At 39.0% G+C, this 137,696-nt stretch overlaps 11 protein-coding genes and 2 long non-coding RNA genes across 18 annotated transcripts in view; 6 read left to right on the forward strand and 7 right to left on the reverse strand.

The window, feature by feature from the left end:
• LOC104089670 (uncharacterized) overlaps positions 1-416 on the forward strand; it is a 7,096-nt gene extending 6,680 nt beyond the window's left edge. For all 3 annotated transcript variants that reach the window (XM_009594615.4, XM_009594614.4, XM_009594616.4), the window contains exon 12: positions 1-416. This exon is cut by the window's left edge. The gene's annotated coding sequence lies outside the window, so the exon portion shown is untranslated.
• Positions 417-6,641: 6,225 nt separating this feature from the next.
• LOC138898709 (secreted RxLR effector protein 161-like) lies at positions 6,642-7,115 on the forward strand. The gene has a single exon (XM_070184823.1). It carries the CDS (start codon positions 6,642-6,644, stop codon positions 7,113-7,115), a length of 474 nt encoding a protein of 157 aa, XP_070040924.1.
• A 2,389-nt stretch (positions 7,116-9,504) lies between these two features.
• Positions 9,505-11,236, forward strand: LOC104089669 (trihelix transcription factor ENAP1). Its single transcript, XM_009594613.4, has one exon. The coding sequence runs from the start codon at positions 10,020-10,022 to the stop codon at positions 11,037-11,039; it is 1,020 nt and encodes a 339-aa protein (XP_009592908.1). The 5' UTR covers positions 9,505-10,019; the 3' UTR covers positions 11,040-11,236.
• Positions 11,237-18,022: 6,786 nt separating this feature from the next.
• On the reverse strand, positions 18,023-18,973 carry LOC138898762 (uncharacterized). The gene is made up of 2 exons (XM_070184879.1): positions 18,935-18,973; positions 18,023-18,808 (listed from the first exon to the last, which is right to left on the reverse strand). Exons 1-2 carry the CDS (start codon positions 18,971-18,973, stop codon positions 18,023-18,025), a joined length of 825 nt encoding a protein of 274 aa, XP_070040980.1.
• Positions 18,974-20,028: 1,055 nt separating this feature from the next.
• Positions 20,029-21,872, forward strand: LOC104089668 (ankyrin repeat-containing protein BDA1-like). The gene is made up of 2 exons (XM_009594611.4): positions 20,029-20,841; positions 20,935-21,872. The coding sequence occupies exons 1-2, from the start codon at positions 20,269-20,271 to the stop codon at positions 21,751-21,753; spliced, it is 1,392 nt and encodes a 463-aa protein (XP_009592906.1). The 5' UTR covers positions 20,029-20,268; the 3' UTR covers positions 21,754-21,872.
• A 3,776-nt stretch (positions 21,873-25,648) lies between these two features.
• LOC104089667 (cyclin-U4-1) lies at positions 25,649-27,135 on the reverse strand. Its single transcript, XM_009594609.4, has 2 exons — positions 26,713-27,135; positions 25,649-26,161 (listed from the first exon to the last, which is right to left on the reverse strand). The coding sequence occupies exons 1-2, from the start codon at positions 27,054-27,056 to the stop codon at positions 25,882-25,884; spliced, it is 624 nt and encodes a 207-aa protein (XP_009592904.1). The 5' UTR covers positions 27,057-27,135; the 3' UTR covers positions 25,649-25,881.
• Positions 27,136-46,660: 19,525 nt separating this feature from the next.
• Positions 46,661-47,158, reverse strand: LOC138898816 (uncharacterized). Its single transcript, XM_070184938.1, has one exon. The coding sequence runs from the start codon at positions 47,156-47,158 to the stop codon at positions 46,661-46,663; it is 498 nt and encodes a 165-aa protein (XP_070041039.1).
• Positions 47,159-52,094: 4,936 nt separating this feature from the next.
• On the reverse strand, positions 52,095-55,385 carry LOC104089666 (pentatricopeptide repeat-containing protein At1g02150). Its single transcript, XM_009594608.4, has 2 exons — positions 54,875-55,385; positions 52,095-53,666 (listed from the first exon to the last, which is right to left on the reverse strand). The coding sequence occupies exons 1-2, from the start codon at positions 55,256-55,258 to the stop codon at positions 52,431-52,433; spliced, it is 1,620 nt and encodes a 539-aa protein (XP_009592903.1). The 5' UTR covers positions 55,259-55,385; the 3' UTR covers positions 52,095-52,430.
• Positions 55,386-65,228: 9,843 nt separating this feature from the next.
• Positions 65,229-66,956, forward strand: LOC138902064 (uncharacterized). Its single transcript, XR_011412490.1, has 2 exons — positions 65,229-65,660; positions 66,729-66,956. It is a non-coding gene; the product is annotated as an uncharacterized lncRNA (long non-coding RNA).
• Positions 66,957-76,897: 9,941 nt separating this feature from the next.
• Positions 76,898-78,695, forward strand: LOC138902273 (uncharacterized). The gene is made up of 2 exons (XR_011412503.1): positions 76,898-77,312; positions 78,380-78,695. It is a non-coding gene; the product is annotated as an uncharacterized lncRNA (long non-coding RNA).
• A 3,155-nt stretch (positions 78,696-81,850) lies between these two features.
• Positions 81,851-82,420, reverse strand: LOC138898865 (PRA1 family protein E-like). The gene has a single exon (XM_070184986.1). It carries the CDS (start codon positions 82,418-82,420, stop codon positions 81,851-81,853), a length of 570 nt encoding a protein of 189 aa, XP_070041087.1.
• A 1,064-nt stretch (positions 82,421-83,484) lies between these two features.
• Positions 83,485-101,415, reverse strand: LOC104098178 (dol-P-Man:Man(7)GlcNAc(2)-PP-Dol alpha-1,6-mannosyltransferase). Of its 2 annotated transcripts, XM_009604847.4 has the most exons (20): positions 101,269-101,415; positions 101,075-101,160; positions 100,732-100,773; positions 100,553-100,598; positions 99,774-99,860; positions 98,592-98,647; positions 97,741-97,858; positions 91,150-91,208; positions 89,965-90,036; positions 89,136-89,199; positions 88,862-88,965; positions 88,408-88,479; positions 87,819-87,905; positions 87,665-87,732; positions 87,026-87,094; positions 86,868-86,950; positions 85,490-85,589; positions 84,612-84,677; positions 83,730-83,823; positions 83,485-83,644 (listed from the first exon to the last, which is right to left on the reverse strand). In XM_009604847.4, exons 1-20 carry the CDS (start codon positions 101,303-101,305, stop codon positions 83,555-83,557), a joined length of 1,500 nt encoding a protein of 499 aa, XP_009603142.1. In that variant the 5' UTR covers positions 101,306-101,415; the 3' UTR covers positions 83,485-83,554. The 2 variants fall into 2 exon arrangements, with proteins under 2 accessions (XP_009603142.1, XP_009603143.1); XM_009604848.4 differs by lacking the exon at positions 89,965-90,036.
• Positions 101,416-111,234: 9,819 nt separating this feature from the next.
• LOC104098175 (flotillin-like protein 6) lies at positions 111,235-114,810 on the reverse strand. Of its 3 annotated transcripts, none has more exons than XM_009604842.4 (3): positions 114,376-114,699; positions 112,535-113,493; positions 111,235-112,122 (listed from the first exon to the last, which is right to left on the reverse strand). In XM_009604842.4, the coding sequence occupies exons 1-3, from the start codon at positions 114,416-114,418 to the stop codon at positions 111,577-111,579; spliced, it is 1,548 nt and encodes a 515-aa protein (XP_009603137.1). In that variant the 5' UTR covers positions 114,419-114,699; the 3' UTR covers positions 111,235-111,576. The 3 variants fall into 3 exon arrangements, with proteins under 3 accessions (XP_009603137.1, XP_009603140.1, XP_009603139.1); XM_009604845.4 differs by lacking the exon at positions 114,376-114,699 and adding an exon at positions 114,709-114,808 and having other exon boundaries at positions 111,236-112,122; positions 112,535-113,489; XM_009604844.4 differs by lacking the exon at positions 114,376-114,699 and adding an exon at positions 114,709-114,810 and having other exon boundaries at positions 111,237-112,122.
• Between the last annotated feature and the right edge of the window lie 22,886 nt (positions 114,811-137,696).

The raw sequence follows: 137,696 nt of genomic DNA on the forward strand, positions 1-137,696 counted from the left end.
GGATCAGGGTATATTTTTTACTAAGATGAAGTGGTAGTTTTATAGGTTCTGCTGTCGAGGGAATGCGACAATTCATGAAACTGCTAGTCTCGTTACTTGTAGAACGGTAAAGGGTCCGAGAGTTTTATAACTTAGTACTAGCTAATGGCACCGGATATTAGGGCAGCTTTCTTTGCTTGTGCAATTGCATTTGTTAACTGATTTTGATGTTACAGTTGCAGGCTTGCTTCAGCTGGGTGCACTTTTCTTCTTCCTTTTGTTTATTTTATCTTTTTGGTAGCTTCGAACATTATTCTTGTACAGTGTTTCCTAGTGTGAGCGTACTTTCAGATACATACATACGCATTGAGATCAGGTTTTTGTAATCAGTAGCATTACGATAATGATGAAAGCTAAAAGCTGTTCTTGCATTTCAACTTTTGTTTAAACTTTCTTGGATGTGCTTGTTTACCCACTGTTGGGCACCCTATTTGTATTTAAGAACATAGTTGGAAAAAAAGATGCAGTTAATTCCCGATCAAAGAAGATTCTGGTCTCTGGTAAACAACTTAAGACATTTTGTCTCTGTTGTGGATTGTGTTTAGGCTAATTTCGCACAGGAAGAAGAGCTTGGGTCGGACTTTGATAATTTGGTTTTGAGTTGTGAAACATAGATTACCAACTGCAGAAACTGTTAGGAGCTTGGGTCAGATTTGGGCGGGTTAAAATGGGTTGGGCGCTCAATCCGCCCATATTTCATGCGGGTCAAAAAGGGGTTGGGTGTCAAATGGGCGGGTTGAATATGGGTTAACCCATATTATATAAGTGTAATATTTTTTTAAGTGTAATTTATAATTTTCTTTTTGCTCAGATTATTTAGTGACATAATCTTAGTTGGAATAATATATACTCTTCTTTATTAAATTTATTCAAATTTGACTATTGTAAACTTAAGTTACTCTTTTGCAAAAATATGACAATTCTCATTTTAGGAAGAAAATCTGCTTAATGCACTTCAAGCAATAATTACTAATAATAAATGATTCTGTGCATTTTTCACCTTGTTCATATATTGTCTGCAATCCAATATAAGACTAAACAAATACTTTTTTTTTAAATCAAACTATTTTTTCTATATCATCATAAAAAAAGTATTTTTTTTGGTTGAAACGAAAGAAAATAATTTTTTAAATTCATGAAAAGAAAATACTTATTTTGTTGAAATGAAAAAGAAAGTACTCTATTTATAATATGAAAAGAAAGTACTCATAATAATATATCTATGAGTGAGTGGAGGTTGGGATGGTAGAGGTGGGTGGTTTGGGGGTGGGGGTGGGTGAAAAACTATACAAATTTGTTTCTACTTCTTAAACTATTTTTGGTATTTAAGTATACATCTGGAAAGAACAAGAATGCTAAACAATAGCAAACCGTACTTACAATATTTAGAAGGAAAAAGAAAAAAGAAAAGAAATACTCACACGGTCAACTATAGTGAGAAGAAACTTACAAAGGAAGATGAGTTGGAACACCTTTATAGCATTTTCAGTTTAAAAAATGATATCATGTATTTTGAGTGAGCAAAAGTTGGAAGATAACCCAATAGGCAAACCCATATTTTACCCATGAATACATATTTCTACGAGTTGAAGCCCAAATTTTACCCATGAATACATATTTCTACGAGTTGAATCCCAAATTTTACCCAATTTAAGTGTCACTCATAACCCACTAAAAAATAAGCGGATTGGACGGTTTGACAAAATATGAGCTCATTTTGCAATCACTACTTACAATATAATTTACGTCGCACTGAGTCGTGTAAGTTCTAGAAAAACTGCAAAAGTGTTTAAAATACTGTCGTTCGAGATTATATTTTGTGTTTCAATGTATATACTAGAAAAATAAAAAGTGTTTAACATCATGTTCCTGCCTCGGTCGAGATTATTGTATGACCTAAAATTTAGATGTAGGTTCTTATAATTAGGCTTATAGAGAAAAAGGATTAATCTAAGTCAATATTAATATCCAAACGACAGATCTAGCGTGTTTATGAAGAGTACCAAACATATGATGTTAGATAGTTGTATCTTAGCATAATAATGAAGCAATAAATGATTCAAGAACGTGAGAGATAGCAATAAATGATAATAAATGGCATTTAAGTAAATAATAGAACAAGGTTCACCCGACATGAGTAAGATTTTTTCACTGATTCCTCTGACAACGATGGATAATGATAGGCACTTGAATATTCCGATTCTTTTTGGATCGGGAGAGAAAAATAGAAAAAGAGATGTAAAAGCAAACTTTGTATGTATATGATAAAGAGAGAGAATCTTTAGAGAATGTCAATATTGTTGTTTACAAAAGTGTTCAATCCACTTTCTAGAACTATATCTCATCCTATTTATAAGGGTACACGGGCCTCAAAACCCTAGATAGTACAATAGAGGGGAATATTTATTAGGATATTCTCTAAGGAATCTAAATCTTCAAGTTATCCGTTACTGCACCTTGAGGACGGATACTCGTCTGCGTCTTCATTTTCTATTAAGCTACCTTGATCTCGACGACAACCTGCCTTCGTTATATGACCTCGACCTTTTGATACGTTGTAATGCCAACATATATCAGCCTCCGAAGGTTATTATATCCATTGACCATGCCAAAATATGTGATGTGAAGCAGAGACAGATCTAAGATTGGATGGATACGGGTGCCACTGTATTTAAGGCAAACTTACCACTAGTGGAGGAGGTTACATTTGGCCGGTTCACTCTGCTTAATTCGATTCGGTTCAATCCATTTTAAATTAATTCAGTTCACTTTATAAGATTTTTGTGCATAGATAAATATATGATAGTCAAACAAAGAATATTTAGTCATATATTTGAAATCAAGAAAAAAAATAACATTAGATGAATAAAAATAATAATTAAAATCATATTTCAAATAAATTTTTTTGAGATGTAGAAAAAGAAAACAGAAGCAAAATCTAATTTTATAATTTAAATAAATACTAAAAATGGGGTTGTATAAAGAGAGGAAAGATTAAAAAAAAATACTAAAAAGAAAATAAAAGAAATGAGAATGGAAAAGGGAACAAGTAGAGGAAAAGTAATATTGAATTGCATGAGAAAAAATATTTGGTTATTTATTTGAAATAAAAGAAAAAAATAACATTAGATGGATTAAAATAATAATTAAATCATATTAAAACAAAATTTTAAGATGTAGAAAAAGAAGCACAAATTTAATTTTATAATTTAAATAAATAAAAAGTTGGGGTTGTATAAAGAGAAAAAATACAAAGATGAAGAAAATAAGAGAAATTAAGAAAAAGAGAATTGAAAAAAGGAACACGTAGAGAAAAATAATACTCCCTCCGGTCCACAATAAGTTATTTTTGGATGTTTTCACATAGATTAAAAAATTTACCTTTTAATATTAATTAGAAATAAAATTGACCATATTAACCTTTACTATCTCTTCACATAAACACTCCTAACACATACTCCAACACTATTTACTCCAAGTGCAATGTAGGAAAAAGATAATTCATTCATTCTTGAAATCTGAAAAAATCAGATATTTTGGACCGCAAGAAAAAGCCAAAAAATCACTTATTGTGGACCGGGGGGAGTATGTATTAAATTGAGTTGAGTGCAGCTAGAGTCGAAGTTGGGTCTTGAAGCTGGCATTTTAGAAGTTGGGTCTTGAAGCTGGCATTTCAGGACTTTGACCATGGCACCTATAGTCACATTATTACTTGGGATGCCAATGCTTATTTATGTATCTTTTGTACGAGAAATACTAGTACATACATGTAATTCCATCCGAGCAACCAGGTGACGTACCACCCTATATCCCCTACATAGATCTGCCCCTGGCGTGGAGTTTTTTTGTCCATACAATTATATTTTGTATTTGAATGTATATTATTTTTTCGAGTATAGTGTTGTCTTTTATTAAAATAACTACATTAGCTCCATATTCAAGTGTATCTACGTCCAACTCAATCAAATGTTAATGTTGTTGGGTTAAGCTTGGTTTAGCTTAAAAGAGGGTGAATGAAAAATGGAGGAAAAATGAAATATTTGAGTTTTCCTCCTTGCCAAAGGAACATTGTCCCATATTGGAGGAGGAAAAGACTTTTGATGGGTATATATATAATTGTTCTTCTTCTAATTCTTAAAAAGTTACGAAGAAGGTAAGCCTCGCGCCGTCGTCGCTCGCTCGCTTGTATCGGCTTCGGATTTGGTGATTGATTGATTAATTTTTTGGACCAAATTTATATTTGTTAATATTAAGATTAACATAATATTATTTTAATCCAAATTAGCTGATTTGCTACCGTTCATTGTGTTCGCTGAAACACTCAGGTTTGAAGTACCGCTACCCTACTGTGTAATCTGTTCTATCGTGTAAGGAAATAATCCACAATCTCGCGTACTAAGAGGGGATTAAGTTCCTTAAGGAAACACTGTGAATTCAGTGGGCTCAGATTAAATTCTGTTTCTTCTACATTTCTGTTTATACATTGTTTTCTTCTCCAGAATTATTTTACAACTACAGTCTATTAACAAGCTTAAGGAACTTAATTTTATATACTGTATTTGTGTTATACATATTGTTCCGGAGACTAAAACCTGTGTGGTTTTTTAGTCCCATTTTGGAGATTAAAGGCTTCGCGATTTTCTACTCCATTTGTTTACTTTAACGTATAGTCTGTTTTTGATTTACTTTATGTTATTTGGAGATTAAAATCCTAGAGATTTTCTACTCCATTGGAGATTAAAATCTACGTGATTTTCTACTCCAGTTTTATTCGGTTTGAAGATATAAAAACTTCTCCGTATATTAAACGTTTGTTTGTGCCATTCTTTTAAAGAAAATGACGACTGAGAACGAAAACTAGACTGTTCCTATGGTGATTGCCAATGTATCGACAAGCCGAACAACACCGGCAAAAAATCCTAAAAAAAAATTTTGGAATTGATTTCAAGCGGTGGCATCAGAAAATATTCTTCTACTTTATGACTTTAAGTCTAGAGAAGTTCATTAAGGAAGATGTTCCTGTTCTGCCTGATGAAACTCCAGACAATGAACGCTTTCTTATGATTGAGGCGTGGAAGCATTCTGATTTTTTATGCAAGAATTACATTGTTAACGGACTGGAGGACGATATGTATAACGTCTATAGTAATGTGGAGATGTCAAAGGAACTGTGGATTGCGCTTGAAAAGAAATACAAAACTGAAGATGTCGGGTTGAAGAAATTTGTTGCCGCTAAATTTTTGGACTATAAAATGGTAGATAGCAAGTCTGTTATTACCCAAATCCAGGAATTGCAAGTGATTATTCACGATCTCCTTGCTGAAGGTATTAGTCGAATTAATACTTATGTTGAAAGTATTAATTATATTATTATTACTAACAGAATTTCCATTGAAGGTATCGTCATCAATGAAGCATTCCAAGTTTCAACGATGATTGAGAAGTTGCCTCCTTTGTGGAAGGACTTCAAAAATTACTTGAAACACAAATGCAAGGATATGTCGCTTGAAGATCTCATTGTTCGGTTGAGAATCGAAGAAGACAACAAAGTTGCTGAAAAGAAAGGTCGTGGAAACTCAATTATAATGGGAGGAAACATTGTTGAGGATGCTCCTCAAAATAATAGAAAGAGGAAGAAGGCTTTTGGACCAAAAAGCAACCCAAGCAAGAAGCGGTTTAAAGAAAATTGCTACAACTGTGGGAAAGCTGGACACAAATCTGCAGATTGTCGTGCTCCAAGGAAAGACAAGAAGAAGGGTCAACCAAACATAGTTGAAAAGCACAAGTATATTGATGACTTGTGTGCTATGCTGTCTGAATGTAATCTGGTGGGAAATCCTAAGGAATTGTGGATTGATTCTGGAGCCACTCGCCATGTATGTGCTGTTAGAGAAGCATTTGCTACATATGCTCCCGTTGGACCCGAAGAGACGCTTTCTATGGGAAATTCTGCAACGGCCAAGATTGAAGGATGTGGCATGATATTTCTGAAAATTACCTCTGGCAAGGTGGTGACTCTGAACAACGTCCTTCATGTTTCTGAAATTAGGAAGAACTTAGTGGGTGTTTGGACATAAGAATTGTAAAATTCCAAAACAAAAGTGAAAAAAGTTTTCAAGTGAAAATGATATTTGAAAATTAGAGTTGTGTTTGGACATGGATATAATTTTTGGTTGTTTTTGAAGTTTTGTGAGTAATCTGAGTGAAAATTTTGAAAAATAACTTTTTGAAGTTTTTCAAAATTTTAAAAAATTACAAAATGCATCTTCAAGTGAAAATTAAAAATTTTATGAACAAACTCTGATTTAAAAAAAAGTATTTTTTTTTTTGAAAAAAGGGAAAAATTTCTTATGTCCAAACGGACTCTTAGTCTCTACTGCATTCTCGTTAAGAATGGGTTTAAGTGCGATTTTGTATCTGATAAGGTTGTAATAAGTAAGAATGAGATGTTTGTAGGAAAAGGTTACCTCACTGAGGACCTTTTCAAAATGAATGTAATGGTCGTTGAGAATAATAAAATTTCAACTTTTTCTTACTTACTCGAGTCAAATGATTAATGGCATAAACGTTTGGGACATGTCAATTATAAAACCTTGCGAAAAATGATTAATTTAGAAGTATTGCCTAAGTTTGAATGCGACAAATCGAAATGTCAAATATGTGTGGAGTCACAATCTTATTATATTAAGACAGTACTTGGAAAATTCAAGTACTTAGATTTTAAAGTTGCAAAGACTCCAATTGACTTGAATCTTGCACTAGCAAAGAACAAAGGCCAAAGCATATCACAATTGGATTATGCTCGTGTGTTGGACTGTTTAATGTATATCATGAATTGTATAAGACCAGATATAGCTTGTGCTATAAGTAAATTGAGTCGATACACGAGTAATCTAGTTCAATCTCATTGGATGGAAATGAAACGAGTTTTGGGGTATTTAGAACATACCCAGGACTTTGCTTTGCACTACAATGATTATCCTGCGGTGATTGAGGGATACTATGATGCAAATTGGATCACCGGTTTAACTGATTCTAAGTCCATCAGTGGATATGTATTCATTATTGGTGGATGAGCGGTATCTTGAAAGTCATCCAAACAAACTTGTATTGCCCGCTCTACAATGGAGGCTGAGTTCATAGCCTTAGATAAAGCCGGTGAAGAAGCTGAATGGCTCCGAAATTTCTTGGAAGACATTCCATTTTGGCCCAAACCGTTGGCACCAATATGCATATATTGTGATAGTCAAGCGGCAATTGGAAGGGTTGGGAGCGTTATGTATAACGGTAAATCTCGTCATATACGACGAAGACATAAAACCGTTAGGCAATTACTCTCTAGAGGAATTATCACAAGTGACTACGTAAAGTCAAGCGATAATGTGTCGGATCCATTTACGAAAGGCCTAACTAGAGAGGTAGTTGAGAAATCATCGAGAGGAATGGGACTATGGTCGAAGACAAGTTATTGTGGCGGTAACTCTACCTAGAAGACTGGAGATCCCAAGATTTAGGTTCAAGGAGATCAAACAAAGTCGTTAATGACGGTTTAACATTGTCAACTAAAATTTTGGTCCATTCTGGTGATCAGACAATGTTCAGTACCAAGGATAAATCATTAAGATTTTTAATGATTTCTAAATTTGATACGGGGTATATCAAATAGTGTATCTATGGGATGACACGTTTAGGAATCATCTATGTAAGTGTGAAGTGCTAGCCGCTTCAAGGAGAATTTTGTAAGGCCAGTTCTTTATGCACTTATGAAATCACGCGATGTTCATGGCTGAAACGAACACAACAGTGAGAACCAAAGACGGTTAAAGGTTTATTGTGTGACTTATGGTTGTCTAGGTATACACCAAAGTTCGACGGTTCAAAGATATTACATTTACCGATTGACCGAGTATATCCGACATAAGTTCACTACGGAAAGTTCAAAAGGAAACCTACTTATCTAGATGCGATTAATCCTTGCTTGCGAATCGCACAGTTTTCATGCATATTTTCGTGATATAGCCATTCCCCATTCATGTGGGGGATTACTGAGTTAAGCTTGGTTTAGCTTAAAAGAGAGTGAATGAGAAATGAAGGGAAAATAAAATATTTGAGTTTCCCTCATTGACAAAGGGACATTGTCCCATATTGGAGGAGGAAAAGACTTTTGATGGGTATATATATAATTGCTCTTCTTCTAGCTCTTAAAGAGTTATGAAGAAGGCAAGCCTCGCGCCGTCGTTGTCGTCGCTTGCTCGGCTCGGCTTCAGATTTGTATTTGGATTTGGATTTGGACAAATGATCGATTGATTGATTAATTTTTGGATCAAATTTATTTGTTAATATTAAGATTAACATAATATTATTTTAATCCAAGTTAGTCGTTTTTGTAACGGTAAATTAATTTTACTCAGCGTTTTGATTTCCCGTTTTGCTTTACATAACTAGCCATTTACGTAATAGCCGTTCTTACGCAAACACTCACAACAGTCACTCTGAAGAGTTGCACCTCTTTATTTAAACCCAACCTGATGGCTATAAATAGTAGACCATTCCTTCAAATTTTACTTATGAAATTTCTGAATTCTCCTCTTCCTTTATGCATTGTTTTAACTATAAACAAAGCAACAATAAGTGTGATTTGCTACCGTTCATTGTGTTCGCTGAAACACTCGGGTTTAAAGTACCACTACACCACTGTGTAATCCGTTCTATCCTGAGAGGAAATAATCCACAACCTCGGGTACTAAGAGGGGATTAAGTTTCTTAAGGAAATACTGTGAATTCAATGAGCTCGAATTAAATTCTATTTTTTCTACATTTCTGTTTATACGTTGTTTTCTTCTCCAGAACTATTTTACAACTACATTCTATTAACAAATGTTTCAATCAAATATGCGGAGTAGTAGGATCCGAAGATAGACATCAGAAAACCGTGCAAGTGCTAATGTTAAGCTTTGATCAAATTCTAGATACATACAAAACAAATATTGAAAAAGAGTCTTTAGAATTTTTGAAATACCAAAAGGTTCATTTCATTTGAAGACAAGTAATGCATGAATTAACAATGCAAAAATTAATAATACAAAAATTATTTATGCAGTGATTAATAATAATGCATGAATTATTACGCAGTGATTGATAATGAATGAATTATCATTAAATAAAAACTACTTGCTTTATGGACACTTTTGTTTTTGAATAAGCTAATACTTAGATTGCTAATACATATTTTATTCTTTCACATTCAATCCCACATACAATAATACATCATTTTCACATAATATTACTTATAAGATGGTATAAAATTACAACCAAATAGTCTTACTATAAATTATGCTAAGTTTAATGAGGAGATTAATTTGCCTCATTCAAGCAATCAAACAATGTATTTAATTACGGTGAATTTAATGAGAGAGATGAATTCTCCCATTCAAACAATCGAAAGGGGCTAAGAAACTTCAGTTGGCTCAATACCGTGCAATTGAAAAGACTAAGCTCAAAGGCCAATCTTAAAGGAGAAAAAGAGATTAACGAAAAACGAAGAGATCACGCGACAATATCGAAGCAAAATTATTAAAGAGAAGAGTGTGTCGCCGCCAAGTCTAGCTCCGCCCACAAGAAACGCCAAAAGGCCCATTCAAATTATTTTTAACTCCTCTGCCTTTTGGGCGGTGGGCGCCGAACGCAACAGCACCCGGTCAACATTATTACGCCCTCCGCGCACGTTAGCCTCCCCCGCACCCTCACCCACCTTTAGCGGTGGCCTCTCCCCCCTCTTTCTAGATCTCCACATCAGCCGCAACCCTCCTTTTAACCTAACTTATCACCTTTCTTTCATTATGCCTCCGCTCTCCTCCGCCTCCCACCACCCATCGCCAACATCTAATACATCTCAACACTTAAATAATTTCCCACATCATTACAAATTTCTAATTGATCTCAATACATAAGTAATTCTGTGTGTTAGGGTTATCTCAACAATGGCGACTCTATCTTCATCAACACAACATTTCTCAAACTCCCAATCAGAACTACCCTCAGCCAACGTCACGGTGGCGGTGTCATCGCGCCGTCTTCCGCCGCCATGCTGGTCTCACGACGAGACAATAGCCCTAATTGATGCTTATAGAGACAAGTGGTATTCCCTAAGCCGGGGAAATCTCCGGGCTAATCACTGGCAGGAAGTAGCTGACGATGTTGCTGCTAGATGCCCTGGTGTTGATCCGCCGAAGACGGCTGTGCAGTGCCGTCACAAGATGGAGAAGCTTCGGAAACGTTACCGTACTGAAATTCAACGCGCTGCTCCTTACGGCGGCGTTCGATCCCACCGTTATTGCTCTGCTTGGGTCCTTTTCAAGCGTATGGATGCAATGGAAAGGGGTCCTAATGCTGTTTCTAGTGATGAAGAAGCTGATGAGGATGTTGAAGATTACCGTCAAAACAGTGTTAAACTCATAGGAGATTTGTATGGTAACAACAATGTGAACACTAGTAATAATCGGAGTAGTAGTAGTTTTCAAGGGGTTGTGAGTAATGGAGGAGGTGGGTTTCGTATCAGGATACCGGGGATGCCCGGAGCAGCTCCGCCAATGGCGAAACCATATAGTAGAATGGAGGATTCTGGAGTTGAAAACCCTAGTAATTTTGGGCCAAATAATTTTGGGCCTGGTAAGACGTTTAGGGGGGATGGGTTTGTGAAGAAGGCTGATATGGGGAAAAGGGTTGCTGGTGAAGGAGTGGGCCCAGTGAGGGAGAAGAAAAAGGAGGACCTGATGGGGGAGATGGTGGCGGCAATAAAGGTGTTAGGGGATGGATTTGTGAGAATGGAGAGGATGAAGATGGACATGGCAAGAGAGTTGGAAGAGATGAGAATGGAAATGGAAATGAAAAGAACTCAGATGATACTCGAATCGCAGCAGAGGATTGTGGAGGCTTTTGCGCAGGCGTTATCAGAGAAGAATCATAAGAAGCCTAAGAGAATGCCAGCTCATGAATGCTAAAATTGCCTTTTTTGGGTGAATCTTTTGCAGCATTGAATTGCAGAATGCATACTCGGGCGATGTATGGGTGAAGCTAATTTTGCATATTTTGTGAGCTGGAATATCCCTTTCCCCTCCTCTTGGTATTTAATGTAGAATTGGTTAGAGCAGGACCTTATTACTTATTAGTTCGTTGGTATAGCAACTTTTGTTATGAATTTGTTCTAGCATTGCCTGATACTTGTTGCATTAATTATCTAACTCGGTGCGTTTAGAGCAGAGTGTGTTGCTCTAGTGGTGAACACCCTCCACTTCCAACCAAGAAGTTGTGAGTTCGAGTCAACCCAAGAGCAAGGTGGGTAATTCTTAGAGGGAGGGAGCCGAGGGTCTATCGGAAATAGCCTCTCTACCCTAGGGTAGGGGTAAGGTCTGCGTACAAACTACCTTTCCCAGACCGCACTAGTGGTATTATACTGGGTGGTTGTTGTTGTTGGTGCGTTTAGAGCAGAGTTTCTGACATTGGATCCGTTAGTAGTTTGTAGTGCATGTTTAACATGGTTAATGGCTATTATGCTGCTGTTATTCAAATGCAATACCCCAGTGCTTGAAACGCTATTGCACATTCAGGATTTTTTGTTTTGTTTTGCGCTAAAGTTATGGTAGCTTGTTCTGCTCCTAATGGGATAAGCTATGGTTTTTCTTAGTAAGGCTAATGTGAAATGCTATGTTCTGGTGTTAGAAAAACAATTATAACACGGGCATATCGTGGTTGCATGCTGACAGTTCAAAGAGAACAGGTAAAAGAAAAGATGAGGTAAGATTTATTCCAAAAGTGACAAACTGTTAGCCATTTACTTGTGCTGAAGCACTAATGCGATTAAAACTTACTCTTTGATGAACTCTGGCTTGTCACGAGAGTGATCGGAGACCTGCCTGTTCTATGTTCTGTTTCTAAATGCATTCTCTGCATATCATTACACAGCCATTACATCTGTATTCTGTATCAAGCAGTGCCAGAGCACTATCTAAATGCCTTGGCTGAACAATGTTACACAAACCTCGCAACTGTAAGAAACGACACTAATGAGCCACATTCTCTTATTTTCTATACATTATTAGGTTACAAGATACAAGAGTTTGGGTCCCAAATTCTTTTTGATATGTTAGTATTTGAATGGTAATAGTAACATTGTTAAATATAGGGATTCGTGGGTCTGTTTCAAAGAAGAGTCACTTTTCTCAGACTCTTGTTGTTTCAGGAAGTAGAAATTTGGATCTCTTCATGAAATGTGAATTGCCTTGTGATGTGTTGCAGTTCATTTAGGATAACTGAGATCAAACATGCCCTCCCCCCCCCCCCCCCCTCCCTCTTAGTTTCCCCCTTAACTTTTCAGGGGGTATTAACATGATAGGAGTTGAAACCAATTATTGAAGGTTATTGACATGGAAGTCACATAAGCTTTGCTTTCAAGTGTCTAGAAAAGGGTGTCTTTTGGATAACTTTTTATTTTTTTAATCGGTAGGTTTTTGGAGAACATTTTTTGGGAAGGACAATAGACACTGCCAGTGCCAGTGCCAGTAGGTTTGTTGGTTCTGTTTTGCTGGAATGTGTAAATTGTTCAATGGTAATGCTGTAAGTTAGTCTTGTTTTCCTCCTATCGAAAGACAGAGAATGCCGTTAGTTTGCCGAAGACTATATTATACATGATAATTACCTTTATTAACGACCATTGTAAATACTTTTGTTCTGTCTTGCTGTCCTTTCTTTATTACTTGCCTTTGAGAAGAGAATCTTGGAGTTGGTATGGTCATGATTGGCCGGTTGGTTCCCTGCTTGAGTGGATACCAACTGGTTGTAAGTGTTCAACGTGTCATACGACTCCTGAACGAAGAATATATTTCCCAGGCAAGCAAGATTTGGAGCGTAACTATGCTTTGGAGACAGACTACTCTGTAGAATTATACAGGAACTGAAATATGGTGAAGTACTTTGGAACTATGAGGTGAACTGGCTCTCTTTGAAGTAATGTTGATGGGTTTGGTGACTCCATGTATGATTTATAGAAGCAGAAGCGGGAAGAAAGATTGAAGTTTACATATATTTTGCTAGTTTCCATTTTCTTTACCAAATCATGCTGGAGCCATGCATCATCATCTGCTTCTGGATAAGAGAAGCGTATAGCTTCAAATCCAGCATATCCATGTTATGATCACTGTCGATATTATGGAAGCTCATAAGGGAGCTTCCGAAAGATGAACTAACTTTCTTTTTGTGTACGTGTGGTCCCGTCTGTCCGTCCATGGAAGTGACAAATTCCAGAAAGTTTGTTTGGCCAGTGGCTTCTTTGTTCGACATTTCACCTGTCTGAACTAGAAAGTTTGTGGTAACGAAAATACTTATTAGTACAACCAAACATTGCCAAAAATAAGCTAGAATACAGTTTTTTCCCCCTTAAACACTAACTCTGCCACGGCTCACCATTAAGGTAACTTCGCTGAAAAATATGCAGCTGTTGAAATGCCTATCAGCAAGCTAATAGCCCGAATATTTACATATTAAGACTATCAAACTAGTCTTTTTGACATGTTACAATCTTAACACTTGCTCTTTGCAGTAATGTATTTTGCCGCCTTTTAGCACCTTGAGGGTTCAACAACTTTCTTTTTGATGGTAAGGTTTCGACATCCTCTCCCTTTTACCTCATGACAGGTACAATATGTAGTATTGACGAAGATACTTCAGATTCAATTCTGCAGATGAAAGGACCGTATCTTCCTCTCTCTGTATTCTCTTAAAATATGCAGATCCATATTAAACTTTTGGCTACTGAACATTGCCCCTTGCATTGTGTGCTCTTTTGTTCATTGTCATCTTTACTGTTTTACAGCTAATGTGTATAAAAATTATATAGTTTTTGTATATAACATACATAATGTATATATATACACACAAAAAAATATTTTATTTTGACTATTATATTGTGTAATACCTCAGACTTTAAACCGAGTCCCACATCGGCAAAACACAAGAGGGATGTTGGGTATATAAGTTAACAAGCCTTAGACTTTAGTGACGTGTTTTAAATCTGTGAGAGCCTAGGCGCAGAGAGTTTAGGCAAATCCCGGTTAGGCGGGGCAAACTTTAGTGCTGAGTTTAGGCGAATCCCATTCGGTGGGGCAAACCTGGTGGGGCAAGCCTTGCCGATGGTGGGTCAGAGTTAACTGAGTTTAGGCAAATTCCGGTTAGGCGGGGCAAACCTTAGTACTGAGTATAGACGAATCTCATGCGGTGGGGAATACCTGGTGGGGCAAACCTCATAGTCCCACATCGGTAAAACACAAGAGGGATGTTGGGTATATACGTTAACAAGCCTTAGACCCTAGTGACGCGTTTTAAACCCGTGAGGGCCTAGGTCCAGAAAGGACATTATCACTAGCGGGCTGAGCTGTTAAAGATGGTATCAGAGCCACTCTTGTGTCAGCCTTGTTGATCGTGGGTCAGAATTCAACTGAGTTTAGGTAAATCCCGGTTAGGCGGGGGCAAACTTCAGTGCTGAGTCTAGATGAATCCCATGTGGTGGGGCAAACCTCAGCGAGGACGTTGAGTCCATAAGAGGAGGTGTATGTAACACCCCACACTTTAGATAGAGTCTCACATCGGCAAAACACAAGAGGGATGTTGGGTATATACGTTAACAAGCCCTAGACTCTAGTGACGCATTTTAAACCCGTAAGGGCCTAGGCCCAGAGCGGATAATATCACTAGCGGCTGAGCTGTTACATATTGAGAGCGGTTATACAATGTCATTTTTCCTGTATCCATTACTTTGCCCGACTTTCTGAATATCGACTTCTTTCTTTGAACCCCCTTGTTGCTGCACCATAAATAATTTATCAATGCCAATGACAGTATCAGTTATCTGCTTCCATTCCATGCTTGAACGTGGTTTAAACTTTATGAGTGCAATTTTTAAAATTCTTTTTTTGAAAGTTTTGCACTTTAAAATTACGAGTACAAAATGTACAATTTTGACATTTTAGTAACTTTCACATTAATATCTGTACCCCACATTGAGAATGATTCAGTTGAAACTAATTTATTTAAGGTGCATCTGCCATTGCTTTCTCACGCTAGCAGAAGTCCCGATAAAAGAGAAAAAGCAGAAAGAAACAAGATTTATTTCCCCCCCCTATAATTAGGGGGTACTAATATTCTCATATTAAGGCATATAGCTGTCACAACTGGTTTGGTAGCTTTTCATTATTTGAATTTGAAAATGTACCCATTTGTTGTTTTATACTTCAATGTTACACAATAAGGGTAATTTGTGTGGTGTTCAATTTTCGCGTGCACTGATTATAGAAGGACCTGGTTCTTCTAAGTGTTCCTTGTATTATTGTTGCGGAAATAGTAAATGCGGGAAGTAAAGAGCACAAGTGTTTTTACGTGAAAAACACCCGGCTCAAAAGGTGGAAAAACTACGACTTACTACTCAGTATAATTTTTTCCAACACTTCACTAAATCACTGAGCCAAAACAACATTTACAAAACTCTTTGCAAACCTAAGGATTACCTCTAATCTCATTGTGGCAACCAACCTCTAACTATTGTGACAACTTCAAGTTAACTCTAACTTGAATACTAGAGTACCTAATATAATTGCCTTTAGATAAAGATGAAAGGTACAATTTGAAAAGCCCTACTACAATTGACCTAGAATAAAAGACAGACACTTGGAACTGGTTCTTCTATCTGGTTCATGTAGTTTCAGGTTCGAATTATTTGCAAAATGCCTTGCTATTTTACTCTCAACTCACGTTTAACTTCAGCGTTTGTGCGTCGCTGTAGAATGAGAACATCATGCAATATATAGAGTTAGTAAAATAAGAAATAACTAGAGTTCTAATGCTACTCTTCCTTGGTGGAAGAGTTCTAGTTATCTTCAACTTCTAACTCCACCCTTATCTTGGATAAAGTTCTCTTCGAGTAATGAGTCATTCTCCTTATCATTTATGCAACCTTTTCGATTAGGGGATATCAAATATAACAACTTAAGCTTATCTCCTTCACGTGCATTCCTTATGCTCTATTCTGCCCGTGCCTGTGTATATTGTGTATGGACCTGGTTCATGCTCGAGTTCTTTTGTCAATCATCAAAACAAATTTCACTTGGGCCAACAAATTCCCCCTTTTTGATGATGACAAACTCTGTGCTTTTCATAAGCATAGGCCCTGTGTCAACTTAGCTAAACATCAACACAATGTTAGAACACTTTCCATTTTAAAGTCACAAATCATCAAGGACCATGTACATTAGGTTATAAACATCATAGTCCAAAGTAAAAAGCATAACCTATCTTCCCTCTTTTGCCATCATCGAAAAATTACATAATTATGTTAGATAACCAGATTTTAATAGAAATTACTCATGGCCACTGAGGCTACTTCAGATGCAATCATGGAGTTAAGCATCATTTATCAATCTAATGATATTAGTCAACTAAGAAGCATCAACAAATAGTTAGAGCACAAAAATAATTGATTATCATTGATACTACCTGCTCCCCCTTGCACAAGCCTCACAAACTTTATCTTCCTTGAACTTAATGTTAGACAGTCCTATCACCAAGTCCTTGGAGACTAGTTTGTTGAATTGACTTAGATTGGCATGTCCAAGTCTCTTGTGCCAAAAGAGGGGATCATTATCCAACACACTTAAGCAAGTGAGTTCATTATTTGAAAGTGTGGACAAATCTACAACATATGTGTTGTTCACTCTTTTTCCCTGTAAAACTATCTTGTCAGTGGTAAGATTAATTATAAAGTATTTTGTAGAGGTGAATGCTACTATGTTACATCTATCACACAATTGTGATACACTTATTAGATTGTACTTCAGTCCATCTATCAAGTAGACATTCTCAATAGAGTGAGAATCAGTCTTACCTACCTTTCTAACCCCAATGATCTCACCTTTATTCCCATTTCCAAATGAGACATTAACTCATTTAAGGTTCTCAAGTGAAAGGAATTGGTTCTTGTTTCCTGTCATGTGCTTTGAGCAGCCACTGTCCATGTACCATATTTGGCAGCTCCCCTTCACTTGGACTTGCAAAAGGAAATCAGGAGTTAGTCTTAGGAACCCAAACTAGTTTGGGTCCCTTTCTATAGGGAAAAGGATGAATCAAATTCTTTTTAGCCTAACTCGGTAGCCTATTCTTCCCTTGAATAAATTCTTTGTTCTTTTGACTTGCCTTTTTCTTTTACAGTGCATTCATTTTTATAGTGACCTGTTTGATCACAGTGTATGCAAATCTTGTTCTCAGGAAGTGTGAGGTACTTGCTTTTGGGATCCCACTTAGGTGCCAGTTTCCCAGAGCAAAGTCCTCTTCTGTTGCTACTATGGAGTTCGTGTAGCCATGAAAGTGCATCGGAGGACCTGTTCCATTTACAAGTTCTGTCTAGATTATGATTGACCTTGCTTAGATCCTCCTTTAGGATTCTTACTTGCTCATCCCTTTTATACAACTCATCTTTTATTTTTCCTATATTTTCTTCTAGAGTGAGTTGTGTGTAATCAACTATCTTTTTACTTGTTCCTAATTTCAGTTTTAGATTTTCAGATCTAAGATCTAGGACAGTTGAGTCAAGCGCATGAACCTGGTTATTCAACACAGTACTTTCGCTTACAGTTTCACTAGCCCTAAGTTCCAGTTTTTTGCACTTAGCCTTCAAAATCACACATTCTTTAGACAACTATTCCTTTTCATTGTTTACGTCCTCAGATTCATCAATTAGTTTTAGAAGTAACTCATATAACCTTTCTTTAGATAACAATTTAATCTTGTCTTTGAGATGAACTACACTTACCTCAGTTTCTTCATCAGATTCTCCAATGGCCATACGTGCTTATTCATCCTCCTCATTATCATCTGAGCTTTCTCCCCAAGTAGCGACCATAGCCTTGGTTGATCCTTTGTTGTTACTTTTCTTGGGTTGAACCTATTCCTTCTTCATATTCCTTCGTTCAGCTATTTCCTTCTTCCATTCAATTTCCCATAAAGGACAGTTCTTGATGTAGTGATCAGTCTTTCCACACTTGTAGCAACCATAATTGGTTTGCTTCTCAAGAGCTTTTGACTTGCTATAGTTTCTACTTATTGAAGAGCCTTTTCCACTCCTCATGTACTTCTTGAAGTCCTTGGTGATCATAGCCATTTCATCATCTTCTAGATCAGAACCATAAATGATTCGGAGTTCCAAGCTCCTTTCCTTCTTAGGTACAACCATTTTCATGATTTGTCTCCTAAGTTCATAGGTAGTGAGATTTCCAATTAATTCATCCAGTGGGAGAGTAACAATATTCTTTGATCCCTGAATAACAGTGATTTTGCTCTCCCAAGTGATAGGCAAAACCCTAGTCAGTATCTTCTCGACTTTATCTTCTTCAGGAATAATCATTCCAAGAGACTTTAGTTCATTTGTCAGTGTAGTGAACCTTGTGTACATCTCTTGAATGGTTTCTCCTTCCTTCATAGCAAAGTTTTCATATTGAGAATACAGTAGAGTTCCTCTAGATCTCTTCACCTGAAGTATTCCTTCATGAGACACTTGTAATGTGTCCCAAATTTGCTTAGCAGTGTTACATCTTTGGATTCTACTGTACTCATGTGGACCGAGTCTACAAACAAGCCATTTCTTGGATTTAGCATTCTTCTCCCATTTCTTCAAGTTCTCAGCAGTGCAATCCGCTCTTGTCTTTGGCACCTCCAATCCTTCAGCATTTATCTTTATGGTAGCCAGTGGACCATCAGTGACAATATCTCATAGCTCATAGTCCTCTCCTATTATGTGATCTCTTATCCTGTTTTTCCACCAATAGTAGTACTGGCCATTAAAGAGTGGTGGCCTAACAGTGGATTGTCCTTCCCAGTTTTCAGGTGGTGCACTCATCTTGATCTTCTTCTAAGGTGTTAGCCTCTTCAAGGATAACCTGCTCTGATACAAATTATTGTTTTATACTTCAATGCCACACAATAGTGGGGTGATTGTGTGGTGTCCAATTTTCGCGTGCATTGATTATAGAATGACCTGGTTCTTCTAAGTATTCCTTATACTACTATTGTGGAAAGTAAAGAACAGAAGTATTTTTACGTGAAAAACACCCGGCTCAAAAAGTGAAGAAACCACGACCTACTACTCAGTAAGATTTTCTCCAACACTTCACTAAATCATTGAGCCAAAACAACATTTACAAAACTTTTTGTAAACTTAAGGATTACCTCTAATCCCGTTGTGGCGACCAACCTCTAATTGTTGCGATAACTTCAAGTTAACTCTAACTTGAATACCCAGAGTACCTAATACAATTGCATCTAGATAAAGTTGAAAGGTACAATTTGAAAAGCCCTACTACAATTGAACTAGAATAAAAGACAGACACTTGGAACTGGTTCTTCTATCTGGTTTATGTAGCTTCAGGTTCGCACACTCGAATCACACAAGAATTGTTTGTAAAATGCCTTGCTATCTTGCTCTCAACTCACATTTAACTTGAGCGTTTGTACGTCGCTGTGGAATGAGAACATCCTATAATATATAGAGTTAGTAGAATAAGAAATAACTAGAGTTCTAATACTACTCTTCCTTGGTGGAAGAGTTCTAGTTATTTTCAACTTCTAACTCCACCCTTATCTTGGATAACGTTCTTTTCGCGTAATGAGTCCTTCTCCTTATCATTTATACAACTTTTTCGATCAGGAGATATCAGATATAACAACTTAAGCTTATCTCTTTCACGTGCATCCGTTATGCTCGAATCTACCTGTGTCTGTGTACACTGTGTATGGATCTGGTTCATGCTCGAGTTCGTTTGTCAATCATTAAAACAAACTCTACTTGGGCCAACATTGTTTTTGGAGAGGCTGAAAGTTTGAACTTTGAACTAAAGGGAGACTAAACAATACACATTTTTGGTCATTGACACTTATTTTATTCTAAAAAGTTTGAAATAGGAAAGGGAAAGCAATAAATATGAAATTCCTTTCATAGTTGAAATTCAGCTTTATGATTATGAAAGTCAACTCATTTTTTCCCTATCCAATAAAAGTTGAATTTTCTGATCCTCAGAGCTGAGATATTCCTTAGTTCTAAGCACCAACTGATGAAGGAAACTAAAGTCTGCAGATTGATTTTAGAATTCAAGGGAGAAACAAACAAGGAATTAACATTATTTTTTGGTAGAATTAATGGACAGAAGGCTGAGGGAGACTGCTCAAAAAGGAGATGTTCATCACTTGCAAAGCTTGATAAAACAAGACCCTCTTCTTCTCAGGGCAGTTTCATTAGCAGGTAATTCAACTCCTCTTCATATTGCTTGCTTGGGTGGCCATCTTGAGTTTGTGAAGGAGATCATTCATTTGACGCCAGAATTTGCAAGAGAACTAAACCAGGATGGTTTCAGCCCTTTGCATATCGCCTCAGCAAATGGGGATACAGAGATTGTGAAGCAGCTGTTGAATGTTGATCACAATCTATGCCTTCTCAAGGGGAAGGACAGAAGAATTCCCCTTCATTATGCAGTAATCAAAGGCAGAAAACATGCCATAAGGGAGCTTCTTTTGGCTTCTCCAGACTCTATAGCAGAAGTAACTGCTCGAGGCGAGACTTGTCTTCATTTAGCAGTCAAGAATCATCAGTTCGACGCATTCAAATTATTACTTGATTACCTCAAGGAATTTAACAAGTATGATCTTTTAAACATGAAGGATATCCAAGGAAACACTGGTTTGCATCTTGCTGTGTCAACTAAGCAATACGAGGCAAGTATCTCTGATGTGTCATTACGTCTCTTTTATCTCTTCATTTTGATTTTAAAATTTCAACTTAACGGATGAGAGAAATGAATCACCCAGGTTGTTGATCTATTACTCGACGAAAATATTGTGGCTAAAGGCATAACTGAGGTGAATTCTTTGAACAAGGGAGGCCTTACACCTCTGGAGTTACTACTTAAGGAATGTGGAGATGGAGATATTGAGGAAATTTTAAGAGCATCTGGTGCTGTATCTGTTGAAAACTTGCAATCTTCACAGCAAGAAACTTCCCCCCAATCTTGGGTTGTTTCAGTTCAAGATTCATCAAATGAACAATCCAGCAGAGAGCATAGAAGAGACCGGCCTCGATCTCGTTCTAAGAAGCTTCAGGATTACTTCAAGTACAATAAAACCAAAGATTCTCCAGGAAAAGCAAGAGACACCCTTCTTGTGATAGCCATTCTAATTGCAACAGCAACTTATCAAGCAGTGCTTAGTCCACCAGGAGGTGTTTGGCAGGACAGTTACCGGCCTGGAGGAAATAACAACACCAGTAGTGATGACAAAATGTCCGTGCCACATGTCGCGGGACAGTCAGTGATGGGAACCATCAATCCAATTTCCTATGGCTTGGTCTTGGTTTTCAATTCCATCGGATTTTATGTGTCCCTTCACACGATAAATTTCCTCACAATAGGATTTCCGTTGCAATTGGAACTGCAAGTCTCACTTGTTGCCTTGACAGCAACCTATGGTATTGTGATGTCTGCCATAACGCCTAACTGGGGAATTGCTCTCTTCTTTATTATCTTTTCTTCAGTCTTTCCAGTTTTGTTGCCTTACATTTCAATGTTGCTGAGAAACTATTGCAAGAAACCTAGATTCTTATCAAGATTTATTAACTGTTCCGTTAGTTGAACAACATCTTCTTGTATTTTGTTCTTCTTTTGAAGTTCAATCAGGATGTATTCAAATTCTAAAATGAAACTTGATAATGAGATTCATTAACAATCTCTTTTAAGCAATTGCTTTTAGATTCTAAAATGAAACTTGATAATGAGATTCATTAATAATCTCTTTTAAGTAATTGCTTTTAGATTTTATTCTTCCAATCATCCTTGTTAATTGATGATAATGGAAAAGGAATTCATTGGGACATGCATGCTCATTCATCAAAATAATAGAAGTCTCTGTTAATTTGCCTATAAATGTTTTAAAATGGTTATATTACATTTTTAGATCAACTTTTGTCTTTCCGTTTTGTTTTTACAGCTTTTCTATGTTATGTCCTGTAAGGCTGTAGCTTGCATAGTTGCATTTATGTTTTTATGACATTCTCCCTCCGTTTCATTTTATGTCTTAGTTTGACTGGACATGAAGTTTAAGAAAAATAAGAAAAGACTTTTGAATCTTGTGGTTTTAAAGTTTAAACTAAAGAAGTGTATAATATATCAAAATGCCCTTAAATCTTATGGTATTAAATATGTCATATGAAATATTAGAGTTAGGAGAGAGTTCTACTACAATGTTGCCTTTCCCGTCTTTCCAATTTTGTTGCCTTACATTACAATGTTGGTGAGAAACTATTGGAAGAAACCTAGATTCTTATCTAGACGCAGGAATTGTTCAGTTACTTGAACAACATCTTCCTGTATTTCGTTTTTTTGATCAACCAGGATGTATTGAAATTCTAAAATAAAACTTGTTTTTGATACTCAATTACAATCTCCTTACTTGACTGCTTTCAGATATTTCTCTTCCAATTACCCTGGTTAATTGATGATAATGGAAAATGAACTCATGGTTACATTTCATACTGATTCAAATTGACTTAGTTAAACACCTCGAAAATTAAAGTCGTCTCAATTCAAGTATTGGCTGCAGTTGTCGCGCAATAATTGATCAGAAATGCATCCAATGGTGTAACATAGGGTCAATGACATGGTAGAAACTCATGAGAGACCAAAAACCCCAACAGACACAAAAAAGCCGGGTGATTTCTTTCTATCTACTTAAGTCTGTGTGGACAAAGTTACTTGGTATAGGTACCCGATAAAATAATGTATGCAGACGCAAGCTGGCGTGGATACCCGAGACTATGATAATACATATTCAATCTAGTTTTTGTTATCTTAGGACAAAAGCTTTTTTAAAAATGTGTAGAGAATGAAACCTTAGAAGTGCATTATAATATATTTATCTGCCACAGGTGTACACAAAATAAAGTTTGAATTTCCTCTACGCTTCTATTATCAATTTCACCTGGGGATGTCGCATATTATCAAATTCAATTAATACACGTTTCCTGACAATTCAGCGCAATCCTCAGGTTTATTTATGCATTTAAACATAATCTTTAAAATTCATAATCACAATATGAACAAGGAAAAGAGCAAGTCAAATTTTCCTCTCCCTGTATGCATTCAGTGGCAAAAACGTAGGATGTGGCATTATCTTTTCGACATTGGCAATTCTTAATTCAAGAAGAAAGCTCTTAAAAGTTAAAGTCAAAGTGACCTGAATTAATAGCAAATAATCAGATGACGCAATTTTATCTGACTAGTTCAACAAATTATTAATTCAAGATGAAATCTCCTAACAAAAACGAGTAAAATGGAACAGAATTAATTAATGCAGATAATTTTTGATATATATATATATATATATATAAGCTCAAGCTCAAAAGAAAGCTAAAACTTTCTGCACAAGTATTTTTCTTATTGGATGCTTCAAAATAATGGACCAAAGGTTATTTGAAGCTGCAACAGAGAATCCTCTGCATATTGCTTGTATTGTAGGACATAATGATTTTGCAAGAGAGATTATTAAACTTAAGAGAGAATTTGCTGGAGAACTGATCAACCAAGATGGTCTAAGCCCACTTCATATTGCATCAGCTAATGGAAATATTCATATTGTGAAGGAGCTGCTAAATTCAGACCATAATCTTTGCCAGATCAAGGGAAGAGAATAAAGGGTCCCTTATACAGTATGCAGCTACTAAGGGTATAAAATATGTTCATGCATGTAGTTAATCAACGGAAAAATGACAATGTATAACTGCTCTCAAAATAATAACCGAAAAATATACTGTTTGTATATGTTGTGTATATAAATACATTTTTGTATGTTATATACGTACACAAAATATACAAATTTTATACACTTTTGCGGCTACCAAAGGCAAAGAGTTTCGGCAGCAGGCTGAAAGTGATTTTTGCCCTTAATCAACTATGTATGCTTCGGATCATTCTAACTTTTTAATTCTACATCTTTTCGATTGTCTAAGAAAATTGGGCAACTACGTGTGGTTAAGTAATGGCATTAAATTTGAACTTCAGATCCTATTACTCAAAAGAGAAAAAGATAAACTTTTGTATGACAAGACGGGAAAAGGGTAAGTTGACCTCTTAAATTAGATCAAATTCGAGTCTTTTTAGCGGTTCGTAGACAACCCAAGATAATTTCACAAGTTGATTTGAATTCTAGCTTCCCTTTATGTTAACCAGAGGGATGAAAAGGACATAACAGATAATTGAAATCCCTTGTAAGAAAGAAAAAAAACAGAAGAAAAGATTTTGAGAGAAAATGTGTCTGTCTCAAGTCTCAAGTGGTCACATGCAGAAGCATTTGTTCAATTGTATGATTAATTGCACATGTAGTATGTTCCCTGCCCAGAATCAAATACAACTGTCAAGTGTCTTAACTTGTCTTTACTACCAGAATGACCATAACATTTCCACTTTATCACTTTGTAGTAACCTTCTTTTAGTGTATTTGCCAATGTCTCCTCACATACTTCTTCTTCCTCCTTTTTTATGTCCCTTTCCTCATTGGTGTCTCATCATAAACTAGTATGTCGTTTACATTCATGCTTTATTTTTCTCTGCATTTTGGGTAAGCAATAAGAATTGAACATGTTCGATTTCAGTTGTTGATATTTTTCACTAGTTATGCATTTTTAAAAATGAAATTGTTACTGACTCTTTTGGGGAGGGGCATATGACTTTGGGGGTATTCGATGCCTTTAGCACATACTAGTTATACGATTTGAATCTACTAACATCCTCCTTAGAACATTTTGACTGCTTCAATATTTCTTTTACAATGAACAAAAATTATTGTCACAATAGAATTTGTATATAGTTCTATGACTTTACTCCTGTAATAAAGTGATGCTTCATTACTTGATATTATTTTCTGATTGTTGTTATTCAAATACATATATTATTATGGATTTTTTTAGAGGAAACAAATTAAAGCTTAAGTATATATTTAATTAAGTTTTTTGGCAAAATAAGAACAAAAGATACCACTTGATTCAGGGTGTCTCTCTTTAAATCGTAGTCTCGTGACCACCAAACTATCCCTATAGAGATGACTATTACATGCATTTCTTAGAATGGCCTATGTCATGAGCACTTCACATTTAAAAACAGTGTAACTAGCTACATGAACATGTTACATGCCAACCTGTGTTTTGATCATAGTGTCCTCATCATACAGATCAATGGAATCTTGACTTGGATAATAAGAAATACTCTCTCCGTTGTTTCCGTTTCAGTTTATATGAACCTGTTTGACTGGACACGAAATTTAAGAAAAAATAAATACTTTTGGAATTTATGGTCCTAAACAAGTCAAAAAGGGATTCAGAGTATTTGTGCGGTTATAAAAATTTCTTATTAAGAGTACAATTGTAAGTTTAAACTAAATTATTATCAAATTTAGAGAGGGGTTATTGACCAAAAAAAGGAAATAAGTGAACATAAGAGTATCTAATTAGAAAAAAAAGTAAAAGAACAGAAAACAATAAAGAAATAAACTTTTTAGCCAGACTGTAAAGTTAAAGCACCCATCTGTACATACCATTTCATTTGAGTTCTAAAGCAACCCGAAAATGTAGCCAAAGAGAAAATAGAAAAAAAATAAAAATAAAAATACAACAACCACACAGCTCTTTTTTTAGTACAATTTTTGGTTTAACATCTAAAAAAAAGGACCCTAAACCTAACTTGATAACTACATTAATAAGACTAATCGAATTTAAACAACTAATTGTTGTTGTTGGGAAGAGGAATCATCTTCATTGAAACAAATGTATTGAAGTTTTGGTGATCTTCCCATATATAAGGAAGAATTTTGTAAATTGAGTGGTGGCTGAAGCAGAAGCATCTCTTTTTGAAGATATGAACAATAGGTTTGGAAAGTAGTGGGAGTCACATTTAAGCGAAAACCCAATCCAAATAGGAAATCCACTTCAAGAAAGTTCATCTCTGTGGTGCTGATTCCTCCAACTTTTGCATAATATGCATTATTGTAGTACCTATAAAATAATTAAATATACAAAAATAATTAACCCAATCAATTGTAGTTAAAGTTTTGAGAAGAGGTGAAGATCGAGTCACTAATATTGGAGTGTAGCTTTCAAATGAGAATGTGTAATCTTGACCATGCAACTAAAGAATTGGGTGGTTGTCTTTGAATGTGGGATTGCTTTTAAAATTCAAAAATAAAGGAGGAAGCAAGTTGTTTCTGTTTCAATTCATTGATTTCTTAACCAATCATTACGTCCTTGCTAAGTGCTAATTAATGAGAATATTACTAGTAATAAGTCATTAAATAAAAGCTTTATATCTGATGTTAAATAAATTACTATTGTGTATGGAAAAAGGGGAATTATTAATACTTAATGCGAGCTCCCTGTGCATGTCCAATGTCTAATGTGTTATACAACTAGGACTTCCAATTATATAGCCTCTTTTCTTTTCTTTTCTTTTTTCCTTTTTTTAAATTTTTTTTTTCACCTTTTCGAGATATCAATGGCTAAGAAAATCTAAAACCATGGAAATTCTTTGTTTATCCACAAAAACTTACATATCATCCATGAATTTAGCAGCAATCATGACACTGGTAATAAGCAGACGATGAATATTGAAGGAGTTGATGGGCAAAGAAGGTTGGCACTGAGTAAACCGATCAAGATAAACATAAGCAACAACAAAACAACAAGGGCTACAATTTGCATACTTGAAAATCCTCTCTAAATAATTCTGAATTGAGATATTTGGCCTTGTAAGTCCATGAAAAACTGAGATCTTTTGGGGTTGAAATCTGCCATTAATGTCGTTAGCTTCAGCCACCCTTTGGAGTAGAGAAGATAAGTAATCGATGAGTTTTGGCATCAGGCTTTGATTTTGAGTGATTTCTAGCTCTGCCATTGTTGTATTGGTACTAAGAAAGAAAGGAAAAAGGGGACAGAAGAGGGATGTGTTTTGGATGTGTAATGTGTTGTTTAGATGTTGAAATATATAAGGGATACTTTTTTCTGAACATTTTGCTCCTTTTTTTTTTTTTTTTTTTTCAAGAAGTGTTGCTTTTGGTTTTTGTTTGTATTTTATTTTATATACTAGTATTAAGTAACAACCTGTACAGTTGGCTGTTATTTCTCGTGGGTAATTTCAGTTTGACAAAAATAGCCTTATAAATTTGAAATATGCATTTCTCTACTATTTTACGAAATATTTAATATCTTCTACTAGCATAACTGCATAAGTATGGTATAATTTCATGCTTAAGCAGATGCATGTAGAAGTCATTTAGCAATTTTTGTCTTTACTTAGATTTGAACCTTAATTCCGTATAATTTTATCTCACTTTATCGATTGCTATGTCACGTCCCTGTATGCTAAAACTTCAAATGAAATTTGTTTTTAAGAATTGCTGTTTTAGGTTTTTGTTTGTACTTTTTGTTTTTTGGGGTGTTTTTAAGTTTTTTTTTTTGGCTTGAGAGTTCATGGAATTGAGTTGGATTTGGATTCTTTAATTTGAACTCAAGTTTGTGAGAGAGGGAAGATTGGTTGATGTGGGTACTTACCTTTTTTTTTTAGGGCATAAAGTTATTAATTAGAAGGCGATTTTTCCCCTTTTCTTGTGGAAAAGTGTTTGATAAATGATAATGGAGAAAGAGTGATGGCGTGCCTTTTAGATTTATCATGTGATTACATGTGGATTAGTGTTCTTGAGTGTTGGTGTAGGTCCCATTTTCAAGTGATAATTCATGTGTTTTGATTCTATATATGAGCAATTAGGTTACATAATTAGGATTTTGTTTTGCAACTTAATAGCACTTGGTACAACAATGTTCTTGCTTTTCCAGCCATAATAATAAATTTGTAGGCATAAAAGAAATCATAAACCAAATAATATGTCCAACAGATCATGTTAAGATAGTCGACTAGATCTCCCACCTCCAATGTTCGAACAATAATAATATTGAACTTATTTATATAATAAAGTGGATTTTCTTATTAGATAATCTCATACACCAATCTTGATTACAGCACTTGCTGTGACAAAAGAAAAGTTTTAATGGGTAAATTTTTAGATCTGAGGGTAAAAGAGAGAAATTAATTAAAGAATAAAAAGAGAAGAAGGCACAGACTATTACAGCAAGGTTTGTCAATGTGCTTTTGTCCCAAGTCATAGTTGGCAAGGTACATTTTCTTTGCTTATTCACAAAACCAAAGTGCAGATTTGTGCTCATTTTGTCTTCTGGCACCGTGTCTAGGCTACTAATAGAAATTATTAAAAAAATACATACATTCAAACTTCTCTATAACAATCTTATTTGTTTCGATATTTTGTCTTTTATAGTAGATGATTGTTCTACACATATAACGACATTTGAGGTTTGAATATTTTTTGGCTGTTATAGATAAAACTTATCCAAAAATCAATTTTTTTTAATGTTACATATAAAAGATAAGAAAACTTTTCAAATTTAAAATCTCAGAAGATATGCATATTTCACTAGGTATATATTGAAGAAAGCTAATACATTATTACTCCAATAAATTCATAACTAAGCATACAAAGATTTAAACTCTTTCAAGATTGATGGAAAAACTTTGTAATTGTAGTTGTTTCGTAAATTTCATTCTCTTACTACTGATATAATGCTTGAATTGACAGAGTTTCGTGTCTAAATTTTCAGCAAAAAAGTATCTAATAAAAAATATATCACGTGCATATCTTCAAATTTTATGTCCTATGCGAGATAGAAACTTTGTTCAATGAAAAAGATTGAGTGCATATTTTTAGAATTATTATTAGTAATCTCAAAGATTCTATATAGCTGTTATAGAGGAGTAATTTTACAAAGAGCGTTCTGCTATAAATATGGATGTTACATTTATAGGTAAAAAGTTGTTATAGAGAGATAAAATATAACTTAAAAATTCGGTTCTAAAAAAAACTTGACTTTTATAGTAAATGACTGTTATATAGGGATGTTACTATAGAAATGTCTGACTGTACTCTCATCAATGCTGGGGCATTAATGGCAAAGTCATCTTGAATAATTTTATCTTATTTACACTGACGGGTCAGTGTAAATAATTTTTATAGTAATTATTTCGTTGTCATGTTGTTTTAAGTAACTTGTTTTATTTACTATTATGTAAAGTTATTTTTTTGGTAATTTAACTGTGTAGAAATTGTTTTACAATGTCAATACGTAAAAGTTAAATTCTACTTTAATTTTTATCTTGCTGCTAATTTAAATAAATAGCTGACAATTTGGAAGGATATTATATTGTCTATTGATGCTTGTCGCTCCATTTTCTCATCTACACTACTCCAATGCTGATATTTTGTTTCTTGCTCATGTGATAATATTATATATACTGGGTTGGTGAATGGAACAATTTTTATAACAATTAGGTAAAACTTAATTTTGTCACCGAAAGAAAGTATCTTCCTCTAAATTAAATAAGAGTTTCAATTTAAATAAAAAAAAAATTACACTGATAATGTATATAAGTTAACCCAGTAAATAGTTAAATCCTACAAAGGTCGACCGAACTTACGAAATTTGTCTCCAATTATGACAAATCCAGATATGATGGGATAAAGGGTTCTCAAGGTTGTGTGAATCGTTCATTTTAATGTACTTTGTATTTAAAGACTGCTGAATTGGATATTAATAGATGATAGTATACTTTTTAAAGAATTACTCAATATATTTGTTGGTAATAGCTAGGGGGCATATTCATAAACTAACTCGATACTACTGACATTCAAAAAATCATAACACATTCTTCAAATTGATAAATAATGGTATGTGCCCCTTATTTATACACCTGTATCAAATATGCAACTGTAATATGTTCATGCAACATAAATACGATATTTGGGTTCTCCTTATGCTATAATTTCAGGTCCCTATAAATTACTAAGACCAGATATTGATACGTTAGCAGAATTTTCCATTAATTAGAAGGTTGGTTTCTGGAAATTAAGAAGAAGAAAGAGTATAATAATTAAGGACAACTCTACTACCTTTCTCTACGAAATTGTCAAAGGTTTACCATTGATTTGATGTTACCTTTTCTTGAGGTCAATATCTCTTGAGGAATACCAATTATCTATCATTAGTCATGCTCTAATATTTGCTAACTAATATATAATAATGGATACGTTGTTTGGATGAGTACTTATTTTTTTTTCTTTTTAAGAACTATATAATAACTGAACAAGCAAAGAAGAAAAATAAGACTAGCGGATCAATTGAACATACTAGTTAAAAGAAAACTCTATTATGGTATTTCAATTAGAGAAAATATTTAATAAGGGTATATATGAGACAAAAATTCAACAGAAAATGTTCAAGAAGTTAGAAGAGAGGTACTTCTTTTTGACTCCTTTTCACACATGTTTTATTACTTGTGAATTGATTAAAACTCAAGCCAATAAAGAGCATCAAAATGAAAGCGATGTTAAACCAATATAGAGTAACACTTTTCTCACCAAAGATTAGTTTTGTCAATGCGTTTTGAATGTTTTTATGTACAATATAACTTTAAGGATTTCGTGTTGTTAACAAACAATCTAATGCTTTTACGTCCATATAATAAACCATCATCCAAACATACAGCTGCATCATTATGTAATTAAATCTTATAATCATTTATCCTAAATAATAGAAGCTTTAGACATTGGGATTAAATCCATCAATCCACGTTGCGCATGGAATAAGCTTGTTTTCTGATCTCATCAACCGCTATTGAACTAAAATACTTATAACGTTTTCATATAGGAAATATATTCAAATGCTAATTTTAATTAAGCAAAATTTTTACAAATGAAAAAGGTCAATCATTTTTGCGTTAAAATGAAAATAAATTGCAAGTCACAGTATACTTCTGGAATTTCTAAATCACCAAAAATATTAGGTTACAACTAAAACCTGATTTATTTCAAATCTCACGCTAAAAATAGATAAAATAATTTCTCAAAAAATATCACCATCTAGCTAGGAGATTTGAGGAGGTTGCTCTCGTTTAGAGCTTTAAACTAAACCCAAAAAGAAAAAGAAAAATCAGGCACTCATAATCCCCACGCGCGCGTGCGCGCACACACACAAAAAGAGTGCAAGTGCGCTAGTAGTACATGCATGAACTGTTTACACTATCATATAAAACCGATATATATAGCATATAACTCTTCAAAAAAGTTAGATATATTAGCCTATATATAAAATAATAAAGAATTAACCTATATAGCAGTCAATCCAATTACTTAAACTTAAAATAGATCATAGATGTATAATATATAAATAATTCAGGTATAATATATGTATAAATGTATATAATCTATGTACACCAGTTCGTGTAAAGATCCCTAAAATAATAGCATGTTATAACCGTCTTATTTGACTAGATAAAAGGAAGGATTTTCAGGGTTTCTCAAGCAAATGTACTCAACTGGGTTGTGGTATCACGGGTAGGTGCACGAGGTGTTAAACAATAATTTTGGATAAACTCTAGAGCAATTCTTAGCACGTTCGAGAACAAACGTATGTTTAAGTGGGAGAGAATGTAATGACCCGACCAGTCGTTTTAAGCTCTAGTGCGTCATTCAACGGTTTGAGACCCTGAGCAACTTCACTTCAGGTATTATGACTTGTACGCATGGTCGGAATTTAATTTCGGGAAGTTCAGAGTTGATTTGGAAAGAAAATTCTAATTTCAGAAGTCTTAAGTTGGAGGAATTGACTAAAGTGTGACTTTTGAGTAGACGGCCTCAGAATCGGGATTTGAAGGTTCCAACAAGTTCGTATGATGATTTTGGACTTAGGCGTATGTCCGGTTTGGATTTTGGATGACCAGGAAGCATTTCGGTGCCTGTTGTGGAAGTAGACATTTTGAAAAAATTTCTTAAAAATTGGGTTGAGGCGTTTGAATATTATCGATGTCCGTTTGGGATTTCGAGTCTGGGAATAGCTCCGTATGGTGATTCTGGTATTGAGAGCGCGTCCGAAAGTGGATTTGGAGGTCCGTGGGTCATTTCAGGGTCATTTGACGAAAGTTAGAAATTTGAATGGTTTTTGAGAAATTTGACCGAGAGTGGACTTTTTGATATCGGGGTCAGATTCTGATCCCGGAAGTTGGAGTAGGTATGCAATATCAATTATGACTTGTGTGCAAAATTTGAGGTCAATCGGACGTGATTTGATAGGTTTCGGTATCGATCGTAGAAGTTTGAAGTTTCAAAGTTCATTAAGTTTGAATTGGAGGGTGATTCGTATTTTAGTATTGTTTGATGTGATTTAAAGGTTCGAACAAGTCAAACTTGATGGTATGTTTGGGCGGGGCCAGGGGGGAAGGGGGGGGGATGCCGTTCGGACGATGTGCGGATTGAGTTTGAAACTCAAGGGCTGCTGGTTGCATCAGTTCTGGTGTAACCGCACCTGCGAGCTTTGGGCCGCAGGTGCGAGGGTTCGGTCGCAGAAGCGGCTCTGAAGCATTTGGCCAGCGACCGCTGGGAAGTGCACCATGGTAGTTTGATATCAAAATTAAGCTATAAGTCTCTAGAACTGCGAGCGAAAAGAAAATGGGAGTGTTACAATAAATAATACTATGCTGCCAAAAACTGACGATGCAATAGCAAAATATAACTTTCCTTTATCACAACACACAAAGCTGTGAAAAGTAGAACGAAAGAAATTCAAAGTTGAACTAAAACTAATATATGTAAAAATATACAAAGAATTTGGACTTGCTTTTTTTATTATATAATAATTATTATATATTGTAGTTCCATAGGTCTTCCTTTGAAAGGTTCAAGCTGATTATGGTTTCAACATTCCTGCAGAGAAATATAATTTTTTTAGTCAGGGCGCGAAAAATTGTGATAAACATAATGATAGAAATTTAGAACAATATTCAATAGAATATATGTATTAAGATACAAATAATATGGACCTGATGTTTGTACGTATCATAGTCCAGAAGTCCTCTTTTCATCTTTCGATATGTCTGTGGAGATTTATGATTTTTTTAGTTAGGATGTACAAAGCCGTAGAAAGTACACTACTAGATATTTAGAACTAAATTCAAATGCCTATATGTATAAATGTATTAATAATCTGGAGCTGATTTGTGAAATTACTGTAGTTACAGGAGTTATTATTCCAGAACACAAGTAGATCGACGCTTCGACACGTCTGCAATGAAATATATAATTTATATAGTTTAAATCTAAAAATGATACTATAAAGAAAAGGTAGTTAGGAAAAGGGTAAATAAAAGGAAATTTAAAAAAATTCCAAGGTGGGGATGTATGTTTTTTCTTGGAGTGAAACAAGAGCAAAGCATTTCTTGTAAGAGAGAGGTTCCCCATATTTTGAGCTACTGTATATATAGTATAAAACTAACAAAATGTGCATTATATATTACTATACATTTTATATACATTAGCTTATTTGCAACAGATACCTTTTCAACTAATGTGTACTGTCCCTCCCATGTGATGTGATCCCTAGGCTACCCTACCCTCATGGCTTCCCGCATCCCTCGCCACCAAAATTTTTGTTTGTATTTATGTTTGTGACAACTAATTTAATATATAGTCATGTCAATTGATCGTTTTTTAGCAAGAAATGTACTTCAATACAAAAAATATTACTACTTCCATCTTATATATGCAACTGTATTTAATTGTACACAATTAAAATTCTATGATATTCAAATAAATAAATAAAAATGTGTTGTTCTTTTCTAAATGGAAAAAAAAAGTGTCATTACACAATTTAGAAGAATTTAAAAGTTCAAAGCTGCAGTTGCAGATAAATATTTCAGAAAAAAAAGATTTTGCGAGGGGGAGGGGGGAGGGAATTTTCATCTATGCATGCAATAGAAAATATTACTAGGTAATAATCTGAATCTTATAGCATCACAACTTCAATGATGATTTGATATTTTCTATTATTAGATGCAGAAATAAAATTATTGTCAAGAATTTTTGTCATACAAAATGTCTGCAACAATACTTAATTATTGTTGATGTTGATACCGGGACATGCGGCATGCAAAATAAAAAGGTATACAAGTTGTGAATTTTTCCTACTGATGTTGAATTATTTCCCTTTTAATCTTCTTTGTATTTGTTAGTGTGACGATGTTATTTTAGAACTTATTAAAGAAAGATGATAGATTACACAAGGTATAACCTTGTTTAGATGAGTATGTATACGGTCAAAATCGGTTTCGACCTTCAAATGATTAATCAAGATTGGAACACAATGGATTGAAGGTCGTCTTCATAATATCGGAATAAGATCTGAAGCCAGGTTACCGAGCTCAAGTTTCGGAGACCGATTAAATACCGAGCTCGAAGTCAATACCGAGCTCGATTCCAAATCGAACTATGATGTGAGCTGGTGTTATCGAGCTTAAGAGCCAGAGACCGACCAATACCGAGCCAAAGTCAATATCGGGCCCCGAGTCAATATCGAGCCTGAGCCAGTATCGAACTCTAAACCTGAAAATCGACCGATACCAAGTCCGATCAAGATCGAGCCAAGAGACGAGAGCCGTTACAGTCGCATTAAGAGAGATAATCTCGGCGAAAATTAGGAAAAAGCTAATCTATCATGGGTTCCCACTATGTATTTTTAATTATATCCAAAGTAGGATCCCTCCACTATAAGAGGGATGACTATTATTTCTCTAAGGGATCTAACATTAAGGCATTCATACACTCTCATATTATTGATATTCATAGAGAAAGACATACTGATATTCATATAAAAATTATCCTTTTTTGGGTTTTGTATATTTCGTCTTGCTTGTTCATAAACCATTTTTCACTCAGTTTGGTTTATATTTCATTCTTTATACAGTCAATACTCAATATATTTCTACTTACTTTTCGATTTGTGCCAAGTTATACCATGTATCCTTAGAACTACATATAAATTCAACTCTATCCATTTTTCGGGTAAACAGTTTGGCGCCCACCGTGGGGCTAAGAATAACAATGGTTATTTGGTATGAATCTTTGCATAACACACCATTTTACCCTTGCTCTTGGAAGTATCTTTGATTTCAGGTTGAAAATAATGAATTCTCAATTATTGGCCCTACCTATCGACAACGAAGTTGGCCTTCAAGATGAGAACAACAACTTAACCCCCGGGGGTGGAAGGCCACTCGTCGATCCCGTTGGAGCTGGGGTCGAAGAGACAATAGATGTTAATTCACATGCGGCCATCGAGGCGAGCCAACGTTCCAACCCTGAAAATAACATTCATGGTGGAACTCGGTCTGCAGCTCGAAATCCCAAAACGCTGAGGAAAACGGAATCAGCTTGCGTATGATTTTCGAGATGTTGCAAGCTCAACAAGTAGCAAAAGCCCAGTTGCAGAGCCAAACCCAAGTATCAACCAGACTCGAGCCCAGTCCACCCCAAGAAGTCACTCACAAAACGGGGTCAGCTATAGTAAGGTCAAATGAGCAAGAATCGGGGACTAATCCCGTAATTATTAAGATGTTCGAAGAAGTGACGAAACGAATAGAGTCAGGAGAAAGGAGGATTAAAGCAAATGACAAAAAAGTGGAAACGTATAACTCCAGGGTTGATCAGATCTCAGGGGCACCACCGGTATTGAAGGGCTTAGATTCCAAACAATTTGTACAAAAGACTTTTTCCTCGAGCGCGACTCCTAAATCAATCCCAAAGAAGTTTCGCATGCCCGAAATTCCTAAACATAATGGAACAACCGACCCCAACGAACATGCCACCTCTTACACATGTGCCATTAAAGGGAACGATCTAAAGGACGATGAGATCGAATCTGTATTATTGAAAAAATTCGGTGAAACCCTGTCAAAAGGAGCAATGATATGGTATTATAATTTACCGTCTAACTCAATCGATTCTTTTGTTATGCTTGCAGATTCTTTCGTACAAGCTTTCAATCGATTGGGTTGTAAAAGCTTTCACTCAAGGACTGAACGAGCGGAGCTTGATGGCTTCACGACAGTTGAAGCAGAATTTGATCGAGTACCCGACTATTACTTGGGCCGATGTACATAATCTATATCAATCGAAGATCAGAGTTGAAGACGACTAGTTGGGGTCTAGGTCCGTTATTAAAGTGATATCGACTGAGAACCAAGGTCAAGCAAGGATCGATATCGACCGTATAATGGAGATCGTAGGGGTAGCGAACCTTCACGTAACCCCGTACGAGGTGAAAGGAGAAATGATCGAGGCCAAGGGTCTCGGGGCTGATGAACAAGAATGGGTTCAACAGGCATACCAGACCTAAGGAAGCACCATAGTTATCAGAGTATAACTTCAGCATCGATGCATCCGCCATTGTGTCGGTTATCAGACGCATCAAAGATACGAAATGGCCTCGGCCTTTGCAGACCAATGCTACCCAGAGGAATCCCAATCAAATGTGTGAATATCATGGCACTCATGGCCACCGAACGGAAGATTGCAGGCAATTGAGAGGGGAGATAGCCCGGTTATTCAATAAAGGGCACCTTCGAGAATTTTTAAGTGACAGGGCCAAAAACCATCTCAAGAACAGGGATTTCAGTAGACAAAACGAACAAGAAGAGCCACAACACATTATCCACATGATCATGGGTGGGATCGATACCCCCAAGGGCTGGTGCTTAAATGCACTAAGATGTCGATTGTAAGAGAAAAGCGATCCCGGACTCAGGATTACACCCCTGAAGGAACCTTGTCCTTTAATAACGAAGACGCAGAAGGAATCATGCAACTACATAATGATGCACTGGTAATATCTGTACTTATGAATAAAACTCAAGTTAAACGTATGTTAATTGATCTAGGTAGTTCGGCCAACATCATTTGATCGAGGGACGTAGAGTAACTCGGTCTACAGGATTTGGTCGTGCCCGCAAACTTGGGTCACGACCCAAAATCCCCTCCGTTTGGGTATTGTGATGGCACCTAGTCTTAAAGACTAGGTAAGCCTAACATTAATTGAAACAACATCTACCAATTTGAAATAGAAATCTCTTAAAGTTTTACAATTTCCAAAACCCGGCTGTACAAGTCATAGGCTCTACAGAATGTTTGCTAGAAAGATTCTAAATACCACTGTCTAGAACTAAGAATAAACAGTGCAAAATAAAAACTTGAAGGTGACTTCGAAGCCCGCGAACGCAGCAGCAGGTTTACCTTGAATCTCCACAGCGACGACCCGCACATCTACTAACGAAACATACCTGGATCTGCACAAAACAAATGTGCAGAAAAGTAGAATGAGAACACCACAACGGTGCCCAGTAAGTATCAAGACTAACCCTAGTAGAGTAGTGACGAGGTACAATCCAGACACTCACTAGTCAAATAACCTGTGTCATACTAAAATAATCGAGAACAAATAGCAGTGATATAAACAGTAAGGCAGCAAGAACACCACAATTATTTCTCCGACAAATAAGAAAGAACACAAGTACAACTAATTAAACAAGTCTTTCATATAAGAACCCTTCAAATAAAATACCTTCCAAATATATATTTCCTTCGAATATGTATCCTTCGAATATAAAACTCTTTCAAATAAATATCTTTAAAATAAAATTCTTCAATTTAAAAGTCACCCTGTGGCACCTCATTTCATAATCATCAAATACGGGTCTCAACCCACCTTTATAGTTCCACGGCACCTCGTGCCCATGTTTCTATCATAACTGCACGGACTACTCACGTGCCAATAATATCAATGTATATAAGATCCACATGATCAATTTATTCCCAATAAGGTAAGTTTAAAATATTTAAATCAAGTAGGAAATCAATAAAACAATGAATTTATTTTAGAAATCATTTGGGTGAAGAAAATAATATTTCAATAAAAATGAAACACGTGATAGTTGCTGATTTGGATGTGAAACTTATAAGAATTAAAGCATACAACAATTCCTTTTATTCAAAACAACTTAAACTTAAAAATTAGTAAAAGCTGGAAATACAAATCCTCAGAGTCTTGTACAAGGGACAAAGCCAACACATTACAACAAGGAATACAAACACACAATAAAATCAATTAATACATCGCGGAAGAACACAAGGATTTACGTATCACGAAAAAATAAAATAACCAAAGGCAAGTGCAACCGTAGAAAATATCAACAAAAAGAGCACTCCCGAGGTACCGCCTCGTAGTCCCAAAAATAAATATGCAACATCAACAATGCCCCCAGGCCATCACAAATCAATCCCTGACATAGCCCACCTTGTCTCGCCACGTGTGCAATAGTAAAGTGAATGCCCGCCTTGTCTCGCCACACGTGCACAATAATGTTCCCACCTTGTCTCGCCACATGCGCAACCCACATACACACATATATATCCCGCACACACACACACACACACACTATATATATATATATATATATCTCCCGCCTTGTCATGCCGCATGTGCAAATATCAATAGTAACAATAGCACGGCAGAAACCTCGTGCAAACACCCGAACATAACTCCCACAATATAATGTGCCAATATCACATCTCATAAACTGCACCTCAAATGCTCAAATATTACAACATAGCATAGATTGCACATCAAATGCTCAAATATTATAATTATCACAGATTGCACATCAAGTGCTCAAATATCACAACTTGCCAAAAAAATCAACAATACCTTATTTTTCACAATAAGGAGCCCATGGCTCGACCATAATGTGCACAAAAATATTAACAAAATATCCGAAAATGAACAACTCAACAAAATAATATTTCACATAAAAATTAAGGTGGCAATCACAACAAATCATCATGTAAAAATAATTTCAACAAATAAGGATCTAGGCATGACAAATAGGAAATTTAATAAGTGCCAATAATTTCTCATTTAATACATAAGGGAGACTAAAGATTTTTAACCAATGTAATTTGCACATATAACCCAAGTACGTACTTGTCACCTCGCGTACATAGTTTTCAATTACACAAATTGCACATAAGACTCAATGCCTAAGGGGTAATTCCCCCACTTGAGGTTAGGCAAGATACTTACCTTTTTTTTGAAGTTATGCCGTTATTCCAAAATTGCCTTCTTGCTTGAATTGACATCCGGACCGCTCAAATATTTTCAAATTAATTGTATAACTTCGTTAAAATTCATCGGAAATAATTCCGGATAATAATACGTCGACTAAAAAATTTATTCCAAAAAGTCAACAAAAGTCAACACGGGACCCGCTTCTCGGAACCCGATATAATTTTCATGAAATCCGAAAACCCATTCCGATACGAGTTCACCCATACCAATTTTATCGAATTCCAATAACAACTCAACCTCCAAATCTTAAATTTTTATTTTTGGAAGATTTTGTAAAAATCTTGATTTCTTCCTTTTAAATCCGAATTAAACAATGAATATAATCATAGATTCATGAAATATAATCACTTTAGGATATAGAACACTTACCCAAGTCAAAGTCGTGAAGAACTCCTCCAAAATCGCCCAGAAACCGAGCTCCAAAATCTCAAATCGAAAATGGCGAAATGACCATTTTTGGTCCTAAATGTTCTGCCCAGATTCCGCTTCTGTGGACTAATTTCACGCACCTGCGAGCTCGCTTTTGTGAGAAATTTCTTGCTTCTGCGATGCCCACTGACCTCTCGCACCTGCAGAGAAGTTCCGCTTCTGCGGTCTCGCAGGTGCGGAATAAGTTTCGCACGTGCGACCGCTGCCCAGGCCTGCTCCTTTCGCATCTGCGATCTCAACATCGCATCTGCACTCCATTTCATCGCAGATGCGATGACACCAGTGGCAGAGTTCCAACAGTTCCTTCAAGTCCAAATTTTGGTCAGTTTAACCATCCGAAACTCGCTCGAGGCCCCCGGGACCTCAACCAATTATACCAACATGTCCCAAAATATAATACGAACTTAGTCGAGGCTTCAAACTACATCAAATAATGTCGAAATTATGAATCGCGCATCGAATCAAATTTTGAGTTTTCAAATCTCCCAACTTCTACATTTTGCGTCGAAACGTATCAAATCAATCCGGAATGACTTCAAATTTTGCACACAAGTCATAAATGATGTAATGGAGCTATTCCCATATCCGGAATTGAAATCCGACCTCGTTATCCAAAAATTCACCCTTCGGTAGGATTTTTCCAAAAGTCTTCTATTTTTCAACTTTCGCCAAAATGCGTCGAATTGTCCTACGGACTTCCAAATCCGAATCCGGACATACGCCAAAGTCCGAAATTGCCATACGAAGCTATTGACATCATCAAAATTCTATTCCGAGATCGTTTGCTCAAAAGTCAACTTCTGATCAACTCTTTCCATTTAAGCTTCAAAATGAGATTTTTTCTTTAAATTAAATTCCGAATCTTCCGAAAACCAAACTCGACCACACACACGGGTCACAATACATATTGCGAAGCTTCTCGAGACTTTAAGTCACTCAACGTGGCGTAATTTCTTAAAACTACAAGTCGGGTCGTTATACCTTGGTACTAAACGAATTCAATATGGCATGTGAAACTACTAAGGGCGAAATAATCCTGCCAGTTAACGTGGCCGGGACCATCCAAGAAACAAAGTTCCATGTAATCGAAGGCGATATGAGATATAACGCCATATTCAAAAGACCGTGGATCCACAATATGAGGGTTGTACCCTCGACCCTCCACCAGGTTTTGATGTTCCTAACATCAGAGGGAATCAAAACGGTCTACGGGGAGCAACCGGCTGCAAAAGAAATGTTTGCCGTCGATGAAGTGATTCATATATCATCATTATCATCAGCAAAAGGATCGGGTCTGAAGGAGGAACGGAATACCAAATAGCAATCACACACGTCAGCTTCAACCCAATTAGAGAATCAGAAGACTGACGAAGATGATGAACATGGGGTCCCTCGATCCTTCGTGGTTCCCGATGATTCCGACGCTACCCAATCAAGGGTCGAAGAACTGGAGCAAGTCATACTAATCGTATATCTGCCCGAACGAAAGGTATACCTGGGCACGGGGTTAGATCCCGAGCTTAGGAGAAAGCTTATTCAATTTCTTATAGCTAACATAGACTGTTTTGCTTGGTCCCATCTTGACATGACAAGGATCCCACCGGGAATCACCACTCATAAGCTAAGCTTGGACCCAAAGTTCCACCCGGTAAAACAAAAAAGAAGGCCCCAGTCCGAGGTCAAACAGGCCTTCATCAAAGACGAGGTAACCAAACTTCTTCAAATAGGGTCCATTCGGGAAGTAAAATACCCCGAATGACTAGCAAATGTGGTGGTAGTCCCTAAAAAGGGGAACAAGCTTAGAATGTGTATAGATTATAAAGACCTGAATAAAGCATGCCCTAAGGATTGTTTTCCTTTGCCTAATATCTATTATATGATCGACGCCACGGCAGGCCACGAGACTCTTAACTTTCTCGATGCCTATTCTAGGTACAACCAAATACAGATGAACCCGGAGGACTAGGAAAAGACCTCATTTATCACTAAGTACGGAACTTACTATTATAATGTAATGCCATTCGGCCTAAAAAATGCTGGTGCAACTTATCAACGCCTAGTAAATAGAATGTTCGAAAAGCAAATAGGAAAATCAATGGAGGTTTATATTGATGACATGTTAGTTAAGTCCCTGCGAGCAGAGGACCATTTAAAGCATTTGCAGGAAACTTTCGACATACTAAGGGAGTACAATATGAAGCTAAATCCTGAAAAATATGCTTTCGGGGTTGGCTCGGGCAAGTTTCTCGGTTTCATGTGTCCAATCGAGGAATCGAGATTAACCTCGATAAAATCAAAGCAATCAAGGACATCACAGTGGTAGATAATGTAAAGGCCGTGGAAAGGCTAACGGGGCAGATAGCCGCCCTGGGGACGATTCATTTCGAGATCCTCGGATAGAAGCCACCAATTTTTCTCTTTGCTTAAAAAGAAAAGCAATTTTTCATGGACTCCGGAATGTCAGCAGGCTTTGGAAGATCTAAAACGGTATTTATCGAGCCCTCCATTTCTGCATACCCCGAAGGCAGACGAACAACTTTATCTGTATCTAGCTATCTCGGATATAGCAGTAAATGGAGTCCTAATTCGAGAAGAACTAGGTACGCAATTCCCTATTTATTATGTCAGTCGAACTTTAGGTGAGGTCGAAACTAAATATCCACACTTAGAAAATTAGCGCTTACTTTAATAAGTGCCTCTAGAAAACTAAGACCATATTTCCAGTACCATCCGATACATATTGTAACAACTTATCCTCTACGAAATATTTTACACAAACCTGAGCTTTTAGGTCGATTGGCCAAATGGGCCATAGAGATCGGCGGGTACGACATCGAGTATCGACCTCGAACCGCTATCAAATCTCAAATCTTAGCGGACTTCGTGGCTGACTTTATGCCGGCCTCCATACCCGAGATTGAAAAAGAATTACTGATAAAATCAGGTACCTCATCCGGAGTCTGGACCCTCTTTACGGACGGTGCCTCGAACACAAAGGGGTCCGGACTGGGCATCATACTGAAATCGCCCACAGGTAATGTAGTTAGATAGTCTATTAAAACTACAAAATTGACTAACAATGAGGCCGAGTATGAGGCCGTAATTGCAGGTCTCGAACTAGCTAGAAGTTTGGAGTCGAGGTCGTGGAGGCTAAATGTGATTCCCTCCTCGTGGTAAATCAAGTCAACACGACTTATGAAGTCCGAGAAGATCGAATGCAGAGGTAATTGGATTAATTACAAGTGACTCTACATCAATTCAAAGAATGGACTTTGCAACATATACTTCGAGAGCAGAACAGTGAGGCCGACGCTCTTGCGAGCATAGGTTTGTCGGTCGAGGACGACGAACTCAACTTGGGGACTGTCGTACAAACCATGAAATCGATAATTAAAGAAGGTCATGCCGAGATAAACTCCACAAGTCTAACCTGGGATTGGAGAAACAAATATATAGAGTACTTCAAGAACGGGAAACTTCCATCGGATCTAAAAGAATCGAGAGCTCTACGCACAAAAGCAACATGGTTCACCTTATCCAATGATGGAACACTGTTTAGAAGGACCTTCGATGGTCCACTGGCAATATATTTGGGACCGGGAGATACCGACTACATCCTACGTGAGATTCACGAGGGCACTTGTGGGAATCATTCCGGTGCCGATTCATTAGTCCACAAAATAATCAGAGCAGGATATTATTGGATCGATATGGACAAAGATGCAAGGGAGTTCGTTCGAAAATGCGACAAATGTCAAAGACATGCGCTCATGATTCATCAACCCGGGAAACTCCTCCACTCGGTCCTATCTCCATGGCTTTTCATGAAATGGGGAATGGACATCTTCGGCCTCCTCCCATCTTCCCTATGTAAGGCTCGGTTTATTTTGTTTATGACTGATTATTTCTCTAAATGGATTGAAGCACAGACTTTCGAGAAAGTGAGAGAAAAGGAAGTAATAGACTTCATTTGGGACCACATCAAATGTCGGTTCGGGATGACATCCGAGATTGTATGTGACAATGGAATGCAATTCATCGGCAGCAAAGTAGCTAAATTTCTCGAAGACGACAAAATCAAAAGGATCCTATCAACACTTTATCATCCCAGGGGGGACGGACAGGCTGAATCGACCAACAAAACCATCATCCAAAATCTTAAGAAAAGATTAACCAACGCTAAAGGAAAGTGGAGAGAAATATTACCCGAAGTCCTATGGGCATACCGCACAACATCGAAATCCAATACCTGAGCATCACCATTCTCGTTGGTTTATGGCACGGAAGCTCTTATCCCGGTAGAGGTCAGAGAACCTAGCATCAGTTTTCGATATGCAACTAATGAGTCAAATAACGAGACAATGAACACGAAACACGAGCCTAGAATTATTGGATGAAAAATGAGAAGCAGCTCTCGTCCGATTAGCCGCCCAAAAACAGCGGATCGAAAGGTATTATAATCGAAGAACCAATCTTCGATATTTTAAAATCGGGAACTTAGTGCTAAGGAAAGTCACCCTCAACACCCGAAATCCAAATGAAGGAAAACTAGGTCCGAACTGGTAAGGACCGTATTAGGTTCTCGAAATAGTCGGAAAAGGATCCTACAAGCTCGGTGTAATAAACGGCAAACAACTACCAAGCAATTGGAACGTGTCGCATCTAAAACGATATTACTATTAAGGTACGATCCTCCTATGTTCATTTATATTTTGAAATTAACCCTTGCAGATGTTCGATCAGAAACATGGATGGATTATCCAACTCGAAGCCTTTAGGCCTGAAAGCACGCATTGCACTCTTTTTTTCTTAGACCGGTTTTGTCCCAAATGGGTTTTTTGGCAAGGTTTTTAATGAGGAAACCATTAATCGTGCTAACTTAGAACAATTCAACAGTATTCGAGGCTACTTTACAATTAACCTCGAATACTGGGGGGCATTACCCTCGAATATATCGAGTTCGATTATCAAGTTCGATGCAAAGAAGTTACTTCATGGCAATAGGGTTTCGATAGGAAAAATTGTAAGAGCCAAATGGTCAAAACGAACCATGCTCCTGTAGTTTGCTCCATCCTTGACACAAAACATGAACACATGTATAATGACATAAAGAGAAATTTCTTCTTTACCGATATCTCATATCTCAGAATCCATCCTCTACTTCGTGATCTATTATCCAAACAGGCTTAAGGGCCGACCATTACCCCATAAATTGGGGACTGCTAACCAAAACATCAACGAGATCAAGCCCCACATAAGCCTAAGGGCTATATCACTTCGAGTTCGAGTAAAATTCTCACTCAACCATAAAGCCTACGGGCTACTCACTTCGAGTTAGAGCAAAACTCTCACTCAACCATAAAGCCTACGGGCTACATCACTTCGAGTTCGAGCAAAATTCTCACTCGACCATAAAGCCTACGAGCTACAATACTTCGAGTTCGAGCAAACACTCACTCGACTGATAAGCCTAAGGGCTACTCTTACTTCGAGTTCGAGCAAACACTCACACGACTATTAAGCCTAAGGGCTACTCTTTCTTCTAGTTCGAGCAAGCACTCACTCGACCATAAAAGCCTACGGGCTATACTACTTCGAGTTCGAGCAAACACTCACTCGACTATTAAGCCTAAGGGCTACTCTTACTTCGATTTCGAGCAAGCTCTCACTCGACCATAAAGCCTACGGGCTACATCATTTCGAGTTCGAGCAAAACTCTCACTCGACCATAAAAGCCTACAGGCTACATTACTTCGAGTTCGAGCAAACACTCACTCGACTATTAAGCCTAAGGGATACTCTTACTTTGAGTTCGAGCAAGCTCTCATCCGACCATAAAGCCTACGTGCTACATCATTTCGAGTTCAAGCAAAACTCTCACTCGACCATAAAGCCTACGGGCTACGTTACTTCGAGTTCGAGCAAACACTCACTCGACTATTAAGCCTTCGAGCTACTCTTACTTCGAGTTCGAGTTCGAGCAAGCACTCACTCGATTATTAAGCCTAAGGGCTACTTTTACCTCGAGTTCGAGCAATCACTCACTCGACCATAAAGCCTAAGGGCTACTTTTACCTCGAGTTCGAGAAATCACTCACTCGACCATAAAGCCTACGGGCTACGGTACTTCGAGTTCGAGCAAGCACTCACTCGACCATAAAACCCTACATGCTACATTACTTTGAGTTCGAAAAAACACTTACTCGACTATTAAACCTAAGGGCTACTCTTACTTCGAGTTCGAGCAAGCACTCACTCGACCATAAAGCCTACGGGCTATATTACTTTGAGTTCGAGCAATCACTCACTCGACTATTAAGCCTACGAGCTATATTACTTTGAGTTCGAGCAATCACTCACTCGACTATTAAGCCTACGGGCTACATTACTTCTAGTTTGAGCAATCACTCACTCGACTATTAAGCCTACGGGCTATATTACTTCGAGTTTGAGCAATCACTCACTCGACCATAAAGCCTCTGGGCTACATTTCTTCGAGTTTGGGAAAACGCTCACTCGACTATTAAAGCCACTCTTACTTCGAGTTAGAGCTAACACTCACTCGATTACTAAGCCTAAGGGCTACTTTTACTTCGAGTTTAAGCAAACACACTATTAAACCTAACGGCTACTCCCACTTCGAGTTCGAGCAAATGCTCACTCGGTTATAGAGACCACAAGGTCCGACTCCGATCAAATTGCCTAAAGCCTCAAACTTATGAAAACTTTCATAATGCATGAATGAAACAAAATCTTCACAAGGCAGAAATAAAGACAAGTCGGGAAAGGGAAAGATCTTTACATATATATAAGAGTATTTACAAATTCTGATCGGGACCCTACACAAAAAGATCAAAAATAAAAAACCCTAAGGTTCCTGATTATCTCCGGGAGCAGTCTCTTATCCATCGAGCTCCTACCCGCTCTCAGACCCACACTTGCTCTCATCATCATCGGAAGTCAGGACTCCAGCATCGGCTTCAAGTTCTTTAGCCTTTAGTATCTCTTCGGTAAGGTCGAAACCTCGAGCATGGATCTCCTCGAGGGTTCACACCGAGATTGGCATTTGGCGAGTTCAGCAACCCAATGTGCTCGAGTTTGAGCGGTCTCGGCTGCCTCCCTCGCCTGTACTTGGGCGGCTTCAGTATCGGCCCGATAGACGGCCACGACAGCATCCGCCTCGGCTTTTGCTTTCTCGGCCTTGACAAATTCGAAAGCCAACCGAGCTTTGAGCTCCTCTATTTTTCTTTCTTGAGCCGAGTTTTTCTCCTTCATGCCTTGAAGTTGACTTTCGACTGATGATAATTGAGCTCGAGCAGTCTCTTTCTCTGCAGCAAGACAGTCCATACCTTCTTTCCATCCCAAGGAATCCGCCTTTATCATGTCGACCTCCTCACGAAACTGCTCGATCCTCTCGATCTTCTGTTGCAGCTGTGAGATTGAAATGTTAGCCACCTCCCCCAAGTCGAGCCTACGATCTTTTAAAATTTTCATTACATGCTCGATCAGGTCTGTCTGATCTCGGTGAGCCTTGGCCAACTCGGCTCAAAGATCTTTGATCTCTTCCTCTTTCTGACCATTAAGAAGATTGAGGGCATTTTTCTCCTTCGAAAGCCCCCGGAAGTCGACCTCACGTCGGCTCAGCTCTGCCCGAGACTTGGAAAACTCCTCTTGATGAAGAGCTAAAGCCTATACGAAAAAGAGAAAAAGTTAGGCAGAAAATGGTAAAATACGACATCAACGAAGGGAATCGAGACTTACCCGAATCAGGGCTCGTTGAACCTCGAAGAAAAGACCCGACGCGTCACTCGGGCCGGCAGCATCCTCGACACAGGTAAACAAATCACGAAAGGGGTCCTCTTCCTCATGGGCCCCGTCTACCTCGAGGGTCCCCAAATCTCGGGCTTCCCGAATTGCCCCTTCGGAAAAAAGAGGAAGAGTAGGCAAGTCTCCGATTACTATTGCCCCAAGCGAGTCGCTTGGGGCATTCTCCTCAGTTCGAAGAGCTTCAGGGACGGCCCCTTCAGATATACCCACCATTTTTTGACTTCGGTGGGGGGCATCCTCGATCTCTAACGACTCGAGGACTTTGCCTGAGTCCTTCTCCGATATCCCCTCAGTTCGAGACAGAGCCTCATCAACCGCCATCAACCCAGCTGCCTTTGGGGCATCGATGGTCTTCTTCACTCGAGCCACCAGTATGGACCCACTGTTTTCTTCTTCTTCTTCTTCTTATTATTCTTCTTCTTCTTCTTCTTCTTCTTCGTCTTCATCCATTAGACGCCGAACTAATTCTTTGGTCAAAATGATGGTATTCTTCCTCGGCTTACGAGCTGTCCTTGTCTTATGTTTTGGATCCTCGGAAGTAGAGGACTTTTTTCTCTTGTTGTCCTTCACCGATTTCGGAATCGAGGTCAAAGTCTCTTCCTCGCCATACGGGGGTCTCATGACCGCATCTTTGCCCAGGCCTACACACAAGAAAAATGGTTAAGTATAAAAAGGCATTTTGTTCGAATCGTCGAAGACATGGGAAAGAGGCTTACCATGAGTTTTAGCCTCCCATCGGCCCTTTGATAAGTCACGCCACGAGTGCTCGGCATAGGTGGAGGTCGAAACCAGGTCATGTACCCAGCTCTTAAGGTTAGGAATAGCACCGGGCATCCAAGCAACCGCTACATCACGGAAAAGGATATCGGTGAGAAAGAAACGAAGGAGAAAGAAACAATAGGAGCTAACAGTAGAATTATACTTATGCTTCATGTTCCATTCCTCGGGAAACGGCATCTTCTCGACCCGGATTAGATCGAAGGTCTTCACTCGAACGAGCCTGCCCATCCAGCCTCGGTCCTTGTCCTCGTCTATGTTCGAGAATAGCACTTTGTTAGTCCGACATTGGAGTTTTATTAACTCACCTCGATAGAGGCGGGGGCTGTACAATCTGATGAAATGATCGAGGGTGAAAGGCATCCCCTCGATTTTGTTCACGAAGAAGTGGATCAAAATAACGATCCGCCAAAAAGAAGGATGGATTTGGCCTAGGGTTATTCGGTATTGGCAGCAAAAATCTATGACAATAGGGTCGAGCGGGCCCAACGTAAAAGGGTAAGTATACATGCTTAAAAACCCTTTCACATGGGTAGTAATATCTTCTCCGGGAGACGGGATTACCACTTCTTTGTTCTCCCAGTTGCAATCTTTCCTTAACTGTGCAATTTGTCCCTCGGTTATCGAGCACATATACCTCGATATTGGCTCGCATTGACCGGAAAACGGCTAGGCTTTGTCGATCTTAAAATCAGAGGTAAGAACACATCCCCCGGGAACACACTCCTCAGGTTGTGGCTCTGCCGGTGTTTTGTCGCCGGCGGGCCGCGAAGAAGAAGCTTTTTCCTTTTGGGGAACGGTTTTTGACATTTTCGCCATTTAGATGTGAGGTTGAAAACAGAAAGAGATGACAAAGATTTGGTGTTTTGAAGAGAGATTTTGTAAGTAAGAATCACAGATTCGCAGATGAAGAACTCAGAAGATACAATAAGAACTTAGTATATTTGGTGATCGGAGATCTGAAAGTAAACAATTGTGAAGAGATGAGCTATTTATAGAATTGGTAATGACGGTTCAATATCAGCAGCGACCGACCATCTTCTGACACTCATTTAATGCCTTGCTAACTGAACAGACGGGACAACTATCACGTACGTCACGATCGGGTTCGATGCAAACGTCAGTGTATATCTAGTCATGCCGTTGGAAAATCGTGTCGTTTCTCGCCACATTCTTCCCAAGAAACGAAGGAACTATCTGTATACGGTCAAAATCGGTTTCGACCTTCGAATGATTAGTCAAGATTTGAACACAATGGACCGAAGGTCGTCTTCATAATATCGGAATGAGATCTGAAGCCAGGTTACCAAACTCAAGTTTCGGGGACCGATTAAATGCCGAGCTCGAAGTCAATATGATTCCAAATCGAACTATGATGTGAGGCTGTGTTATCGAGCTTAAGAGCTAGAGACCGACCAATACCGAGCCAAAGTCAATACCGGGCCCCGAGTCAATATCGAGCCCAAGCCAGTATCGAACTCTAAACCTGAAAATCGACCGATACCAAGTCCGATCAAGATCGAGCCAAGAGACGAGAGCCGTTACAGCCGCACTAAGAGAGAGAATCTTGGCGGAAATTAGGAAAAAGCTAATCTATCATGGGTTCCCCACTATGTATTTTTAATTATATCCAAAGTAGGATCCCTCCACTATAAGAGGGATAACTATTATTTCTGTAAGGGATCTAATATTAAGGCATTCATACACTCTCATATTATTGATATTCATAGAGAAAGACATACTGATATTCATATAGAAATTATCCTTTTTTGGGTTTTGTATATTTCGTCTTGCTTGTTCATAAATTATTTTCCACTCAGTTTGGTTTATATTTCATTCTTTATACATTCAATACTCAATATATTTCTACTTACTTTCCGATCTGTGTCAAGTTATACCACATATCCTTAGAACTACGTATAAATTAAAATCTATCTGTTTTTCGGGTAAACAGACTAAATGCAAAAACTGGAGAGTACATTATAAGATGGTGAAGTGAAAACTGAAAATAATATCGAAAGAAGACTTAGATGTTTTATTTTCGTATAGTATTTCACAAAAGTAGTTTGCACACTAGCTGCTTAGTGGGGCTAAGAGAGTATTCCGTCGAGGCGTCGATATTCTCAGTGTCTTTGGAACCTTACGTATAAAGGGGATGAAAATGAGCAAATACTCAAGTTTGACTTCGGTCATGGTTTTCCATCTGTATTAAATGAATTCCGATTCACCAAAAATTATCAAGAAAAAAACAATTCATTTATTCATCAAAAGAAGCGTCCTTTTGAAGTAAATATTAATTTTCCTTCATAAAAAACATTTAAGATCGTCTATATTAAAAATATTTTTTCCGAAAATAAATGGGCAATAATTCAGAATGGTGCATCAAATGTTGAGTATTACCTTATGAAAGTCCGCCAAAACCACACATGTAAAGTTTCCTGCAGCTCCATCTTCAACAAATGTTTAATCTTCTATTTCGACAATCAAATTTGAATGTCGTGGGAGTTTTACTTTAGATATATTTTTTTAAATTTTTAGTAGTTCATATTAATTGGTTTGATTGAGGTTTACGGTGATGGAAATTCCAGTTAAAACACCTGTTATCTACTTCCATCATAAATATATAGTATTTGTTTTTTCACAATAAATGTAGGTAGTACCTTTTTTTCATGTCAAGGACAAAAATGCAACATTAAGATTTCTGTTTTTTTTCATAAAGACCAAACCCACGGCCCCCACCACAAGGAACAAACCAAGTTGGGACAATCACGCCAAGCTATGTTCTGGCCTAACTAAGTATTAAAGGCACAATGTTTTTGGACTCACTCGAACTGAACATATTGTACGTAGTAGCTAATAGAAGAGATACAGAAACCGTCGGTGATGGTGGCTTGAGCCACATATCAGTGGCAGTTCTTTTATTTGCAAAAAAGGGAACATTGATAATTAAATTCATACCTATATGGTCAAAGGGAACATTTCCGAAGTGCTCTATTAATCTACTAACAAGTTCCGTCTAAAGTTGCTTTGTGAAAATGGAATGTGTCAAAGGAATTTGCTTCAAGCTAAGGGGGGAGTATGTATTAAGGCTAGTGTTAATAAACATATAAAAGGCACATGTTATTGATTTAGTGCATGCACTTGCGGATAAGTCTTTACCTTCCTTTGTATTGAACACAACAATGATAGCTGTAGTAGCCACTAGCCAGTATATTTAGCTGTAGTAGCCAGTAAATTTAGTCCTCATTACCTCAAAACTGGAGATAACTAAATGCTGCTAGTCTGGCATCTGGGGAATGCTTTCTCTGTCTCTGAAATGTTTGATCTTTCTACTGTATACTGAAAAAGATAGTACATCAACCTAGTTCTTATGATGTGTACCTGAAACTGTAAGTCAAACATTTAGCTCATTATAAGAATCATTTATTTATATGATAATTTAAGTAATTCAAACTCTGCAGCAAATGAAATAGCATGAACAAAGTGTCCTTTAGAGGAGCCCACTCACTGCATAAGAAAAAGGAAAGAGAATCTTGTCCAAGGTCCACTTGGTCTTGAATGTATGAATGAATGGTTTCCCTGATTTAGTATTTATGAGATAACTAGCAACATATATCTCGGGTGGTGGCGCAGTTGGCTAGCGCGTAGGTCTCATAGCTTCTGAGTAATCCTGAGGTCGAGAGTTCGAGCCTCTCTCACCCCATTTGTTTTCTCTCACAATAAAGAAAAAAAAGAGATAACCAGCAGAAGTCGTCAGACTGCCAGTTGAATATGCAGTGGTGCAAACTCAAACCTCAGGGGAACTTCAAGAGTACACAATGACCAATAATGCACAATTCATCATATTTACAAAAAAAACCTGCAACATATTTCTGTTCCATCCCTGATAAAACATGTGTATTGATGGGCAAAGTTAAAACAATAGACTTCTACTAGATGTTTAATAAACTACATATATAGCAAAATGGATCAGCGCAAGCCTAAGAAAAGAAACAAAAATTAGTAGATATGTGTTTATCATGAATATCTTGCTTCTCAGTTCTACACACTCGGACTCTTGCTTTTGTCGAGCATCCACATGCCGAAACTCCAATTTCACGAGGCGTTATCCCCTACTCGTGTACCTGGAAAAATGTTGCATTTCAAAGTGAGTGAAAAAGTCTCACAAGCTTCCTTGCAATTGGTTGAGCAGTATCTCAGATCCTTCATCATTATCAGATGTATCCTTATCTATTTCTGGCTCATCACTGGTAAATGTACCGTTTGATAATGGAATATATGACATGTACTTTTCGTCGTCAAGACACCCAACTTGCTTCAACACCTCCATCAGGGCTTCCTTACTTTGCGTATCCTCTTCCTGCTCACAAAGTCTGAGAATGGAAGATACATTTGCAGGCTTCGGTCTCCAGCTCTTCGATCCCTCAGTTGAAACGGCATCCTTCAAACATGATAAAGCCTCAGATAATCTCCGTTCCCTGATATGGCCTTCAGCAACAATCTCCCAAGTCATAGAGTTTGGCTTTGCTCCAGCTTCAACCATTTGGTCGAGGAATGCAATAGCCTTGTCCACAGAACCCTTCCTCACATAATAACCCAACAAAAGATTTCCTAATCTAGGATCATAGTGCGACTTAACAGGTAGCCATTCATCATATATCTTTTCTGCACCTTCAATATCATCCAACCTCACCAGAGCAGATATAACAGAATGATAACCCAAGTTTGGGATTGTTGGAAACTGTGATTGGTAGGTTTTCCAGATGCGGAGAACCTCTTCCTTCTTACCAAGACTACCATAAAGACTGATAAGATAGTGGTATGGAATTCGATCACGACCTGTGATTCTGCTCTCAACACTTTTCAAAGAGTCTTCAGCTTTTTTCAACTGCCCCAACTTAATGTACATAGTAGCCATAGTGCTATATGTAGTCCAGTTTGGATTGATATCAGTGTCCAGATTCATTTTTTCAAGTACTTTTTCCATTTTTTCTACAGATCCTTGAGATCCACATGATGATAACCAGATATTGTAGGAATATATATCTAATGGAATTTGTTTTTCCATCATTTCTGAAACGACTGACTCAACTTTATCGTAGTCTTTAAGGTTCATATAGAGTGTCATCATCACATTGAATGGAAGAGCATGATCAGTATAGCCTCTGTTTCTCATTTTATCAATTAAAGATTCAGCTTGTTCCTTCTTTCTAGCCCGCACAAAGGCATTTAAAAGAGAGCCATATATCCGCTTATCTTTTAAGGTGTCTGGCAACTTTACAAAGTATTCTTCAGCACTTGAGATTCCATGTACTTTTGCGATCAGGTCTAACTGGATAGCAGTGTCACTGGTGGTTAGTCTAAACCTCTCTGCTCTATTGTTCATCCACTCATACACCTGCAGGATACAAGATAAAGTTAAGCCCCAACAGAACTGCATTACATCAGAGATTTATAATGAACTTAATGTCTCAATGAGTTAAATGAGTACTTAACAGAGTAAACTTAACTCAGTACAAAATCGTGCTATTGTAATAATAAAGACAATTAATCAAGTTTTATCATAGCGCTCACAGAAAAATTGCACATTTCTCTAGTATACCAAGTAACATTTGTAATCAGTCTAGTTGACAAGTCTTGACCACAAAAAGTCTATTGAAACTAGTTCAAAGTTTTCAAGTTTCGCACTTTGTTCAGACCGAGTGATACACATGTTTCAGGTTGTAAACTCTTTCAGACCATTAGTTTCACTTGGTCACCGAATATTATAAGAGAACATCATAGGGTATTGTGCACAATGAACAGTGCAATTTGAGCATCTGTCATTAGAGGGTTCAGATAAGCAAGTAGCTTGCAAAGAGGGAGTTTCCTGGCTGGTACCACTAGGTAGAGCTATTAGTAAAATAGGCCATCATTAACGTAAACATGGCAAAAGCTTTGGTTAAGTTAATCCCAACAACAACAACAATCCCCGCAATGGTAAAAAGTGATAAAAATAGTCACAATATACACTCACTACCCAGGACAAGATGCAAAAAGGTTTTTGCTGAAGAAAAACTTTCAAAGAATTGGTATCCATAGATATACTCCAAGAAAACTACAGTACTCTATCTGGATCGCATCTTTCTACTTCAGAACATGTTGCACTAGGCAGCTCATACAAGCTTATAAATTATTTGCAAGAAATATATTATTCGAAGTGTGTGACTATGGAGAACTCATGCACATAACATGATTAGGAAGATGGTAATTTCTACTTATCACCTAGTGTTGTTAATCGGATGTTCTACATGCCACTGATCATAACTTAGCACTAAATTGGAAATCATATGGAATGCACTTTGACATAACAACAGCAAGACATGATGTTTAAATCTTAGATTCCACTTTTGTCTCTGCATAAACATAATATTAACTATTATAAAATCACACTAAGAACTCAAAGCAAAGCAACACAGAGAACACCATTAGTCAACAATCAACTTAGAACCCAAAAAGACCAATACTTTAACTGGTTCAACCTAGAAATTCAAGCACAGGTAGCTAGAGGACACCAAACAATAATCTGATAAAAAAAAAAGATTCAAACTTTAATTAATTCGCTACCTCAAGAGCAAGCTTATAACGCCTAAACTTCCTGAGCTCCTTAATAACCCTAGAGAGCTCCCATTTAGTAACCTTTTTCCCTTCATTCTCCCACTGTTTCAACACACTAACAGAGCCTCTCTCTGGGCCATCATTCATAGATATTCTTTTGTAAATAGCATTCCATTTCACTATTGGCCGTCTCTCGTAGTCAACAGTCCCATAACTATGTACCTGTGATATTGAGGAACAGCTAATAACAACTGTACGGTTGTTTTTGGGGGACGTTAGGGGTTTAGTAAAACAAAACCCAGATGGGAAAGAGAGTGAATAAGAGAGGGATGATGAAAAGGAGACATGGTTTTGATGTGGGGATTTAATGGCGGTGGTGGGTTGTAGAAGCATCTTTCTCTATTTGGGGTTGCAGGGTTTTGGGAAATTCAGGGAGTTTTTGTAAGCTCTGGTTTTTTCTTAAAGATAAGATGCAGGTGGGGTGAAAGTGTAGAGACAGAGTGATACTTTCAAGTTTCTTTTATCTCGAATGAGTCCTTGAAATCTTTATTTGTTTGCATTCCAGTCCAAAAACTAATTATGAAATGGATTAAAGTTGTTGCGTTTAAAATATATATATTCGATTAAAATTCATTGATAGTGAGAATTGTTTGCAACATAAATGCATATAACTTAACTGAATTTAGGTTCTGTTCACTAATTGTATAAAAATCTTGTCATAATATTTACTTATTATTTATTTTATGTTAACGATCAAATTACTTATATAAAGCTACTTGTAATTACCTTCTAAATTCGTAAAACTAATAGAATCCTAATATTCATCTTTGAGTTTTTATTAAACGATAAAAATATCAACTTTAATGCTCATAAATTCCAGCTTTGTCAAGTTCCTAGAAGGAGATAGGATCGTGGTACATTGTTTTTACTGGTTGTATACGGTCGAAATAGATTTCAGCTTTGGCATGTCCGGTATGGTTCGAAGGGTAGTGTATCGAAGTAAGATCCCGAAGAGAGGACGAACTAAAACCGGGGAGGCCGGTCCGTGTCGAGATCGATATCCTAATCAAACTCGAACAAAAATCGAACCATGACGCAGGGTAGACCTATCGTGCTGATAATCCAAAGACCGACCAACATTGATCTGGAATCAATTCGAGGGCTCGAACCATGATCGGGCTCGAACCAAGATCACAAGTTCGAGCCGAAATCAAGCTCGAACCGAAATCAAGGTTTCTAAACGAGATCGAGCTCGCAGACAAAGGCCGTTGCAATCCCATTAGAAACCGGCCTTCAAGATGAAACCAACAACTTGGCACCACCCGAGGCTCGAATCGAAGTACCCGAAATTCGAGCCGAAATACCACTGGATGTCAATTCACAAATAGCTTTGGAAGCGAACCAGCGTTCCGAACCGGAAATAAGCATTCAGGGCGGTACTCGATCCGTAGCCCGAGACACCCAAAACATAGGGGAAATCGGGGCCAGCTTACGCATGATCTTCGAGTTGTTGCAAGCCCAACAAGTAGCGATAGCTCAGCTACAGAGCCAAACTCGCGCACAAAGCAAGCCGGTTTCCAATCCACTTCGAGAAGTCACCCCCAGAACAGAGCCTGCCATAGTGAAATCTAACGAGCAAGAATTGGGGACTACTCCCGGAATTACTAAATTGCTCGAGGAACTCACAAAACGAGTCGAAGCCAACGACAAGAGGGTGGAAACGTACAATGCCAGGGTCTACCAAATTCCGGGGGCTCCACCAATGATAAAGGGACTTGATTCGAAAAAATTCATACAAAAGCCTTTTCCGTCGAGTGCGGCACCGAAGCCAATCCCCAAAAAATTTCGTATGCTCGAAAATCCCAAATATGACGGTACGACCGATCCTAACGAACATGTCACCTCTTACACATGTGCCATAAAAGGCAATGATTTGGAAGATGATGAGATCGAATCCGTGCTGTTGAAAAAGTTCGGGGAAACCCTCTCGAAAGGAGCTATGATCTGGTACCATAATTTGCCGCCGAATTCCATCGATTCTTTTTCCATGTTAGCAGATTCATTCGTAAAGGAACATGCTGGTGCCATAACGGTTGCAACGAGGAAATCAGACCTCTTCAAAGTAAAGCAAAGGCAGGGAGAAATGCTAAGGAAATTCGTATCCCGGTTTCAAATGGAACGCATGGAATTACCCCCGGTCACAGACGACTGGGCCGTACAAGCTTTCACCCAAGGGTTGAACGAGCTAAGTTCGACAACATCACATCGGCTGAAATAAAATTTGATCGAGTATCCAGCGGTAACTTGGGCAGATGTGCACAACCGATATCAATCGAAAATTAGGGTCGAGGATGATCAGTCGGGGGCCCCGTACGGACCCGTTCATCAGAACAAGACAGTTATTAATCAAAATCAGATCGACAGAGAACAAAGGTCGAACAGAGAGTGATATCGACCATACGTCGCAGATCGGGTGAACAACGGTTCAGCACGTAACGCAGTTCAGAACAATCAAAGGATTGATCGAGGACAAAATTCTCGGGGGCTTATGAGTAAGAGAGGCTTTGATAAATATGTCGAGCCTATAGAAGCACCTTGATTATCAGAATATAACTTCAGCGTTGGTGCATCCGCTCTCGTGTCGGCCATCGGACGCATCGAAGACACTAAATGGCCTCGACCAATGTAGACCGATACTGCCCGAAGAAATCCCAATCAAACGTGCGAATATCACGGTACTCATGGCCACAGAACGAAAGATTGCAAGCAACTAAGAGAGGAAATAGAATCTCGCTTATTTAACAAAGGGCACCTTCGGGAGTTTCTGAGTGATAGGGCAAAGAGCCATTTTAGAAGTAGGGATTTCAGCAAGCAAAATGAGCAAGAAGAACTGCAGCACGTCATCCACATGATCATTGGCGGCATCGATACCCCTCGGGGACCAATGCTTAAACGCACTAAAACATCGATGGTGAGGGAAAAACGATCTCGGACTCAAGATTACGCACCCATGGGGACTCTGTCCTTTGATGATGAAGATGCAGAGGGGGTCATCCAACCTCATAATGACGCGCTGGTAATATCCGTACTCGTAAATAAAACTAAAATTAAGCGTGTGTTAATCGATCCAGGTAGCTCGGCCAACATCATCCGATTGAAGGTAGTGGAGCAGCTCGGCCTACAGGATCAGATCGTACCCGCAACTCTGGTCCTAAACGGGTTCAATATGGTATGCGAAACCACCAAATGTGAGATAGTCCTACCAATAAATATGGTCGAAACCATCCAGGAAACAAAGTTTCACGTGATCGAAGGCGATATGAGATATAACGCCCTTTTCGGAAGGCCATGGATCCACAACATGAGAGCTGTGCCTTCGACCCTACACCAGGCCCTCAAATTCCCGACGTCGGGAGGTGTCAAAACGGTGTACGGAGAACAACCAGCCGCGAAAGAAATGTTCGCCATCGACGAAGCTAAACCAGTGTCCTCACTTTCGCCGATAAAAGGATTGGGCCCGGAAGGAGAACGGGACACCAAATAGCAATCACAGACATCGGCTTCAACCCAGCCAGACAACCAGAAAATCGAAGAGGATGGAGATCAAAGGGTCCCTCGATCTTTCGTGATTCCCGATGACCCCGACACCATAAAATCGACGATCGAGGAGATAGAGCAAGTCATATTAATCGAGCGCTGGCCTGAGCGAAAGGTATACTTGGGAACGGGGTTGAGCCCTGAACTCAGGAAGAAACTCGTTCAATTTCTTATCAATAACATCGATTGTTTTGCCTGGTCCCATTTAGATATAACAGGGATCCCGCCGGACATAACGACGCATCAGCTAAGTTTGGACCCCAGGTTCAGACCGGTGAAGCAAAAGAGAAGACCCCAGTCCGATAGAAAGCACGCATTCATAAAGGACGAGGTAACCAAGCTTCTTAAAGTAGGGTCCATTCGGGAAGTGAAATATCGCGAATGGTTAGCCAACGTAGTTGTAGTCCCTAAAAAAGGGGACAAACTTAGAATGTGCGTGGAACTATAAGGATTTTGAACAAAGAATGCCCCAAAGATTCCTTTGTGTTGCCCAACATCGATCGCATGATCGATGCCACGGCCGGCCACGAGATCCTCACTTTTCTCGATGCCTATTCCGGGTATAATCAAATACAGATGAACCCGGAGGACCAGGAAAAAACCTTATTTGTCACCAAATATGGAACATATTGTTATAATGTGATGCCCTTCGGGCTAAAAAATGCAGGGGCTACTTACCAACGCCTAGTGAATAAAATGTTCGAAGAACAAATAGGAAAATCAATGGAAGTTTATATTGATGACATGTTAGTCAAGTCCCTGCGCGCAGAGGACCATTTAATTCATTTGCAGGAAACGTTCGAGATTTTAAGGAAATACAAAATGAATCTCAACCCCGAGAAATGTGCTTTCGGGGTCGGTTCGGGCAAGTTCCTCGGCTTCATGGTGTCACATCGGGGAATAGAGATTAACCCCGATAAAATCAAGGCCATCGAAGACATCGTCGTTGTAGACAACGTGAAGGCCGTACAAAGGCTAATGGGTCGGATCGCCGCCTTAAGCCGGTTCATCTCAAGATCATCTAATCAAAGTCATAAATTGTTCTCTCTACTAAAAAAGAAGAACGATTTTTCTTGGACCCCGGAGTGCCAACAAGCATTAGAAGAACTAAAGCGATATCTATCAAGCGCACCACTGCTTCACACTCCAAAAACAGATGAGAAGCTTTGTTTGTACTTGGCAGTATCGGAAGTCGCCGTAAGCGGTGTCCTAGTTCGAGAAGTGCAAGGTATGCAATTCCCCGTTTATTATACGAGTCGAACCTTAGGAGAGGCGGAAACTAGATATCCGCTCCTAGAAAAGTTGGCGCTTGCACTGATAAGCGCCTCAAGGAAGTTAAGGTCATACTTTCAATGTCATCCCATATGTGTATTGTCCACTTACCCGCTTCGTAATATTTTGCACAAACCCGAGTTATCAGACCGACTGGCCAAATGGGCTGTGGAACTCAATGGGTACGATATCGAATATCAACCCCACACGGCCATCAAGTCTCAAGTTTTAGCAGACTTCGTGGCCGATTTCACACCAGCCCTCGTACCCGAAGTCGAAAAAAAACTATTGAAATCAGGTACATCATCGGGGGTATGGATCCTTTTTACGGACGGGGCTTCGAACGTAAAAGGGTCCGGGCTGGGCATAGTTTTGAAACCACCCACGGGTAGCATTATTAGGCAATCTATTAAAGCTATCAGGTTGACTAACAACGAGGTCGAGTATGAAGCCATGATTGCAGGTCTCGAGCTAGCTAGAAACTTGGGAGCAGAAGTCATTGAAGCCAACTGCGACTCCTTGCTGGTGGTGAGTCAAGTAAACAAAACCTTCGAAGTTCGAGAAGGCAGAATGCAGAGGTATTTAGATAAACTGCTTATCACTTTGCGCCATTTCAAATAATGGACTTTACGGCATGTACCACGGGAACAGAATAATGAGGCCGACGCGCTTGCGAATTTGGGGTCGTCGGTCGAGGTAGATGATACGGGCTCGGGAATGTTGTTCAACTTTCGAGATCGGTAATCGAAGAAGGTCACACCGAAATAAATTCTACAAGCTTAACCTGGGATTGGAGAAACAAGTATATTGAATATTTGAAAAGCGGAAAACTCCCATCGAACCATAAAGATTCCAGAACCCTACGGACCAAAGCTGCTCGATTCACTCTGTCTTCGGATGGAACGCTGTACCGAAGAACGTTTAATGGACCGTTGGCGGTATGCTTGGGTCCGGGGGATGTCGATTACGTCCTACGGGAAGTGCATGAGGGTACTTGCGGGAATCACTCTGGAGCCGACACATTAGTCCAAAAAATAATCAGAGCAGGGTATTATTGGATCGATATGGGCAAAGATATAAAGGAATTTGTTCGTAAATGTGACAAATGTCAAAGGTTCGCACCGATGATCCGCCAGCCCGGGGAGCAACTCCACTCGGTCCTATCCCCGTGGCCATTCATGAAATAGGGAATGGATATCGTCGGCCCTCTGCCATCGACCCAAAGTAAAGCCAAATTCATTTTGTTTATGACTAACTATTTTTCTAAATGGATTGAAGCGCAGGCGTTCGAGAAAATAAGAGAGAAAGAAGTTATAGATTTTATTTGGGATCATATCATATGCCGGTTCGGGATACCCGCCAAAATAGTATGTGACAATGGAAAACAATTCATTGGTGGCAAAGTAACAAGATTCCTCGAAGATCACAAGATAAGAAGGATACTGTCGACGCCATACCACCCCAGTGGGAATGGGCAGGACGAATCAACAAACAAAACTGTCATTTAAAACTTAAAGAAGAGGTTGAACGACTCTAAAGGGAGATGGAGAGAAATCTTGCCTGAAGTCCTTTGGGCATATCGGACAACGTCAAAATCCAATACGGGGGCGACCCCGTTCTCGTTAGTATATGGATCCGAAGCATTGATACTAGTCGAGGTTGGTGAACCCAGTGCCAGATTTTGATTCGCGATGGAAGAATCAAATAACGAGGCTATGAATACAAGCCTCGAACTATCAGACGAAAAGCGAGAAGCTGCTCTCGTCCGAATGGCCGCCCAAAAGCAGCAACTCGAAAGATATTATAATCGAAGAACCAAGCTCCGCCATTTCAAGCCTGGGGACTTGGTGTTGAGAAAAATTACCATCAATATCCGAAATCCGAATGAAGGGAAGCTAGGACCGAATTGGGAAGGACCATATCAGGTACTCGAGGACATCGGAAAGGGGTCATACAGGATCAGCATTATAAACGGCAAACAACTATCAAAGAGCTGGAATGTATCACATCTAAAACGGTACTACTGTTAAGGTACAACCTTTCCATATTCGTTTATATCTCGAAACTGACCCCTGTAGAAGTCCGAACAAGGGATGGATCTCTCGCCAGAAAGCACGCGTTGCACTCTTTTTCTCTTAGACCGGTTTTATCCCAAATGAGTTTTTCGACAAGGATTTTAATGAGGCAACCATTGGTCGTGCATCATTTATAACAATATCCAAGGTCCTGCAAGAAACTTATTTCACAGCAACAAGGTCCCAATAGGAAAAACTGTAAAGGGCCAAATGGTCAAAGCGAACCATGCTCATATAGATTGGCCCGAACCCAGGCGTGTAATAACGTGAGAAGAAAGTTATCTTTTTTATCGGCATCTTATATCCAATGAAAATTCCTCTATTTCGAGATTTATTGAATAATTAGAATTAAGATACAATTCGACCAAGCCTACGGGCTACATTACTTCGAGTTCGAATCATTCACTCGACCAAGCCTACTGGCTATTTCTATTTCGAGTTCGAGCAAACACTCACTCGACCACTAAGCCTATGGGCTACAATTTCAAGTCCGAGCAAAAACTCGCTCATTACGCCCACAGGCCATATTTCTTCAAGATCGAATCATCGACAACTAATAAGCCTAAAGGGCTACATTGCCCCAAGTTTGAGTAAACGCTTGCTCGGTTGCAGAGGCTACGAGCTCCAAATTTGATTAAGCTGTTTAAAACATTGTGGAAACATTCATAAGGCAAAAAAAAGTCCTCGCAAGATGATAAACAAAAACAAAAGCAAATCAACGAAAGGGGAGATATGTTTATATACAAATTTATCTGCATGGGTGATTACAACGTAAAAACTAGGAACTAAATTTCTCGACCGGGGGGTCTCTTCTCTATCAGGTCCCCCCCCCCCATTTTCGGATCCGCTCTTACTCTCATTATCGTCGTCATCACCGTCTAAAACCAGAGCTTCAGCATCAGCTTCGAGTTCTTTTGCCTTTTTTATCTCTTCCGAGAGATCGAAGCCGCGAGCATGAATCTCCTCGAGAGTTTCCCTTCTGGATCGGCACTTAGCAAGTTCGGCGATCCAATACGCTCGACTATCGGCTGATTCGGCCGCCTCTCTTGCCTGGACTTAGGCAGCTTCAGCGTCGGCCTGATAGACGGCCACGAGCGCATCCGCATTGGCCTTTGCCTTTTCAGCATTGGATTCGGCCTTGGCAAGTACAGAGGCCAACCGAGCCTCAAGCTCCTCAATTCTTCTTGCCTGAACCAGGCCTTTTTCCTTCATTTTCTTCTGGGTTTCGGACGACGATAACTGGGCTCGACCGGTCTCTTTTTCTGCAGCAAAATGGTCCATACTTTCTTTCCACCGCAAGGACTCCATCTTTATCACGTCGACCTCCTCACGAAGCTTCCCGATCATCTCGATTTTTTGCTGCAGCTGTGAGACCGAAATGTTAGCTATCATTCCGGTATCAAGCCCATAGGCTTTCAAAAGCATCATTACCTGCTCAGACAAATCATTCTGATCTCGATAAGCCTTGGCCATCTCAGCTCGGAGGTCTTTTATATCCTCCTCTCTCTGCCCTAAGGAAAGTCTAAGGGAGTTCCTCTCATCAGTAGCACGGTGTAGGTCGGCCGCGTATCGATGCAGCTCATTCTGGGAACGAGAACATTGTTCTCGATGGACTGCCACAGCCTACAAAGAAACAAGAAGCGAAGTTAACGAAAAACGAACATAAAGACAATACCGACAAAAAAAAAAAAATTTAAAGGCTCACCTGATTCAAAGCCTGCCGCAATCCGTGAAAAAGATCTGATTCTCCACCGGCACCGACAACATCCTCGATACCGGTAAACAAGTCACGAAATGGATCTTCTCCATCGTGGGGCCTGTCTAGATCGAGGGCTCCCAGAGCTTGAGCTTCCCGAATTACCCCTGCGGAAAAAGCGGGAAAGGTAGGCGAATCCTCGATCGCTGCTGCCCCAAATGACTCGCTCGGAGCGTTCACCTCGGCTCGGAGGGGTTCGAGGGGCTCTTCGATTGTAACCCCTGCCGGTTGACTCCGATAAGGGGCATCTCCGACATCAGATAGTTCGGGGACTCTACCTGGATCTTTTTCCGGTATATCTTCAGTTCGAGGCGGGGCCTCATAGAACATCATCGATCCAGCCGGCGATGAGGCATCGGTGGCTCTCTTCGTTCGGACTGCCAGCGTGGACTCATTGTCCTCTTCTTCTTCTTCTTCTTCTTCTTCTTCTTCTTCTTCTTCTTCTTCTTCTTCTTCTTCTTCTTCTTCTTCTTCTTCTTTATCTTCATCCCTTAAATGCAAAATGGATTCCACGGTCAAAGGAATGACATTCTTGTTCGGCTTACGAGCCGTCCTCTTCTTCGATTTTGGATATTCGAGAACCGAGGCTCTTTTCCTTTTATTTTCCTTCACCGGCTTTGGGACAGAGGTCGAAACACCCTCCTCATTGGACAGAGGCCTCAAGACCGTGTCTTTACCCAAACCTGCATATGGGAAACTTTATAAAAAATATTTTGAAAAAACCCCTCGTTCGGATCATCAGAGTCCGAGAAAAGAGCTTACCGTGATTTTTGGCCTCCCACCGACCCTTTGATAAATCACGCCATGAGCGCTCGGCATATGTGGAGGTCGAAACAAGAGCCCTTACCCAGTTCTTGAGATCGGGAACCACTCCGGGCATCCAGGGAACCGCTACATCACAAAAGGAGGAGTGTCAATAAGAGAATCAATGGAAGAACAAAATAGAAGCAACAGCAAGATCACACTTACGTTTCATGTTCCACTCCTCGGGAAAGGGCATCTTCTCAGTCGGGATCAGGTCTGAAGTCCTTACTCGATCGAACCTTCCCATCCAACCCCGGTCCCTGTCCTCGTCAATACTCGAGAACAGAGCCTTGGTAGCCCGACGCTAGAGTTTTATTAACCCTCCTCGAAAAAGTCGAGGACGGTACAGCCGGATAAGATGATCGAGGGTGAACTGTGAATACCTAATTTTTGTACTATTTTAACACCTCCTAAAGTCATTAGTGTTTTGTTGCTTTAATTATATTTCCCAATTTTTGTGTCTTTGATTGCATATTTCCTATCATAAAAATACCAAAAAATAATTCTTTCTTTATTTGTGCATTTTAGGAATTAACTAACTATTCAATTGATGAATTAATCTAGTTAATTGATCATTTGAATAAGTTACTTAATTAATTTATTTGTTTGTGTAAATTTAGTTTAATAAGTAGGATTAAGAAAGAAATTGGGCCAAATTTGAAAGAGAAAGTGGCCAAAAGTGCAAGATAAGGGGTTGCCTTTGAAAAGGTCCGGAACGACGTAGTTTTGCCTCAAAACTACGTCGTTTCATTAAGTGACCCAAGATCAAATCTCACCCATTGATCACCCATTGATCTAATGGTCCATATTTGATCTCTCAAGAGGTATTTAAAGCCTCAAAAATCTGAAAAATTCCCTCATTTCACCCATAACTCTTTCTCTCTTCTCTCTCTCTCTCTCCTCTCTCTTCTCTCCACCGCCGCCGCCGCCGCCGGAAATCACCCACCGGCGGCGGACCACCTCCAAACACCTCCAAATTAACACCATATAATCTCCACCACTTCCTCTTCCCATATCTCCAAACCAATTCCTTCAAAAAACCCTTAAACTCCTTGAATTTTAGATCTAAGAAACTTTAGCCGCCATTTTTTGGTCCAAATTCTTGAAGCTCCGGCTAACACCACCCTACAATACATACATGAATGGATAGAGCTCCACGAGACCTATCTTTTCCTACCCATTTCACCCCCAAAATCCCCGTCGCCGCCGCCACGGCTCCACCGCCTCACCACCGCCAAAATGCCCCGAACCCCCATTTTAGCTATTTTTCGGCTTCAAGCATACTTGTTAGGTATAATCGTCATCTCTTTAATTAATTTTTGATTTTTTTTTATTTAGTAGATTAGTTTCTGATTTTATTTATTTATTTATTTTTTCTGTTTTGGTTATTTCTTGTTAATTAGAGTTTCAAGTTAGATTTATTTAATTAGCTATCTCTATTTAGTTTAGTGGTTTGTTAGATTCGTTACTGATTTAAACATGATCTTTAGTGTATTAGTTAAATCGTTCACTTAGTTAGTCGATTATTTAGTTGTTGTTAGTCGTTGTTCGATTATTAACGATGCTCGTTCTGTTTTGAGCATTAGTTTGTGAATTTAGTTGTTTGTTTAGTAATTAGTTTGCACAAATCCAATTCATTCCCATCAAGTTGGTTTTAATACTTAGTTCAATTACGTTTTTAGTCTCGTCTATGCTTTGTCAGTTCATAGTTGTCCAAATTTGATTTGTGTTGAGTAAGTAGTTTGTTGTTGATAGTTAAAATCTGAAGTTTAGTTTATTTTATCACAAAATAGGATAATAGTAGCTTACTTTTACTAGTAGGGTGGCTGAAAGGACATTTTTTCTCCTTGCTTCTGACACAACAGATTTTCAGGTTGTCCTTTCACCTTTGGGACAAACCTTGAACAGTGTCTAGCACACAAAGTCAGTCTACTTTATTTGCCTATTGAAAGTACTGCTTTTCTCCTATAAAAGGGACTGTCTTACACTTAGAATGCAGAGTTCCTTACTCGCTGAAAAGGGGGACACTCTATCTTATACTGAAACACATCTTGGAGAGTTGCAAAAAGACATATATCTTTGAGAAAAATCAGCAGCTTAATACATATAACAAGCTGAAATTTCAGTGTTTTGTGAGGATTATTTGAGTGCAAAAACCTCGAGAAAAATAAAAAGATCCCTTAGGAAATTTGTGAAGTTGATAGCTACCAGTTTCAAGCATCTTTGTTGAGTTTTCTGGGTTGTCTTAACACTTGAGTTGCTGCTGTTTCTACTGTATTTGCTACTGAGTTTTTTATTGCTGCACTGCTGTATTTTATTATTCCACAAACCAGGTAACTTTCAAATTCTTATATTGCAGATTCTTGATGATAATAAGAAGAATTTGATCCCGGTATGGTTGATGGAACATATTAGATCTGATTTTGTTTCAAGATGAATGTTATATTAGTGTTATCATCATGTAAATCTGTTAAAACTTAGTTAAATTATCGTTTTCTTCTTTATATATGTGATTGAAATTGCATTCTGTTAAGATTACTTAGTTTAAGGAAAAGATAAAGACCCCACTTTTAACCGTGTTTGTTTAGTTTGGGCTCTTTTCCGTGAGTTACTTTCATGTTTCATGTATAATTATCTAAGACTTCTAGCTTCAAATATTTTGATGCTTTGAATTATAGTCAACATAATGTTATACTTAATGTAGTTCTTCTCTTTAGCATTGAAGTATTACCGTTTTTTGTAGTTTTTATATTTAGTCGTGGTTTTTATGTTGTTAATGAGTGTAATTTGATTAGTGCCATGATTGGTGTAGATGAGTAGAAATATTATGTTAGTCCTTAAGAAATAGTTGGTTAAGAAGATAAAATATAATAATTAGCATGTAAGTTTCTTTTATGAAAAAAAAAAAAAATTAGTTTGGACATCAATGTAAGAAGCAATTTGGGCTTAGAAGAATACTTGTTATTTTGTGTTGTCTTGGTCATTGAGGCTCTTAAGCAACATGTTCCAAATAAGCTAAAATTTGTAGGCCCAATGACAATAGAAAGCAAGATGGACATTTTCTTTAAAACCAATAAATTATCTTTTGTTAAATAAAATAAGTGGCCCAATACCATGGAAGCTTAACATAAGCTTACCCGGGTTTAATGTCTTGCATTAGTGAAAATTATTTTTTAATAATAATATTTTTTTTTTCAGTCGAACAAGTAATAAATAAAAAAGAAGCGCTTTTTAATTAATTTAAGCGATAGGCAATTTTAGGCACGTTTGAGATGTAGACCATGTGTTCATACACGGTCCTTGGTCGATTTTGTTTCTAATAAAGTAGTCATGTGTGCATTCCCGCTCCTTGACTTTTCAATATTAATTGTATTTAAACCATGTGTACCGACACGTTCTTTGTTTTAATACATATAATCAAATAAAGACTTTGTGTGCTTGCACGCTCCTAGGCCAAAATTATTAATTATTAAGCATCACTAGATAATAGTAACTTAAGGCAAATAATACACACTTTATCTAAAAATAATTCAAGCCAAATTTTAGTCAATAAAAGCGACCGTGCTAGAACCACGGGATTCGGGGAATGCCTTACACCTTCTCCCCGGTTAACAGAATTCCTTACCCGAACTTTATTTTCGCATACCAATAATAATAGAGTCAAATCTTCCTTTGATTAGGGATTCAAATAAAAGGTGACTTGGAACACCAACAAAATCAATTCCAAGTGGCGACTCTGTAAATAAAATAATCCCTACTCAATTTTGTCACTTTAATTGAAAAAACCCTTTAATCCACACAATATTACTTTGCGGGTAGAAAAAGAGGTGTGACAGCTCTGGCGACTCTGCTGGGGAGATTAAGAATTCGAGCTTGTATATTGACTTTATTTCGCTTTATTAATTTTTGTATATATTGTGATTTATTTGAGCCTAATCTGTTACTTGTCCACTTTATACTGTTTTGATATTGTTGAACTGTACATATAAATTGTATCCTCTCTCGCACCCCTTGAGTCTTCTTATAGTTAGTTATGTTGTGTTTGCCTACCAGCATCACAAAATTTCTGTCTTGAGATAAAGCCAGTTAGCCTACCAGCTTCTGGTGAAGGATTTAATCACACATGCTTAGGCGAGAGAGTCGTTAGCTAGCCAGTGCTGTTCTACTACTGGTGACGCTTGACGCTCCTCGGTTCGGGTTGTCCGCTCGAGTAAGACAGTCTAGACACCTTCTCCATCAGGATTTAAACCTAGAAGAACATACCTCATGCCGGATATCCCTAGTATGTTCGCTTTATTTGCATCACGTGCATTTGAATTAGCGAAACTCGGCACAGGGGTCGGGTCCGTATAAGACAGGTATCCTCTTTGAGACCATAACGTTCACTTATGTGATACATGTTACTTTATTTGGGAGGCTTGCATGTCGACCGGCTTTAGGGTGGATTAGTTGAATAAGCAGAGAAAAATAAAAAAAATAAAAACATGCTCCCGATTTCTATACAAATGTTCGTTCTTTTTAAAATAAAAAAATAAAATTAAAAAAAGCCCGAAGTGATTTGGTGTGTTTGGTGTCCATGATTAATTTTTCATAAAGAGAGAAAATATAGTTAGTTTCATTGGAAATTTTATCACCGAACTACGCGGGTCTGATTCTCATCGGATGTGAGATACGTAGGCAAACCTCATCGGTTCCGGCCCCCAATTTTCAAAAATTCAAAAAAAAAAACAAATTCTTTAATTCCTTCTTTAAAAGTCTTTCTTTGATACGTCAAATCCAAAATTCCAAAAAAAATATTTTCTTCTTTTTAAAAAAGGGTCTTTCTCCCAAAATTCAAAAAAAAAAAAAAATCAAAATCCAAAAAACTATTTTGTGTCTTTTTAAATTTAAAAATAAAAAATAAAAAAATAAAAAAAAAAGTATTTCTTTCAAAGATTCCAAAAAAAAAATCTGTCTTTAGAAGTTTTCTTTTAACCAAAAAAAAAAACAAAAATCCAAAAAAACAAAATCCGAAATATTTTTCCTTGTTAGCAGCTTTTATGGGATTAATTGTATATGAGTAAAAAAAGAGTGAGTTTATTTTACTTTATTCCCGATTTGCTCTGAACTACATAACGATCTGATTCATGCGGCGACATGATACGTAGGCAACCCCTTCGATCGAAATATTTCTCAATAATTCCAAAATAAAGGGAAGAAGATAAAAAGGAGTAACTAAAAAAAAAAGAGAGAGAGAGAAGAAGAAGAAGAAGAAGAAGAAGAAGAAGAGAGAAGAAAGAGAGAAAATAATATGCAGCAACCTTATAAGTCGGAATAAAACATGAAGCCTTCCAAAAGCATGTTATAAGTGGTGATATTGTTAGGATCATGGCATATTACGTCTGAATATCTGTAAAATGCTTAACCCTAACACGTTTGTTGTCTCTTATCTAGTAAGTTTAAGGTGGTTGGTTTGTGGTGAAACTGGAAACACATCATTACTTTACCTGAGCTAAGAAGAAGGTCGCAATGGCTAACAATGATGAAATCGAGGTGGTTAGTGACGACCCTCAGGGTCAATCAGTTGAGTAAGAGTCAGAGGAAGTAAGAAGATTGAAACGACAACTGTCTGACATGTATCAGGCTTGGGTCTCTAATCAGCCTCCGCCTCAGGGTCCCTCAGAGGGAACTTACACCGTACCCCAGGATACTCAACCACCGCTCCCCACAATGAGTGATCACATTCTGCCTCCGGGGTATGTGCCAAATTACAATTTCCCTGCCGTCCCTGGTACTTCCAATGTACGACCTCCTGCCGCACCGGTTAGGAACACCCCTCTCGTTATGTCTGGCGCGCCAGTGTATACAATCCCGCCACCAAATCCTATGACGAGACCAAACATCGAGCCATTATATCATGCTTATGATGGCCAGTGCTACTCTCCAGATATGGCTTTTAAGGTTTCGACTCCACACAATCAGACCCTACAGTATGAGTCACCTACAGAAAATGAAAAGGCTCTCAAGACAGGAGAGCCAGATGAGATGGTCAGGAAAATGAAAAGTCTTGAGCAGAACATAAAGAACATACAAGGACTAGGTGGTCACAAAAGTGTCTCATTTAGTAATTTATGCTTGTTTCCTCACATCCATTTTCCACCAGGGTTCAAGACCCCAAAATTTGAGAAATATGATGGACACGGTGACCCTATCGCCCACTTGAAAAAGTACTGCAACCAGCTGAGGGCGCGAGAGGAAAAGAAGAGTTGTTGATGGCTTATTTAGGGGAGAGCCTTGTGGGGGTAGCCTCTGAATGGTTCATTGACCAAGATGTCTCTCACTGGCACATTTGGGACGACATGGTCCAAGCCTTCATCAAACAATTTCAGTACAACATTGACATTGCGTCAGATCGCAATTCCTTGTCCAATATGAAGAAAAGGCCGACTGAAAGCTTTAGGGAGTATGTTGTTAGGTGGAGAGAGCAAGCATCTAGAGTTAAGCCACCCATGTATGACAATGAGTTAATCACTGTCTTCCTTCAGGCTCAGGATCTTGATTATTTTCAAAATATGATGTCCGCAATGGGCAGACCTTTTGTTAACGCAATCAAGATAGGAGAAATGATCGAGAATGGCCTCAATACTGGGCGAATTATAAGTCAAGTAGCTCTCAAAGCAGCCACCCAAGAAATCCAGAATAGGCCGGACAACCTTGTTAATCAAAAGAAGAAAGATGAGGAGGCCATGATGGCATCACGGGCAAAAATAGGCCAAAGGGGAACATCTCAACCCCCGGATCCACGATACTCAGTTGCTCCACAATATGCAACATTCAATGCTCAGTCTTATGCCAAGCCATCCAATCGCCAACATATGTGAGCCCCGGCATTAACATACTTTCGTCCTCATCCAAAACAAGAGTGTGAAAGGGAACATAAGCAGAGGGACAATTTCACGCCAATCGTAGAATCCTACATAAGTTTGTTTGAAAGGCTAAAACGTTGTGGCATGATTGAGCCGCTTCAACGGTATGTTCCTGATCCATATGCAAAAGGTTTTAACCCTGATGTACGGTGCATGTACCATTCTAATGTCCAGGGGCATAGCATTGAGGATTGTCGGGCTTTAAAAAAGGAAATAGAAATGATGATTCAAGAAGGAATGATCGTGGTTCAAGATAATGGCATCCTAAACGTCATGACCAAACACGCACTGTTCATATGATTTACAATGATAAAGAATATGGGTACGGTTTGGTGAAAAATGTCAAGAACCTGTCCGCTGAATGCAAGGCAATCAAAATTGTTGAAGGTCCTGTTTGATGCTGATGCGCAAATTCGTAGCTAAGATGTTTGAGCTTGATAATTGGAAAGACACTCCCCACCTTGCCAGGAAGGAGTCTTGGTAACTTATTTTGTCATAATTTCTATCATCCGTATTATTTCGAGGTTGTGATCCAGATGTTGTTTGATTGTCCTGTCATCAAACCTCTCTATCCTTTAATCAATAAAATACAACTTTTTTGCTTTGTCTCATTTTAATCCACTATGTATGGTTCTTTTGCATATATAATTCTTTTCACGCCAATTTTAGTGACATGACATGCATGCGGAGTTTTCGGCTAGATTTTAGAAAGCATGTCTAATCTTGAATTGAATCGAGAAAAAAAATACTCGAAGGATAAATAAGAAGTTGAAGAACTTTGATGATAAGCCTGTGTCACATGGAACCAATATAGTCATATCCGTAGAGATTAAAGATGTTTATCTCAAACCTATCATGAATACCGGCTTAAGGATAATTGAAAGTTTTAAAGCCTAGTCGGAGTAATCGATGAAAGGCTCTTTGGCCACGACCTGCCATAATCTAATCATATTAGGGAAGATGACCCAAATCTCTAAAGAAGGTGCATTCCAGGGAATTTAAAATAGATTAGTTGGTACTGAAATGTATCATTTCACATCAAGGCAAAGACCAATAAAATGTGGCTCCAATTTGTGAAAGATCAGTTGTTGCGAACAAGATATTGACTACGAAGCTGTACAACTGACAAAACCAAGAAGACATTCATGTCTATCAATGCCGAACCTGAGAAGAGATAGTATGTTTGGCATTCTTGAGGCGGAAGGCCATTTTTCTGCTACCTAAATACTTATACCCTTCGTCACCCCTTTTGAGCCTGTTTTATTTTTCTTTGACCCCCCTCTTTTGGAATCAACTATAGAAAATAGGAGCTAGGTCAATTTGTTGTTTAAAAAAAAAAGAGAAGAAAAGAAAAGGAAAGGAGAAAAGAAAAATGAAAAAATGAAAAAAAAAAAAGATAACAAAGAAATCTTTCATGTTAGTTTGAACTACGTTTGACTTGATTCCTTTAAAGTATAAGTAGGCAGCTCTATACTAGGGTTCAGTCCAACCAAATCAAAAATAAAAATTCTCCAGTATCTGAAACTGGGGCGGGAGTTTTTTTTTTTTTTTTTTTTTATTTTTATTTATGTTTTTATGAAGAGTCGATTCCAAGAGTTGTAAGTATACAACCCCATCATCTTGAGTCTATTTTGAGCCTTCATACAACCCTTTATTTTTAACCCTATCCAAAATTCATACAAATAAAGACCTCCCAATTAATCTCTAAGAATGCCAAGCGAAGCACGTAATAAGCAACAGTTGTCACACGACATAGAACAATGTCAAGTTGCTCACACAAGAAAGCAAAAAAAAAATTATAAAAAAATAAAAAATAAAAATAAAAAATAAAAAAAATGAGAGAGTCTTACTAGTGAAAACCCTCATGGGCACTGTAAGGTGATAGTAAGTAGAGATAAATAAATGAGAGAGATCGGTTGGTGAAAACCTTCCGGGGCACTACCAGTCGAAGGTGAGATATGATTTTATGCAAATGATTGGCACAAAGAGGCCAACTTCAAAGACGAAAGGGAACAACAAGTAGAAAGGGTAGATTGGCTGGATAGATTTGGCCGCTCAATCCAAAATGCATGTCATGATCGTTAAAGCTTGACTACCATATTCAAAAGAGCCCATTCTATGTTTCTCTCCTCGTAAAGTGTCATTTTTCAGTTAAATACTATTCTTTCTCATTTTCACATCGCGTCATTTTATTCATTTGCATTATTATTTTGAGTCAGTATTTATAAAAACAAAAGAGAAATGATTTCAAAATCTATTACCAGCTTTCTAACTATACAAAACAAGTTCTATCCTAGTACATCAAAGAGGACATATCCAGAAGGCAACATGCACAATAAGTTATTGAGATTAAACGATATCTGAGGTTTCATGCAGACGAAAGTTCCAAAGAGAAAACTTTGTTGGTCTATTTGTTTAGAAGCCAACAAAGAAAGGGACACAAAATTGGTCACCGTTCCCCGTAAGTGCAAAACAAATGATGTAAGGCATAAACGGTATTGACAAAGGCACAAATCCAACTCTGATTTCCTCTGATAAGCCGAACAAAGTGTTTCGAAGAAATCGAAAAGGTCACTAAGTAAGACTTGCTTCATGGGCAAAGCTGATAGCACCACAGACACAAACTGATATCGGGTGCAAGATAATCAAGTTTGATTTTTAAACGAAAAAACCTCCAAAGTGAAGACTTGCTTTATAGACAAGGTTCAACATCACCTTAGACATTCGGGTACGAAAATAGTCGAGGGCAACGATGGAAAACCAAGATTTCCAGAAAGCAATACAGAGTATCCGAGCAACTCGGTATCGCGCTGAAAGAATCAGTTCTTTTTCAGCAAGGTGGCCGCAAATTCAAACTACTCAGGGCATCAAGGCCACAAACCGACCACCACTGTTAAACTCACAAATCTTTCTTTGTTTGAAGCAGGAAACAAAGTAGCGTAGAAATGAAGTTCTCAAAGTACGAATGTACCAAATGTAAGTTCTTCAAAGACTCTACTTCTGCTTTCTAGGCATGCCCATAATTACTTCATCAACCACTGCATTTTCCAGCATAAGGTACATCAGTCCTTAGTTGAGGTCCCATTTTGATATATGGCACACCACACCCTAGTCGCATGTTCAGTATAGGGTACACCAATTCCTAGATGTATTTTCCAACCTAAGGTACACTAATCCTTAGTGAGGTTCCACTTTAATACAAGGTATCCTATCCCTGGTTACTTTCTCTCTAAGTGATACAATGCGCCATCCCTTGGTTATATTCTCTCAGCGATAAAGGGTGCCCAATCCCTGGCTATATTCTCTCTTAGTAATACAGGGTGCCAACCCCTGGTTACATTCTTTCTCACTGATACAGTGTGCCAACCCTTGATTATATTCCTCCTTAGTGATACAGGGCGCCAACTCCTGGTTACATTCTTTGTTAGTGATACAGGGCGCCAACCCCTGGTTACATTCGTTCTCAGTGATACAGGGCACCAACCCCTGGTTACATTCCCTCCAAGTCTTTTAACCTCACTCGTAGGAGATGCACTTCCTAGTTTGGGCGCCAAACCTTGATTATATTCCCCTTTAGTGATACAGGGCGCCAACCCCTGGTTACATTCTTTGTTAGTGATACAGGGCGCCAACCCCTGGTTACATTCGTTCTCAGTGATACAGGGCGCCAACCCCTGGTTACATTCCCTCCAAGTCTTTCAACCTCACTCGTAGGAGACGCACTTCCTAGTTATGGTGCCAACCCTTGACTATATTCCTCCTGAGTGATACAGGGCGCCAACCCATGGTTACATTCTTTGTTAGTGATACAGGGCGCCAACCCCTGGTTACATTCATTCTCAGTGACACAGGGCGCCAACCCCTGGTTACATTCCCTCCAAGTCTTTCAACCTCACTCGTAGGAGACGCACTTCCTAGTTTGGGCGCCAACCCTTGATTATATTCCCCTTTAGTGATACAGGGCGCCAACCCCTGGTTACATTCTTTGTTAGTGATACAGGGCGCCAACCCCTGGTTACATTCGTTCTCAGTGATACAGGGCGCCAATCCCTGGTTACATTCCCTCCAAGTCTTTCAACCTCACTCGTAGGAGACGCACTTCCTAGCTTGAGTCATTCCAATAGGAGACACACTTCCTAATATGAACCATTAATCCTAGGAGACGCACTTTCTAGTCCGAGTCTTTCAACCTCACTCATAGGAGACACACTTCCTAGCTTGAGTCAACCGTATTCATTTTAATAGGAGATGCACTCCCTAATATGAGTCATTATTCCAAGGAGATGCAATTCCTAGTTCGAGTCCTTCAATCTCACAGCCATTCCAACGATACCCATGGGACATGCACCTCCTAAGTCCAAGGTATATCAATTTTATACCTAAGATAAGAACATCCTTTTCGGAGCCTTTAGTTTTATTTTTGGATTTTTCAAATAAAATAAGCTGACTTGCAGTTTTACCCAATAACTCGCAAAATTTTCTCAGTGCCAAACTGGGGCAGAAAATTTTGTTCGTTTTGTTTGTCTTTGACGGCTTTGCAGGCCCTGCCGTAGAGCACATGTTGTGACGATTAAAGCTTGCAGTTTCAGCTTTCTCATCATAATAAAGAAGTTTTTCGGTCACAAGATAGTTGGAGTTAGCTTGGATAATGTGTCAGCAGCCCAGCTTCTCGAGTTTCATTTTCCCGAACTCTGATCCGGAAAGCAAGTAATCGAGAATGAGCCATGATCCTTTCCTCAAAGAGCATCAAGATCCAATCTAAGGTCAACACAAGCGAGCAGGTCAAGAATCAAGATTTGACTCCACAAGACACATAGATTAGGAATTTTGTAACTCTTAGTTTCCAGACATATGTAGTTCTTTCTCTTTTCCTTTTGATGCAAGCAACAAGTAACAGTAACAGCAGCAACAAGAGTCTTAAATCTAGTGTCTGGTAGTCCCAGCTACCCTTTCCCAGAACTACACTGACCTAATTCCTCTAAATAAGGATATGTAGGCTACCTCGAAAGCAGGGTTCGGTCACCATTTTTTTAAAAAAAATGCTTTCATTGGAGTAATATGTGAGCAAAAATTAGCCATGGCATTCACTTTTCTTTACACGAAAACTCTTCATGTTCTCGAGCAAAGAGGGGCAGCTGTGAATACCTAATTTTTGTACTATTTTAACACCTCCTAAAGTCATTAGTGTTTTGTTGCTTTAATTATATTTCCCAATTTTTGTGTCTTTGATTGCATATTTCCTATCATAAAAATACCACAAAATAGTTCTTTCTTTATTTGTGCATTTTAGGAACTAACTATTCAATTGGTGAATTAATCTAGTTAATTGATCATTTGAATAAGTTACTTAATTAATTTATTTGTTTGTGTAAATTTAGTTTAATAAGTAGGATTAAGAAAGAAATTGGGCCAAATTTGAAAGAGAAAGTGGCCAAAAGTGCAAGATAAGGGGCTGCCTTTGAAAGGGTCCGGAACGACGTAGTTTTGCCTCAAAACTACATCGTTTCATTAAGTGACCCAAGATCAAATCTCACCCATTGATCACCCATTGATCTAATGGTCCATATTTGATCTCTCAAGAGGTATTTAAAGCCTCAAAAATCTGAAAAAATCCCTCATTTCACCCATAACTCTTTCTCTCTTCTCTCTCTCTCTTCTCTCCACCGCCGCCGCCGCCGCCGGAAATCACCTACCGGCGGCGGACCACCTCCAAACACCTCCAAATTAACACCATATAATCTCCACCACCTCCTCTTCCCATATCTCCAAACCAATTCCTTCAAAAAACCCTTAAACTCCTTGAATTTTAGATCTAAGAAACTTTAGCCGCCATTTTTTGGTCCAAATTCTTGAAGCTCCGGCCAACACCACCCTACAACACATACATGAATGGATAGAGCTCCACGAGACCTATCTTTTCCTACCCATTTCACCCCCAAAATCCCCGTCGCCACCGCTACGGCTCCACCGCCTCACCACCGCCAAAATGCCCTGAACCCCCATTTTAGCTATTTTTCGGCTTCAAGCATACTTGTTAGGTATAATCGTCATCTCTTTAATTAATTTCTGATTTTTTTTATTTAGTAGATTAGTTTCTGATTTTTTTTTTTATTTATTTATTCTGTTTTGGTTATTTCTTGTTAATTAGAGTTTCAAGTTAGGTTTATTTAATTAGCTATCTCTATTTAGTTTAGTGGTTTGTTAGATTCGTTACTGATTTAAACATGATCTTTAGTGTATTAGTTAAATCGTTCACTTAGTTAGTCGATTATTTAGTTGTTGTTAGTCGTTGTTCGATTATTAACGATGCTCGTTCTGTTTTGAGCATTAGTTTGTGAATTTAGTTATTTGTTTAGTAATTAGTTTGCACAAATCCAATTCATTCCCATCAATTTGGTTTTAATACTTAGTTCAATTACGTTTTTAGTCTCGTCTATGCTTTGTCAGTTCATAGTTATCCAAGTTTGATTTGTGTTGAGTAAGTAGTTTGTTGTTGATGGTTAAAATCTGAAGTTTAGTTTATTTTATCACAAAATAGGATAATAGTAGCTTACTTTTACTAGTAGGGTGGCTGAAAGGATATTTTTTCTCCTTACTTCTGACACAACAGATTTTCAGGTTGTCCTTTCACCTTTGGGACAGACCTTGAACAGTGTCTAGCACACAAAGTCAGTCTACTTTATTTGCCTATTGAAAGTACTGCTTTTCTCCTATAAAAGGGACTGTCTTACACTTAGAATGCAGAGTTCCTTACTCACTGAAAAGGGGGGACACTCTATCTTATACTGAAACACATCTTGGAGAGTTGCAAAAAGACATATATCTTTGAGAAAAATCAGCAGCTTAATACATATAACAAGCTGAAATTTCAGTGTTTTGTGAGGATTATTTGAGTGCAAAAACCTCGAAAAAAATAAAAAGATCCCTTAGGAAATTTGTGAAGTTGATAGCTACCAGTTTCAAGCATCTTTGTTGAGTTTTCTGGGTTGTCTTAACACTTGAGTTGCTGCTGTTTCTACTGTATTTGCTGCTGAGTTTTTTGTTGCTGCACTGCTGTATTTTATTATTCCACAAACCAGGTGACTTCCAAATTCTTATATTGCAGATTCTTGATGATAATAAGAAGAATTTGATCCCGGTATGGTTGATGGAACATATTAGATCTGATTTTGTTTCAAGATGAATGTTATATTAGTGTTATCATCATGTAAATCTGTTAAAACTTAGTTAAATTATCGTTTTCTTCTTTATATATGTGATTGAAATTGCATTCTGTTAAGATTACTTAGTTTAAGGAAAAGATAAAGACCCCACTTTTAACCGTGTTTGTTTAGTTTGGGCTCTTTTCCGTGAGTTACTTTCATGTTTCATGTATAATTATCTAAGACTTCTAGCTTCAAATATTTTGATGCTTTGAATTATAGTCAACATAATGTTATACTTAATGTAGTTCTTCTCTTTAGCATTGAAGTATTACCGTTTTTTGTAGTTTTTATATTTAGTCGTGATTTTTATGTTGTTAATGAGTGTAGTTTGATTAGTGCCATGATTGGTGTAGATGAGTAGAAATATTATGTTAGTCCTTAAGAAATAGTTGGTTAAGAAGATAAAATATAATAATTAGCATGTAAGTTTCTTTTATGAAAAAAAAATTAGTTTGGACATCAATGTAAGAAGCAATTTGGGCTTAGAAGAATACTTGTTATTTTGTGTTGTCTTGGTCATTGAGGCTCTTAAGCAACATGTTCCAAATAAGCTAAAATTTGTAGGCCCAATGACAATAGAAAGCAAGATGGACATTTTCTTTAAAATCAATAAATTGTCTTTTGTTAAATAAAATAAGTGGCCCAATACCATGGAAGATTAACATAAGCTTACCCGGGTTTAATGTCTTGCATTAGTGAAAATTATTTTTTAATAATAATATTTTTTTTTCAGTCGAACAAGTAATAAATAAAAAAGAAGCGCTTTTTAATTAATTTAAGCGATAGGCAATTTTAGGCACGTTTGAGATGTAGACCATGTGTTCATACACGGTCCTTGGTCGATTTTGTTTCTAATAAAGTAGTCATGTGTGCATTCCCGCTCCTTGACTTTTCAATATTAATTGTATTTAAACCATGTGTACCGACACGTTCTTTGTTTTAATACATATAATCAAATAAGGACTTTGTGTGCTTGCACGCTCCTAGGCCAAAATTATTAATTATTAAGCATCACTAGATAATAGTAACTTAAGGCAAATAATACACACTTTATCCAAAAATAATTCAAGCCAAATTTTAGTCAATAAAAGCGACCGTGCTAGAACCACGGGATTCGGGGAATGCCTTACACCTTCTCCCCGGTTAACAGAATTCCTTACCCGAACTTTGTTTTCGCATACCAATAATAATAGAGTCAAATCTTCCTTTGATTAGGGATTCAAATAAAAGGTGACTTGGAACACCAACAAAATCAATTCCAAGTGGCGACTCTGTAAATAAAATAATCCCTACTCAATTTTGTCACTTTAATTAGAAAAACCCTTTAATCCACACAATATTACTTTGCGGGTAGAAAATGGGGTGTGACATGAATGACATCCCCTCGATTTTGCTCACAAAATATCGGATCAGGATTACGATCCGCCACAAGGAAGGATGGACCTGGCCTAGGGTTACTTGATATTTTCGACAGAAGTCAATAATGACGGAATCAAGGGGACCCAAAGTGAAAGGGTAAGTATATACGTTCAAAAACTCTTTCGCATAAGAAGTGATATCTTCGTCAGGGGTAGGTATTATTACTTCTTTTTCACCCCAATTGCAATTTTTCTTTAACAGATCGAGGTGCTTCTCGGTTATCGAACACATGTACCTCGATACCGGCTCACACCGGCCAGGGACCGATGAACCTTTATCAACCTTAAAATCTGAAGTAAGGACGCACGCCCCGGGAACACACTCCTCAGGCCATGGTTCTGCCGGTGCCTCATCGGCGACACAATGTGAAGATGAAGCTTTCTCTTTCTGAGGAATGGTTTGCGATGTTTTCGCCATTTTTGAATACGAAAGTAAGGAATAGAAGGAAGTAATATAGATTTGGTATAATTGAAGAAGGGTTTTTTCGGAAAGAAATCACAGCTTTACTGGTAAGTTGGAGAGTACGAAGAAGAACTTGGAAAATTTTGGAAGATAGAAGATATAAAAATGGTAAAGGATAAAGATAAGGTTTATTTATAGGTTCAAACGATGGCAGTTCAGTATCAGCAGTGGGCGACCACCACCTGACATGCATTAAATGCCTTGAAAGACTAAACCGACGGGACAGCTTCCAGATGCGTCATAGTCGAACCCGATGGAAACGACAAGATATAATCCGATCAAGCTGTTGAAAATCATATCGTTTCTCGCCGCATTCTTTCTGAGAAATGAGGGGACTATCTGTATACGGTCGAAATAGATTTTAGCCTTGGCATGTCCGGTATGGTTCGAAGGGTAGTGTATCGAAGTAAGATCCCGAAGAGAGGACGAACTAAACCCGGGGAGGCCGGTCCGTGTCGAGATCGATATCCTAATCAAACTCGAACAAAAATCGAACTATGACGCAGGGTAGACCTATCGTGCTGATAATCCAAAGACCGACCAACATTGATCTGGAATCAATTCGAGGGCTCGAACCATGATCGGACTCGAACCAAGATCACAAGTTCGAGCTTGGCAGAAACTATGAAAAAGCTGACTTATCATGGGTCTCCCACTGAATGTTTTATTTTATTATGCTCAGTGCCGAATCCCTCTACTATAAAAGGGCTTGGTTATCATTTCTGTAGCACAGATTTTTCTCAGACTTACATTGTAATGAAAGTATTATATTCCTCTACAGTAAAGAATGGTTCTCCCAGTTTCTTAGATTGATTTTATTCGTCAAATCCTAAGGTTCATTGTTCTTGATTGCCTTGTCTAGATTGCATTCTCTCCAATCTACATTCACATTTTATTTATCTTTGAATTTTGTATTAAGTTGCGCCACATATCCTCGGAACTGCGTATAAATTCAACTCTATCCATTTTTCGGGTAAACACTGGTTGGTGACTACCTTTATAGATTAGATAGTAAATCTTTTTGTTTTAAGATGTAGTAGTTAAGAGTTAAAAATGATTTTCACCTTTATTTAGGAAAATCATAGAAAAATTCGCATGTATCTGAATTTTTCAATTTTATTTGTAAGGATATTAGCATCAGCATTCTTCTTCTACTTCTTTTAATTTTTTCATTCAGAATAAAAGAAACTAAAAGTGGTATAATGAGACAAACAACAAGAAGGCGACTAAGTCCAAGCTAGACCTAGAAACGCAACCATTTCTCAAGCAAAGATGATTAATTACACAACAAAACCGTGTTTATGTTTCAAAATATCTTTTTTTCCAAATGCTTCTTTTTGAACATTCATCATTTGATTGAAGCCCTGGATTGTAGTTTGTAGCATAAAATTCTGGAACATATATAACAACAGAAATACAATATATAAAAGTTTGACAAACTCAACACCCTTGGTTTTATTTCAGAAAATCATCAGCAAACTAGCCTTATTTTACACAGTATAGATAAGGGGTACAGATTCTTGAGTAATCTCCTCATTTAGACCATAATCGTCAGCTATCCACAGAACTGAATGAGCCAAAACGATAGGCAGAGTTGCAGCCAAAGTGATCAAAAGATGGATTCCAGCATGAGTAAAAATGAGAGCAAAGCATGTGCCAATGGCTAGCAGTGGCAGAACAATAGGCTTAGTATCGAACACGAAAAGCCAACGAAACAGAACTGTATTAGCCACAGCTCGAAGCAATAACAAATACAAGATTGTCACTTCCTTCATGGCAACTAAATAGACTAATGAAACCTTACGTTCAGGAATAAGCGCGATGAAAAGAACTATCCACACAAATTCAGCATAGTATAGCCCGTATTTGCCTAAGTTTCTTATAATTCGCGCTGCAGCTGATTCAGGGGTAGAAGGGATACTAAATGGACATGTAATTTGGAAGGAAAATGGTTGGTGTTTTTCAGGATTTGAGCTTTCTTTTGATTCATCAGGTTGGGCTTCGGAAGGAGGATTTGCAGAAGTGGCTGATGGCCTTTGCACTGGACCATAACTTTCCATTGGTTAATTGAATGTGTGAGTGAGAGTATGGAGATTAAGAGTGTTGATTATATAAAGTAGAAACGAGTCGCTGTCTAAGTCAATACTATGAATTTTCTTCTCTGACTTAAGCATAGACTTTGAAAAATCAAATACGAGAATAATTAATCATGGACTTGGTCACATATCATGACTTTTATCCCATTGCTACGTACTACACACTTCGGATGGCAATACTATTTGTCACCAATATGACTGAACCTGTTTTGATACCTTGTAAGGCCATTCAATAAAATCATCACTTATTAGGTATACACACATAGACTCTTTGTCTCCCTCTCCCGGCGTAAAATGGGGAATTCACGTCACATGACTTTACCTTTGATTTGAGCTCCGTTAGATGTCAAGGAAAAATAAGGCTTTTGGCTAATAGACCAAAAGTTAAACAGATGATAATGTTGCTCAACTATTTAAGTATATCTTATATGACCATTTTCCGGCAATATAGCAAAATCCAACCCTATAAATATGATCAGAAAAGCACCAAATTAGAGAAGCTATGGATGTAAATACAAAAAAAGAATAATTAACTAAATTATTCTACGAAAAGGGATCTTTTTTAGTGAACGTGTCACAAGCTTACTCCTTTTCTTTGGGGGTGGGGAGGATTTGTCCGGGGGGGGGGTGTTCAAAGTTCTTGTAGAAACAAAGAACAAAATTTGATTTTCTCTCCCGCTTAGTAGGTTGGGAGATACCAGAGTTGTGACACATATAGTGGCAAAATGTGACAAAAATATTCTGAGTGTTTTAACTCTGTTGGATTTCAATGAAAGAGTGCAATAAGAAAATTTGAACTTTCTCCCAGAGAGACATAACACATTTTACATCCACGTCCCAAGTTTTCTCAAATAGAAATACTGAAGCTTTGAACATGTCAACTATTTTGTTGTGACCACCTAGAAATACACACCTTTCTGCAAAAGATGATCCAATGTCAGTAACCAGCTGAAATTTCCAGCTTCATTACATAACATGTAACGAGCACGGCTGACGTCTGACCCTTCGTTCTCCCTTCAGTTTTTGCAGCAAAAGGGAATCGTGATAAGACTAGATATTATGCCTCGTCAAAACTTTCTGACCCACTACTGGATGCTTTCAGGGAATAACCGGACATCCTGGCCAGCTTCTATTTATGATGTCCGTGTTTCTTATGTTACCATGAATAAACACCTTTGGTCCCTTTACCTGCATGATGCAAACAGGTTAAAGTAACAAGGATGCTGCCCAGAACATTACAACAATCATTTGAAATTGTCTAAGATACCCTTACCAGTGATATAGGAGGAAAACCAATTCGTACACGAACCCGAGAAAAGCCATCCACACTCATCAGACATTTGAATCCTTTGATGTAAAAATTCTCACTGTAACAGCAGAATTGGCAGAGATGAGGCTGATGTACTTACTATAAGTAAGATCCATTTAATTAAAACACTACCAGCGAAGAACGGGGGTTGATTGTGCTTAAAACCTAAGCCTTTAAAGCTGAAGAGAATAGAAAGAAACGTCAAGACACAAGGTACAACTATGATTCAGCAACTGGCATAGAGTAAAATTCTTATGTTTATACAGCCAAAAATCAATCGCGAGAATATTAGAAGGCACAAAACGAGCCTTTGAATCCCTATTGTCACGTCATTTTCAAACCCGTTGACTGGTCAAAGATAGGTCCATCCATTTGGGTCATGCTAAGGTCATCATTGTTCATTTAGAACTAATCCCTAATACCCAGGTTCTGCAAATCATGCATGGGTTAATGAGTATCCTATAATGGGGAGCAGGGGCAGTGGTGGCACTGAAAGCAAAAGTGTCTTCCGTGACATGACTCTGGAATATACCAAGCATTATTGGAAATAACTTCAGCTCTGCAATCAAAGAAAGTTGACGGACATATAGAACATGCAGCGGAAGCGTTTGGGGAGTCTGAAGACCAAAGCGCTTAAGCTACCCGATGATCAAACACGCTTTAATTTCCCAACCACCACCTTACTCTTTCACGCTCTCTACATTTGTATTTATTTAGACTTAGAAAACCACTTCAAATCATTAACTTAGAAGCTACATGCTGATGTCAACAAACCACTTACAACTGATCGTTATGGCTTAGCCTCTAAAATATAGAGAAAACTGGAAATGTCTGCAAAGAACTCACTTCAGAAGATATGTGAAATTTCTCATCTGAAAGTCTTCCAGAAAAATATTTTCTTCTTTAGAGTACCTGAACCCAAAAACATAGCAAATCTTGAAGTTAAAATGCAGTTGGAAAGAAAAAAGAGAAACAATAACATAAACTTTGAAAGATGCACAATTGTTGAAGGTTAAAAGTATAGAAACAATCAGCCATAATCCTTGCAAATGCTATTACTTCCCTTGAGCAAGCCAAAAATCTATACTCTCAATTACTATATCAAACCTCGTACTCCCTCCCCGCCGCAATTTATGTGATGGTGTTTGACTTGGAACGGAGTTTAAGAATGAAAGAAAGACTTTTGAAACTTGTGGTCTAAAACAAGCCATAATATTTTGTGACTATAAATCATTACATTAAGGGTAAAATGAGAAGTTTAAAGTTAAGTTATTTACTAAATATAAAAAGGTATCATTTTTTTTGGGACCGACTAAAAAGGAAAGAGTGTTACATAAATTGGGACTGAAAGAGTATCAGTGAAGGAGGAAACCATCCAATTCCAAAATTCTATAATTCTTCTTTAGTAAAAATGTTCCAATTTTTTCTTTTTTCCGGTTCTAATCAAAAGGGATAAGACTTATGGTTTAGGCTAGGGAAGCAATTTTAAAAGATTGAACTTTTCAGAAAGCCCAGGTACTCAAAAGGACTTTCAGACAGCTATCTAGGGTAGCTTTTCTAGTAAGATATTGAATTGTTAAGTGTCTTTTCTCGAGGTTTCAACAGATATAAGTATGCATTAGTAAAGAGTTTAGGGAAAGGAGTTCCTACAAAGGATTTCTTCAAATGAGATCTCATCCCAGAAAAGACCACTAAGTGAATTGCATCAAGATGATCAAGCATACCTCCAAGGATAATTATCTTCACAAAATCGGGATATTCCATTCATCGCTGAAAAAGTGTCAATATGAACCCAGAGTTCATCCGAATTCTTTGTTATACCACCTAGACGAAGATTCACATTTTAAGCAAACAAAACATAAAAGTTAGGAGAAAATCATAAAGTAAAACGAGTTAAGTAATAATCCCTCTGTTTCAATTTATGTGACGTAGTTTGATTCGGTGCGGAGTTTAAGGAGAAAAAAAGAATTTTGAAACTTGTGGTCCTAAAAGCTTAAAGGGTAAAAGCTTTGTACGGCCACAACATTTATGTGTCTATAATAGCTTCTCATTAAGGGTAACATGGATAAAATAAAAAGTTTAAAGTTAAATTGTTTCTAAAATATAGAAATGTGTCATTCTTTTTGAAACGTACTAAAAGGAAAGTGTGTCATATCATTTGAAACGGAGGGAGTAGTAACTAATAGAGGTACATAAAAAATTTAACCTTCTGATGGGGTACATAAATAGAAAAGATAAAAAGAGGAAACCTTTAAATAATGTAGAAAACCACATTATAGCATAACTACTTCGATACAACAGAATATCCACATAATTGTAAGTGCCAGACTGCTTACTCTGCATGGAAGTTGTTAATGTCATTGCTCCAATCAGTTTTTTGTTTTGTTAGATTTACCTTATACCTTACTGCTTTATACCTAAGAATTTTGCTCATTAAGAACAGAATTAAGGCCTTCTCCTAATCCAGGAGTGAGCCAAAAGCGCAACTTTTAACTAGCTTATCCAGATACTACACCTAAGGAATTGTAGTTACAGAACTAAAGTTAAATAAACCTGTGAATTTCCAAATATTCAGCACATTGCAGGAACACTGGCAAGTTACAAAAATTACCTAACTATTAATAGAATCCCAAATAACTGCTTGAGAACTAATAAATTAGTAAAAATTAGCGCCTCCAGATTAATTATGCAACACCAAGACCTCTTGTTCAGATTTAAAGGCTGTTAGGGAAAGAAACCAGTAAAGAAACAGTTATTTGCATTAAGAAAGGACCACATTTCTTCAATCCTCAAGAACACCGTGAGCATATATAATCATGTGAAGATATTTAAATGAGTACCTTTATGTTGTACATTGCTATCTTACTTGTCCCCAACACTAAGGTACCGGGCATTTTCAGGGACTAGCCCACCTCCACTCTTTTCTTTTCTTTTTTCTAATAAATGAATGTAGTTAAACAAATGAAAAGGAAGAGGGAAAAAACCAAGACATTAGTTTGTGATTTTTAGTGATTTGAATCTCACAAGTACAAGAGGATCAAGCAGTCCATGGCTCATGTCAATCTCAAAAAAATGTGAATAAAACATAGAGAGAGTGCTCACCTATCCTATGCAGAGGTTTTAGAGCATAACCACTAGGATAGTTTTCGTATGATGCCATGAAAAAAACTGCTGTGCAGGCTAGACTAAAAAGTAAAAAATGTGTCAGAATACACCCAAATAATTCAATCTGCAGTACGAGCAAGTCAGTCCCACCATACCTGCCAAGCATTAATCCCAACATAGCAATGTACAGAAACTTCCAGAAACTCTTTTTCCTGTTATTATACCTGTATAAAGTTGAAATAATGCAACAGAATAAGAACACAAATAATAAAAAACCTTATGCAATATTGGAGAGATTCAAAAAGACAAAACTTCTTTTCTTTGGTATTAGTCAACTTGGGTTTTGGGTTCTTGGGGGGGGGGGGGGGGGGTTGGAGGACCTATCACGTTGACTAGCTGCATCCAGTCCAATGCTACAACAGCATACTAAAAGCTCAGGCAAAGACTGAAGCACCATGAGAAAGAATTCCCTAGATAATGTCAACAATACATGATATCTAACATCAATGACACATAATGGTGGCATATACAGGTTGATTGATTGCTTAAACGAATCCCAGATCTCCACTTCAGAGTGCAACTAGGAAATGCTATTAGGAGGAAGTTCAAAGTTCTGAATGTGTAACCACTCTTCAGTACTTTACAATGCCAATCATTTATGGTTGAAATAGATTCACAGAGGACCAGCCATATGCTACTCTAAAAAGAGCGACTACACATGTATTTACTCGTATAAAAATGTCTTTTGGAACCCAGTAAAAATTAGATCATGCTAAGCATAAGAAGTAACATACACTCTGCTAGCTGCAACAGCTGCTGCGAAGTTGAAGATGGGAATGGAACTAATTACGAAGCGGAGCTCCTGCAGCATTGACGATATCAAATGAGCAAATTACCACAACATTAACATCAACTATACAACTCAAGCACAGAGCTACTAAGCTATACCTTGTGCGGAAGCTTCGAGTACAGTACAACAAACGAGAGAACTGGAAGGATGTAGAAGAAAACCCTTCTGTCCAGTAAAACCCCAAACTGGAAAAAAGTAATATCAAATTCGAGAAAAGAATCAACTGGACCAAGTGAAATAATTGATACCTCAGTCTTTGAATAGCGAAGTAGCATTACTACTTGCAAAATATTAATGGAATGCACAGTTTGCAGTTAGCACTGTCTAGAAATGCAACAGCACGTCGGTTACCTGCCTGTTGCTTTTACGTGAAGCAAGAGGTCATTTCCCTATATTAGTGGCAATCCTTACATGCTAAAAATTTCTGAGGACAAATGAAAAAGGTTCTCTTCAGACTGCTTTTTACTCAAAAGTTTCAGGAACTATTGAGCTATGACTACTTCCAACTTCATTTAATGGGGCTAACTTTATCATTGCATTCTTAAGAGGATTTAGGCCTCAATTGCTGCTTCTCAGATACCTCTGACTATCTTTTTAACGATTTATAGAATGATGGTCCTGACAAATCCCACCATTTTTATAACTGGCATGCATAAGCTGAAATTGTTGCATGAAAAACATATATACCAAAAAAAGTGGGTATGCTGCAAGCAGTGAGCGGGGAAGAGCTGATGTGAAATACCAGTGGAAAGGATGTGTCTGTTCACATTTATTAAGGAACACCAAAAGATATGGAAACCTTTGTTAACAAAAAGTCTAGTTAAAGGAGTTCTACTCGAAAGTTAACATCAATGGCATAATCAAATAAAAAAGGCTGCCTACAAATAAAAGCTTCAGGAATAAATCAAATCTATCAGAATAATATAAAATAAAAAGGCAAATCACGGAATTCACCGGAGATGCTCACAGCTACCTTTAGCCAGAACATGCAAAGCTGTATGTATATCAAGATTTCCTTTACTGAGAAGAGAAAAAACACATACTTGTGCCGGCAGATACTATGACCATGAGTTATCCAGGTAGAACACCTTGGAAGTACATAGAAACTAAATGCTTAATTACATTTACCAATGCAGGATACGCCCCATTCAGAACTCCGGTTCAAAACAGAGTTGAACCAGAAAACTTCTAGTTCAGGCCACAACAACCTTCTCCAAATGACTGAATCAACAAGAACAGTAAGGCCTGTAATATAGTCAAATTATTGTTTCAAACTTACAGATAACATGACATCCTTATTTCAAAGATTTATTTCTTCTTTTTTTTCTGATAAACTATATAGCAGATAAACTTGGCCATTACACAAGTTACTTCACCAAATAACTGAGATTCCTTAAATATTGTAGTTCACGAACCTATAGAGAGGGAAGCAGCAGCTAAGCAGGACGTCAGTGCTTTCCAGAAAGAAACCGATTTAGTCTACACGTGAGAAATAAATATCCATATTAGGCAGAATAAGCTGAGTAAGCATACACCGTATAAGGTTATCAAAAATTACAAAGCAATGACACGAAACTAATTCCATACAAAAATTTACTCTGAAAGAATCTATCCACTTCGTTATGCAGTACTCAGTTGGATACCTTTTCTTTCTTTTTTTTTTTGGTCATCCAAAGTTCATTTGAGTTCGTTACTTTCATCCGTACGAACAATTTGTCAAAGCAGTCAGGTCTGACATGAATGCATAAAGTGCATGCAACTCTATGAAAAGAAATAAACATCATGTTCTTGGTGTAAGTGGACAAATCAGTCTTATACAAAATTCTCAATGCGGGAGATGAAAAAGACTAATAAAAGCAGGGACCAGTAACAAAGAGGAGGAAAGCTTTGCCAGCAATTGAGACCGAAATATTTACAAGTTATTACAAAAACATTTGAGATTAAATTGACAAGAAAAGCAGTCAAAATTCCTTTAAAGTGATACAAAACTTCATAGGAAGAACCCAGATCCTGTGGAAACTAATTTGAGCAGACAATAACAATACATATCTAAATTAACACATGACATTATGCATCACTCACGTGAGCTCAAATGGTAAGATTCCTTCCTATCAAGACTAAGTTCAGGTGATGATCCAATTCCTCCACCCAACCTACCATTTCGGGTGGTGCTCCAAAGGGAAATGAAAAATAAAACTCAAAAGAGCAAGTAACGAGTCTTAAGTAGACAATCGTCCAGCTCACCAGCAAGAGCTCCAAACCTAAAGGAGCAATGAGCAGAAGCATGTCGCATCTGAAGACTAATGTTGCAAACACCTGAACCAGAAAACAGACAGTTAATGTGATAACTACAAATAGTCATTCTCTATGGCTGATTTTGTTATTTGCCATAGTAATTTTAATTATTGTTTGACAACGCAGTAATTACTCATCTTTAAATCATTACAGCCGTTTGGACTAGTGAAACTAGGGATAAACTGATTATTTAACTCAGAATTCCTTGCTCTCTGTGGAATTGACACCGGAATCACCAGTCAAATTACATTTGTAGCGACTGCTTATTCTTTTTAGGGTGTAGTGGGCGTGATCAATTGTCTAATTATCCTGGCCTTACTCATTCTTGGCCAATTCCTCAGGTTCGGCTAGCAGGTTTCTAAGATATTTTTAATAGGTATCACAGAAAATTGCACCGGAAAGAGCATTCGGGAGCATTGCTATATTTACAAGAGCCTAGAAAGGGGATACAAAAACCTAGAAATTGAAAATAGAATACACTTATTGTTTATATAATAATCCACAAGTATTTTAATCCCCGATAGATGTGCCTAATACATCTTTCAATTCCTTTATTATTTTTACTTTTTCAATTTTTGGATCATTCACAATTTGCATTAGCAAATAGATAGTTTTTTTCATTGGTTACAACAAGCTTGTTTTCACACCAAATGCCACAAAGCTCACCACTTAGAAAATGTGGACGGAGGCTTTACTTCACTGCTTTTCCTAGTTCCCTTTTTCTACTTCTCTGTTCCCAAAATATATAGCTGACAATGGATAAGTTACTTAAACCTAGAATGACAGTACAAAGTACTGAAGGTGGCACATTTACATCACTTGCAGCTCTAAGGTTAGAATGCAAATGTAAAATGTGATGCATAAGAAGCTAGTAGAAAGCAGAAAACAAGCAGAGAAACTGTACTGGTAGTCTAGCTTATTTACATGGTGCTTTTTGTGCTAAATTATATCTAGTCATCGAAAAACTTGAAGCTCATATATTACGTAAGAAAAGAAAATATACAGAAACATTATTTGCTACAAACATGTACTTGAAGATCTGCAAACACATGGCTTCTAGCGAAATCATACTTAATCGTTGTTAAATATGTCATATAAAAATGATTTCATGGTTAAATGGTGAGGCAAACTTACCATGCAATTTAATGCTGCATATAGACTCCCCTTAAACCAATAACCATATGCCAAATTCACTAGAAAAACAAAACAAATTGTGCAATCAATGCTTAAATTTTCCCTGTTAAGAGATGAAATAACTGAGACTGGCAAATTGCATAGAGTGTGAAGTGACTATGTACAAGAGATTAAGGTTTTTGAATTCATTTATTAACAAACTTGCACAACTAAACTGCTAGCTTTAATCAGAAGAAAAGATGATACAGTAATAGCATGTGGTATGATCCATTTTGCGCGAGACACCACAAACATTAGGCAAGATATCAACAAGAAATATTATGGAACAAATAGAACCTTGTTTCATAAAGTGTAATACAATGCTTGGGAGTATAAACTCTGCAAGCCACTGTATAGTTAAGTTGCCGCTACCTTACCATTAGAAATCTCCTGGTGCCCCAATTATCCTTTCTGGTTTGTGGCTTTAGAGGGAAATATAATACTACCCAGAAACTTTTTTCTTCATTTTTTTTAAGTTTTTGTGAGATTATAGAGTTGTCACATTCATAATTTGACGAACATGGGTGTTCTCTACTTCCAGCAAGACTACTGCATTTCAAGTGGATTTTCAGATCCAGCTTGAGATCATCATCAGCCTACAAGTGATGAAGGGCAGAGAACGGTAGGACACTTTTCAAGGGAGAGATCAAGACCTTTTAATTAAAACCTAGTTTTTTTTTTTTTTTTATAAGGTAAATTGTATTAATCAAAAGGGAGAGAACTCCCGTGTACACGAAGTATACCAAAGACGTAGAGAATTTACATCAGAACATGATTCTCTACAAAAGACGCCCCATCTTCTATACAAGTAGGGGCTAAATGAGTGCACTAAAAAGCGATCAAAGATAAAAGACTATTCTTAAGATGTGAAAAAGGAGACTCAATCTCCTCAAAAGCTCTCCTATTTCTCTCCCCCCATACTACCCACATGAGAGCTAACGGGGCGAATTTCCACGCCTTTTGCTTTCTTCTTCTACGAAAACCGCCCCAACTATATAACATTTCCTTTACAGTGCTTGGCATCACCCATTGAACACCAAAAAGATTCAGGATTGACCTCCACAATGCAGAGGACACAGGGCAATGCAACATAAGGTGATCAACTTCTTCCCCAGAGCTTTTACACATGTAGCACCAACTAACAAGTGTAATTCCCCTCTTTCGGAGATTTTCATCAGTCAAGATCACTCCCTTGCCGCTAGCCATGCAAAAAAACACACCTTCGTGGGCGCCCTAGGAATCCAGATCGAGGAGTATGGAAAAGTGGTCTCCTCTCTCACCAACATACTCTGGTAAAAGGACTTTACGGTGAACAAACCATCGCCACGCAAGCCCCATCTCCAATAGTCGCAGGATGGCTGGAGCATGTCTTGCCCGTATAGCAGTGCCAACAAGACTTGAAGCTCCGCAATCTCCCAATCTTGCATGTTCCTCCTGAATGAGAGGTCCCATACTACCCCCTTCATGCTCCTTGCGAATCTGTTGGACCATCAGTTCCTTCTGGTTTGAAACTCTGAAGACGTCGGGGAAGGAGACCCTCAGAGTATCCTCTCCACACCACCTATGATTCCAAAAGCTGATTCTCCTTCCATCCCCCACCCTGTAAGTGATGTTGCCACTGAATGCTTCCCAATTCTTCATGATACTCCTCCACATGCCACACCCGAAAGGTGTTGTGATCGCCTTGGTCCTCCAACCCCCTCCCGTTTCGTACTATTCTACTATGATCTCCCTCCATAGAGCATGCTCTTCTACCCCGAATCTCCACATCCACTTTCCCATTAAAGCTCTGTTAAATACCCTAAGATCTTTCACTCCAAGTCCACCCCACTTTTTTGGGGAAGTGACTGTCTGCCAATTTACTAGATGAAACTTTCTAGTTCCATCCGCTGCATCCCACAGAAAGTTCCTTTGAAGTCGCTCCAGTTTTTTTGTGATGCTCATCGGTGCCTGCAACAGGGATAAGTAATAGGTGGGCATACTCGATAAAGTGCTTTAGATAAGCACTTCCTTACCTCCTTTTGACAAATACCGTTTCTGCCACCCTGCTAATCTTTTTTCAACCCGCTCGATCACTGGATTCCAAACCGTAGTATCCTTATATGAAGCGCCCAAAGGGAGACCCAGGTAAGTAGTGGGAAGGGAGCCCACCTTGCATCTGAGAACACCAGACAAGGCATCAATATTAGTAACCTCACCTACCGGGAAAATCTCACACTTGCCGATGTTGATTTTGAGTCCTGAAACTAACTGAAACCACTGCAGGACCTGCTTCAGGTAGGTCAATTGATCCATATCGGCATCACAGAAAACCAGTGTGTCATCCGCAAAAAGCAAATGTGAGACTCTTCGGGCACTGAGCACCCCAATCGGAGCTGAGAATCCTCTCAAGAAACCTCCGCCCGCCGCACGATCCATCATTTTGCTCAGAGCATCCATCACTAGAATGAATAACATGGGGGATAGGGGGTCACCTTGCCTGAGACCCCTGGAGCTGCCAAAGAAACCACACGGGCTACCATTAACCAGGACAGAGAATCTGACTGAGGAAATGCAGAACTTTATCCATCCCCTCCATCTTTCCCCAAACCCCATCCGCATCATAATGAAGTCCAGGAACTTCCAATTGACATGGTCGAAAGCCTTCTCAAGATCTAACTTGCATAGTAAGCCGGGTTCTCTATTTTTCCTTCTGGAATCTACAAGTTCATTTGCCACCAAGGCAGCATTCAGGATCTGCCTACCTTCCACAAACGCATTCTGGGAGGACGAAACAGTCATGTCAAGAACCTTTTTAAGTCTGTTGGAAAGCACTTTAGAAATAATCTTGTAAATGCTCCCCACTAGACTGATAGGCATGTAGTCTCTGATACAAGATGCACCTTCTTTCTTAGGCACAATAGTAATAAAGGAAGCATTGATACTTCTCTCGAAAACACCATTCGCATGGAAGTATTCAATGGCTTCCATCAACTCCTCCTTGATGGTGTCCCAAAAGAGCTGAAAGAAAGCCAAGGAGAAACCATCAGGCCCGAGGGCCTTATCACCAGCACAACACGACACAGCCTCGTGCACCGCCTCCTCCTCGAAAACCCTTTCTAGCCAGTCGCCGTCTCCCTCCCCTATATGGTTGAACTCTATTCCCCCCAAAGTCGGCCTCCAACTAACTTCCTCTTTATATAAGTTCTCATAAAACCCCGCTATCGCCCCTTTTACCTCCCTTCTCTCCCTCAATCCTCACCCCATCCACGACTAAGGACTCTATGAAGTTTCTCCTTCGATTTGCGACCGCCACCCTATGGAAATACTTGGTATTCGAATCTCCCTCCTTTAGCCAGAGCGCCCTCGATTTTTGCCGCCAACTAGTCTCCTGAGCTATTGCTAACTCGACTATTTCCCTCTTAACCTCCCCCAATCTCTCTTTCTCAGATTCGTCTAACTCCCCGCCCCTTCCCCTCTTTCTAAATCCCCCAATTCATGCATAAGCTCCCTCATTTTAACCTCTACCCTCCCAAAAACCTCCTTATTCTACCTAATAATATCTCCCTTGAGCAATTTGAGTTTCTTCGAAAGACGGTATGAAGGTGTCCCTGATACCCCATAGCTTGTCCACCATTCTTTCACCTTGTCACAGAATCCTGGCACTTTCAACCACATGTTTTCGAATCGGAAGGGAGCACGCACCCCCATCCCTCTGCATCCATCTAGCAAAATAGGCAAATGATCTGAAGTCAGCCTAGGTAAAGGAATCTGCAGCACATTCGGCACCAGCTCATCCCATGAGGGAGATGTCAGGAATCTATCAATTCTAGACCTTGAGTTGGAATCCTCCGCCCTGGCCCAAGTAAACCTTTCCCCTGACAGAGGAAGGTCAATGAGAAAGTGATCATTGATGAAGTCAGAAAACTCTTCCATGGCCCTCGAAATCACATTACCCCTTAATCTCTCCTCCGGGAATCTAATAGTGTTAAAGTCTCCCCCTAGAACCCATGGAATGTCCCATTCCCCATAATATTGGCCAGTTCCTCCCAAAAAGACACATTGGACCCTTCCCCTACCGGCCCATACACTCCCGAAAATCCCCACTCCACCCCACTCACTCTATCTTTGACGAGAGCTGCCAAAGAGAAAACTCTCTTCCTAATCTCCTTTACCTCCAAGCTTCTATCATCCCACATAAGTAGGATGCCCCTGGCACTTCCCACTGCTGGGATCCAGTCATATTTCACCCAGCTACTTCCCCAGACACTTCTCACGATCGCATCCGACAAAACTTCCATTTTGGTCTCCTGAAAACAAACTAGGTTGGCACCCCACTCCCTAACTCCCACTTTGATGATGACCCTTTTGTTTGGATCATTCATCCCCCTCACATTCCATGAAAGGATCTTAACTTCCATAAGCAACAATAGCCCCCATTTCCCCACCCCTCCTAGCCGAGGTCCCTTTCTCTTTGTCACACACTCGCCCCCTTCAGTAGGGTAGCATGGCGGAAGAGAGCACGGAACCCTTGGCGGCATATTAACTGAAAATACTGGTCCGACACTAACATCAATTGGGGCATGCTCAACAATCTCCCTAGAAGAAGAAGAAGCTTTAAGTGTGGCCTCAGCACAACTAAGCCCAGGAGCAGGTGAGGGGTTGATGGAACCGGGTGCATCAGAGGCGGGGTGCCGTGGATTAACAGCACCATCCTTAGCCGGTTCTGCCCCTGCAGCAGCGACCATCGTAGAGGGGCACATGTCACTAGAGCTCGGTGAAGGAGTGCCACTGTGTAAAGCACCTTGGCCAGAGGAAGGAGGAACGACTGTTCCCATATGCTTAGGAGCCTTATCATGCGCAGCTTGAAATAAACTGGGCCCCTTAGGATCAATTCTAATGGAATTGGGGAAAGTTGTTGGGCCCATGTGAGGAGGCCCAGGCCTATACTTGCTGAAAGCATGCCCGGCCCTATGATAAGTAGAAGAGGACCGTCCCATTCTGCCTTTCCAGCCCGCCTCACTGACCCATTCACGTCTTCTCCTCCTGTTAAAATTTTGTCTTCCTCCCCCAATTTCAAACCTCCCGTCTCTTCTCGATCTAACGTTTGATTCCGGCTTAATCCAGTGATCCGGTGAACCCTCCATTCCCCTCAGAGACTGATTTCCCCTCCCCTCCCTTCTATCTGACCTTCCCTTTTCTTCCGTCGCTATCACAGGCATAAAGATAGGGCGAATTCAAGGCTCAACCAAACCCTATAACTCAAGTAGCCATCTTCCACCACAGTGTTGACCACCAATGTTTCGCCAGTGAAGCGAGGGTCAAGACACCCATCATGCTCCACCCATCTGTCTAGATTTAAAAAGTTCCCATCGAACCACCTGTTTCCTCTGACAAGAATTTCCGAAGGTTGAGACTTGTCAACAAAATGAAAGAGATATTGAGTGTCCCCCAATTGCGATATTTTCAGCCCGTCCTTGACGTTCCATGCCTCTGCTGCCCAGTTCCTAACAGCCTCCGGAGAACCAACCCATTTGGAGAAAGACCCAATGAGACTAGATTCCAAGAAACCCTTGCGCCTGAGGGTGTGCTCCTCGGACAGCGTGAAGTGCGGCTCCTGTCCTACGTCGAATTTTCGATGGCATCTTCCCCCAAGTTCTAGGGCTGGCCAAGAGACAGCTTTCATAAAAGACATGTTTTCCAGTTTTCTAGATTCTAGAGAGAAAAAAGGGCTTATCTCTGTACAATCCATCATATTCTAAATGCGGCTGTCCCGGAAAAACTGGCAGGAAAAAGCCTCAATAGTTGGGATAACAGTATTCACAGTGGGTGAAAACAGTATATATGAAGGGAGGAAGGTTTTCTTGTACTGAACAAAGGAAACAATCGTCAGAAACTGGGTTTTAAAGGCCGGAAAAAGAAAAAGTCGTCGGAATTTGGTGAAACTGGCACGGGATGGCTCGGAAATGCCTCGAGAAGAGGCTGTCTGAAGAAAAAAATTTGAAAAGTCGCCGGAAAAGGCCACACGCGCCGGCGCGTGGCTGAAATCTCGCCGGAAAGACAAGCGAGTTGGCGGCGCGTGAGGGCGCATGAGAGCTCAGTTGCCGGAGAAATTTACTGGAGTTTGGACGCGGGGAGCTTGGCTCTTGATGGGTGTGGTGGAAAATTAGGAAGAAGAAGAGATGGAAGAGGCTCGGCCATAGGAAGCACTGTTGCGAAGGCACTGTTGCGATTAGGGCACTAAGCGCATCCATTCCTAACGTGCCTTACAAAGAGGCCAAGCATGGCCTTATTTTGCACAATTGTTAAGCGCAGAGTTAATTTTGTGGATTCTTTCGTACTAATAGAGGAACACATGGGCCTTACAGACTGAAGGGGAAAGGTTATAAAAAAATCCTAGAATTAGGTCCCGTCTAACTTTTTCTATTATCTAGCATTAGCTTACTAGCTTGCTTCTCAGGAAGTATGGGCATAATTTTGGGATTGATCAAAAAGAAAGATTAACATTCAATTCGAATGGAGAAATAGTAAGCTAATTTAGTAATGAAAAAGTATGAATTTACCAATACTGACCTAAAGCAAATGCCAGTATATTTGGAAGAGGACGAGTGCAATAGAACAGTAAATGAAACTGTAATGCTGTCAGGATAACAAAGAATGCTTCAACTTGAGATCCAAACTTCTTCTTGATCTGCAGAACCAATTTAACATCACATCATTAGCTGGCACCTTTTACTCCTCCAGCTCAAAAAAGGGGCAAGGTCCAGAGTACGGGAGCCAAACCACTCAATTTCTCAATTAAAACATGATTCCCTTTTCAAAAGAAATTACATATTCTGAAACTAAATAACAAGTATTATGTCACAATTTGTTTTATGACAGTAATGTCCGGACCAACATGTGCACACCTTGACTATTCCACCTGATACTGGGTACCTTCCACCATCGCAGACACCGAGTTCGAAATATACTAAAGATGTATGAAAAATTGTTTAACTCCCCAGATAGTGATAGTGCTATATAAAACGGAACATAGAATAAAAACTTAAACAAAATTAAATAATGCTGGAAAAAAGAAATACAAGAAATATCTCTAAATTTGATCAGATGGATACTGGACATACATATTAGATACTGTAGAGACTCTGAATCTATTGTGCACTTTTGCAAATGATGCTGACACTTTTCTGGATTTCATAGATTCCCTAATGTTCTAGAGGGGAGCTAAGATCCCTTTTGCGGTAGATATTTCCGCACTTTCCTGGTGCAGTTTAATGAAATTTCATACTTATCGAAAAAAAATGCAAGATTCATAAGAGACCAAAAATACTTCAGTCCAACACCCATCTGAGAACATGTCAAAGTTGATGGATAGATTTCCAATAGAAAAGCATTCACTATATTCTTTGTATATAATCGGATACCTGAATGCGGAAAAATCGCAACGTAGACAGCACGATACCACCCAATACCAGTCGTACTACACAAACAAACTCGGAAGTCAGTCACTACGAAAATTACACAGCAGATTAAGGAATAACATGTCAGATGTTTTTAGGCTCGCTATAAACAAAATTTAATGGTCAAATAAAACAAAGCACTCATAGAGAATTACCACAATTCAATGTTCATAAGGAAGTGTCTCTTTCCAGCTTAAACGTTGTAAAATTCGCTTTAAACTGAAAACATGTCATACTAATTATTTACTGTGTTTCATTGTTCATATGAAGCCAAGAAAGCAAAGCAGACGTGAGATCACTTTACAGTAGCCAAGACTTGTGCAAGCTATGTTCCATTTTAAAACTTCTACCAGAATTTTCACTAACGATGTAACATGTTCAAATCATATGACAATTGTGTATCAAGTGCCGGAAAAATGAATATACGCGTGCCTATTTATTGGAATTTAGTAGATTAAGTACCAGTAATAACTCAACTCACTGTTATCATTTTAGCTTAAACGCATTAGTGATCTCATTTCTTAGGTTATGAGTGCTTTCTTCCCCTAACAAAGTCATTCATTAAACTTGACATTTTCTACTTGTATCAAAGTATGACTACACGAGAACCATTTAATTTAACAATAAGCAGCTAATTACTTTAGCATCAACTCGAGCTTTTCAAATAACTATGGTTCATTATTCACAGTTTCAGCTTATATCACCAACCTCCTCCCACAAAGCAACACCCCTGCTAACTTGTACTCGTAACCGGTAAATTGCTACGAGTAAGCTACGTTGTGTAAAAGGTGAAATCTTAGAAGATGGTAAAGCATAAGATTGCAACATATTTTTATGTTTGGCATCCAAACCAAGGCAATGTGACTATGAGTTGGAGATGACTAATATGTTATTGAAAATTTGTAGGATGTAATGTGAAATTTCTTCTGTTTTTAACGTATGCCAAGTTTAAACAGAGATGTTTTTGACTTTCAAGTGATGAAAAAGACATTCACGGCAACAGTCGTGGGTCAAAAGTTCATACGTAAAACTCACGCTTCGACGAGTCAAACCTCATCATGTTTTAGACTACCAGACACCTTCAAATTAGATTTAAGCTTCAATTATAATCTCGAACCACACAAATATACCCTCACAATACCATACCTGCATAGAGACTATACAGCTTTGGCAAGTGTAGCAAATTCATCAAGAGAACAACTGGAGATGCCAAAATAGATACAAGAAAAGCCCCTGCAATGTAGATGGAGTTTGCAGAAAAAGAAGTTAAATTTTGGAGACAATGTGCACAAATAGAACTGAAGACTGGATAGTGATTTATCTGACTAAAATGGTATTAGAAATATAAATCATGAATCTAAGACTACACACCCGATGTTTTTTATACATATTCCTTCGGATAGATAAATCTTTTGCCTCATCTATTGCCCCTTGAGTTTATCCAAATTCATCTACTACCCAAGCAAGGGAATAAAAGGACCAGCTCCTGTTCTTTTCTTCTTATTTTTCTTGACAGGGCAACATGCAATTATATGTGTAAGAAAATGGACCTTGGGTCTAACTCAGCCCAAAAGCTAGCTCATGAGGTGAGGACTGGTGTGGGATCTTCTAGATCAAAAGAAAACACATACAATATCTGCACAAGTGTGTGACTGATAGGAGGACTTGAACAGGCTAGATAAAGTGTTTAACAACGAGACACTCTAAAAGCTTAAAGTGTTACTTATCATCTCTAATCTAGCAATACATTAGGATCATCTACAAGCAACAAGCTAAAACTCTTTTGCAGTAATTTGACAATTCAAGTTGGCCATCTTTTTTTCTTTTTCGATAACTATTCAAATTGGACATTCATGCCAAATCATCACATGGTAAAAATAAGAACCACAATATCTTGATAAGCTTAGCTGAAGTAGAAAACTTGCCGACAAATGTGCGAGGCACAACTCCAGGGAACTCCAGATGATCGTACTAAGGTTGCAGAACAAAGATTGGGGAAAAAAAAAGAAGTAAAACCCGCTGAGTATACTCCGTTATATGAAATTCACCAAAAGTGTGAGCGATAAAATTTAGGGGGGGAAATAGGAAAATAGAAGACCATTACCTTCTCTATCTGATGCCTGTGGTACAAAATATCATGCATAGCCTAATCAAAGAAGGAGAAAATGTTAACACCACATTTTTCGGCAGAAAAAAGAAAACAAAATAGGGGAGCATAGTCAGCAACGCACAGTGAAGAAAAGAATTAAATACAGCCTGCAAATTTTTGCAGTTCTAGATATAAGATAGCCTTAAAACTATACTATATACTATTTATTTCTAGCCTTAATACACAAGGAATTTACCAAAATCTGCAATCTTGTGATTCTAAAGAGAAATAGCAGTAATCCAATCCATCTAAATAATATGAATCGCCGGTAAATGAATAGGGACTAAAAAAGTAGTACCTGGACATTGAAACTTTCTTCAACCTTAGTGTAAGGTACCGTGAACACGTAGAATGCAGCAATTGATCCCAATACCAAATCGTAGCCTATAAAGAAGATCCTTTCAATAGGCTTACCACTTGATTTCAAGAATATATTACAAGTTCAACACAAAACGAAAAAATAATTATTGGGATTGGAACTGAGAATTTTACCATATAGCTCCAAGAATTTATCAGACTTGCGTGCCATTGTAGAGAGAAACTGAATGTATATAACTGAACTTGTGTTTTTATCGGTCCCCCGAAAGCAAGTCCCTCTGAATGTCGGAAAACAGAAGATTTAAAAAGGAGTAAAACGACGACGTACAAAGAAAAACCTCTTGTTATATTTGAATATTTGATAAATCTTATAAGATTTATGAAATTGTGTGTACTTGTGTACGCTCAAATTCTTAATGCTATATAATTAAATTGTACTAGTAGCAAAAAAGTTAAATTTTAAAAATTATCCCATTTCAGTAACATAGTGGATAAATTGGATAATCCATAAAAGGAAATGAATTTCAAGGTTGAAATGCAAACATAATCCTTGCTTCAACAACAATTTATCAAGCTAACATGGTCATAAAGTAAAGCTGTTTGTATATTTCTCGCCGATGTGAAAATGTTTCAGTGAAAGAAAGCTTTGGATAAGTTATGGAAAAGTTATCTGCAAATAATATCTAATCCAAATCATAAAATATTAAAAGCAAAATAGCCTCATAGCCACTTAAACTTGTATCGATTTGCCATCCCGGTATATGAACTTAGTAGTTTCCCATTTTAACACTTTAACTCAATAAAGTGAGTACTAATAAACATTATATTGATGTGTGTTGCTCAATTGCGCTTATGTGCCATACACATCAGCGTCCACATCACATAAATGCCATTTATTCTTATTTTGTATTTAAAAGAACCCAGAATCAACCCCTTCCCCCTCGGCTTCTGTCACCCCTTCTTCGTCCTCTCTAATATTACGATTTCTTTCTCTTTCCCCACCATAAATTGCACTAGGTAGAATTGAGAGACTCACCATAACACATCTACAACCATTTTTCTTTTGCCTAAACAATATGAAGATTCTCTTTCAAAAAATTAATAGTTTCATAAAAGTTGTGGGCATGATTTGCACAAATCAAATAGAAAAAGGGATATCGCCATGGCTATAAATCGAAAATCTGAAATTGCAACCAGAAAGAAAAATACCATAAATAGGTAAAGGGTGTGACTACAAGTATCAATTATTTTTTTCTTATGCCTTCTCTGAAAGATCCCAAATTAAATAAGGAAAACAAAATCCATCAATCTCAAAAACTTAAACCTCTAACTACTCCACTTTCCCGGCCAGCGAGGTTTGAAGTAGAAGATTGGGAAGAGGGTAATGCAACTGCAATGGAACAGTGCAATATTTGGAAGAGAAGAAGGAAACTAGCTAAACTAAGCTAAATTAAACTAGAAGGTTTTCATTCCTAATAAACACTATCAACTATTACAATAGATATAGGTGATGAAAGCTGTAAAAGAAAAAGAGTGTTGAGCAAGGAATAGTACAGGTTCCTCTGCCCAACTGTCCTGCCAATAGCTGTATTTGCAGAGGATGAAATTTGCTCGACAGCTAAATGTCCAAGGACTTGATTGTAATACTAAAAACTTAAAATAAAAATATTAGGACTTAAGTGTTAATGACAAAACTAGACTTCTCCTTCTTTGCAACTAATTCTAACGGCTAAGTACGCTTCCGCAGCAGAAGGTACCATTCCTTTGTACGCATCATTTCTCCCTTCTTGAAATCTTCCTTGTCCTCAAGGAAGAAAAGCTGGAAACCTCATCTTCAAGACATGATAATCCTCCCAGGTAGTTTGATCTTCAGGCATCTGCTCCCATTGTACAAGAACTTGGGCTATAACTTTGTTCCCATTTTTTATCATTCTCCTATCGAGTATGGATTTAGGAGTAGGGCAGTAAGGGTTGGTAATGTCCATGACTGTAGGATGAGTTATATTGTCAGGCACCATGTAGCATGGTTTTAGGAGGGAAACATGGAAGGTGGGGTATATGGTGATGTTGGAGGGAAGACTCAATTTGTAGGCACAACTGCGCCAATTTTCTGAATGATTTGATAAGGCTCATAGTACTTGGCTACTAGCTTTGAAAAATGAGTATTAGACAAAGTGAATTGCCTGTAAGGTTGGATCATTAAGTAGACCCAATCACCCACTTGGAACTGCCTATCTGACCGATGATGGTTGGCTTGAGAGATCATCCTTTGTTGAGCTCGATTAAGGTGGTGCTTGAGGAGTCGTGTCTTGAATTCTCTGGTTATAAGGCTCCTGTCTACTTGTTCATCAACATCTCGAGGGAGATAAGGTAAATGTATAGGAGGAGGTTGTCCATAAAGAGCTTCATAAGGGGTTGTTTGGGTATCAGAGTGGTGCGTGGTATTGTACCACCACTCAGCGAGGGGCAGATACAAGTACCAATCCTGTGGAGCATCAGAACAATAGCATCTTAGGTAGGTCTCCAAACACTTATTGAGAACCTCAGTCTGCCCATCATATTGGGGATGATAAGCAGTAAAGGTGCTCAAAGTAACTCCATGAGCAGAAAAAAGCTCTTGCCAAACTTTGCTGACAAACACTGGATCCCTATCATTAACTATATTCTCAGGCATACCATGTAGTTTGTAGACATTATCCGGGAACAGTTGAGCTATGTCTGCAGCTGTATAGGGGTGAGAGACTCCCACAAAATGGGCATACTTGGTTAACCTATCCACCACTACCCAAATTACTGATTTGCCTTTGGACTTAGGCAGTCCCTCCATAAAATCCATGCTAATACTTGACCAAGCAGTGCTAGGAACTGCCAGGGGTTGGAGTAGACCAGGGTAAGGAGAACTATCATATTTGCTCTTTTGACAGAAAACACATTCTTTGACATGTGTAATAACATCCTCTTTTAATGCCTTCCAATAAAATAGTGATGCTAGTTTTCTGTAAGTGTTATTGATACCTGAGTGACCTCCTATAGGAAGATCGTGCCATTGCTGAATCAGATCCTTTCCGAGTTCTTCATCATTTCCCACAACTAGCTTCTCATTCTTCCTTAACTGTTAGTTATCATAAGAATAACCATGGTTTTCTTCTTCCTTGCTCTGTATCTTTTTTATCAATTCCTGCAACTCAGAATCATTCTGCCAGCTTCCAATGATTCTTTGGAACAAGATTGCTCCAGCATTGTTGATATGTAATGCAGCTAGCTTGTCTTCAGGCAGTCTAGACAGTGAGTGTGCAGCCTTGTTCTCCCTTCCTTTCTTGTATTTAGTAAAGTCAAATTGCATGACCTTGGTTATCCACTTCATTTGAGTACCTGTGTGTAGCTTTTGCTCCAAAAGAAACTTAAGTGCCTTTTGATCAATCCTTACTATGAAGTGCCTTCCTCTCAGATACTGTGACCATTTAGTGATAGCCAACACCAATGCCAAGAGTTCCTTATCATATACTGATAAGGTCTGATGCCTAGGGGAGAGCCCTTTATTGATGTAGGCTATATGATGTCCTTTCTGCATCAAGACTGCTCCTATTCCAATGTCACATGCATCAGTCTCCACTATGAATTGTTGAGAGCTATCAGGCAAAGCCAATATAGGAGCAGTAACCAAGGCTGTCTTTAGAGCTTTAAAGGTTGTGGTAGCCTTATCACTCCAATGAAAATTGTCCTTCTTCAACAGGTCAGTAAGGGGTTTGCTAATCACCCCATACCTTTGTATAAACCTTTTGTAATATCTAGCCAGCCCCAAGAACCCTCTTAGCTGCTTAATAGTGGTTGGAACAGGCTAGTCTTGAACAATAATAATTTTTCTGGGATCAGTAGTAATACCATCAACAGAGATAAAGTGGCCAAGTTATTCAATCATGTTGCTTCCAAATGAACACTTGGTTTCTCTTGCAAAGAGCTTATGTTTCACCAATAACTCAAAGGTTAGCTTAAGGTGTACCAGGTGCTCCTCCATGCTTTTGCTGAATACTAGAATGTCATCAAAGAATACTAAGATGAACTCTCTCAAGTACTCTTTGAAGATGTGGTTCATAAGGCCTTGGAAGCAATAATGGGCATTAGTGAGCCCAAATGGCATCACCAAGTACTCATAGTGGCCTGGGTGAGTTCTAAATGCTGTCTTGGCTATATCAGCAGGATCCATTCTTATCTGATGGTATCCTGATCTGAGGTCAATCTTTGTAAACACCTTGGAGCCACCAAGTTCATCCAACAACTCTTCAATGATTGGAATTGGAAACTTGTATTTGATGGTAGCTTTGTTTAAAGCTCTGTAATCTACACAGAGTCTCCATGATCCGTCCTTCTTACTAACTAGAACCACACGGATGCATATGGGCTGGAACGAGGTTGAATAATGCCTTGATCCAGCATTTCTTGGACTAGCTTCTCAATCACATCCTTGTGAGCTGAAGAGTACCTGTAAGGCCTGATATTAATTGGGTTGCTACCAGCTTCTAAAGGCATTCTATGGTCGAATAGTCCTCTAGAAGGTGGAAGCCCAGAAGGTTCTGAAAACAGAACCTGGTACTCCTCTATGAGATTCCTGATTCCTGGTTCTATCCCTGCAGATTGAGGGATTTTTGCATCTTTAGAATCCTCTGTAGGTAGGACCCTCACCGTGAATAACTGAGTTTCACCTTCAGCCATCTTTCCTAAGGTTCTAGCACCCACTGTCTTGATTCTAGCAGCATCACCTTGAAGCAAATGCTTCTTTCTATGAAGCTGGAATTCCATAGTGAGTTGAGTGAAATTCATCTTGATATCTCCAAGAGTTTGAAGCCATTGCACTCCTAGTACCATGTCACATGTTCCCAAGGTCAGCAACAAGAAATCAGTTTGGAATGTGGTTCCTTGAAGCAACCATTTCAATCATTTACACAGCTAAGTAGCATACACAGTGCCACCATCTGCAACACTAACAGGTTGAGGATTGACCTTTTGGACTTGGCAACCAAACCTCTTAGCTACTTCACTGTCAAAGAAGTTGTGAGTACTTCCTGTGTCAATCAATACACTGACAGGGCCCTTCTCAGTATAGCCTGTGACTCTCAATGTGTGGAAACCAGTTACCCCATTGAGTGCATTCAATGAGATGATTACAAGATCTACTTCTCCTCTTGCTTCAGCTTCCTTACTGGTTTCACAGATTTCCTCTTCTTGAACCTCTTCAACCTTCATTACATACAGCTGTTGATTATCATTTTCAAGTTCCGTTCCTTCTTCTAGTTCCAACAAAAATAGTTGTTTGTTGGTCTTACATTTATGTCCCGGAAAGAACTTTTATCACAAAAGTAACAAAGATCTTTTAGTCTTTTCTCATTAAGCTCAGCTGGTATCAACTTTTTTCCTCTACCCTTGTTCCACTAGGAGTTGGGGTCTGGGGGTTTATAAGGTTCTTTGGAACCTGAGTATGGGACAATGGAGGTGTTTTTTGAGGCTACAAAAGGGGTGGGGGGAAGAAAATGGTTCTGTGTTGAGCTTGGTAAGATGACTATTGTAACCTGGCTTGATAGTAAGCTTGAGGTAAGGAGTTTGGTCTGTGGGCTTTGACATTGTCTCTATATTCAGGTCTAAGACCAGCTATGAAGCAGCTGATGGCATACTCCATTGGCAAGGATAATCTATTCATGGACCTATCAAACTGGTCTTGGTAGTCTTTCACAGCTCCAGTTTGAAATAGCAGCTTGAGCTCAGCCATAGGATCATCATACTCAGCACCAAATCTATCGATTAAGGCATACAAATACTCATCCCAGCTAGGATAAGGTAAGTGCATTCTACTTTTCATATAAGCTTGGTGTCATTCTATAGCAACTCCCTCTAAATGAATGGAAACAACCTTAATTTTCTAAACAAGAGGGATTTCTCTTAGAGAGAAAAATTGCTCGATCTTATAAAGCCAAGATCTGAGATCCTTACCATCAAAATTAGGAAATTCTAATTTTCCTAATCTGGATAGAGTGCTTTCATGAGTAACACCATGAGAACCTCCTATGACAACAGCTCCATTATATCCTCCTAGTGCTGGCATAGGCTGATTTTGTTGAGCTGGTGTGCCTCCAAGATTGGCCCCAACACCTACTGATGGAGATTGTACCATTCCAGGTCCAGTAACCCCAGGATGGTTCAATAGTTGAGTAGAAGGTGGATTAGAAGAACTTCCAATCCCCTGCGCTCCATTTCCTCCAAAGGGTCCAACTGTTGGTGAATAAATCTCAACACCGAGATCTTGCTCAGATAAGCTCTTGCCCTTATCATGCTGCCTTTGTAAAGTTTGTACTGCTTCTCTCAGCTCGTTAAGGGCCTTATCTCGATTCTCTTCCATCTAGTTTTGTCGCATCGTGATGTTTGTTATTTCCATTGACATTCTTTCAACAACATCAACCAAGTTTTTTATATCGGTAGCCATTACTCACAGTCCAAGAGCAATGTTGTGATACTAAATGATGCAACTGCAATGGAACAGTGCAATATTTGGAAGAGAAGAAGGAAACTAGCTAAACTAAGCTAAATTAAACTAGAAGGTTTTCATTCCTAATAAACCCTATCAACTATTACAATAGATATATGTGTAAAAGGATAAGAGTGTTGAGCAAGGAATAGTACAAGGAATAGTACAGGTTCCTTTGCCCAGCTGTCCTGCCAATAACTGTATTTGCAGAGGATGGAATCTGCTCGACAGCTAAATGTCCAAGGACTTAATTGTAATGCTAAAAACTTATAAAATAAAAACATTAGGACTTAAGTGTTAATGACAAAACTAGACTTCTCCCTCTTTATAACTAATTCTAATGGCTAAGTACACTTCCGCAGTAAAAAGTACCATTCCTCTGTACGCATCAGAGGGGGGTGACGAATTTGGGTTGGGAATACTGTGATAGAAAAGGGGTGGGGTGGGGTGTCGGGGGAGGGGGTGTTAGGAAGAAGAAAAAGTGGAGTGGAGGAGAATTGGGGATGGTTTTTTCTTTTTAACTTTTTCCTTTTTCATTAATAACTTATTATTATTTTTTCTTTATTTATTATTTTTAAGTCAAAACCATCACATACACATGCTTATTTACGGTGTTAGGCACGGACTTTTGCCACATTAGCTATGTCGTTGCCACATTAGCTTGATCATTGATCAGAGGTGTTTATGTAACGATCTGATCGGTCGTTTTAAGCCCTATCGCATTGTTTAGCGGTTTGAGGCCTTGGGTAGCTTCACTTCATATTTTATGACTTATATGCGTAGTCGGAATCGAATTTCGAGAAGTTCAAAGTTGATTCGGATGGGAAATTCTAATTTCAGAAGCTTTAAGTCGTGGAAAATGACCGTAGGTTGAATTATGTGAAGACGACTCCAGAATGGAGTTTTGATGATTCCAAAAACTTCGTAGGGTGATTTTATCTTTGGGGTGTGTCCGGATGTTGATTTGGAGGTCCGTAGGTCATTTCGACGTTAATTGGTGAAAGTTGGAAATTTGATAATTTTTGGAAAGTTTGACCGAGAGTGGACTTTTTGATATCGGGGTCGGATTCTGATTCCGGAAGTTGAAGTAGGTCCGTAATATCAATTATGACTTGTGTGCAAAATTTGAGGTAAATCGGACTTGATTTGATAGGTTTTGGCATCGAATGTAGAAGTTTGAAGTTTTAAAGTTCATTAGGCTTGAATCGATGTGTAATTCATGTTTTTAGCGTTGTTTGATGTAATTTAAAGGCTAGACTAAGTTCATATGATGTTTTATGACTTGTTTGTATATTCGAACGGGATCTCGGAGGCTCCGGGTGTGATTCAGATTAAATGCGAAACAAATTTGGACTTGTGAGAATGGGTGAAGTGCACCAGTTCTGGTGCAATCGCACCTGCGCAAGTTTGACCGCAGGTGCGAGCTCGCAGAAGTGAGCGACTGAGTGCAGATGCGAGGCTAAAGAAAGTGGCCAGTGCTCGCGATGTGAGGGCCGCAGAAGCAGAGTCGCTTCTGCAGAAGGATGATCATAGAAACGGACGAGAGCTTGGTATGCTGGTCTGCAGAAGCGGACGAGTTTGCGCAGAAGTGGGATTTGGATCGCAAAAACGGTTGTCCAGCGTCAGTGACCTTCTGCAGATGCGGTTGGTCAATCGCAAAAGCGGCTAATTGAACCGCAAAAGCGGAAGTTCTGGGCAGAATGGTTTAAAAATCAAGGGTTTGTCATTTTCTTCATATTTTTAGAGATAAAGCTCGGATTGAGGCGAAATTTTGAGATATTTTCAGAGGAAACATTTGGGTAAGGATTCTACACTTATTATTTGATTAATATCCACTAACCTATCAATTATTCCTTCATTCAATTAAGGATTTGGGGTGAGAAATTTGGGGGAAAATGGTGGGAGTTCTTAGCCTAAAATTTTGGGAATTTAAAAGCGATTTGAGGTTGGATTTGAGTAATTTTGGTATGGGTGAACTCGATATCGAATGGGTGTTCATATTTTGTGAATTTTATCCGATTTTTGAGATATGGGTCCGGGTCGACTTTTTGGGGCGATTTTTCAATTCTTGGTTAAATTGTAGTTTCATTATGTAAATTAGTTTCTTATAGTTGTATTTATAGTATGTAATTGCTTTTGGCTAGATTTGGGACTTCGGAGTCGAAAAGTCGAGGGAAATGCATTCTTATCGACTGATTGAGCTTGGTCTGAGGTAAGTGACTTGTCTAACCTTGTATGAGGGAAACTTTCTTAGGTTTGGGTACTGTTATGGTATTTGAAATACGTGAAGGCCGCGTACGCGAGGTGACGAGTGCGTACTCGGGTTATATGTTGAAAAATCCGGTACTTACTGAGTAGTTTTCTTTTAATTCCTTAACTAAGTACTCTAGCCTGTGTAGTCATCATGTTTAGCCTAGTGTCGCATGCCTACGTGTCTTGACTTTCACTTGCAATTTGTGCAACATGCTTAGTTTAATTACCAGTTTCTTTGATTTTGCATTCAGTCTTTAATTGTAGGATTCCTTGTTGTAAATTCGTTATTCCAAAGGTTATGAGTTGTGTATTTACTTTTGGGACTACGAGGCGGTACCTCGGGAGCTCCCCCTGTTGTATATTTACTTTTGGGACTACGATGCGGTACCTCAGGAGGTCCCCGTGTTGTGTATTTACATTTGGGACTACGAGGCGGTACCTCGGGAGCTCCCCGTGTTATATATTTACATTTGGGACTACGAGGCGGTACCTCGGGAGTACCCCTGCTATTTTCCTCTATTTACCGTGTTGTTATATTTCTGAAATTTCTCATTGTTAAATTCTCAGTCATTTCATTATATTATTATATCTTCTGCCTTGTTTCCTTTCTATTCCAGTAGGACCCTAACCTGACCTCGTCACTACTCTACCGAGGTTAGGCTTGACACTTACTGGGTACCGTTGTGGTGTAGTCATACTACACTTCTGTACATTTTTTGTGCAGATCCAGGTTCTTCCTACCATGCCAGATACCAGTGAGCTAGACCGTACGTGGAGACTTCAAGGTATATATGCCAGCGTCCGCAGATCTCGGAGTCCCCCTCTATCTCCATGATATTGCTTTTCTCTATTTTACTAGACTCTGATGTATAAAGACACTTAACATTTTCTCTTTAGAGCTTGAGACTTATTTCTACCGGGTTTGGGGAGTTATAATTATTTGAATCGCATTATATATATATAATTCATATGTTAAGGCATGAGTTCAGTTTATATTCAGTTATTCCGCAAATTGTTAGGCTTACCTAGTTTTAGAGACTAGGTGCCGTCACGACATCCTACGGAGGTAAATTTGGATCGTGACAGTTTATTAGTATTCATTTTATTGAGTTAAGGTGTTAAAATGGGACACTCCTAAATTCATATGGCAAACCGGTTCAAGTTTAAGTGGATACGAGCTCATTTTGCGTAAAATACTTTTAAATATCAAAAATCGTAAATGTAAGATTTTTTCATCTTGTAATTTAGTCTAAATAAATGCCCGTTTGTTGTTTAAAAAACTAGTTTAGTAAAAGAGTCAAATGATAATCAAACAACTACACCTACAATAATGATAGCTTCATTAAAATTATAAGAGATATTCCTTCCGTTAAGGTGCTTGTTAGAGGAATTTCACATGCTATGATCATTGCATGCCTGTGAGCATACCTAACAATGAAGAAGTAGGAGCCTGACTCATCTCCGTCACACCCATGAATTTCAACAATCAGTCTTCTATAATATCAACAAGATATTAAATCTGTCTGTAATAAAGCATTGCAAGCATCACTTGTGCAGAGATCAAAAGCCTAATATACTACTAAAACTATTTCTGAAATAGTTCAGTGCAAAGTTTACTCATGTCAGCTTATTGGTAGTTGGAGTCCCTACTAGATGGTTCTAAAAGTCATAAGAATTCCTATGCAGATTGGTTGGATGTGAAGTCATAAGATTTCCTATGCAGATTGGTTGGATGTGGCTGGATCAGCAGCAGAAACAGAGAGGCTTCCCATCCATGCTGGTGGCAACATTCCAGTTTGCTCATGCACAGTCTCAAGTAAAGGAGGCAATGCCTTGTAAACAGAAGCCAACTCTTTCAATCCAGCTTGTCCACTACTAGTTCCATCTACCATCTGCCCACTACTGGCACCATTGCTCCAAATGCTGATCTTTGGTTGAAGTCCCTTGATCCCTTCAGCATTGATTTTGGCAATGTCTATAAACATTCCTCCCTCAATCATCAGGTAGTCTCGCAACGCGTTGTAGTTTCCTCCCAAAGCTGACAGCAGATTGCGGACATAGACTCCCTGTGCTTCTGCAGTAGCGACCAGTCCTTCAGCCTCTTTCTTCTTGGCGTAGAGTGCAGCATCAGCAGCTAATTGAACGGCATACGTCTGAGCATCTGCTGCTAGTTTCTTAGCCTCTGCAGCTTCTCTATTTTCATAAAGCTCTGCTTCTGCTTCCTTCTGCTTCTTGTACAGCACCGAGTTGGCCTCTTGTACCTGAATAAGTGTTTACATGGCAAACTTTGGATGAGCACTAGCATGATGAATATAAAGGATGAATTCATATGACTGCATAAAGTCTTAGATTTACAACTGAAAATAGACAAGGAAAAGAGCCACTTCTTTATACTCCAGACAAAATATACCTATTGGATAAAGTCCCCAATGAAAGAATGTAATTGGAGATACTAGCAAAGTCACATATAAGTTAAACTTGACGTCATCACATTATACTGATTTCCGGAATTCTACCTTGATAAAATCACAGGAAATATTGATGATCACAAGCAATCTAACCTACTCTTGATAGACCAGCAAAGAAAAAGTCAACTCCAGAAGTTTGTTTCACAGGCTCTAAAAAGAGGCAGAAAATGAACTCGCAGAAATTTATTAGGAAAGAGCAACTTGCCTTAATCTCATAGTCAACAGTAGCCTTACTGAGGTGTTGTGCTTTGAGGCTCTCTGTCTTAGTCAATGCATTCTTCCTCTCAACTTCTTGCTGTAATTCAGCTTCCCGAAGTGCCACAGCTTTCTGGGCTTTGATCTCAGCCATTTTTGCCTGCTGAGACCACCGAGCCTTCTTGGTTGCCAGGACAGAATTTGCCTCAGCCACCTCAGCTTCTCTCTGACTTTCATAGATCTTAACATCAGTCTTGACTTTAACCTCCTCTTTCTTTCCGATACCATCCCTTTGCGTGGATATGACCTTTGTCTCAGCATCAATCTTGGCAGCATTTTGACGTGTGAGACCTTCTCGCTCCTTAGCTCCTATCTCACCCTTCATTTTGGCCTCAGCAACATCAATTTTTGCTTGGTTTGCAGCTTCCATTTGGGTTTTCTGCCCCAAGTAAGAGAAGTATTCGTGGCCTTCAACATCAACCAGTTGCTTAATGTTAGCATTATAAATCAGCAAGCCAAACTGATTGAGCTCAAGCTGAACTTTGTCAAACACCTCCTTCTTAAAATCTTTTGTGCCTTTAAAGATTTCCTCCATGGTCATGGAAGCAGCCAAAACACGAGTCTCTCCCTCGATGACACCTTGAACAAGGTCCTTCACGTCATGTGAATCACGTTGATGGTGGGAAAGAAGTTTAGCATATTTAACAAGTCCCTCAGGGTCATTTACACACGGACCTATAGTGAAAACAGCAGGGAGAAGGAAGGGCAGCTTCTCAGCACTCATAGCATTGACTTCAAAAGTATAGTTCACAGGAGTGACATCAATAACCCGACATTTCTGCAATGGCCATACTAGTGCCTTTTTTGTGATCTTCAGTTCATTAATACCAATCCCGGTAATCACCAGGAATTCAGATGCCCTTGCGATGCGGTACCACATGTTTGCAGAATTGCAGTTCTTTGATCTTCCTAACATGGCAAGTAGAGGTTGTCAAGACCCACAACACCATACACAGACAAAAAAGTTCATCAAAAGGTTCTTAACATTAGATCAAAACAGTAGTTATAACAAAAATAGCCAAGGAGAGTACTACAACATTCTCAACAAGGCATCACAAAATTTCAAGTTTATGAAGGAAAAACCGTTTTGATACTCAAACTTTACAGTAGAAAAACTGGCAGCAAAATACCAATCAAGAGATTCAAGACAAAGAGACACAGTCTCAACAAGTTTAAGCCACCACATACAAAGCATCATCAGATGATCAGCAAAAGGCTGGTCATACCGGTAACAAGCAAACAAACTTGCCGCAGATGTCTAGCTCGAAATACCTTTTTCATCTTCAGTACAGATCAAGTTTTAACTTATCCCAAAGTGTTTTTCCGAACCCTTTTCTATCTAAATCAGAATACCTCCAGAAATCTTCCTTCTGGTTCATATGACAACAAATCAAACTAAAGAATAGCAGAAATACTACTCAGGTCTGCTATTGCGACGAATCACGATTTGCTAGTAAAGTCAGGAAATTAAACGCCAAAATGCACATACAACATTAAATTATCAACAACAAAAAATAAATTATCATCTTAATTTATCAAAATGGAAGAGTACACGAATTACGAAGCAAAAGTTGAACAGGACAAGAATACACCACTACTGAATAGGAAATAAAGAAAATAAAGGATCATTTCAGTGAGAGCAAGTTACTGATATTAGTTTCAACATTCCTTTTTTTTTTTTTGGTTATAATAGTTTCAACATTCAGCCACTCGATACATTAAAATGCTGGTGCAACCAAACATGGACAGAGAATAAGATGTAAACTAAGCCCCCTTTCTAAAGATATTTACCCTCGTAAACAAATAATTTCAGACTCTGCAATTTGTAAAGCATTGTCTCTTCCAACTTTGATTTTTGCACTACCTTTTTGGTTTTCCGAAATACAAATAAACATGTAGAAGAGAATCAAAAGTTCGAAGAGACAATGTGAAAAACCACAGCTCTTTGCAGGGTTTTAAGAAAAATTTGCATTTCACGTTTCTCTCTTTGAACTCTCTCTCTCTCTCTACGCGCACACACACACACCAAAATCATGAAGCTAAGAAAGAAATCGTACAAAATAGCACCAAAGAAAAGGAAGATGAAAACGAAAACATGTTCCAGTCAAGGAAAAGTGGCTTTACAGTGTGAGTGAAGGTTGCCTCTGAAATTTTTTGGGAACTCAAGAAACGTCTCCAAGTCCCTAAAGAAACTTTGTAATGAATGGAAAGAGATTATATGCAGTCACAAATTCCAGTTTTAGTGCTGTAATGTAATACTGTCCTATTTCTTTTAAGGGGTAAAAGGAGCATGCAATGAAGCTTCCCTCTCTGCTATTGCAAAAGTTACTGTTTATACTGAACCAATGATAACACGACACGTTGCTTTTACATACACTTTTATCATTCAGCCATGGTTAATTCATGCTTTTTTCACCTCAGTTTATGGAGTACTTAACTATGGTAAAATGAATACTCTTTTTTCCTCTGTTATTTAGTTTGTTAAGCAATGGTTATAATAATTTACTTGCCTTTTTTAACCACATGATCAACCATAGAACTCGTTGTTCAACAAAAAACTCGCGGCAGAGAAACTGTTTCCGATAGACTATCGACTCCCTCCCTCCAAGGACTCCCCACCTTGCTCTTGGGGTGACTCGAACTCACAACCTCTTGGTTGGAAGTGGAGGGTGCTCACCACTAGAACAACACACTCTTGTGAAGTTAAAGTTTCACTAATTTCCGATCTCCATTAAAAACATGCCTTATTTATCAAGATAATTATATAGTTTTAAATATAAATTACTTTTATGGGCATTAACCTAATGATTTCAATTAGGTGTTATTGATACTGGTATCATTTTCAAATCGCAGTTGATACAGTGATCATTTCTATCTTCTTTTTGGTCTATAATATTCAAGATTTTACGTTTCATTTCTATAATAAAGAATGTGAATACTTTTATACTATTAAAAGGGATGGATATATACATTTGAGAGAAACACTTTGATGTGTACAATTTTATCAGTACTATTCTGGTTTTTGTATGAGCTTCGCAAATGGACATATTTCAAAAAAAAATAAAAAGTAAAAAATAAAATCAGGCCGTGGATTGTACTAACCCGTACCAATAGATAAACACTAACGTCTAAAAAACGAAAACATGCAGGAGAGGGAACAAAAAAGTTAACCTCCTCAAATGGACTGTACTAAAAAAAATTCGAACTAATCTCCTTGTAAGAATATACTTCATAAAGAGGCACTAACATTATGGCAAAAACTTACCTCTCATTTAGTATTTTCATTAAATCAAATTAATTATATAAGTTCTTAATCAAAAGTCAAAAAGTTACTCTAAAGCCGGCCCCCAGGCCCACGTCTCGAAATCCGACAAAAGTCACAAAATTCGGAAGCTCATTCAACCACGAGTCCAACCATACCAAATTTACCAAAATCCAACACCAAATTGACCCCCAAATCCCCAATTTAAACTCTCCAAATCCCTAGCCTCAAACTACAAAATTACACCTCAAAACTACACAATCTAGGTGGAAAAATCAATGAAGAAACATAATTATTGAGTAAATTTAACCACAAATGACTTATCTCAAGAAACCTCTCGAAAATCCTCTCAAAACTCGCCTCATCCCGAGCTTGAAATGTTCAAAATGATGAAAATCACGGAACCCTCGTTTTGATATGCACTGCCAGTGGTTCCGCTTTTGCAGTCCATTTAGCTGCATCTGCGGCACCGCTTTTGCGATTACAAATCCACATCTGCGGAGGTCACTTAAGGTCCAGACATCCCGCTTCTACGGTCCCAAATCCCACTTCTGCGGTCCCAAATCCCGCTCCTGCGGGTGCGCTTCTGCGCAAGTCCATCTGCTTCTGCGGACCAACCTCCCCAAGTCTTTTTTCGCTTCTGCGACAAGGCGCCCGCATCTGCTTGATCGCAGGTGCGGTATTTTTTCTCGCACCTGCGCAACTACCTCCACTCACATAGAACCGCATCTGCGACCCCATGACCGCTTCTGCGTCTCCGCACTTGTGGCATATCCTTCGCAGGTGCGGTTGCACCAGACTCAACACCAGCTCCTCCAAAATCCAATTTGATTTCGATCCGAATCATCCCCGAGGCCTCCGAGACCTTAACCAAACATACAAGAAAGTCCTAAAATACGATACGAACTTAGTCGAGCCTGCAAATCACATTAAACAACGTTAAAATCACGAATCGCACATCGATTCAAGCCTAATGAACTTTTAAACTTCTAACTTCTACATTCGATGCCGAAACCTATCAAATCACGTCCGATTGACCCCAAATTTTGTACACAAGTCAAAAATAACACCACAGACCTACTTCAACTCTCAGAACTCTAATCCGAGCCGGGTAACCACAAAGTCTACTCTCGGTCAAACTTAAAAATTTCCAACTTTCATCATTTCAAGCCTAATTCAACTACGGACTTCCAAGTCACAATTCAAACACGCTCCTAAGTCCAAAATCACCCAACGGAGCTAACAGAACCATCAAAACTCTATTTTCGGAGTTGTTTACATATAAGTCAATATCTGGTCAACCTTTTCAATTTAAGCTTCCAACCTTGAGACTAAGTGTCTTGATTCATTCTGTAACCCTCTTCGAACCTGAACCAACTACCACGGAAAGTCACATAGAAGCTATAAAGCACAAAATGACCAGTAAATGGGGGAACAGAGCTACAACTCTCAAAATGACCGGTCAGGTCCTTACATCCTCCCTTTTTAAACAAAAGTTCGTCCTCGAACGGGTCTAGAAACGTACCTGGAGTCTCAAATAGGTATGAAAATCTGCTCCGCATATCCCGCTCGGTCTCCTAAGTAGCCTCCTCAACTGGCTGACCTCTCCACTGCACTTTTATTGAATCTATATCCTTAGACCTCAACTTTCGAACCTGCCGACCCAAAATGGCCACCGGCTACACATCATAAGTTAAATTGCCATCCAATTGAACCGTGCTGAAATCTAAAACATGAGACGGATCGTCGACATACTTTCGGAGCATAGAAACATGAAATACTGGATGCACACTCGACAAACTAGGTGGCAAGGCAAACTTGTAAGCCACCTCTCCAATTCTCTGAAGCACCTTAAACGGCCCAATATACCGAGGGCTCAACTTGCCCTTCTTTTCAAACCTCATTACACCCTTCACGAGTGAAACCTTGAGCAGTACCTTCTCCCCAACCATGTAAGCAACATCCCGAACCTTCCTCATGTCTAGACTGTGACGTGCGAAGCCGATCCTGAATTAATTTAACCTTCTCTAAAGCATCCTGAACCAAGTCAGTACCCAGTAGCCTAGCCTCCCCTAGCTCAAACCAACCCACCGGAGATCGACACCGTCTCCCATACAAAGCCTTATACGGAGCCATCTGAATAGTCGACTGATAGTTGTTGTTGTAGGCAAACTCCACGAGCGGCACAAACTGATCTCAAGAACCCTCGAAATCTATGACATAAGTGCATAACATATCCTCCAATATTTGAATAGTGCGCTCGGACTGTCCATCCGTCTGAGGGTGAAATGTTGTACTTAACTCAACCTCGGTGCCCAACTCTCAATGCACGGCTCTTTAAAACTGCGATGTAAATTGCGTGCCCCGATCTGAAATGATGGACACTGGCACATCCTAAAGTCGAACAATCTCGCAGATGTAAATCTCAGTAAACCGCTATGAAGAATACGTAGTTCCAACTGGAATGAAGTGCGCTGACTTGGTCAGCCGATCCACAATTACCCAAATAGCATCGAACTTCCTCAAAGTTCGTGGGAGTCCAACTACAAAATCTATGGTGATACGCTCCCATTTTCACTCCGGAATCTCAATCCTCTGAAGTAATCCACCCGGTATCTAATGCTCATACTTCACCTGCTGACAGTTTAGGCACCGAGCTACAAACCCCACTATGTCCTTCTTCATTCTCCTCTACCAATAATATTGCCGCAAATCCTGGTACATCTTCGTGGCACCCGGATGAATAGAATACCGCAAACTGTGGGCCTCTTCAAGAATCAACTCACATAGCCCTTCTATATTAGGCACACAAATCCGACCTTGCATCCTCAACACACAATTATCCCTAATAGTAACATCTCTGGCATTGTCGTGCTGAACCGCATCTTTAAGGACAAGCAAATAAGGATCGTCATACTGGCGCTCTATGATGTGATCATATAAGGAAGACCGAGAAACCACACAAGCTAGAGCCCGACTGGGCTCCGAAACATCTAATCTCACAAATTGGTTGGCCAAGGCCTGAACATCAATTGCAAGCGCTCTCTCACCAACATGAATGAATGCAAGGCTACCCATACTCACTGCCTTTCTACTCAAGGCATCGACCACCACATTGGCCTTCCTGGAGTGATACAAAATAGTAATATCATAGTCCTTTAGCAGCTCCAACCATATCTGCTGCCTTAAATTTAGATCTTTTTGTTTGAACAAGTGCTAGAGACTCCGATGATCTGTAAATATCTCACAAAACACACCATAGAGATAGTACCTCCAAATCTTCAATGCATGAACGATGGCAGCCAACTCCAAATCATGAACATGGTAGTTCTTCTCATGGGGCTTCAACTGACGTGAAGCATAAGCAATCACTCTACCTCCCTGCATCAATACATACCCTATACCAATCTGAGAAGCATCACAATACACTGTATAAGAACCAAAAGCTAAAGGTAGAACTAGAACTGGAGCTACGGTCAAGGCAGTCTTGAGCTTCTAAAAGCTCTCCTTACACTCATCCGACTACCTGAAAAGAGCACCATTCTGGGTCAATTTGGTCAAAGGCGATGCAATAGACGAGAAACCCTCCACAAAGAGACTATAATAACAAGTCAAGCCGAGGAAGCTCCGAATCTCCATAGTTGAGGACGATCTGGGCCAACTCTGAACCACTTCTATCTTCTTCGGATCCATCTTAATCTCCTCACTGGACACCACGTTCCCCAAGAACGCCACTGAACTACGCCAAAACTCACACTTGGAGATCTTGGCATAAAACTTCTCCTCCCTCAGCCGCTGTAGCATAATCCTCAAATGTTGGGCATGCTCCTCCTGGCTACGTGAGTACACCAGGACATCATCAATGAACACTATGACAAACGAGTCAAGATAAGGCTGAAATACACTGTTTATTAGATGCATGAATATTGCTGGGGAGTTGGTCTGCCCAAAAGATATCACAAGGAACTCATAATGACCATAACGGGTCCTGAATGCTGTCTTTAGAATATTCGAGTCCCGAATCTTTAACTGGTGATACTCAGACCTCAAATCAATCTTAGAGAACACCCTCCCTCTCTGAAGCTAATCAAATAGATTATCAATACGTGGTAAATGATACTTGTTCTTGATTGTAACTTTGTTCAACTGCCTATAGTCGATGCACATCCGTATAGTACCATCATTATTTTTCACAAAAAGAATCGATGCACCTCAAGGCGACACGCTAGGCCTAATAAATCCCTTATCAAGAAGTTCCTGCAACTGCTCTTTTAATTTTTTCAACTCAGTTGGCGCTATACGGTACAGAGGAATAAAAATAGGCTGAGTTCCCGGCACCAAGTCAATATCCCTGTCGGGTGGCATGCCCGATAGGTCTGCAGGAAACACATCCAAAAAATCTCGCACCACCAGAATATAATCAATAGTAGGAGTATCAGCACCCACATCCCTCACAAAGGCCAAATAAGACAGACACCCCTTCCCAATCATCTGTTGGACCTTCAAATATGAAATTACTCTGCTGGGAATATCATCTAGAGAACCTCTCCACCCGATCCTTGGCTACTGGTCATGTCCAAATGCACACCTTAATAGAGATATGTAACTGTCGTTTGTAATAATAGAACCCAACTAAGAGTTGGGGTCGAATCCACATGGAGCTAAGATGGGGGTTAGGGGTATATATTTCAATGTGAGAAATTGGACTATCTGGATTGTACTTCCACAACAATGATTTGTTTTCTATTTCTAATGTTACTCTAATAATTTCAAGGTAAAGCAAGAAAACTAGAGATAATTGTTTTAAAGGTTTTTCCAAATGGATAAAAGGCCTAGAGCTGTGACCATGACCTAGGTGTTTGCCTAATAGGATAAAGACTTTAATGCTTATTTACTTGATTGGGGTGTATTATAGCTATCCACTCTAATTTACCCACTCAATACCTCTCGATCAGAGAGTAGTTTTGCCCAAATTGGCTTTCTCAAGACCAAATGGGTATAACTCAAAACAATTGATAAGAGATCAAGTAGGGTTATTACTATCTCTAGGTTGAGCCCTTTAATTCGGTTAATCAATCTCTCAATTGACCCATTTCCTTGTTAGCTAAGTTTTCCTAGACTAAGTCTTTCTTTCTCAAGTAGAGACTAAGTCAAATAGGCATTAACTAATATTTGCAATCATTAATTCCACAACTAAATCATGAACTAAGCTAAATAATAAATACTCAATCATAAACAAGCACTAAATTAGATACCCATAAGGTTTACACACTAGGGTTGGGTCATAACCCTAGTAAAAGCCTAGCTACTCATAATAGGTTTTGAAGAAAATAAGGAAGAACAATTAATTAAACTCATAATGGAAGCTAAAAATGATTAAATCTATTGTAAATACACCAAAGCAAAGTAAAAGTTCCTAAAATAGCAAAGAAAAACGGCTATAGTAGTTTCAGAGGTTCAAACTTGACCTAATTTTGTGAAACTCGCCTATTTATACAAGACTGAAAATCTGAGACAAAATACCCCTCGGGAGGTTCTGCGGCCGCACAATTCCATGTGCGGACCGCAGATTTCTTCATATGGCAGGAGCTGGAGTTATGTGACCGTATATTTCTGAACTGCAGCTGCAAGGCAACTTTTCTGCGGTCTGTAGATTTAGCACTGCGGTCGTAAGGCATTCTTCTGTGGTCCGCAATATTAGGATTGCAGCCGCAAAGCAATCTTCTACGGCCGCACAAATCTTGTGCGGTCTGTAATTCACTGAGGCTCTGGACTTGGTCTTTTTGCACACTCTCTGATCTTCAACCCTTAGCCCAGCTTTGCGGTCGCACAATTCATGTGCGGTCCGTAATTTGCACAAATGTCTACTAATTTTTCTTTCTTTGTTTGCGGCCGCAGATGGAATTTTGCGGTCCGCAATTTCTTTTGCGGACCGCACATTGTGTGCTTCTGTGCTCTTTATTGCCTTGTGCTTGGACTGCTCCTTTTTGAGTCGGATTTCATCTCGGGAGCCCAACTTCCAGCATTCCTGCAATTTTTGCACAATTTCATTAGTTTCGGGAATACAATTCAATGTTTTTAAACTAAAACAAAAGCTAAAAGACGCTAATAAGTAGTCAAAATTTCCACTTATCAACTCCCTCAAACTTAAGTCTTTGTTTGTCCTCAAGCAAATAAAATAGTCCCCACCTCCAAAAGTTAAGGGTCATCTCAACAAGACTAAGGTGAGCCATCCACACATCAGTTGGGACCAACAATTACCCATACTACTTATGTATTATCAACAATGCGACAAGTTAAACATTTATGCACATATAGTTCTAAAGTGACATTTTAGCATCAAAAGTTGACTTTACTCATCGAGGACTCTTGCTCTATCATGTAGGTCATGGTGGACTCTAAACTCTTCCTCCTCTACTTTCTGGTTGCCTGGCTCACTTAAGAATTTTAGCACTCAATCCAAAGATTTATGAAAGGTTCACTCATCTCTCTCAAGAGAATGTCGCAAGTATGGTTTCAAGTACCATAGGCTTGCCCCTTATGTAGATCGCCACTAATGTAAGCTTACTCGGCTTGAAATCAAATAGGGCTTCTTTCGGGATGTAATGAAGGCTTTTGGATTAGGGTTGGATACAATCTGGGTAAGTGGTTATACCTTTCCTTAAGCACTCCATTTTTCATTTCTTGGCTCACACTTTGCCAATTCTTTGAGGCACTTTCTTTTCCTTGGGGAACTAGAGAGACTTAACATCACTCTTTCTTGATCATTACATTCATTTTCTCCCTCTTTGATTTCTTCCTGCTTGGGATCATTACCTCTCTTTGAATCCCTTCAACTCTTCTACTTATTCACTATTTTGTATTTTCCTTTTTGCTTTTTTCTTTTCTTGCATTTTATTCTCATCATTTCTTTTCTTTTTTTGTGACTTGATGTCTTTTTCAAGCTCCTCGTCTCTCCCCGAAACTTACATTTTTAGCCAATTGTTTCACAAGAGTGTTAAGGAAAGATGGGGTGCCAAGAGAGAGTCACGATCAAATGGGTAAAGGCTTGTAATATGATTGTCAAATGAGAAAGGCTTGAGGATCAACGGGGTTGACTAGGAAAGCAAAACTTAGGATTTCACCTTGAACCACATTCGGGGCAGTTCTAGACCTTTCGCACGGGTACTCGGACTAACAACAAAGCAACTCATCCCGCATGCAACCGGATTGTTAAAGAGGACATAGTCGAGGACCCATAACTACCACATTAAAGTTTTAAAATCACTATGGTTCAATTAAACCACTCGACGGTTGCCACAGTCAACACAAGAGTCACAAAGTCACTAACTATAGCTATTTCTTTCAAAAACCTTATTTTAACCATAAACACGTAGTTAAGTGTGTTGGTACCAATTGAAGCACATTTGACTCTTTGAGCATTACTCAATTAGGTCTTTTTATTCATTACTACTACTATTATTACCTAAACACCAAAAATGGACTCATTTCCTTAAGACGGTTGTCACGCCATCCATCGTTGGGACGAGTCACCTGGTTCACACAAAAACTACCTTTGGAAAGAACCGTGGCATTAAGAAAACCAAAGGCTTATTATCTAGTAAAACATAAAAAGAGGCTACTAAAACAAAAAAAGAAGCTACTTACTCAAACTAAGAACTAACAACGGAACAACAGTAAAGAATCTCATAAATATAAATAACTGAATATACATAATGAGAGAAAAAGAGAAAATATATACAGAATACTAGAGAGAAATAAAATAATATCAAGTTATTACAGGCCAATTGTCTCAGAATGTAACAAATAAGATCAAATAAACTCCACCCCACCCCCACCCCCAGAATAAAAATAAGCATTGTCCCTAATGCTTAACAAAATAAGAGTAAAAGAGGAGAAAGAGTGAAGAAAACTCCCTATAGCTCCTTCAACATCTCTGTGTCCATAGCAATGTCATCGCCCTCAGTCTTAGCCAAACGGATCTCATTATCCTCAACTCTGGGAGTGACTGGGTTGGTGAACATCTGACACACTGCCTCGACAGTGTCGACAAGAAAGTCTGGCTCCTCAGACTAGCCAGTTGGTGCCACCGGTGCTGATGGTGCTGCAGGATCTGGGCCTGAAGGGTGTGGGTCAATCAACATGTCGAAAGGGATATCTCCGGCTGCAGCAAGCTTTGTAACCTGTCTTCGGAGCTTGTCCACTGACTTCTTACAGGCCTGGGACTTGTTCATCTTCTTTACATCTTTGCCCAGTTCTTCGATCACTGACCCGTGCAGTACCAAGGTAGCCATGATGGTGCTCTGGTTCTCTAGGATCTTCTTCAAAGTCTTCTCAACTATCTGGGGGAACTGAGGTGCATGAACAGTATACTATGCTGCAACAACACTGGATAAGTCAGACATCTTTGTAGTTGCTGTCTATATCCAGTTGTTGAGGCTCGCCAATATTTGAGAGACTCACAGCACTGAAAGTAGGGTAGTAGGCATGGGCACCGGCTTCAAAGCCGAGGTGGAACCTGTGACAAGAACTGCAGTAGGAACTGAAGATGATGGTGGAGGCATAACTGCAGCACTAGAGGAAGGCTCAACCGAAGTGGATGGAACATTAAATGTCTCTGCAACTACCACTGATGGCTCATCAGACTGGCCTGTGGTGGTAGACGGCTGACCTTTTCTCTTAGGGTTATTCGCATCCATCAGTGAGTACCATGAGAAAGTCTTTTTCGGCCGCACCTTTGTATAATAATCCCTCGGCTCTACCCTCGCATCCGTGAGATACTCTGTAATAGTGTTGGGGATATGGGTAGGATGAGTCATCTTGCCGAGCAATAATTGAGATATTGGCCGACATCATGACACCCATATTGATAGGGTACCCGACCATGATGGAAGCAACTAGAATTGCCCGAGGAATCGGGAGATTTGTCTCATTCTGGCTCGGGTCCAGTCTGCTGCAAACAAAGGTTTGCCACCCCTTTGCCTCAAAGCTCAGAGTGCTCATGTGAATAGGAACCCCTGCTGTGATCCATGGTGGTGGTGGCCCAGGAGCTGCTAGAATCTCTGCTAACCAAGGCCCGCCTGTATCTCCCATACATACTTCTCTAAGTATTCCTTCGGCTTGACATCTTCGAAACCCAAGTACGTGTTGAGAGTATTTTGATCAAATCTCACTTTAAGGTTACGTACTTTGGTTACCTTTGTCCTCTTCTTGATATGCATCACATTGGCATAGAATTCCCGGACAAGATATTCTTTAGCATCCACCACACTCTGGGTGAACACATCCACCCCTTGCATTCCTTGAACTGTCTAAGCATTGCCGATTTATACTTTTCTAGATCCTTCAATTGAAACTACCGCTCAAGAGTAAGCGACCTCACTGTCCACCATTGACGGAAGCTGGTGAAGGCGGCCAAACTGACAAACCGGTCCTCCCAAACCTCTTTCTTCTTCGTCCTTTCAAGGCCGGCAACTGTAGCATCTCACTCTATGCCATCATCGAGGATGTCCTGAGCTGATGTATCTGGTGCCTCAGGTACAAGTGTATTAGATGGATCAGAAGCCTGACTAGCACTTTTCGAGCCCTCAGAAGTGATATGAGATGTGGACGACTCGTCCTTCAGTTGATACCTCCCTGGCGGCCTTAACTGGCAGCCGACTGATTTTTACAGAGGCTGAGTTTCCCTCTGATGCTTCCCAAGATGGGACATAAGAGCTGGTCTCGTAAAGGTCTGCACCTCTCCCTCTGCCGGTTATAGGTTTCTTTGTGATTGTTCGTTGTTAGCCGAGGGGTAAGGCACTCTTGCCTCGACCCCTAGAAGGTTCACCCCTCCATTTAGCAGTATCACCTCTGCCTCTTGATCGAACCATTATCTGTATCAAGTAGAAGCACTTATTAGTGGCCATTCAATGTTCAATCAGACATAGGTGATATACAAGAAAACACCAAAAAATATAGTGAAGGTCACAGTTAAATCATGCTTGCATAATGAGGATGTGCGGTCCGCACATTTTTCTTTGCGGCCGCAGATAAGGCCTTTGCGAACCACACAATTCTCTCTTGCGGCCGCAGATGGGAATTGCGGTCCACACATTTTTCCTTGCAGCCGCAACTCAGAAACCAAAAATATGCCAACTCTCTGATGACAGAGAATTGGTGGATGTGTAGCCGCAACATGTTTTCTGCGGTCCGCACATTTTTCCTTGCGGCTGCACATTTGAGTCACAAATTTGTAAACTCTCTGATGACAGGACAAGGGCAATTTTGCGGCTGCAATGGAATTTTTGCGGTCCACACAATTTTCTTGCGGCCAAAGACCCATTCTTTACTAAAGTTGCCCTAGACTCAACTTTTGCGGACTGCACAATTTCAAGTGCAGCCGCAGATGTCATGCCCCAACCTCGAGGAGCGCGACTGGCGCTCAACGGAGTGAACCTGGTCGAGCAAGCCTATTAAACCTTTCCTACCCGACTCATTCATAATCCAAAAAGGGAACGCATCACTATTTGTAAAACAAGGGAGAGATCAGTTATATAAATATATAAACGCTGCTAGTTCATTTTTCTTTATATACGTTATGCCATAATTGAGTTTACAAAATACAACTCGATCCAACGACCACCCCAACATACATACATGACCCACATAAACGTCTACGGAGCCTCTAAGGGTACAATAGAGCAACATGACAATGCCGTCCACAAGGCCCCAGCTATACCTCAAAATATGCAAACTTATACAAAAGAAGGACTACATGACCCCTGGGAGGAATGAGGCTCACCAAGACTGCTGTGAGGAGAGAAAGAGAGCACCACTATCTGCAATCGGCACTATCTGCGATGGAACCACCTACATCCATTCAAAGATGTGGCGCCCCCGGCAAAACGGACGTTAGTACTGTTGAATAGTACTAGTATGTAAGACAAACACCAATTTTAGTAGAATGAACAGTGAACAGAGAGAAAGCAGTCATAATAATCAATAAGTACTTCACAGAAATACAAAGAAACACCAAGTAAGGATCACATAGTTTCCAATTCAATCTTTCCATCTTTTTAGGTTAATAGTCTTTAGTGCCAAAGCCACAACTCACAATGCCACCGTGTTTTTACACGGAGTCCGGTCTCGGCCTGACCAGTTAAGGCTTCTCAAGTGAGACATATCCATATCCACAATGTAAATCAATAATTTCAACACAAATGCCACCATGTGTACTGCATGGCGTCCGATCTCGGCCTGATCGGCTAAGCCATCCTACTTGAGACATAACCTCTTTCAATTGTTCACTCAATTCACATTTCTTTCCCATCTTTCATTACATGGCACAAACAACCTCATTTATTAAGTAGTTCTTAGCATTTGGGCACATTTTACAATTCGAGTCTTTCCTTTTTTATTCGTTCAAATAACGTCATCATTCATGTCGATAAGTACCATCACATAAGGCATTGCACACATAAGGGAAGGAGCTTGGAAAATCATAGTTATGTTCTCAAATAGAATGATGACATGGTAAACATCTAAAATAATTAGGGAACATGAATCTTTCAACCCAACACACTAAGGCAAACAATTCTAGTATGATCAAGTCGGAACTTACACCAATTATTCGGACACCAGGAGTTCGATTCTAGGAAGAAGAGAGTTAGCCATACATATCTCAATTGCGCTTCTTTAGACTCTACAATTATCCGGAACCCTTAGCAACCTCAATCTATTTTAGCAATATACAAATAGAACCCAAAATTAAGAAAACGTTCATGGTTCTAGTTCACTTTTTATTTTTCTCACACTCTTTATCACATGCATGCAAGATGAACCATCCTCATACCCATGAAGTATCACACTAATACCCCATTATAGCTATGTTTGAAATTAAGAGCTGGGGTGATGAAGTCTTACCTTTTTGGATGAAGAATTTGGAGCTCTACTTGAATATTTCCAAGCTTTGAGTGATGGTTGAAGATTAATTGATGAGCATTAGGCCCTCCCTCTAGAACCCTCTCTCTCTCACACTAGAAATATCAGAAATGAGCTTCAAAATAAACTAAAGGGGTGTTTTAACGGAATGGGGGTCGGATTTTAAATTAAGAAAATGGGTGCCCCGATACAGGTCTGCGGTCGCATATACGACCGCATAATGGTTATGCGGTCCGCAAAGTGACCGCAGAAATGGCCCCCAGGGGCCTGAACTTTCGGCCTAGGTATGCGACCAGTATGCGGTCCGCATACTTATTCTGCGGTCGCATAATGCACTACAGAACTCCCTCCGCAAAAAACTCAAGAGAGATTATGCGACCGATATGCGGTCCGCATAGTGATTATGCGGTCGCATAATCGACCGCAAAGTTGACCTCAAATTGGCTAACTTACTGCTTTACTCTGCGGCCATTATGCGGTTCGCAGAGTGATTATGCGGCCGCATAATGGGCCGTAAAAATGCGTTCTTCTGTGAAACATTTTCCTCTCAGTCCGTAGGGTACAATTCAATCCAAAAAGTCCGAACCGAAAAACTTCTACTATAATAACGCAGGAATCTACCTTGGCACCACGAAACCCCGAGTTTTGGTTTAAATTTTTACGGGTCCTTACAGCAGAATTCAAAAAAAAATTATGAATCGTTCATTAATTCTATCTAGGACTTGCAATTCTTGTGAAAATTTTGACATGGTAACACCATACAAGCATGAAAATACATTGACCCATTCCCCATAGAGCATGTACTAATTGACCCACTACAGATATACCCCCATATGAATGAGCAATTTAGTTCTACGGACAAAAGGCCTAAAACTAATTAAAAAGCTATAAATTAAACTAAAAAATGCAAAAATATAACAATGAATTTAAGCATACCAGATATGAATGAGTACAAGGAATGAGTGATCAACAATTGTTGGACGTGTGAGCAGATGATTCACCAAGAATTTCAATACAATGTTATGTTAATGTTTAGAGAGGGAAAAATATAACAGTTTCCCTAGCCCTCTATTTATACTTTTTGATTTTTTAAGGAAAAGAGGAGCGAGTGCGGCCACAGATTTTCAGTTGCGGTCCGCACTCTGTTACTTGGTGAGCTTAAATCATCATTTTATCTACGGTCCGCAAAGTTTTGTGTGCAACCACAGATCCCTTGTTGCGGCTGCAGATCGACTATTTTTCTGACAGACCAACTTCAGAGAGTTGGAATTTTCCACCTTCCATTTGTGCAGTTCGCATGACAATTGTGCGACCGCACATAACTTTTGCGACATCATTCCAAATTGTGCGGTCCGCACAAATTAATTGCGATCCGCATTTTTGTTCAATACTTAATTGCATATCTGTCTATAATTCCTATAAGGCACACTCATCCCTGCAGCACACTTCAAATCAAGTTAGCACAAAATAACACCTAACTACAAAAGAAGAAAAGAAAAGAAAAAGAAACATGGGTTACCTCCCAAGAAGAGCCTGATTTAGCGTCGCGGCACGATGCAGAATACCATCAATTGAAATGAATGACCACTACGACGTGGCCATCTCCAATTTTCCCAAATAGTGCTTCATTCGGTGACCATTGACTTGGAATACCTCCTTGTTTTTGTTCTTCAAGTCCAATGCACCAAAAGGTGTCACACCCACAATTTCAAAAGGGCCAATCCATTTAGACTTTAACTTCCCGGGGAACATCCTCAACCGTGAGTTAAACAACAACACTAGATCGCCCACCTTGAACTCTTTGTTCCAAATGTATTTGTCATGAAGATATTTTATCTTTTCTTTGTACAAGGACGAACTTGCATAGGCATGGTACCGGAACTTATCCAATTCATTCAAATGTGCAACCCTCAAGTTAGCGGCTATATCCCAATCAAGATTCAACTTCTCCAGAGCCCACATGGCTTTGTGCTCAAGTTCTACCAGAGGATGACAAGTTTTTCCGAACGCCAACCAGTATGGAGACATTCCAATAGGTGTTTTGTAAGCCGTCTGACAAGCCCATAATGCATCGTCAAGCTTATTGGAACAATCTGTCCGGTTAGTATTCACTGTTTTGGACAAAATACTCTTTATCTCCCCGTTGGAGACTTCCACTTGACCGCTAGCATGTGGATGATAGGGAGTCGTGACTTTATGAGTAACACCATACTTGCTAAGTAAAGTGTCGAAAGCCTTGTTGTAAAAATGTGACCCCTAATCGCTTATAATAGCCCGCAGAATACCAAACCTTGTGAAAATATTCTTCTTCAAGAACGCCACCATACTTCTCGCATTATTGTTAGGTAAAGCAACGGCCTCAACCCATTTAGACACATAATTAACCGCGACCAAGATGTAGGTATTTCCACAAGAACTCACAAAAGGACCCATGAAGTCAATACCCCACACATCAAAAATATCAATCTCCAAAATGGTAGTGAGAGGAATTTCATTTTTCTTCGAGATTCCACCGGCCCGTTGACATTCATCACATCTTTTCACTAGCTCACTAGCATCCTTGTAAAGAGTAGGCCAATAGAAACCGCAACTTAGTAATTTTGCCACCGTTCTTGCTCTACCATGATGACCACCATATGGCAAAGAATGACAAGCCCCAAGAATTTCATATTGCTCTTCTTCCGGTACACATCTTTTAATCACCCCATCCGTACAAATATGGAAAAGGTATAGTTCATCCCAATAATAATCTTGACAATCCCGTTTGAGCTTCTTCCTTTGGTTTGAAGAGAACTCATTTGGGATGATACCACACACAAGGAAATTTACTAGATCCATGAACCATGGAACCTCCTTTATCAAAATGGCCAAGAGTTGCTCATCGGGGAAGGAGTCATTGATTTCAAGGCCATCATGCGACCTCCCTTCCTCCTCCAAACGAGACAAGTGATCCAACACTTGATTTTAACTCCCTTTTTTTTAATCTTGGATGTCAATATATCTCTTGCAACAAAAGCACTCATCTCATCAATCGAGCTTTGGAATCTTTCTTGCTTATTAGATAACGAAGTACTGCATGATCCGTGTGGACAATGACCTTGGCACCCATCAAGTACGAGTGAAACTTCTCAATTGCAAACACAATGGCAAGAAGCTCTTTTTCCGTAATGGTATAGTTAACTTGGGCACCATTCACGGTCTTACTAGCATAGTTGACCGTATGAAAAATCTTGTTGATGCGTTGCCCCAAAACAGCCCTAACCGCTACATCACTTGCGTCACACATGAGTGCAATAGGGACACTCTAATTTAGAGCATTGATGATGGGAGTGGTTGTCAACTTGAACTTTAATAATTCAAAGGCTATCATGCAATCATCATTAAAGTTAAACTTAGCATCTTTCTCAAGGAGCTTGCACAACGGGTTCACCACCTTAGAGAAAACTTTGATGAAACGCTGGTAAAACCCTACGTGGCATAAGAAACTCCGCACACCCTTCACCGAAGTTGGAGGTGGAAGTTTAGAAATTACCTCAATCTTTTCCTTGTCAACTTCAATTCCATTCTTTGAGATTTTGTGGCCAAGGACAATGCCTTTCTCGACCATGAAATGACACTTCTCCCAGTTAAGCACCAAATTCGTTTCTTCATATCTTGCCAACACTTTATCTAAATTTTCAAGACAATCATCAAAAGAATCCCCAACCACCGAAAAGTCATCCATGAAAACTTCAAGGTAGTCCTCCACCATGTCCGTGAAGATAGCCGTCATACACCTTTGAAAAGTCACTGGTGCATTACATAAACCAAATGGTATCCGCTTGAAGGCGAAAGTACCTTAAGGACATGTAAATGTTGTTTTCTCTTGATCCTCTGAAGCAATAAGGATTTGGTTGTAGCCCGAATACCCATTAAGAAAGCAATAGAAAGCACGACCGGCCAACCTATCAAGCATTTGGTCTAGGAAAGGAAGTGGAAAATGATCCTTTCTTGTGACTTTGTTGAGCTTGCGATAGTCCATACACACTCTCCAACAGATCATTGTTCTTGTAGAAATCAACCCATTTTTGTCAACCGGTCATTGTTCTTGTAGGAATCAACCCATTTTTGTCAACCGGTCATTGTTCTTGTAGGAATCAACCCATTTTTGTCATTGGTGACCACCGTCATGCCCCCCTTATTTAGGACACATTGAACCGGAGAAGTCCACGAACTATTGGAAATAGGGTAGACAACCCCGACATCCAACCACTTAATAATCTCCTTTTTGACAGCTTCTTGCATAGACTCATTGAGTCTCATTTAATGTTCAATAGATGGTTTGGCACTTTCCTCCAAGTTGATCTTATGCATGCAAAATGCTGGGCTTATCCCCCGAATATCTGACAATGTCCACCCAATAGACTTGTTCCTCTTATGTAACACCGCCAATGTAGAATCTACATGCACGTTAGTCAAATAAGAAAAAAAAATAATCGGTAAAATAGAGCAAGGGCCAAGAAATTCATACCGAAGATGTGGACGCAATAGCTTCAACTCCAAGGTAGGAGTCTCTTCAACGGAAGGCTTTGTAGAAGGAGTTTTCCTATTTTTAAGATCCAAAGATAGTTTTTGGGGTGCATAATTGTACGACCCCATTCCTTGCAAAGAGTTCACACATTTTATGAAGCCATCCATCTCGTCATCATCAAAGTTGAGCAAGACAGCCTCCAACATATCACCAACATTGATCATGGCACTTGTATCGTCAACAATAACATCGGTCACCAAGTCCACAAAAGAACACACCTCGTTGCTATTTGGTTGTCGCATAGACTTGTGCACATGGAATACCACTTTTTCATCATCCACCCGGAAAGTGAGTTCTCCGGCTTCAACATCACAAAGAGCATTCCCCGTAGCGAGGAAAGGTCTTCCAAGAATAATCGGCATCTCATAATCAACTTCACAATCAATAATGACAAAATTCGCCGGAAGAATGAATTTATCAACATGAACCAGGACATCTTCAATCACTCCCAAAGGTCTCTTCATAGTACGATCGGCCATTTATAATCTCATAGAGGTAGGTCTTGGTTGCCCAATTCCCAAGGTCTTAAAAACTGAATAGGGCATCAAATTGATACTTGCCCCAAGATCACAAAGAGCTTTAGCAAACTCGACACTTCCAATTGTACAAGGAGTCGTGAAAGCACCGGGTTCTTCCAACTTAGGAGCCATTGAATGCACAATTGCACTCACTTGATGAGTGACTTTGATAGTTTCAAAATTCATTAACCGCTTCTTCATCACGAGATCCTTCATAAACTTAGTATAACCGGGTATTTGTTACAAAGCTTCAACTCATGGCACATTGATTGAGAGACTCTTCATAATTTGAATGAACTTTTTGAATTAATTCTCGCCATTTTGTTTGGCAATTCTTTGAGGGTATGGAAGTGGATGCTTAGGCAATGGTGCCTTAGCCTTTTGCACTAACGGATCCTATATGTCAATAATGTGATCCCTAGACGGGTTCACCTCCTCTTGAGTCTCTTCCACATTTAATTGCATCACATTGTTTGGGACCTCTTCTTCTTGTACCACTTGCTCATCATCCACGAGTTGCTTTTGACTTGAGGTGGGTGCATTCCCACCTCTTCTACTTCTTGTAGTAATGGCCATGGCTTGCCCCGTGTTGTTCCCACCCTTTGGATTTACCACCGTATTACTTGGTAGTGCCTCCTTTGGACGAGAATTGAGAGCTTGAGAGATTTGCCCCATTTGAACTTTTACGTTGCGAATCGATATTGTGTGAGGCAAGTTGGGCATCCGAATCGGCATTCTTTTCCATCATTTACTTGAACATGTTCTCAATACGCCCATCTTATTGGTTGAAGAACCGGGACCATTGGAAGGATATAAAGGCGAGTTGTTTGATTATTGATACATCAGGGGCCTTTGAAAATTCGACCCCCAATTTCCTTGATTATGGTTCCATCCGCCTTGATTGTTACCCCCCCCCCCAATTTCCTTGATTATTGCCACTCCAATTTCCTTGATTGTTGTTATTATGCCAATTTCCTTGGTTGTTAGAATTTCAATTGCCTTGATTATTTTGAGGTCGCCATTGTTTTTGGTTTGGGCCTTGGAAATTATTTCGTTGCCCTTTGTTCACATATTGCACTTCCTCTTCTTGGTCATTGAAAGAATCATCTTGATCAAAATCACTATCCTCTTGCACAAAATTATCCACTCGATGTTGCACTTGTGGACCCTTTGTTCTTCTTTTGTTCATCATCATGTTCATGCCCTCCATGGCATTGACTTACTTAGGATTTTGAACTTGTTGGAGTTGAGCCTTTGCTAGTTGATTCATGGTAGTAGTCAATTCGGCAATGGCTTGCCCATGGTCATGCAACTCTTTGTGTATGTGGATCACGTTGGGATCACCTTGTGGAATATTAGCATGGGATTGCCATGCCAATAATGTTTCTGCCATTTCATCTAAAATCTCACGCGCCTCCGCATGCGTAGTCATGAAGTTCCCACCGGCAGGTTGATTCACTACACATTGGATGGTTGTGTTGATCCCACGATAGAAAGTCTGTTGAATCATATTCTCCGTCATATCGTTGTTGGGGCATTCCTTAACCATTGTTCTATAGCGTTCCCATATCTCGTGTAGTGGTTCATTTGGCTCTTACTTGAATGTCAAAATCTCATCCCGAAGTGTAGCCATGTGCCCCAGAGAGAAGAACTTAGAAATAAACTTTTCCGCCAACTCATCTCAAGTATGAATGGAATGGTTCGGCAAATGTTCCAACCAATCTAAAGCTTTCTCCCATAGAGAGAAGGGAAAAAGACTTAGCCTCAATGCATCCTCGGAGACGTTTATTTGTTTTCTCCACCAACAAGTGTCCACAAACCCTTTCAAATGTTTGTATGCATTTTTGACTTGGAGAACCGATGAAGAAACCTCGTTGCTCTAGCAAAGTGAGCATGACATTGGTGATTTGAAAGTTGCCCGCCCTAATACAGGGAGGGACTATTGCACTAGCATGTCCTTCATTGGGTAACACCCGGTGTAGAGCCGCTCGTGGTGGAGGTGGGGGTGGAACGGGCACATTATCATGAGGCACTCGGCCTCTTCTATTGGCTTAAGGTTCAAGAGGAACCTCATCCACTTGGTCATCCTCGACGTCCACATCCCCAAAAGCAATATTTTCGAGCTCATTGTTTGTCATGGTTGTACCTACGATTTTTCAAACAAGTTAGTAACACAGAAGGAAAAGAAGATATTCCAAAAACACACCCAAATATATTGCTAACAACAGTTTTAACTCCCCGGCAACATCACCAAAAATTGATCACGTCCAAATGCACACCTCAATAGAGATATGTAACGGTCGTTTGCAATAATAGAACCCAACTAAGAGTCGAGGTCGAATCCACAGGGAGCTAAGATGGGGGTTAGGGGTATATGTTTCATTTTGAGAAATTGGACTATCAAGATTGTACTTCCACAACAATGATTTGTTTTCTATTTCTAATGTTACTCTAATGATTTCAAGGTAAAGAAAGAAAACTAGAGATAATTGTTTTTAAGGTTTTTCCAAATGGATAAAAGGCCTAGGGCTGTGACCATGACCTAGGTGTTTGCCTAATGGGATAAAGACTTTAATGCTTATTTCCTTGATTGGGGTGTATTATAGTTATCCACTCTAATTTACCCACTCAATACCTCTCGATTAGAGAATAGTTTTGCCCAAATTGGCTTTCTCAAGACCAAATAGGTATAACTCAAAACAATTGATAAGAGCTCAAGTAGGGTTATTACTATCTCTAGGTTGAACCATTTAATTCAGTTAATCAATCTCTCAATTGACCCATTTCCTTGTTAGCTAAGTTTTCCTAGACTAAGTCTCTCTTTCTCAAGTAGAAACTAAGTCAAATAGTCATGAACTAATATTTGAAATCATTAATTCCACAACCAAAGCATGAACTAAGCTAAATAATAAACACTCAATCATAAACAAGTACTAAATTAGATACCCATAAGGTTTACACACTAGGGTTGGGTCATAACCCTAGTAAAAGTCTAGCTACTCATAATAGGTTTTGAAGAAAATAAGGAAGAACAACTAATTAAACTCATAATGGAAGCTAAAAATGATTAAATCTATTGTAAATACACCAAAGCAAAGTAAAAGTTCCTAAAATATCAAAGAAAAACGGCTATAGTAGTTTCAGAGGTTCAAACTTGACCTAATTTTGTGAAACTCGCCTATTTATACAAGGCTGAAAATCTCGGACAAAAATACCCCTCGAGAGGTTCTGCAGCCGTACAATTCTATGTGAGGTCTGTAGATTTCTTTATCTGGCAGGAGCTGGAGTTCTGCAGCCGCACATTTCTGAACTACAACAGCAAGGCAACTTTTATACGTTCCGTAAAGTTAGTACTGTGGTCGTAAGGCATTCTTCTGTGGTCCGCAATATTAGGATTGCGGCCGCAAAGCAATCTTTTGCGGCCGTATAAATCTTGAGCGGTCCGCAATTCACTGAGGCTCTGGACCTGGTCTTTTTGCACACTCTCTGATCTTCAACCCTTAGCCCAGCTTTACGGCCGCACAATTCATTTGCAATCCGCAATTTGCACAAATGTCTGCTAATTTTTCTTTCTTTGTTTGCGGTCGCAGATGGAATTCAGTGGTCCGCAATTTCTTCTGTAGCCGCAGAATTCCTTTTGCAGACCGCACATTATGTGCTTCTGTGTCCTTTATTGCCTTGTACTGCTCCTTTTTGAGTCGAATTTCATCTCATAAGCCCAACTTCTAGCATTCCTGCAATTTTTGCACAATTTCATTAGTTTCGGGTATATAATTCAATGCTTTTAGACTAAAACAAAAGCTAAAAGACACTAATAAGTTGTCAAAATCTCCACTTATCAGCAACCCCGACATCGCCAACGTCACGGTCTTGGCGTGACAATACAAAATAGCATGACATGGAGACAACTAATCCATACCATGATCACGTCGAAATCAACCATAATAAGCAGCAAGAGATCAACTCTAGTCTCCAATCCCCCAATAGTCTCTACACACGACCGGTATACACGGTTGACAGCAATAGTATCGCCCAGCGACGTAGATACATGAACAGATGAAACTAAGGACTCACGTGGAATATCTAGATAACGAGCTAAATACGATGATACATACAAATAAGTGGAACTAGGGTCAAATAATGCAGAAGCATCTCTATGGCATACTGAGACAATACATGTGATCATTGTGTATATGGTCTGGTAGGAAAAGCATAGAATCGGGCCTGGACGCTACCTTATCGGCCTCCCCCTATAGGGCGACCCCCAACTGCCTAAGCCCCACCCCGAGTTGGCTGGGGGGTGGTGAAGTAACTGGTGCTAAAGTCGTAGTCTGACTCCTCTGCTAAGCTGGACCTCCCGAAAGGCAGGGGCAATGTCTCTTGATGTGACCCAAATCTCCACACTCAAAACAAACCCTCTCGGACAATGGCGGCAAGTACTAAGGCAGATCCCGAGAACCAAAATAACTATCAGAAGAACTTGGTACAGATGAACCCTAAACTGATGGTGCACGAGATGAACTCTGAGCTGGAAGAGCATTGAGAGATGACTAACCCAGACGAGCATTGTATGAACCATGGCTAGATGATGCCCCACGGTGAACTGGACGAGCTATCTGAGCGGGCCTATAAGGACGACCCATGCTATGGTAAGACTGTCCCCCAGAAGGAACACCACTGGGACCACCCGAACCTCGAGGCCTCTTGGCCTCCATCTCGTCACGCTCCTGACTACATACCATCTCTATATGCCGAGCAATATCGACTACCTCGTCGAAAGTAGCACTAGATACCCTCTCCCGAGTCATGAGCAACCGTAACTGATATGTGAGGCCATCAA

The sequence above is a fragment of the Nicotiana tomentosiformis genome, chromosome 1, assembly GCF_000390325.3.
Source record: "Nicotiana tomentosiformis chromosome 1, ASM39032v3, whole genome shotgun sequence".
Taxonomy (NCBI): domain Eukaryota; kingdom Viridiplantae; phylum Streptophyta; class Magnoliopsida; order Solanales; family Solanaceae; genus Nicotiana; species Nicotiana tomentosiformis.

Excerpts from the sequence above, each read along its gene's own strand:
- LOC104089668 (XM_009594611.4), top strand. The coding sequence starts at position 20,269 with ATGGACAGAAGGCTGAGGGAGACTGCTCAAAAAGGAGATGTTCATCAC. Across the intron at positions 20,842-20,934 it reads TGTCAACTAAGCAATACGAG|GTTGTTGATCTATTACTCGA; the intron begins GCAAGTATCTCT and ends TGAATCACCCAG.
- LOC138898816 (XM_070184938.1), bottom strand. The coding sequence starts at position 47,158 with ATGAAAATTTTAAAAGATCGTAGGCTCGACTTGGGGGAGGTGGCTAAC.
- LOC138898865 (XM_070184986.1), bottom strand. The coding sequence starts at position 82,420 with ATGGAAAGTTATGGTCCAGTGCAAAGGCCATCAGCCACTTCTGCAAAT.
- LOC104089669 (XM_009594613.4), top strand. The coding sequence starts at position 10,020 with ATGGCGACTCTATCTTCATCAACACAACATTTCTCAAACTCCCAATCA.
- LOC138898762 (XM_070184879.1), bottom strand. The coding sequence starts at position 18,973 with ATGAGTGCACCACCTGAAAACTGGGAAGGACAATCCACT. Across the intron at positions 18,809-18,934 it reads ACTGGGAAGGACAATCCACT|ATAAATGCTGAAGGATTGGA; the intron begins GTTAGGCCACCA and ends GCTACCATAAAG.
- LOC104098175 (XM_009604842.4), bottom strand. The coding sequence starts at position 114,418 with ATGCTTTACAAATTGCAGAGTCTGAAATTATTTGTTTACGAGG. Across the intron at positions 113,494-114,375 it reads GAAATTATTTGTTTACGAGG|GAAGATCAAAGAACTGCAAT; the intron begins GTAAATATCTTT and ends TTGCCATGTTAG. Across the intron at positions 112,123-112,534 it reads CTGTTGACTATGAGATTAAG|GTACAAGAGGCCAACTCGGT; the intron begins GCAAGTTGCTCT and ends ACACTTATTCAG.
- LOC104098178 (XM_009604847.4), bottom strand. The coding sequence starts at position 101,305 with ATGGCACGCAAGTCTGATAAATTCTTGGAGCTATATG. Across the intron at positions 90,037-91,149 it reads ATGCAGCATTAAATTGCATG|GTGTTTGCAACATTAGTCTT; the intron begins GTAAGTTTGCCT and ends TTTCTGGTTCAG. Across the intron at positions 87,906-88,407 it reads CAGCATACCCACTTTTTTTG|TTTGGGGTTTTACTGGACAG; the intron begins GTATATATGTTT and ends ACTTTTTTCCAG.
- LOC104089666 (XM_009594608.4), bottom strand. The coding sequence starts at position 55,258 with ATGCTTCTACAACCCACCACCGCCATTAAATCCCCACATCAAAACCAT. Across the intron at positions 53,667-54,874 it reads GTTATAAGCTTGCTCTTGAG|GTGTATGAGTGGATGAACAA; the intron begins GTAGCGAATTAA and ends TGTATCCTGCAG.
- LOC138898709 (XM_070184823.1), top strand. The coding sequence starts at position 6,642 with ATGATTAATTTAGAAGTATTGCCTAAGTTTGAATGCGACAAATCGAAA.
- LOC104089667 (XM_009594609.4), bottom strand. The coding sequence starts at position 27,056 with ATGGCAGAGCTAGAAATCACTCAAAATCAAAGCCTGATGCCAAAACTC. Across the intron at positions 26,162-26,712 it reads GCTAAATTCATGGATGATAT|GTACTACAATAATGCATATT; the intron begins GTAAGTTTTTGT and ends ATTATTTTATAG.